This window comes from Microtus pennsylvanicus, chromosome 3 (genome assembly GCF_037038515.1).
Source record: "Microtus pennsylvanicus isolate mMicPen1 chromosome 3, mMicPen1.hap1, whole genome shotgun sequence".
Taxonomy (NCBI): domain Eukaryota; kingdom Metazoa; phylum Chordata; class Mammalia; order Rodentia; family Cricetidae; genus Microtus; species Microtus pennsylvanicus.
The window spans coordinates 13,589,767-13,694,030 of record NC_134581.1 but is presented as its reverse complement, the minus strand read 5'-3'; the positions used below and the strand labels follow the sequence as shown (position 1 = coordinate 13,694,030).

Genomic DNA, 104,264 nt, shown 5'->3' with positions numbered 1-104,264 from the left:
GGCATTTCCCTGATCGCTAAGGAAGTTGAGCATGACCTTAAGTGTCTTTTGGCCATTTGAACTACTTCTGTTGAGAATTCTCTGTTCAGCTCAGTGCCCCATTTTATAATTGGGTTGATTAGCATTTTACAGTCTAGTTTCTTGAGTTCTTTATATATTTTGGAGATCAGACCTTTGTCAGTTGCGGGGTTGGTGAAGATCTTCTCCCAGTCAGTGGGTTGCCTTTTTGTCTTAGTGACAGTGTCCTTTGCTTTACAGAAGCTTCTCAGTCTCAGGAGGTCCCATTTATTCAATGAGGCCCTTAATGTCTGTGCTGCTGGGGTTATACGTAGGAAGTGGTCTCCTGTGCCCACGTATTGTAGAGTACTTCCCACTTTCTCTTCTATTCTAGTTTGGATTTAAAACTGTTTGGAATAGTACTTAATATTCTGTCTGAAAGGGACATCTTCATTATGCATAGTTTGTGGCTAAAACCTTGTTCTAGTGTTTTCCTAGCAAGCATGACACCTGGGATTTGGTCCCTAGCATATCTCTCTCTCTCTCTCTCTCTCTCTCTCTCTCTCTCTCTCTCTCTGTCACACACACACACACACACTGCACACAGGATGAGGAGGATTGGGAGTGTAGTTCAGTGGTACTTTACTTGCCTAGCATTCACGAAACTCTTCCAACTCCGACACCACCAAAAGGAAAAAGAACAGCTAATATTGTAGCTAGGGTGGCAGGAGAGGCCTGTGATCCCAGCACTTGGGTGGTGGTGACAGGAAGAGCAGGAGTTCAGTGTCACTCTCCGTTACACGTCTAGTTCAAAGTCAGTCTGGACTATAAGAAACCTATCTCAAAAAAAAAAAAAACAACAAACAAACAAAAAAACCCTAAAAGCCACTTGAGCCTTGAGTAGGAAATCAAAATAATAATTCAGGCTCTGCCTGTCAGTCTCTTTCCTCTTCAGTGGGCATCCTGAGATGAGCTTGGTCTGAGCATACTTCTTACAGTTCCCAAGAAGTCTAAGTTCTCTCAACCCATCCTTCTAGCTGGGCAACCAGAAGAGGATCAGGTGTAGTTAGTGGCCTATGAGAGGGAGAGGCAGAACTGGGCCCCTGTGCCCAGGAGTGTCTGACCTTAGACTTTTCCAGTCAAGTACACACATGGTAGGTGTTGCGGCTTCTCTGTCTTGCCTCCTCCCTTTGTCAGTGTATGTGACTACAGACACACACAGGTGAAGGCGCCCAGGTTACCCTGGACAGGAACAGGGATCACAGCAGCAGGCCTGAGCAGGGAAGAGGAAACATTACTCCTGAGTCAAGTCCTCAGGGTCTGGAGCTTGTCTCCTTGGTGATGGCACCAAGGGAAAGAGCTCACTGCCTCACTCAGGACAAACACAGGCCTCTGGGAGCTTCCCAGCTGACCAGTGTACCTTTGGGCTGAGAAATGCAGCCTCTGCTGAGTGACCTGTTTGGAACTTCCACACAGTTTTTCTTCCTGACTTGTGGGCCAAGGCTTTGACCCTGAACATGGTATGACAGCAATCCTTTTTCTGATACCCTTGAATGCCCAAGATGATAGAGACCTACAGTGGAATTACGTGGAAGCCCTATCAAGGGAATCAGTGAGAAAATATTCCAGTCCGCACTTCAGAGGTCTTCAGGCCCTCAGATTATTATGAGGCAGGTATGAGCTGGGACAGAGGACATGGTTAAGTGAGTAAGAGTGCTTGCTCTGCAGGCATGACGACCCAAGTCTGAATCCCCTTTATATGCATAAGAAACATGGCTGCATAATCTCTGCACTAGGGTGGTCACCCAACACACTCTCAACAGTGGCCTTCTTGTTGACGAGAGACAATCCTTACTTGGGATAAAGGATTAGGTAGAGAGGTAGGAAAGGAGTAAGTGGGTGGGTAAGTAAGTAGCCTCCCACTCAATTCCAGTTCAACTGTGGACTCCACAGGGAATGACCTTTTGTTTTTCCAAGCCTTAGTCAGGTTCCATTTGAGTCAGAACTCTGGCCTGGATATGTAGAAAAAAAATGCCATTTGGGAAAAAAGGTAACACCCAGTTCTATCTTAGAACACATCTAATTGCTTTTGTGTTGTATCAGTCAATCTATATTCGTTTGTATATTAGTCAATATATTACTTCAAAGTCTTTATATTGGTTGTGGATATGGTTCAGCGGCAGGGGCCGCTTGCTTAGTGTTCTGTTTCATTCTGTTGCTGTGATAAAACACCTGGACCAAAAGCAGCTTAGGGGAGGAAATGGCTTACACTTCTGGGACACAGTCCATCACTTCAGGAAATCAGAGCAGAAATTATGCTAGTTTTCTTATGCAGCCCTGGACCAGCTACTTAGGTATGTGCTGCCCAAAGTGGGCTAGGCCATCCTCCACTAATAACTACCCACACAAATGCCCACAGACCAATCTGATCTAAACAATTCCTTGGCTGAGACTTTCCTCTCAGGTGACTCTAGGCTAAGTCAAGTTGACAAAGCTAACTAGGACACCTAACATATGCAAACCACTGGGTTAAATTTTCAGCACCAGAAGGGGGAAAATTTACTAATAGTTTTGAAGAATGTGCTCAGGATCATCCGGTATTCCCCTGTTCCAAAGATGTTTCCCATCCCTTTACCAAATCCTAGGACATACCTGTGGGGAATGACCACGCTTGGGCTTTCTTCCTTTTTTTTTTTTTTTTTAATCAATCACTAAAGTTGACTTTAAGGGCTACTAGTAGCCACGCTGAAGTGTGACGGAATGGATGTGGTCTGGGTCCATGGGAGATACTACTAGGAGGAGCAATTCTCAAGGTTTTTATGGTATTCAGCACTCTAGGAGTGGGAATAGGTTTCATGTTGGTGATTTTGGACATTTTTTCCTTTAAATACATTGGAGGGCTTTCTGTACAAAAACATGGGCTGGTAGGGCATGGTGACTCACACCTTTAGTCCTAGCACTCAGGAAGCAGAAGCAGCTGTATCTCTGAGTTTAAGGCCTGCCTGCTACACAGTGAGACCATATCTTAAAAAAAGGGGGGGAGCCGGGCGATGGTGGTGCACGCTTTTAATCCCAGCACTCGGGAGGCAGAGGCAGGCGGATCTCTGTGAGTTTGAGACCAGCCTGGTCTACAGAGCTAGTTCCAGGATAGGCTCCAAAGCCACAGAGAAACCCTGTCTCAAAAAATCCAAAAAAAAGCCGGGCGGTGGTGGCGCACGCCTTTAATCCCAGCACTCGGGAGGCAGAGGCAGGCGGATCTCTGTGAGTTCGAGACCAGCCTGGTCTACAAGAGCTAGTTCCAGGACAGGCTCCAAAACCACTGAGAAACCCTGTCTCGAAAAACCAAAAAAAAAAAAAAAAAAAAAAAAAAAAATCCAAAAAAAAAGGGGGAGGGAGGGGAGCGGTATCCAATAACCTAAAAAGTGTTCACTGCTTTGGTCAGGAAGCTGATCATAGTAAATACAGAGAAGGAGGTAGGAGGATAGGGAACTAGGGCAAGTCTGGCTGAAAAGAAAAAAAGGATATCCAAATCATGTTTTATATTGTGAGCCAGAGTCTCCCATAGCACAGGCTGGCCCCAATCTCACTGTGTAGCTGAGGATGACCTTGATGCCCCTGATCCCTGCCAGGATGTGTTCCAAGGATGCCTGTCTTTGCCTTGAATCTAGCCTGCATGCGGAGGGACATATCTGCAGTCCTATCTTGGAGGCGGAGGCCAACTTGGGATAGGCACAGCAAAGCAGACTCCAGAGGTTCCTGAATACTCTCAAAAATACTGCCTGACTGAAAATTCTGAATCAAAGAGTTATGGGCCTTATGATTTCCACTGACCCCATGGTTTAACATGCTTACTCCAGTAGGTTATGACCAGACTGTTATCATCACCTGGCAAGTACTGTTCTGTCCCCTGCTAAAAAACTGCTTTTTTTAAAAAAAATTATTTTATGTGCATTGGTGTTTTGTCTACACATCGGTGTGAAGGTGTCAGATCCTGTAGAACTGGAGTTACTGACAGTCATGAGCTGCTACGTTGGTGCTAGGAATTGAACCCGGTTCCCCTGGAAGAAGAGCAGTGCTCTTAATCACTGAGCCATCTCTCCAGCTCCATTTACTTTGTTTTTAAGGAAATGGGAAACCTGCACACGCTACCTTAGGTTCCTCTCAGCTTGTTGTTCCCACCTAAAATAGCTCTATTCTAGTGCCAAGTGGCTGCCAGTGGCTTATGGAGTATTTAAGGCAAAGTGCTCCAAACCTATTCAAAATCTAAGAGTTGGGCATGGTGACCCACCAAAAGGCTGATGCAGGAGGACTTCAAGTTCAAGGCAAACCTGGACTACAAATTGAAACTATCTTAAAAAAAAAAGCCTTAAATATACCCTATTGTGTAGTAAGAGGCATTGTACAAACATTTTCACCAATATTATCTGTGTGGTAGATACACTTCTATTTTATAGGCAAGGCAGTAGAAGCCCGAGAAACAGTCATGTCCAGTATCATATGGCTAGAAACTGCCTGGTATACATAGTGCCAGATAGAACTTATCCATTGGACTATAATAACTTAAAATGTGTTGACATCTGTTAAGATTAGGGTTTTATGTACTGGGAATGTTTCTCAATTGATGGAGTGCTTGTCCAGTATTTCAGAAGCCGGGAGTTCAATTCCCAGCACCAGATAAACTGATGCATACCTGTAACCTCAGCACTGAGGGGTGGATGCAGGAGGAAGAGAAGTTCAAGTCATCAGCGGCTACATACAGAGATCAAGGCCAGCTGGGACACACAAAACCCTGCCCCAAATAAACAGACAGAAAAGTGAAGAAAAAGAGGAAGTTCAGGGTTTCACAAGTACCTCTATCCTCAGATCAGTGAGAATCTGTTCACATTTTAAACTTTCATCTTCAGCAGGCTGTGGTGACAGGCACCTGTAACTCCAGCATCAGGGAGGCTGGGGTAGGAGGATTTTGAGTTTATGGTCAGCATAAGGTACATATCAAATTCTACAGCCACAGATGAAAACTCATGTACAAAAGAATGGCTGTGGGAGACTGACACCTAAGAGTTTTGTGCACCTTGAATCTGGCTAAAGTTACCAGGAAAAAAAATAAAGCCCGATTAACCTCTATATAAAATGATAAAGAGAGAATAGATACTGCTTACCTACATACAAGTAAAAAAAAATTCAGGAGATGGCTTAGCCCAATAAAAATAATGGCTGCCTGGCCTTATGATGGAAGTTACATCTCTGGGACCCACATATTGGGAGGAGAGAATGGACTCGCTAATGTCTAATGTTCTCTAGTCCCCACACGTGTGTCCTCAATACACACCATACAGATAAACACCATTTTAAAAATACACTTTAAAAGCGAGGGCGGGGCGATGGGGCACACGGCTTTAATCCTAGCACTTGGGGGGCAGAGGCAGGCGGGTCTCTGAGTTCAAGGCCAGCCTGGTCTGCACAGTGAGTTCCAGAATAGCTAGAGATACACAGAGAAACCCTATCTCGAACCAAAAAACTTGTTAAAACCCAGAATGCCAGCACTCAAGAGGGTGTACGTTCAAGTGTTAAAGGAAAGTCTACAGATGATCCTGTCTAAACATCAACAACACGACAAAGTTAGCTAGTGAAGGACTTCTGTTAAATCACATTTCAATTTATTGGTAAATCCAATTAAAAATTAGTGGTTATTCTTCCCCCCAAAACTCCACAAAGATTTGAACTCTCTACTGTCACTTTCATGATACGCAACTACTATACATTCGGCATCGTGTAAGTTTACCTAACAGTTTCTCGCGCAGTCCAACTTCTCCTTCCAGAAACTTCACGTTATCTAACCTTTTTTTTTTCTTTTGCAAGAGAGCAATTAATAACCTTTTCCCCACTCATTGCCTCCGAGGCCTAAGCAACAAACATTGCCTTTCAGCCTTTTGGGGTGAGGGCAGAATACCGGGTGGGGGGGGTTGTAGGAGGAAGGCAGGAGGTGGTGGGGCCACGGGGGTGGGGGCGGCGGGAGGCTGAAGGAGGGGGGCGTGTCCGAGTAGCCCGGCCCGAGAAGCATCCCCAGCTTAGCTGGCTTTCCGTTCGCGTGGAGAGCGGGATGAAGAGGCTGGAGAGAAGAAATAAAGGGGCGAGAGCGGCCGCTGCGCTACCTCACGGCCTGGAGGCCGGGCTCTCCGAGGGCTCCCGGGCTTCGGGCGGCGGGTGGTGGCGGGCTTCGAGGGAAGAAGGCCGGTGTCCTGAGGGGCTCGGGCTATCGCCCGGGGAGGGGTAGCGGTGGCGCCCCCCTAGCTCCGGGACCCGCCTACAACACGCAGCCCTGGGACTTATTGTTCCGGGAAGCCGCAGGCGAGGCCCGGCCCGGCCCTCGGGGTGCACCCGCCCCTGCCAGGGTCGGCGGGCTGGGGCAGGCGCGCCGACTGGCGGCCGGTGGGCTGCCTGTGCGTGTCTCTTTAAGGGGCTGGGCCTGCAAGGCTGCAGGGCGGGCGGGGTGCGCGTTGCTCCGGGAGTGTGTGAGGGAGAGAGCGACGGGCGGTTGCCGGAGGGAGGGAGGGAGTGAGCGGGCGAGCCAGCCAGCCAGCGACGCGGGCCGCCCCTGCCGCCGCCGCGATCGGACCAGCGGCCTCCTCCCCTCCGGTCCCCTCCCCCGCATCGGCCTGCCGCGGGGAGGGGGCTAGCGTCGCCGCCTCCAGCTGCTCCTCATGAAGCAGCTGCCGTCGCAGCCGCCACCGAAGATGGGGGATTTCTACGATCCCGAGCACCCGACCCCTGAGTAAGTCTCAGGTCCGCGGCCTCCCGCTGCCGTCGGTCGCCTCAGCCGAGGGCGGCGCGTCCTGACCGGTGGCGGCGCGCGGAATAACGGGCCCTTGGGCGGCTTCGCGCGGTCGCGGTGGGGAACAGGCCCGGCGCGGCCACCTCAGGCCGCCTCGCTTGGCCTCGGCCGGCCGGGCGGTTAGACCTGGCGCGGATACCGCTGCTCGCGTCGCAGCGGCAGTTGGGGCGGCCCGGTGGGGGAGGGGCGGCCACGGCCTCCACTGGCGTTGCCGCGTCCTCAGTCGGCCGGCCCAGAGCTCGGCGCTCCCCGCAGCTCCTTCAGGACGCTCGGCGGCGGTCCAGGCTTCGGTCGCAGACCACGGTGCATAGTCCGAGGCGCGGCTGAGGCCAAAGTCGGCTATAGGACGCCGGCGAGTCTAGGCCGAGAATCCCCGGGCTCGGGTGGAAGCTCGACCCGTCGCCCTGCCTACCGGTGACGGCAACTCGGACCGGAAGGGCCTAGCGCGCGTCTCTCTGCAGTGATCCGCGGAGGGGCCCCGCGTTGCAGTCTTCGTTTTGATTCCTCCCCCCGCTCCTCCCTTGGGCACCCGACCCAGGCCCAATAGTGCTGTGAGCTTTACATTCTGTACCTTTGGCACTTGGGTTTTGTAATGGTGGCGAGGTTTGTCTGGTCCCGTTGTGGAGGTGACACCAGTTTTGTTTTTTGTTTTTACCTGAAAGTGAAAACCCGACGAGCGTTTCTTTTCTCGATTATGAGGCTTGAACGCTTTGGCATACTATTTCTTAGGTAACAGAATCTTACCTACAAGGGTGACTTTTTGCTCCGTGTGAAGATTTTAAGAGACCTCAAAATCTTTGCATAGTCTCTAAAGAAAATAGTGAAACATAGTTTTGTCCAAAGTATAGTTTCTTTTCAGTCTGGGACATTTTTATATTTCTGTTGGGCAGTATCTGATAGCACAGCAAGCTTAGCAGTCAGGTTTGGAGGCGCCACTACCACCTGAGTTAGGACTGTAGGCAGCCTTGGCTGCTTACTGAAGATGGCCTCAAAACACAACAAAAGTAAACAGAAAGCTTCCACTTCAGAGTCTGGAGTCAGTTCCTTCCTAAATTTCTACAGGATCATTTTGTTTTTTTAGCTAAGTGTTCTCACCCAGTTGCTCAGGCTGGCCTTGAACCTGGGACCCTCCCTCTTCAGCTTCCTTACCGCTGGGATTACAATATGGGTGCGGGCCACAAACCGACTTGAAAAACCATTGTTTAACTCATTTTGCTCATATTGATACACTTCAGAGCACACAAAATTCGCTCCAAAGTTAACGTTTGTGGGGAGATCTAGTGAAGCTGTTAAACTTTCATAACTAAAGTATGACACTTTACACAGTCTTTGGAACCTTTGCCAAATTTTTAACCTTGGTTCAGGACTGTCTGAATCTTCCAAGATAGTTCTTTGATATTGTAACATAAAAGTTATTTTGTTGGAGTGTTGGTTATATCCACACAAAAAGCAAAATCTTTTATGTTGCCTTAAGAAAAGTACAAAATTTTATTGGGACAATTTTAAAGGTCCTGTTTTCACCTAAGAAGAGCCTGAGTAGTTTCATTTCGCCTTCTTTTAAGCTTGCAGAGACCCTAAAGCTGTTCTCTGGCATTTTAGTTTGTTCTGTGCTTTGCAGAAGGCTTAATAACATAGGTCACCTCTATGCACAGTCTTTTATGTGGTCTTAATAAAACAAAATCCATCTTTCCCTTGCAATAGTAAACCAGCATGGCTTTATCCTTCCCTGGGTTCTTGACTTTGGATTGACATTTTAATTGGAATGTTTGGATTTACTGTATAATTAGTTCAGTAGCAAAGTTCTGTTATAGGTTTTTGGTTTGAGAGGTGAAAAACCTCAGGAGGAATTTGTGTCATTCAGTAAATGTTGATTGCTTTCCTTGTACAAAGTAACATGCTAGCCCAGGAAAGGCCAAGAGCCTTTCAGTGACTTGTTCCAGGTTGCATGGTGAAGACATCATCCTTGCTGATAGGATTATATCCTTTTTTTTTTTATTGGAGCAAAACATTTTCCATAATATGTGGAAAAATGGAGTCAGGAAAACTTAACTACAGTGAGAAATCGTGTTTATTGTTTTTCTGTCTCGGAAATTTTATTGCTTTTCTAACATTACTGCTTCAGAGTTCTTAATATGAAGAGTAAGTTCTAATACATGTCTTTTTTTTCCCTGTTTATTTACCTGTATAGGTTATAAAATGTTTCTTAGTACTGGACTGATGTTGGCAGGCATCTTGAACAATATCCCCTCTTTTACATATGAAGAAAATGAGGCCTGGTCAAGAAATGAGAAGTAAAGTGATAGCAGACCACGTGAGGAAGTAGTGTTTAAAACTGGGAAGCACAATGCAAGGTTAAAGAACCATATTTCTGAGTCAGACAAACCTGCACTTGAACACTAATCTTGAACAAATGACTTACCTTTAAATTTGGGTTTTCCCATTTTGGAGATGGTTATCCTAATAGTAGCAACTTCTAGGGCTTTGGAGAAGATTACATGAGATGAGTGAACAGCTCTTGGCACAGAGTGTGGTGTGTTCAAGTACTTTTAGCCAGGTTTTGTGTCTAGGTACTTTTAGCCAGGGTTAATACGGAAAATTGAGAGGTATGATTTAAGATAAAAGATGAAGTTGGCTGTAGTTGAGGGGAAGCTTGGTTGTGAAGGGGCAAGTCATTCATTCCCTTTCAGCCTTGGGATGGTTTGAAATGGTTCTCTGAAGAAGTAAGTGTCAGTTGGAATGTAAATTTGCTTTGATTAGACTTTGAGTTGGCCCTGATGATCTGTATTTGTCTTCCGCGCCTTCTTAGTCAGGTGCAGTGAGTAGGCCTTGGCTTTTCCTACCGTGTAAATGACATTGTGTTCAGGTGAAATGGCTATAATCATTTGATTAACTACATTGGATGTCCATGATAGTGTAGGGTAGATTCCAACAGAGTCCTCAGGAACTTGTCGTAAGGAGGAGACAAACAAATGATAAAAGTGGCATTTAACTTTTTTTTTTTGTAAACACAAGCCTGTCTTTACTAAAAGTTGGCACTGTAGGAACAAGAAAAATTTATTCTTGTGAAGTTTACATTCCAATGAGGTCAATAAACAATAAATTATGAGGAATGACCAAAGGTAAAATGCCTTGGAAATCCTATAGGATGTGGGAAATTTCTTATTGTTGAAGGAGTAACAATCTAAAGTGGGGTAACTAGTAAGCATCCTTGAGAGTAATAATTAGGCCGAGATATAAAATACGTGTGTGGCCGGGCGGTGGTGGCATGCACCTTTAATGCCAGCATTTGGGGAGGCAGAGGCAGGTAGATATCTGTGAGTTCAAGGCCACCTCTGGCCTACAAAGCCTATTCCAGGACAGAAATTCTGTCTCAGAAAAAAAAACAAAGAAAGTGTGTCCAGTGGGAGGGGCAGGAGTTGGGGTGGTTGGGCAGTAACCATTATAATTCAAGTAGGGGGAATAACTTGTTAAGGCAGTAGTATAAACTCTTCTCAGTAATGAGAAGGAAAGTGATAGTAAACAGGTTCACAATATCATGAGTGCAGATTCCACGAAGCTCTGTAAAGCCATTCTACAGATTTGGCTGGGGTTTTTGTGTGATTTTGTTTTTTGAGAGTAACCCAGGCTACTTTGAATTCTTGAGCTCAAATAATCTTCCTGCCTCAGCTTCCTGAGTATCTGGCACTGCATGTGCACCCCACTGAGTTTTAATCAGAGGAATGATATGATTTGCTTTCAGCTTCAGAAGGCTCATTTGTAGCATTGCAGAGGAACAGAGTGGAAGCCTGAAGACTTGTAAAGAAGCTAGTAATCCAGAAGAAAGTTGCTGGTGGCTTATACCAAGGTAGTATCTGAACTAGATGGGGTGCTCAATGTTTGTGGAGGAGTAAATAGGATTTGTTGACACATGACATGTTAGAGAAGTTAATGGTGATTCTAAGACTTTTGGTCTGTCAGAATTTGCCCTCAACTGAGTTAGGGATGATGTAGAAAGAGCAAATTGGGATTAGTAGGGTTTTTTTTTTTCCCCACAGTAAATTGGAGATGCTTGTTAAGATGTTTAGGTTGGATTGTTACATAAGTCTGGTGTTGTAGGGGAGGGGAGGGGAGGTCTAAACTGGAGATAAATTTGTAAATTTGTAGTCTATTTTTTTTTTTTTTCGAGACAGGGTTTCTCTGCTGCTTTGGAGCCTGTCTTGGAACTAGCTCTGTAGACCAGGCTGGTCTCGAATTCACAGAGATCCGCCTGCCTTGTCTCCCGAGTGCTGGGATTAAAGGTGTGCGCCACCATCGCCCGGCTGTAGTAATCTATTTAGGCAGTGTACAAAGCCACCAGACTGGGTGAGATTACAAGACATCCACTGTTCTACTGTAGTAAAAATAAAGACCGAAAATTCATCTTGGTTTATAGTTTAGATAAATCTTAGTGTTGTAGTCAAGGCTAATGTGGACTCCATGGCTCTTGTGCCTCTGCTTTCTCAGTGTTGAGAATATAGGTGTGACACCATGAGGCAAGAAATTCTCCTTTGAAAGCTCCACTGTGAAGATTTAGTGTGTGAGCCTTTTTGGTTGTTTGCTGTTAAGACACGATCTCACTGGTACCTCCTGGTGACCTTCAGCTCCTGCCTTGGCCTTCTAAGAGCCAAAATTACATATGTGTAAACTCCATAGGCCTGATGGTACAGACTAATAATCCTTCTAGTCTAGTGATTGGTAGTCTGAGGCAGGAGGATCAAATATTCAAAGCATGGTTGGGTTACTGAGTTAATTCAAGGCCAGCCTTAGACCCAGTCTTAAAGAAACTCTATCTGGTGATAGAGTTCAGTGGTTGAACACTGGCATGGCGTGCACGAGGCTCTAGATTCAAGCCCCTGTATGTATGTGTGTGTGTGGGGGGGGGAGTGTACGCCACTGTGTCCTGCATTTTTTTTTTTTTTTGAGACTGAGTCTCGCTCATTATGTAGCGCTGGCTGTCCTGAAACTTACTGTTTAGACCAGGCTGAGTTAAAACTCACAGAGATCTGCCTGCTTCTGGTCCCCTAAAGGTCACCATACCTGGTAGTTGATTATCATTGTTTTTGTTGTTAAGACAGGGTTTCCCTGTGTAGCACTGGCTGTCTTTGGAAACTCACACTGTAGACCATGTTAGGTCCCTATAAGATTATCAGTGCCCAAACCAGCTGGAAGTAGCCTGGAATATTACACCCACATTCCCCCAAATGAACTATGGATATTTTCCTTTTTTTTTTTAAAAAAGAGGGGGAAGTGGTGTGGGAGAATTGTCTGTATTCTGTCAATCATGTTTTAAATAAACGCTGATTGGACAGACAGGAAGTATAAGCGGGAAAACCAGACAGGAAGTAGAAATGATGCAATGAGAACAGGAGAATTCTGGGAAGGAGGAAGTTGATTCCTCCCAGTCCTGTGCAGACCGCCAAGGAAGCAGGATGTGACCTGCCAGCTGAAAAAGTTACAGAGCCTTATGGCTAAAATAGATCAGAATAATGGGATGAGCAACCACCATCGGGCCTACAAATGAGGCATTTTAGAAAACAAGGTCTGGTAGTCTTTTGTTTCATTTTGGTCAAGCCTAGGGGCTGCTTAGTGGCTTTCCAGCTGAGTAAGTAAATTGGTTATTTAAATTGAGTTCTAAAGTTGGTGTGAGTCTCTAAAGCTGCCTTTTATTTTAGAGTGCTTTTTCTGTCAAATGCTAACATCTTGCTAGTGAAAATAGCTTGGGATGGTGTGGGTGTTGATAAGAATATAATCGTGCAAACAGGCCCTATAAAAGGGCTGCTTACTGGGAGCACTGCTGTGGGCTTGCAAGAATCTGGAGCAAGTGGTGGTTTCTGACTAATAGCTCTTGCTACTGCCCACTTCCTTGCCAAGTATAGTTAGACCTTCTCTTTAGGAAGGGTTGTTTTTTTTTTTAATTTTTTAAAAAATTTATTTATTATGTATACAATGTTCTGTCTGCATGTATGCCTGCCCGCCAAAAGAGGGCACCAGATCTCATTACAGATGGTTGTGAGCCACCATGTGGTTGCTGGGAACTGAACTCAGGACCTCTGGAAGAGCAGTCAGTGCTCTTAACCTCTGAGCCATCTCTCCAACCCCTAGGAAGGGTTTTTGTATGTGTGTGAGTACCTATATACCTGTGGAGGTTAGGGGCAACTTTTGGTAGTCATTCCCTTCTGTCTACTGTGTGAATCCCAGGGATTGAAATCAGATAGTCAGACTTGGTGGCATGTGCATTTGCCTGCTATGCTAGCTCACTGTTGTCAGTTTTGCTGTCCTGGTTTTTTGAGATAGGGTAGACTTCCTCTGTAGACCAGGCTGGCCTCAAACACAGATGTGCCTGCCTCTGCCTCCCACCATGCCTGGCTAGCCTTGATTTTCTGTTTCTCTTTTTCTTTTTGTCTGGTTAAAAATATAACTGCCAATAATTTATCTATTCCCAGGGCAACTGCATTCTAAAACATAAACTACATATTTTATAATTCTGCTTCTGTGCTGAAAGTATAGTCGGGTTAGCCAAAGAGGTGAATTTTATTAACATACAATAAAGTACCTAATTATAAATTGGTAAAACTGTAGGGCTGGAGAGATGGCTCAGCAGTTGAGACACTGACTGCTTTTCCAGAGGACCAGGGTTCAATTCCAGTTCCCACATGAAGCTCATAACTGTGACTCCAGTTCCAGGGGATCTGACACCCTGGATATATATACATGACACTCTGGTTACACAGACATATATGAGGCAAAACACCAATGCACATAAAATAAAGCTGGGTATGGTGGTGCACACCTTTAATCCTGGTATTCCATAGGCGGAGGCAGGCAGATCTCAGAGTTCAAGGCCAGTCTGGTCTACAGAATGAGTTTCCAGACAGCCAGGGACAGGAACTCTGGCTTGGAAGAAAGAGAGAGAGAAAGAGAGAGAGAGAAGAAAGAAATTGGTAAAAATGTATTTCAAAGGTTCCGTTAAAGTATAGGTATACTCTATGGTAACTTTACCAGGCCCATTAAAAACCAAACTTCTATTATGCGATAACATAGGAATCCAGTTGTACAATTATCAGCAATATTGCCTATTATACATATAATTTGTATTGCACATTAACAATGCTTTGTGTAAGAAATACTGTTATTAGTTGATATGAACACATTAAAATAGTGTTGACTGAATAGAAAAGATTTTCCTTCATAACAACATTGGTCAGATACTTTTTTTTTTTTTTTTGAGACAGGGTTTTTCTAGCTTTGGAGCCTGTCCTGGAACTAGACCAGGTTGCCCTATCTCTGCCTCCTGAGTGCTGGGATTAAAGGCGTGCGCCACCATTGCCCTGGCGAGTATTTTTTTCTTTATTATTAAAGAAGATAATGGTGTGGTACTAGACAACAAGAAATGAGGAGCAGGGATTAAAATATGATAGCATATATTTCAGCTGGGCATATGCTTACTGGAAATATTTTTGTTAGCTGCATGTTTTTCTGACATGCATTCACCACTTAAGCATTTTTGTTTTCACTGTTCTGCTGCCCTGTATACGTGTTTAAAAGACACACACACATATATTTATATAACATATGGTTTATAAGTTTTTCTTTTTTTAAAAAAGATTTATTATGTATACAGTGTTCTGTCTGTCTGTATGCTTGCTGGCCAGAAGAGGGCACCAGACCTCATTACAGATGGCTGTGAGCCACCATGTGGTTGCTGGGAATTGAACTCAGGACCTCTGAGAGCAGTCAGTGCTCTTAACTTCTGAGCCATCTCTCCAGCCCAAGTTTTTTCTTTTTAAAATTTTATTTTATTATTAAGAACCAAGCTTGGGGCCTCATATCCATGTTCTTTATCTGTTAGCACTCTATCTGAGCTACAGCCCCAGTTCTTAGTTTTTGGTTTTTGAAGACAGGGTTTCTCTGTGTGGCCCTAACCATTCTGGAATTCATTCTGTAGACCCGGCTGGCCTCCAACTCAGAGATTCTGCCTGCCTCTGCTTCCCAGGTGCTGAGAGTAAAGGCATGTGTACCACCACTACCTGGCCATCCCCAGTTTCTTTTTTTTTTCTTCTTCACTATTTTACACACACACACACACACACACAGAAACGTGCACGCGCGCACACACACACATCTTGACCACACAGTTTCCCCTCTCCTCTCTTCCCAGTCTCTCTTCCCCTTATTCCCTCCCTCAGTCACTCCTCTTTCTCTTCAGAAAAAGTCAGGCTTCCATGGATATCAACCGAACGTGGCATATCAAGTTGCAATAGTTGTGTTAAGGCTGGACAAGGCTACCCAGTATGAGGGAACACATCCCCAGTTCTTAACATCTTGATTTTGAGAAGATTTTGATGGTTACTAATACTAGAGCCTTGCTAGCTTAGCATCATCTGTCTATTGCAGTTTTGCTGTAGACCTAAATTAGGATATTGTACAGTGAAGTACCAGAAAATTCAAGGACCATGATGAATGTTTTATATATAATATAAGCTGAATACTTCTTTTTTTCACTGTCATGGATCAATAACTTAAACACAACAAATTTGAATTCCTAGAAAAAATTATAAACTAGATATTGAGGGTTGGAAGGTTGACTCAGAGGGTAAGTACACAGGATCTGCACTTCAGTTTCACTTGGCCACTCACAACCATCTGTAATTCTAGTTACAGAGGATCCAGCACTGTCTCATGGCCTCCAATGGCACCAGGCACTCGTATGATGCACATACACACAGACAAGCAAAGCATCCATACCCATACAAATTTTAAAATGTAGACATTGAGAATAATTTGAGCCACTGAACAGTTATGTTTTGATTGTAGTGGTGGTTACACATAACTACATGGGATGAAATTGCATTGAACTGTGTTTATACACAAATGAATTTGAGTTCACTGTTTAAAAAAATAGTGACAAGCCTGGCGGTGGTGGCGCACGCCTTTAATCCCAGCACTCGGGAGGCAGAGGCAGGCGGATCTCTGTGAGTTCGAGACCAGCCTGGTCTACAAGAGCTAGTTCCAGGACAGACTCCAAAACCACAGAGAAACCCTGTCTCGAAAAAACCACAAAAAAAAAATAGTGACAAAATATAATCTACTGAGCAGTAATATATGGTCCTAGTCAGGTTTAGTTGTTAACTTGAGACAGCCTATAGAATCGTAGTGGGTAAAGCATTGATCTAGGAGTTGTCTTCACAGATCATATTGACCTGTATCATATTTATTAACAAATGTATGAGTGCTTGTCTACTGTGAACGGCACCAGTTTTTAGGCAGGTGGTCCTGGGCTCTTTATAAGAAAGCTAAGCTTGAGCTTGCAAGCAAAACAGCAATGTTCTTCTGTGGTTTCTACTTGACTTCCTGCCCTGACTTCCCAGGATGGTAGACTGTAACCTGGAAATGTTAATTGAATAAACTCTTACCCTAAGTTGCTTTTGGTCAGTGTTTCATTATTAGAGCAACAAAAATGAAACTAGAAATTGAACTGATAACAGCTCCAATTTCATATTGTACTTAAGCTCTATGGCTACTGTTGAGGAGAGTTGGGTAGAGTACAAGAATACTATTTTTTGTAACTTTGACTCTGATTATTTCCTAATAAAGATCTTTAAAGAATGCAGACCTGATCATTGGTTAAGGTCACATTTTTGTAAAAGTTTCTAAACTTTCAAGTCTCAGTTTCCCTATGTGATAAGAAGCAGTGAATGGGTGCTGAAAAGGGGATGGAGGAAAGGCAGTGATTCAGCCAGACAGTGGTGGTGCAGGGCTTTAAGCCTGGCCCTCAGCAGGCAGAACTCTCAGTGAGTTCAAGGTCAGCCTGGTCTACAAAGCGAGTTCCAGGATAGCCTGGACCCCAGGACCTGTATTGAAAAACAAACAAAAGCATAAGCAGCAGCTGCAGTGAGTGAACAGGCACTGGTTTGAAACCCAGTAAAATATGTTGCTCTTCTCTTTGCTACTACTCATACCTATACCGTTCTTCTTTGGTCTCTCATCTGTTATGTATATAAGGATATGCAAATTTATAGTTTTTTTTTTCTGGGAAGATGTAATTTTATTTGTATGTTTGTATAGTTTTCCCCCCCTGGGGTATATGTGTTGGTTTTTTTTTTCCTATTTTACTTTATGGGTGTTTTGCCTGCCTGCCTGTATGCTTATGCATCACAGTTATGCAGTGCACTTGGAAGTCAGAAGAGAATGTCAGCTACCCTGTGAGAGATGAGTTAGAGACAGTTGTGAGAGGCCTTGTGGGTGCTGAGAATTGTATCAAAGTCCCCTGCAAGAGCAGCCAGTGCTCTTAGTTCTTTTCTCCAGCCCCAATGTATGTGTTTTAAAATGATAAACAATGAAGTGTTCTAACTTTTGTTTTCTTGAGGCAGGGTGTAGACAGAATTTTCTGTTCCGCCCATTCCTGCCGCCATTCAGTCCCAAATAAACCCACAGAGGCTTACATTAATTTTAAACTATTTGGCCTATTGCTCACGCTTATTACTAACTAGCTCTTATGATTTAAATTCACCCATAATTCTTAGGTTTAGCCTTGCGGCTTGGTACCTTTTCTCAGAAAGGCATTCTCATTTTGCTTCCTACATCTGGTTGGTGACCTCTGCTTTTCTTCTGTAGCACAGATTGGCCTTGAACTCACTATGCAATTGAATATGACTTAGAATTTCTGTTTCTCTTGGCTCTACTGCTCAAGTGCTAGGATTACAGCCATGTACTACCTCACCTAGTTTATTCAGTCTTGGCTATTAAACCCGGTGTTGCATGCATGTTAGACAAGAGCCTGCTTTCTGCCCATCACCCTGTTTGAGTCTGTATCATATATACCATCCAGGCTAGTTTTGAACTTGCTAAGTAATCAAGAATGGCCTTGAACTTGTGATCCTTCTGCTTCTGCCTCCCAAGTTTTAGATAGAATTAAAAGGTGTAAACAACCTTGCCTCTGTAGTGTCTTTGAGATAAGAGCCTTGTTAATGTTTAGTCCTACTAAAGCCTTCTAAGTGACTGGGACTATGGCCTCATGCCACAAGGCCAAATTTTATTTTGAAATTTGACTCTGTCTCTATCTCTTTGTAGCTCTTCTTTGTTAAGAATAATTTCACAATTTTTTAAATTATTACTATATGTATGAACAAGTGGAGGGGTTGTTATGTGATGTGAATGTGGCTTGTACTTGCCATGACCTGTATATTGTCAGATGACACCTATGTGGGTCTGTTCTTTCTTCCCTGTGGGTTCCCAGCTCTTAAAGCTCTCCCCTAATGCTTTTCAGTGATACTCTAATTTATACATGTTTTTTTGCTACCAACTGTATTTAGGATTAAGGAACAAAGTGAAATACATAATGGCTTGTATAGTATGGTTACAATACCTAGAAATACCATTGTTTAAATGAAAGCCACACAGACACTCAAATGTGTTAGAAGGCTTTGTAGACCAAGATGATAATAGATTGGATTAGAGATCTTTCCTTTTGCTTGTTTGTAATTTCATCTTTTTCTCTATTAATATTATTGTTTGTTTATTTTTATGGATTTTCGAGACAGTGTTTGTGTTGCCTGGCTGTCTAGGAATGCACTCTGTAGATCAGACTGGCCTTAATAAACTCGAAAATCCACCTGCCTCTGCCTCCCAAGTGTTGGGATTTAAAGGTGTGTGGCACCACTGCCCGGCTTAGTGGTTTTATTTTTTTTGTTTTTGCATGAGTACTGAGGAAGGAACCCAGGGCTTTGTTTATGTTAGGCAGTCACTTTAATTGTGTGATTGTGTGTGTGTGTGTGTGTGTGTGAGAGAGAGAGAGAGAGAGAGAGAGAGAGAGAGAGAGAGAGAGAGAGAGAGAGAGAGAGAGTGAGAGTTGAATTCTTTTGAACTGGAGTTACAGATGGTTATTAGGTGTTGTAGCGTGATTGCTAGGAGCTGAAGGCCCTTTGCTGTTAACCACAGAACCATCTTCCAAGCCCATCTCAGTTTTTTTGACACGTGGTCTGGTTAGCCTGAAGGTTGTCATATAGACCAAGCTGGTCTGGAATTTGCACAGATAAGTTTGCTTGGATGAAAAGGCTTGAGGCATTCACAGTTGGCTTTTTCTTTTAACTTTTTCTTTCTTAGATGTATGTATTAATTTTATGTGTGTGTGCTTACATTCACTTACCACTTACATTCTTGGTGCTCATGGAGGACTGAAGAGGGTGTTGAATCCCCTGGATTTGGAGCACAGATGGCTGTGGGTGCTGAGAGCTGAACCCAGGTCCTTAAAAGAGCAGCAATTGTTCTCAACTGCTGAGGCGTCTCTTCAGCACTAGATTTGATTTTTGTTGATTTTATTTGTTTTTGTGGGACAGTTTTTCTGTGTTGCCCTGGCTGTCCTGTGATTCTTTATCAGAAACATGCCCACTGTTCCTTATTCCATCTAATTGTGTCCTTTTTCTATCTTATGCCTTATACTTGAGGTAACAGTGAATGGATTTTAGTTTACTTGTAGGAGCTGTTCTGTTTTAATCTTTACCTTTTGCCTGGGATCACTCCAAAAGTACATTCTCTAAGAACTAACTCACATTTTAGGATTATTTGCATTCCTGTTTTATTAAACTGAGTTTAATAAAAACAAAGTTGTCCACTTTGCGGCTACATTGTATGTACTTAGTCCTTATATTTACTCCTTTATGTAGGAATTGCTTTTGTAGCATCTATATTTTGCTACTTATTAGAAAAGGTAATCTCTTCTAGGTTAGGTACTGCCTTACTTACTTTTGTGCTCTGAAACTTAGCATAGTGGCTTGCACTAGCTTCAGGAAATAGTTGTTACAGAGTTGTCACTAGGACAAAGAAAGGATAGATTATATTAAGTATCTGTTTTAATGAAAAGTTTCATTTTGTTTAAGTATTTATGACCCTTTTTATTCTTTTGCATGTTTTCTTGGCTGAATGGGAATAGAGAAGAAGAAAATGAGGTAAGTATAATTGAACTAGTCATTCAAGAAATGGTTTTTAAGTACATTTTAGAATCTAGATAAAAGCTGAAAATATTTAAAGGTAACTGTTCCTTTGATTGTGAAATGAAATTAATAGTTTTGCTTAATAGTTAAAATAACTCATTCTAATGAGGGATATTGTATATAACAAGAAAATAATTTTAAACTTAAAAGATTCAAGAAATTTAGAAAGGTGGCTGGGCGGTGGTGGCACACGCCTTTAATCCCAGCACTTGGGAGGCAGAGGCGGGCGGATCTCTGTGAGTTTGAGGCTAGCCTGGTCTACAAGAGCTCATTCCAAGACAGGCTCCAAAGCTAAAGAGAAACCCTGTCTCAAAACAAAACAAAAAAAACCAAGAAATTTAGAAAGGTGATAGAAACTAGCAGTTCTACAAACAGAATTCTGGGATCAAAGGTGTGTGCCACTGCACCTAGCTGTAGAACTGATTTTCAATCATACTATATTCAGGAGGAAAATTACTCTCTTAAATGGCAATAATAAATTAAAGAACATTTATTAGAAAAATGTTATACATGGCGAATTTTTAATTGGGACTTGACTTGCTCTCCTGATATTAGTCTTTTTTTTTTTTTTTTTTTTTGGTTTTTCGAGACAGGGTTTCTCTGTAGTTTTGGAGCCTGTCCTGGAACTAGCTCTTGTAGACCAGGCTGGTCTCGAACTCACAGAGATCCGCCTGCCTCTGCCTCCCGAGTGCTGGGATTAAAGGCGTGCGCCACCACTGCCCAGCTCTGATATTAATCTTTAATGTAGGCTTGAGGCCACGGTGTGGTGGTGCCTACCCTTCAGTGCTGAAGAGCAGAAGCAGACTTACCTCTGTGTTCCTGGCAAGACCTGCCTCATATGTTTATATATGCTTGAGTTTGTGCCTGTAGACTTTTCTGTTACTTTTCAAAAACCTAGATTATGCCTTTAACTTATGACTCCCACCGTTTCCTTTGGTGATTTGTCAGATACTTTGTCAGATAATGGTGAAGACTTCTTAGCTGTATCTTGTTTACATAGTAATATTGGAGAATAAATTAACATTACCAAATTTGTATGTAGCCCAGGCAGAGATAGTGGTAGTGTGCTAAGGCAGAGTAATTTCTTGTATAGTAGAAGGCCTTTTTTTGGCTACTTTATCATTAAAATGGATGCTGTAAGAGGGAAGGTCATTAAAATGGTGCTTGTTGATCCCTGCCCTCCTTTTTTGTTTTTCGAGACAGGGTTTCTCTGATGCTTTTTGGAGCCTTTCCTAGAACTAGCTCTTGTAGACCAGGCTGGCCTCGAACTCACAGAGATCCACCTGCCTCTGCCTCCCAATTGCTGGGATTAAAGGCATGCGCCACCAACGCCTGGCTGATCCCTGCCTTAAAAACAAAAATTAAAAATACCCCAAGCAATTTTTTTCTTCATTTTAGAGCTATTGATTTAATATTCTCTAGTGTATGACTCATATATATATATATTTTTACCATCCCCTACTGATTTTATGTGATGCTAGGAGGTCTTTGGCTTATTTGATCTTTGATGTTTTTTAGATAAGTAAAACACAAGAACAAACTGTTTGTATACTAAGGTATATAAATGTATATAAATCTCATCTACATATCTGGTTAAGACTTTTTTTTTTTTGAAAATGCTGCTTGAGCTGGGTTGTGGTGGTGCACACCTTTAATCCCAGCACTCGGGAGGCAGAGGCAGGTGATCTCTGTGAGTTTGAGGTCAGCCTGGTCTACAAGAGCTAGTTCCAGGACAGGCTCCAAAACTACAGAGAAACCGTACTGAAAAACAAAAAGAAAAAGAAAATGCTGCTTGAGCTGAGCATGGTAGTGCATTGTTGTAACCCAGCACTGGGGAGGTGTAAGCATGAGGTGGAAGTATGTGCTCAAAGCAAGCCTGGGCTGCATAGTGAGATTCTGCCTCAAAAACAAAATTCAAGGGGCTGGTGAGATGGCTCAGTGGTTAAGAGCACTGACTGCTCCTCCAGAGGACCTGGGTTCAATTCCCAGCATTCACATGGCAGCTCGCAGCTGTCTGTAGCTCCAGTTCAAGAGAATCTGACATCGTTATACCAATGTGCATGAAATAAAGTTGTAAAAAAAAAAACCAATAAAATTAAAAAAACGCCATTAACACAAAAACTAAAAACAAAAACCAACACACAAAACAAAAAAAGAAAAAGTTAGGTATCTAGAAAATACTGCCAATGTGGATAATGTAGGATTAAATGGAAAAAAATACAGGCAATTGTTTAAGCTGGGGATGCATACTTAGTAATTTGTTAGTCTTTATACTTTTGATTATGCCTAAAACGTTTCATAATGAAAAGCTAAATTCATAAATGAAAAGCTACATTTGTAGCACAGTGAAAATCATACTACTGTTAATGATTTTTAAGTTTTCTCTGACATTTTAAATTTTGATATTGACAATTGTGAATGATATTCACAATTTGAAAGAAAGCATTTATTACCATTAATTGCTTTGTTCTTTTATAGGCAAAGATTGAAAATGTGCAGAAAACAGGTTTCATCAAAGGACCAATGTTCAAAGGTGTTGCTTCTAGTCGATTTTTGCCCAAAGGCACGAAGACAAAAGTTAATTTGGAGGAACAGGGACGACAGAAGGTGTCATTCAGCTTCAGTCTTACAAAGAAAACTTTACAGAACAGGTTTCTCACTGCACTTAGCAATGAAAAGCAAAGTGATTCTCCAAACTCCCCAGCTACAACTCTTCAAGTAGACTCAAACCCTAAAGTTAAAATGGACACAGGAGATACTTTTCCTACTACAGAAGAATCTTCCCCACCAAAGTCAAGAGTGGAATTGGGTAGAATTCATTTTAAGAAACATCTGCTTCATGTGACATCCAGGCCACAGCTGGCTACAGCCACAGCGGTAGCATCTCCCCCTCCCCCTACAATACAGTTACCAGCAGTCATAGCAGAATCAACTGTAGATTCACCATCTTCATCTCCACCTCCACCTCCTCCACCTCCCCAAGCCACATCACCGTCACCACCAGCACCAATATCAGAGCCAGTGGCCTTGCCACACCCCCCAGTAACAGTACTAATGACTGCACCAATGGATAGAGTTCAGAAAGAACCACCAGTTAAAATTGTACCAGAATCTTTAGAGGTGGATATGAAACAGGATATTGTATCTAACAGTTTGCAAGAACACACAATTCAGACTTTGAAAGAACAAGCAGATAATCCCCTACAAAGAGAAGATTCCCATATTGGGAAGGAAGAAGAAGTTTCAGATGGTTCTAAGATAAGCCTCAGTTCTAAAAAAGGGAGTTCTAAGAAGAAATCTTCACAATTTGAAAGCACATTTCTTGGTTCAGAATCTGATGAAGATTCTGTACGGACTTCCTCCAGTCAAAGATCACATGATTTAAAATCTTCCACAAGCATTGAGAAGGAAAGAGATTTTAAAAAGAGCTCAGCACCTTCAAAAAGTGAGGATTTGGGGAAGTCATCGAGATCTAAAACAGAGAGAGATGATAAATACTTTAGCTACTCAAAACTTGAAAGAGATACTCGGTATGTATCTTCCCGATGTAGGTCTGAAAGAGACCGAAGGCGGAGCCGATCTCGTTCTAGATCTGACAGAGTCTCTAGAACTAGTTTGTCTTATTCTCGGTCAGAGCGATCTCATTATTATGATTCTGATCGACGCTACCATAGGAGTTCACCTTACCGTGAAAGGACACGCTATTCTCGGCCCTATACAGATAACAGGGCACGGGAGAGCTCAGACTCTGAAGATGAGTATAAGAAGTCATATCCAAGGCGCACTTCATCCCATTCCTACAGAGACCTAAGGACATCATCATCTTACTCTAAATTTGATCGGGACTGTAAAACTGAGACCTCCTACTTAGAGATAGAGAGAAGAGGAAAGTATTCTTCAAAACTAGAAAGAGAATCCAAGCGGACTTCAGAGCATGAATCCATAAAAAGATGTTGTTCTTCCCCAACTGAACTGGGATTCCGACGGGGGTCCTCCTATTCTAAGCATGATAACAGTGCTTCCCGTTACAAATCTGCCCTTTCAAAACCCGTATCCAAGTCTGATAAATTTAAAAATTCTTTCTGTTGTGCAGAATTAAATGAGGAAAGCAAACAATCTCATTCTTTTAGTTTGCAGACTCCTTGTTCAAAAGGTAGTGAATTAAGAACAATTAATAAAATTTCTGAAAGAGAAAAGACTGGGTCTCCATCTCCATCAAATCAATTAAATGATTCACCTACTTTTAAAAAGCTAGATGAATCTCCTATTCTTAAGACTGAATTTATAGGCCACGATAGCCTTGACAATATTAAAGAATTAGAGTCATTATCAAAAGTGAAAAATGATCAGTTAAGAAGTTTCTGTTCTATTGAATTAAATATAAATGGATCTCCAGAGACAGAATCTGATATGGCAACATTTTGTGCCTCTAAAACAGATGCTATTTCAATGACTTCTGATGATAGTGTGACTGGATCAGAGGTATCCCCTTTGATCAAGGCTTGCATGCTTTCATCAAATGGATTTCAGAACATCGATAGATGTAAAGAAAAAGACTCAGATGATAGCTGTAGGCAGCATAGTAAGTCTAAAAGTCCTTTTAGGGAAACAGAACCTTCGTTGTCACCACACCATGATAAACTCATGTCTTTGCCAGGTAAGACTGTAGAATATTCCAAAACATCAATTAAAGAATCAATTGATAAGAGACGTTCTTGTTACAAAACCAAAGATTCAGATAGATGCTGTTCTCCAGTTGAGAACTCTGAAGCTGAAAATATTGAACCTTCAGTTATGAAGATTTCTTCAAATAGCTTTATGAATGTGCATTTGGAATCAAAAACAGTTATATGTGATAATAGAGAACCGACAGATCAGCACTCAAAATTTGCATGTGATGAATATAAGCCGAGCATCGGTAGCACTAGTTCAGCCTCACCTAACCATTTTGATGATTTGTATGAGTCTATAGGGAGTTCAGGTATTGTGTCATCTTTTCAGAGCCTTCCGCCAGGAATAAAATGTGACGAGAATACATCTTCAGTTCTAGATGCCATGCAGAGTAAAAAAAGCACAGAGTTTTTAAAGTATGTAGGGAAAGAAACAGAAGTGGGTAGTGCCCTTCCTGATTCAGGAAAGGGATTTGCTTCTTGGGAAAACAGGCACAATAATGTATTATCTGGGCAGTCTTTGCAAGAGGCTCAAGAAGAAGAGAATTCCATATCGCATGATAGAAGAGAAAGAGCAGAAATCTTAGATGAGGAAGAAGGAAGAGGACATACACATACTTCTGATGACTCAGAAGTTGTATTTTCTTATGGTTTGAACTTAACCATGGAAGACAGTGATGGTATAACTTACACCTTAAAATGTGACAGTAGTGGTAATGCTCCTGAAATTATATCGACTATCCATGAAGATTATTCTGGATCTTCTGGAAGTTCAAGTGATGAAAGTGATTCAGAAGGTACAGAGTCTGATGATAGCAGTATCCCAAGAAACCGTCTCCAGTCTGTTGTGGTTGTGCCAAAGAATTCTACTTTGCCCATGGAAGAGACAAGTCCCTGTTCTTCTCGGAGCAGTCATAGCTACCGACATTATTCTGACCACTGGGAAGATGAAAGATTAGAGTCAAGGAGACATTCATATGAGGATAAGTTTGAGAGTATGGCAAGTAAAGGCTGTCCTCAGACTGAAAAATTCTTCCCTCATAAAGGAACAGAGAGGAATTTAGAAACTTCTTATTCACAGTTCAGCAGAAAAGTAGATAATCACCTACCTGAAATTGCTCATTCTCAAAGTGACGGGGTTGATAGTACAAGTCATACAGACTTGAAATCTGATCCTCTAGGTCACCTAAATTCAGAGGACACAGTAAGAGCCAAAACATCTAGGTCACAAGAGCTACCACTTTATTCTGATGATTTTGAAGATATCCCAAATAAGTCTCGGCAACAGATAATTTTCTCTAATAGGCCTGATAGTAGTAGACTAGGAAAAACAGAGATGAACTTTTCTTCCTCTTGTGACATTTCCCGTATGGATGGCTTGCACTCATCAGAAGAGCTCAGAAACGTAGGGTGGGACTTCTCCCAACAAGAAAGGCCCACTAGCACATACCAGCAACCTGACAGCAGCTATGGAGCCTGTGGTACACACAAGTATCAACAAAATGCTGAACATTTTGGTGGGACCCATAATTACTGGCAAGGCAATGGTTATTGGGATCCAAGATCAGCAGGCAGACCTCCAGGAACCGGGGTTGCTTATGATCGAATTCAAGGGCAGGTACCGGATTCTTTAACAGATGATCGGGAAGAAGAGGAGAATTGGGATCAGCGAAGTGGATCACATTTTTCAGGCCAGTCCAATAAATTTTTCTTCCATCAAAAGGACAAGGGATCAGTGCAAGCACCTGAAATAAGCAGCAATTCAACTAAGGATTCTTTAGTTACAAATGAAAGGAAAGATTTTTCAAAAAACTTTGAGAAAAATGACATAAAAGAAAGAGGACCCCCTAAAAAACGAAGGCAAGAATTGGAGAGTGATTCTGAAAGTGATAGTGAGCTGCAGGCTAGAAAGAAAGTTAGAGTGGAGAGTGAGCCAGGAGAGACCTCAGCACCGCTCCACTCGGGACTGATGGGGCCTTCCTGTGCGATGGATGACTTCAGGGACCCACAGCGGTGGAAAGAATTTGCCAAGCTGGGAAAGATGCCCTGTTACTTTGATCTTATTGAAGAAAACGTTTATTTAACTGAAAGGTGAGCCTAACTAATGCTTTTGTTGATACGTTTGTGCTGCTTTTGTGTAAAGAAAAAATAAACTTTTAAGCAGTTTAGACTGAAATAAGAGTTTGGTAAAACGTAGAGTAACAGAATCTATAACATGTCCTTTTCTCTTTATAGTTACTAATAGAGTCCTTTCATTTTTTTTTTTCTATAAGAAAAGTAGTGTCTGGTTTTTTCTAATCTGAGCTACCTGAGGTAGCACCTGGGAATCAAACTGCTTCCTGATGCTCTGGAAGCATAACAAGCACTTGAAATTGCTGAGCCATCTCTCTCTCCACCCCTTGACTGTTTTTAGTGTATACTTTCTGCTGAGCCTTTTCCTTTTGTGTAGCGTTCCCTCCTGGTTCAGTTTACTTGTCATCCCTTTAAGCACTTTGAACATTCTGTTAAATTTTTTTTTTTTTACTGTGTACATAAGGTTAAGAAGACTATTTATTTATTCATTCATTTATTTAATTTTTATTGTGACAAAGTCTCATTTACCTCAGGCTGGCCTTGAACTCCTGGTTTTTCTGCTTCCACTTCCCAAGAGGTTGGACTACAAGTCCTTGTCACCACTATCAGTTTTGTCATGGGTTTTTATGGACTTAATAGAACTTGGTTAGCCTAATTCTTCTACCAGAATGCTTTTTTGAGAAACATTTGCTTCTGAAATCTTTATTTGATTATTCTTTTAGATTTTTGCATTTATTTATTTATTTTTGGTTTTTCGAGACAGGGTTTCTCTGGTTTTTTTTGGAGCCTATCCTGGAACTAGCTCTTGTAGAACAGGCTGGTCTCGAACTCACAGAGATCCGCCTGCCTCTGCCTCCCGAGTGCTGGGATTAAAGGCGTGCGCCACCACCGCCCGGCTTTTGCATTTATTTTTGAGATTATGTCTCATTATATTATCTGGACTGACCCAGATCTCTTTTGATCTTTCTATCCTCCTGCCTTTGCCTCTTCTTGAGCTAGTACTACACTTTTTAAACAGATGTATACAAGTTTGATGTATACCACTAAGGAGTCTCATAAAAGATTTGATTCAGTTATATACACACTCTTTCTCTTGTGAAACAGCAGGCTGGCTTAGAGTTTGCTAAGTAACCAAGGCTGGTATAAAACTGGTATTTTTGCCTCAGCCTCCCTAGTGCTGGGATTATAGGCATGTGCCACTGTACCTGGATCTGGTTGAACTAAAGCTCTTGATTAAATTTTTTTTTTTTCAAGACAGGATTTCTTTGTGCAACAGTCCTGGCTGTCCTGGAACTTGCTTTGTAGACGAGGCTCGCCAGAAACTCAGAAATGCACCTGTTCTGCCTCCTAAGTGCTGGGATTAAAAGTGTGTGCCACAATTGCCTGACTTTTTTGAGACAGAATTTTATACCTACAAAAAAACCCGTAGATTTACTTTTGTTTTATGTGTATAAATGCACTTCTCCTGTGTGTCTGGTGCTTCTCGAGGCCATAAAAGGGCACTGGAACTGGAGTTATGGACAGCTGTAAGCCACCACGTTGGTGCTTTGAGTCAGATTTAGAGTCCTCTTCCTCTGCAAAAGAACAAGTGCTTCTTACTATTGAGCCATCCCTCTAGCCTCATACAAACTTTGATTTTATTTATACTTCATGTATATGAGCATTCTGCATGTATACCTGCATACCTGAAGAGTGCATCAGATCCTATTTTAAATAGTTGTGAGCCTCCATGTGGGTGCTGGGAATTGAAGTCAGGACCTCTGGAAGAGCAGCCAGTGCTCTCAACCACTGAACCATTTCTCAAGCCTTTCATACAAACTTTTATTTAGCAGTTGGTATTATTTCCCTGAGCCTGTAGAACCCAAGACTTCTTGCCTTCGATTCTTTTTTATTTATTTTTTTTTTTGGTTTTTCGAGACAGGGTTTCTCTGTGGCTTTGGAGCCTGTCCTGGATCTAGCTCTTGTAGACCATTGCCTTCGATTCTTAAGAGTGCTGTGATAAAGGCTGGCCAGCCAGCCACCTCATTATTGGAAACTTACAAACCTTTCTGTTTTCTCCTAAACTTGGTGTGATTTGATCTCAACTAGAAAGTAAGGGTTGAATTTCAAGATGAGAAGACTTAAACTCATTTCTTCCCCTCATTGCCACATACTCCTTTCTCTCCTTCCCTCCTTCCTGTGGTACTGAGAAATTGAGCCTAGGGCCTATTTGTATGCTATTAGCAAGTGCTTTTCTGAGCTAGCTATATTCCCCAGACTTTGTTTCCAGAATTCTCTATCCCCTGGGCTCCATACAGGATCTTAAATTGTTCTGGCTGGACTTGGCACTCATGGTTTAGCCACGCCTTGAATTTTGTGTCTTTCCCTCAGGCTCCTGAACAGCTTGGATTATTTATACCACCACATCTACCACCACATCTGGCTTTTATTTAGCAAATGTTGACAACTAGATCATTTTCATCATCTCATTCTCTTTTCTCCTTCTCCTCTTTTTTTAGGGGGGAGGGGTTGTGGGATGGGGTGAGGTTGTGGGGGGGCCTTCCTTTTGATTGGTAGACTTACAGAAGTAAATAAGAAACTGAGGTTCAGTACTTATTTGGTTGAATATATTATCTTCAAGAGACTTACGTCACGAAATCTCATGAAATTCTACCCAATAGAAAGAAGAATAAATCCCATCGGGATATTAAGCGGATGCAGTGTGAGTGCGCACCTCTCTCCAAAGATGAGAGAGCTCAAGGAGAAGTAGCCTGTGGAGAAGACTGCCTTAATCGTCTCCTCATGATTGAGTGGTAAGTACAATACTCTACTTTGTTCTTACTTTCCTAGTATGTGTCTCTAAATAAGAAATAATTAATGAAGGGTATAATTTTAACCTTTTCCCTATATGTAAATGAGTATTTATAAGCAATAAAATCTTCAGAATTTAGTAGAAAACAGATACTAAGACAAATTCTTCTGTATTGCTCATTAGATTATAGCATCTGGCACATAAGTTCTATATGAAACAGTTCTATTTCTAATACTAACATTCTATTGCTGCTTTTTCCCCTCCCTTCCTTACCTTCATTTCTTTTTGACTTTTGAAATAATATCTATTATGTAGCTTTAGCTGCCTTGGAACTCCCTGTATAGACCAAGCTGACCTCAAACACACAGAGGTCCACCTGCCTCTGCCTCTGGGGCGCTGGGGTTAAGGTTTGTATGCCACCATGACAGCCTCTACTACTACATTTACTTAAGTCCTCCTTTTACTTTTGTAATACTTATGCCCTGTGGAATAAATTGTGGTAATTTTAAACTTTGAGTATAAAATAAAACACTAAAATTTGAAAATGCAAAAGGTGAAGTACCTTTTCCCAAACCTCTGTCCCATTGTATTCTCAGAAATATTAATGTGTATAATACAGACATAAGTATTATATATATATACAATATATACATAGTATTTTTATATAGTATAATATTTTATATAGTACAGTATTTTATACATAGTGTAATATATGTATATTATATATTGAAGTAAAAAATACTATGTATACTTTATATAATCAGACCTAATCAGAATTTTGTACACACACAAACCTACCTAATTTGTGTTTTTTTTCCCTTCAAGACAGGTTTTCTCTATATAGCTCTAGCTGTTCTGGAGCTCTCTCTGTAGACCAGGCTGGCCTCAAACATAGAGATTTGCCTGCCTCTGCCTCCTGAGTGTTGAGATTAAAGTCATGCGTCACTACTCCCCAGCCAAACCCACCGTGTTTTCTGTTCTTTGTTGACCATAGTAACCTTCTGCTAGTACATACTTGATTAGTATAGTTTATAAAATGTTAAATATCTCTGCACTTAAAATGGCGCCCCCCCCTTTTTTTATTCTGTTTTTTAACACGCTATATAGACTCGCCAGGCCTAGAACTCATGAGATTTACCTACTTCTCTGCCTCCCATTGATAGGATTGATGTTGTGTACCACCATGCCTGTCTAAAAATGTTTGATAAATTGGTTTCTTTATTTTATTTTTGTTTTTTTTTTTGATCTAGAGTTTCTCTTTTTAGTCCTTTCTGTCCTGGAACTCGCTCTGTAGCCTCAAACTCACAGAGATCTGTCTGCCTCTGCCTCCTGAGTGTTGGGATTAAAGGCGTGCACCACTACTGCCACTTGCTAGTTTTATTTTTTATTTTTTGGTTTTTTCGAGACAGAGTTTCTCTGTGGTTTTGGAGCCTGTCCTGGAACTAGCTCTTGTAGACCAGGCTGGTCTCGAACTCACAGAGATCCGCCTGCCTCTGCCTCCCGAGTGCTGGGATTAAAGGCATGCGCCACCACCACTCGGCATTTTATTTATTTATTTATTTATTTTGGTTGATAGTTTTAAAACTAATCTGATTGATGAAAACATTTTTTTCTTATTTTATTTTTTATGTGTATGGATGTTTTTGTTTGTATTTATATCTGCATACTAAGTGCATGCCTGGTACATGTGGAAGCCAAAAGAAGACGCCCTGGAACTGGAGTTAAAGATGGTTGTTAGTTGCCATGTGTGTGCTGAAGTGTGAATTCAGATTTTCTGGAAGAAGAGCTAGTCAATCTCTCCAGCCTGACTATTTTAACGTGGAAAAATTACTAGTTTAGGCGGTGCATACTTTTTATCCCAGCACTTAGAGGAAGAGCAGGCAAATCTGTAAGAGTTTCAGGCCAGTCTTATAAGTGTAAGTAGGCACTTTATTTTAAATTTCTTTTTTGATGATATAGGTATTATCTTTTACCCATTTCTCATTTCAGTTCCTCTCGATGTCCAAATGGAGATTATTGTTCGAATAGACGGTTTCAGAGAAAGCAGCATGCAGATGTGGAAGTTATACTTACAGAAAAGAAAGGCTGGGGCTTACGAGCTGCCAAGGATCTTCCTTCGTAAGTTTGGTTTCAATCAGCTTTCACTTCATTTTGTGTTATTGAATTTGGTTAGGCATTTTGTAGGAAAAAGGTTTATTTCAGTGGAGTTTAGTAATGGTTATTATGTAGAATGACTTTGTTAGAATGACTTCTAGAAAATAAATAAAAAGTCTCATTTTGACCAGATGGTGGTGGCACACGGCTTTGATCCTAGTTCTAGGGAGGCAGAGGCAGGTGGATCTCTGAGTTTGACACCAGTCTGGTCTACAGAACGAGTTCCAAGCCGGGCGGTGGTGGCGCACGCCTTTAATCCCAGCACTCGGGAGGCAGAGGCAGGCGGATCTCTGTGAGTTCGAGACCAGCCTGGTCTACTGAGCTAGTTCCAGGACAGGCTCCAAAGCCACAGAGAAACCCTGTCTCGAAAAACCAAAAAAAAAAAAAAAAACGAGTTCCAGGCCAATCGGAGCTACACAGAGAGAACATGTCTCCAAAAACAAAACAAAACAAAAAAAGGGCAGGTAATCATTCTGGTGGGGTTTGAATCCTAGGCTGGATGGAACTCTGACTTTGGGCAGATGATCTGATTTCTTTAAACTCTGTATTATATGTCATATGACCCACGTCACATAGCATCTGTGATCAGGTTTAGTGAGGAGAATTTGCTTTTTCATAAGTGAGGGTCCTATGTAAAGTATTTCTTAGCAGTTAACCATCATTCACAGGACAACCTATGTAGATCTTCAAATTTTGTCATTATTATATATTACAAAGGATACAGTTCTTTCATTAGAAAGAAACATCTTAGGCTTGATTATTTTTACTTTATATGTATATATGTTTTGCTTCAATGTATGTCTGTCTACCACTTATACCTAGTGCCAGAAGAAGTCAGAAAAGTGTATTGGATCCCATGGAATTAGAATTACATATGGTTGTGAGCTGCCATTTTGGTTGCTGGAATGTTGGTCCTCTGGAAGAGTAGCCAGTGTTCTTGATTGCTGAACTCTGTCTCTAGCTCCTCAAATATTGATTATAAAATAATAATTTAACTTTTTAGGTTTAGCCATGAGTAATTAGATTGTTATTACTGAGATCTAAACATGTTTGCCATGGCTGTTCCAAAAATATATTTATTTACTGTATTTTCTGTGCCTAATTGAGTTTTGTTGTTTATTGAGACAGGGTCTCATTCTGTAGACCAGACTGGCCTTGAACTCACAGGGATCTTCCTGTGTTCATATCCCAGTTGCTGGGATTAAATATGCGTGCCACCTCGCCGAACTGAGTCTTACTTTTTATGCAATTGTTGCTTTTCCTCTCTTTTATTTAGTACTTATGGTTTTTTCATCCAGGATCTCATACTGTAGTCCAGGTTGTCCTACAACATGAGAAAGATATCCTGTCTCAGTCTCTTAAAGGTTGAGATTAGGTGCTATCCTATGCCCTCTCATTTATTTCACTTGTTTAATTTTTTTTTTCTTCTGAGGCAGGGTTTCTCTATGTAACAGTCCTGGCTGCCCTGGAACTCACTCTGTAGACCAAACTGGCCTTGAACTCACAAGGATTATCCTGCCTCTGCTTCCCAAGTGCTGGAATTAAAGGCATGTGCCACCACTGCCCGATTTTAATATTTTTTAAGAAAGAACTCTTATCAGTTGGCAGGGTAGCTTTAGTAAACACACTGATTATAGCAATATTTGATAAACAAAACCAAATGGTTCACTTTTTGTTTTTATTTGTGTCTGTATGTGGAGGTCAGAGGACAAGAAACTTGTGGGGGAACAAGTTTTTTTCTTCTGTTATGTGTGCTTCAGGTATTGAACTCAGGAGGTCATACTGACATAAGTATCTTTACCTCCTGAGACATCTCATTGCCCTGTTTATATTCTTAAAATTGTTTCATTAGAGCATATTTTATTTGACAGCTTACAACCATCTGTAACTCTGGCTTTAGGGGATTTGATTCCCTTTTCTAACCTTAGTGAGCACCAGGCATGCACATGGCACAAAGAACTGCATGCAAAAGACTAATCGCATAAAATAAATGAATATATATGAAAGATGTCAGGTCTGTAGTTGAGTCATAAGAGAATTAATTATTCTTTCATTACTTGGTCCAGGGTTTGTAGTTTGCCATTTTTGAGCTCACCAGTGTCTTTTATTTTATTTTATTTTGGTTTTCCAAGATAGGGTTTCTCTGCTGCTTTGTAGCCTGTCCTGGAACTAGCTCTAGTAAACCAGGCTGGCCTTGAACTCACAGAGATTCACCTGCATCTGCCTCCCAAGTTCTGGGATTAAAGGCATAAGCCACCACTACCTGGCTTTTTAGTGTCTTCTTAAATATCCCTTAGGTGTTAGATGTCCGTAGTAGTATTCATTTATTTAAACCTTTGCTGTATTTATTACAGGCCCTGAACAAGTTCACTTCTGTAAGAATAAAGTTTGTCTTTCATTCTTACAGAGTATAGTTTTCTCAACCTTTATTCTAAACATTTCCTAAATGGCCTGCCGTATGCTGTATGTCTGAAAAGCATGCAGACATATTACAATGTTATGATTTCCAGTTGGCTGTAGAGTATACATTATATAAGTTGCTATTATTTCACAAGACCTCATTGGAGGTTACTTGTGACACTTCATTATCCTTGTTCATAGCAGACTTAAGCAACTTGCCATTTGGTCTTTAGGCCAAATTCAGGTCTGAAGGCATGGATGTTGCTTTATATGGATAGTTTCTTCCTCTCCCCTTACTTTCCTTCACTGCCTTTTATTGTTTTCTGGTGTAAAAGAAACAGTTATCTTGGGTTATTCTTGGGAATGTCTCTTTGCATAAATAAAGCTCCTCTATTGCAATTTTGTACAGCTGTATTATGCAAGTTCCTGATATGTATTCTGGGCAGTGAGACCAGCCAAGAAGCCAGAGACAGATTTGATTATCATTAAAAGAACTATGAAAGTAAGGGCAGCGGAGAAGGACTGCTGCCGTGTTGAATTTTTCCTGACAGTTGTCAACATGCATAGTTTCTTCAGTGCTCTTTCCTATCTTGTACAGTTTAAAAGTTTCTTAGACTCCGTGGTATTTTAAAGAAAAGAGGTATTTTAGCAAAGCAGTAGATGATGTATACTACTCAAGGGACTGAAGCAGGGGATCTCAGGTTCAAGGCCAGCCACTGTAATGAGTATATGATAAATATTTTTGAAATATTTCTTAGTTTTGTTTCATCTTGTAAATTTTCAGTATAGTTCCTAGGCTGGAAGTGTTATTCTTCTTGTTTTGAAGGAACACCTTCGTCTTGGAATACTGTGGAGAGGTACTTGACCATAAAGAGTTTAAGGCGCGGGTGAAAGAATATGCACGGAACAAAAACATCCACTATTATTTCATGGCTCTGAAAAATGATGAGGTGAGCAGTGTTTATTTTGAAACACATGGAAACTGTTGCATTGGTAATGGGGTGTGTTGTATACTGATTGATCATTAAAGTAACAAAAATTGGGGCTAGAAGAAATGAAAAAATTAAGTAGTCAGTTATAGTGACCAGGGCCTATAATTTCAGCACTGGGGAGAAGATCAGGAGTTCAAGACTATCTAGATAGGGAATTTGAGGCCAGCTGGTACTACGTAATACTCTTGTCTCAAAACAAAACAGAAAGGATCAGAAAAATACATAGTTTGTATTTGTTTATGAAACGATGGGAGAGGGTGGTGTTTATATGTAAATACAAGCATACATGCTTCATATGACAACTTTTAAAACATTCCCTAGAATGTTTTTATGTGTGTTATATTTTAATGCTGAGAAATTTAGAAATGTCCGTCATTATATTTAAAAGTAATATTCATGAGCATGTTACTTGCTGATACAAATAACAACTCTATAAAAATAGTTTCTCACAAAACTTTTTGTGTGAAATGACATGTTAAAGAAGTGTTTTGCATTTTTGTAAATCTCTTCAGTTTGTGGCTTAGATCCTTATATCTGCCTTTATAGTCGAGGTAGAAATGCTAAGTCTAGGGACCTATCACTCTGGATATGACCTGTCAGATTTGAACACATACTCAGGTTATAGAGGTATTGAACTGTGTCACAGCACTTGTTTCAGAAGTAATTATTTCACATATGAGATTGAAATGCATGCAGTAAATGTAAGAAATAGCTAGAAGTAGGTAAGAGAGATGACATTTTCTGTTATGTTTTGAGACTGTCTCACTCGTAGCTTCGGCTTACCTAGAACTCAGCAGGCTAGTTTGGATTTTCAGTGATCCTCCTGCCCCACCTCCCAAGTGCTGGGATTAAAGAACTTGGCAAATAAAACAGGATGACCTTGAACTTCTGATCCTCCTGCCTCCGCCTCAATTTTTAGGATTACAGGTGTGTGCTACTATGCCTGGTTTTATGAAGTATTAAGGGTTGAGCCCAGGATTTCTACATTCTAGGCAAACAACTGCCCCATGAGATAATTTTGCCTTTCTGTATTCAGAAATCTTCCAAAAGGGCAGTTAACTATTACTTTGTTACAGAAACTTCTCTAAAATAGGGCAAGAGGCAAAGGGATGTGTGGTTTATACCTTAAAATTGCCTTAATGGTTGCTTGCCTTTTCAAAATGCATGGATATTTTAAGATCTTATTTTAAAACTCTTTAAAAAATTACCTTCTTTACCCCAGATAATAGATGCCACTCAAAAGGGGAATTGCTCTCGTTTCATGAATCATAGCTGTGAGCCAAACTGTGAAACGCAAAAAGTAAGTTGATACAAATTTATTTAAATTTTGAAATATTTATTCAAGATTAATGTTTTCAGAAGTACTCTTAATTTCTTTTTGTTTTACTTTATTTTTATTTTAGAATTAATTTAGATTTATAAAAACACAAAAATATAGCATTGCAAAAATAGTAGTGTTTGCCCATATACAGTACTCACTTGCCTTCTCCAAGTGTTTTTTTAGTGTAGTGTGTAATAACTGTAATTCAGTGATAATGTCCAAGGGAATTCTGATTAATCAAAAGACTTTACTATAATTTTATTTACTTTTTAAAGTAATATTTATGTTGTCTGGTGTGTGTGCACATATGTATGCTCTCGTATGTGTGTGTGTGTGTGTGTGTGCACGCATATGCATGTAGAGGTTGGAGGAAATCTTGCAGGAGTTGAATATTTTACCATGTGTTTACACGGGATTAAATTCAGTTGATTGCTTGCTAGCAAATGCTTTTTGCTGATGAGTCATCTTTCCAGCCTTTTAATATTTTTTTAAATATTTATTTATTATGTATACAGTATTCTGTCTGTTTGTATGCCTGCTGACCAGACCTCATTACAGATGGTTGTGAGCCACCATGTGGTTGCTGGGAATTGAACTCAGGACCTTTGGAAGAACAGGCAGTGCTCTTAACTACTGAGCCATCTCTCTAGCCCGCCTTTTAATATTTTTTTGCAACTATACTTTTTCTAGTCTGAAGTCCAGCCCAGAAAATAGTATGTTTTATTGTTTCCTTACCTATAATTAATTTAGATTCTATTTCAAAAATACCATAATTCAAACTTAATTTTCACCAAGTCCAATGACTATTGTCATATTCAGACTCTTTTTTTTGTAGTTTTTCTTTTATTTAAAAATTTGTTATATCTGTAGGTGCTTTGCTTGTGTATCTGTCTGTACACTAGGTGTGTGCACAGTGCCTACAGAGTACAGAAGAGGGTGTTAGATTTACCTGGGTGCTTCACAATATACATGATAACTCCAGCTCCAGGTGATCTAATGATGCCTTTGTCTGACCTCTGTCGGCATACTTGCTAGCAAAACACCCATACACAGAATAAAATTAATTCTTTTAAAAAATTAAAATAAAAATAAATTCCAAGTTAAATAAGCTATGGGGACAAGGAGGAAGATGAATTCAATGAAGAAAAGTGCTTGTACAAATCTGATGACCTACCTAAGTTTGGATATCTGGACTCCATAATTTAAAAAGTCAGATGTGGCAGTTGGCATCTAAATCTAGCACTCCTATAGCAGGGTGGGAAGTGCAGACAAGGGAATGACTTGGAAACTTGTGGATTAGCTAGTCTGTGGCTAAGTGGCAGAAACAAGAGAGACCCTGCTTCAAAAGAAAGTGCAAGGTGGGTTGGACTCAGCAGTTAAGAGTACTTTCTATTCTTTACAAGACCAGGGTTTGATACTAGGAATTGAACTCAGTTTATAATACTTAGTGACACCAAGAATCCCCTAATTTTTTTTTTAAAGATTAAATGAGCTCTCATATATATAAATGTATGTAAGTTTAAAAAGCAGCATTTTTTTCTTGTTTTTTTTTTGCTGTGCTAGAGAGTAAATGCTGGGCCTTGTATTTGCTAATCAAGTGCTTTCCATTTGGCTACATTCTCCAGTCAGTAGCAGTTCATCTTATTGTATTCAGCCAAGATTTATAGATACTGAATCTTACAGTCTATTAAATGAGAATGATAGTTGGTTAGTGTATTTAAGGAAAAATCAACCTATTTGCTTTGAGAAAACACTTATTATGTAAAGATCTATATGCATAATTTACCCAGGTGATGGCCTTTGTACATATCATGCACGAACATTAATCAGTTACTAATATCTGTTCTTTTCAAAACATTCCAGTGGACTGTGAATGGACAACTGAGGGTTGGATTTTTTACCACCAAGCTAGTTCCTTCGGGTTCAGAGTTAACATTTGACTATCAGTTCCAAAGATATGGGTAAGTAATGGTTTTATTCTATTTTGTTACTTTTAATATGGAAAATGGATTTTCAGTTAAAGAGATATCAATTCTCATCTATGGTATGTCATCATTTTGCTTTTCCTATTGTGATCTTTCTGGCCATTAATGAATTTACAGTATAGAAACTATGTAATGTTCCTCTGAGCTCAATATAATAAAACTTTACTATAGGGTCGAGGATGTAGTTCAGTCGGTGGAGTGCTTTCCTAGCATCCATAAAGCCCTGGTTCAAATATAGTTCCCAGCACTGTATAAAAAATACAGTGTGGTAGTGCATGCCTCATGTAGGACAGTGGTTCTCAACCTTCCTAAGACTGCAGTCCAATATAGTTGCTCATAATGTGGTGACTCCCAACCATAAAGTTATTTTTGTTGCTACTTCAAAACTGCAGTTTTGCTACTGTTGTGAGTCGTAATGTAAATATGTGTTTTTCAGTGGTCTTAGGTGACACCCCTTGGAAAGGATTGATTCACCTCCAAAGGGGTTATGGCTCACAGGTTGAGAGCTGCTGATGTTGGAGGTGGAGGTAGTAGGATCAGAACTTCAAGGTTACTTGTGTCTGTGTATCAAGTTGAGGATAGCCCATGCGACCCTTTCTTAAAAAAATAAAAAAAGACTCGAAACTCATTCATTATAGAAATGCCAACTCTGAACATACGTGTGTGAAGAGTATAATGTCCTTATTTATCTATCTTTTATCAACTCTTGGCTAATTTTATTTTACCTATACCAGATTGTGTACTTTTTTTTTTTTTTTTTTGGTTTTTCGAGACAGGGTTTCTCTGGCTTTGGAGCTTTTCCTGGAACTAGCTCTGTAGACCAAGCTGGTCTCGAACTCACAGAGATCCGCCTGCCTCTGCCTCCCGAGTGCTGGGATTAAAGGCGTGCGCCACCATCGCCCGGCTGTGTACCTTTTTAAAAAAATATCTATCTATCTGTCTGTCTGTCTGTCTATCTATCTATCTATCTATCTATCTATCTATCTATCTATCTATCTATCTATCTATATCTATTATGTATACAATATTCTGTCTGTGTGTATGGCTGCAGGCCAGAAGAGGGCACCAGACCCCATTACAGATGGTTGTGAGCCACCATGTGGTTGCTGGGAATTGAACTCAGGACCTTTGGAAGAGCAGGCAATGCTCTTAACCTCTGAGCCATCTCTCCAGCCCCCCAGATTAATACTTTTGGAAGTTGGAGAGATGGCTAAGAGAGGTTAAGATTGCTGGCTGTTTTTCCAGAGAACTTGAGTGCAAGTCCTAGCACTGCCAATTATTGGCAGCTCATAACTTTCTGTAACTCAATTTGGGTCCAAGGAATTCAACACTCTCATACAGGCAAAACATGAATGCAAATAAAATAAAAATTAATAACTTTTTGAAGTTTGGGTTTGGTGGTGTACTCTGGTTCCAGCAGTTGGGAGGTCAAGGCAGGTGGACTCTGAGCACAAGGCTAGCCTGGGTCTGCATACTGCATAGGAAATTCCAAGCCAGCCAGGGCTCTATAGTGTAACTGTTATTTTAGCAAGGCAAAGTGGTACATGCTTGTCTTCCCCACACTCAAAAGGCAAAAGGATCAAAGATAAATAAAACCAATAAAGTTCAGGGGTGGGAATGTCAAGTAAACTATAAAACTAAACAGTGTCCTCCTCCCCAGATTATATCTTTGTAAACTTGCCACTTTTGATGCTTATGTTAAAAGTTACACAGACTCTGCTTCCTGGATATTTTAATCCCTTCAGGACAAGGTGCAATTTTCTTACTTTGTCCAGTGTTTCTTACCATTGGATTCTTTTCTTAGTACTAACATTGTTTCAGATATTCCTTTACGTATTTCATATTTCAGAGTTTAGTCATCTTTGAGATTCTTTCAGTTTTGAGACTGATTCTCTCCTTACAAACCAGCACAAATGCCAAGGAGTATTCTGTTCTGACTACTTGCTTTTCTTGTCATGTATTCAGGAGATAAGTTACAGATCGGATTCTAAGTGGATTCCTACAGTTTTTCTGTGCTTAGATTATCCTTTTCTCAGGGCAAAGAAACTGGACATGTCACTTTGTTTATAAAGTGATTTTTTCCCCCTCTGATTGATACTCTCTGTCTCTACACACACACACACACACACACACACACACACACACACACACACACACACACAGACACACGCACGCATGCACACACGCACGCGCATGCTAAGTCTATCCATGTACTTTTAAAGTATTCATTTATTTTTCTTCTGGTAACTTTGGGCACAAATTGCAAAGGTAGTTTCTATCCAGGCCCATAGACTTAAATCATTATTCTTTTCTACCTTTTTCCTTGTCTCCATGGTTTCATTTAATTAATTATTACTATATTTGGTATTGCAAGAGGCCATTGAATATGATACATTTTTAAATCAAATGTTTCCTTTTGAGTGGCTTGATGATGCTGTATTTTATGTTTTTTTAATAATAAATGGATCTTTTTGGTGTACCAAATAAACATACATAAATGATAATTGTCTAAGCTGTGTAAGGAATTTTATTCTATCTAGCACAAACATGTAAATAGTCTCTTATTTTCATGCATCAATAAGTAGTGTTATAAATTGAGAAGTCATTAAGTAATTGACTTGTTTTATCAAATAAGTGATAAAAGATTAGGGAAATAATGTAACCAGTACAGATGGTGCAGGCCTGTAATCCCAATACATGGGACGCTGAGGCAGAGGAGCTGTAGTCAAAGCTAGGCTGGGTAATTTGGAGAAACTGTCTGAGAAATAGAAAGTAGAAAAGGGACTGGAAATAAAGCTTACTAGTAGGACTCTTGTCCAATTTGTGGAATCCATGGATTGAATCTCTAGTCTGTCTGTCTGTCTCTCTCTCTCTCTCTTTCTCTCTCTTTCTCTCTCTTTCTCTCTCTCTCTCTCTCTCACACACACGCACACAGATATATATATGAGAGAGAGAAATTGAGAGAAGGGGTGGTTGTGAAAAAGGAATTAATATCTTTTACAAGGAATTTTTAGACATTTCTAGAAGTAGGTTTGTAAAGAGTCTTTTAATGAATACTTTGATATCCTGTAGAGTGGTATGATTCTTAATGTGCTCTCACTTTTACATGCTTTTCTTTCCTTAATAACAGCAAAGAAGCTCAGAAATGTTTCTGTGGATCAGCTAACTGCCGGGGTTACCTGGGAGGAGAAAACAGAGTCAGCATCAGAGCAGCAGGAGGGAAGATGAAAAAGGAGCGCTCTCGAAAGAAGGATTCAGTAAGTGTGCCGTCTGTTTTTCAGAATTTAGGATAAAAGTTTTAAGGAAATAGCCTGTTTAATGTAAAGGATAATCTGGCTTTTGATGAAATATTATTGGAAAAGAGTTGTAGCTGACTGTTTTTATTTCATTTTAATGGAGATTATAATAAAATACTGGAAACTTCTAAAGTATGCCGAAAATTCCTTGGCTCATACTTTTTCTAAGCTTGTCTTCGTTCAGGGTTGTGTGTGTGCACACACACATTCTACAAGTATGAAGGTTAAAGGACAGTTTGCAGGAGTCTGTTCTCTATTTACAAGTTGGTCTCAGGAATCAAACTAAGGTCTTGGAAGCAAGCACCTTTACCTTCTGAGCCATCTAACTTGCCCCATATGTTTTTCATTGAATAAACATACCAGTTTAACTATGTTGTACACATTTGGAGCATTTGTTTTTTTTTTAATTAATTAATATTTATTTATTATATATTCAGTGTTCTTCCTGCGTCTATGCCTGCAGGCCAGAAAAGGGCATCAGATCTCATTACAGATGGTTGTGAGCCACAGTGTGGTTGCTGGGAATTGAACTCAGAATCTCTGGAAGAGCATCTAGTACTCTTCACTACCAAGCCATCTCCCCAGCCCTGGTTGTTTGTTTTTGCCATCATGAATGTGACTGTATTGAGCACTGTAGGCATTTCCTGGTGCTCATGTGCAGAAGGTTTTCTGTGTTTTATTCTTAGTGGAATTGCTGGGCAAAGGAAATACAACTGTTTTGTGGTTTTTTTTGTTTTTTGTTTTTTTGTTTTTTTTTTTGGATTTTCGAGACAGGGTTTCTCCGTAGCTTTTGGTTCCTGTCCTGGAACTAACTCTTGTAGACCAGGCTGGCCTCGAACTCACAGAGATCCGCCTGCCTTTGCTTCCCGAGTGCTGGGATTAAAGGCGTGTGCCACCACCGCCCGGCTTCTCTTTTGTGTTTTTAGCAGTGCTTTGGGTTCTTTTTTTTTTTTAAATATTTATTTATTATGTATGCAGTATTCTTTTTTAAAAAATATTTATTTATTTATTATGTATACAATGTTCTGTCTGCAGGCCAGAAGAGGGCACCAGACCTCATTACAGATGGTTGTGAGCCACCATGTGGTTGCTGGGAAATGAACTCAGGACCTTTGGAAGAGCAGGCAATGCTCTTAACCACTGAGCCATCTCTCCAGCCCCAATGTATGCAGTATTCTGTGTGTATGCCTGCAGGCCAGAAGAGGGCACCAGACCCCATTACAGATGGTTGTGAGCCACCATGTGGTTGCTGGAAATTAACTCAGGACCTTTGGAAGAGGAAGCAATACTCTTAACCTCTGAGCCATCTCTCCAGCCCCCTGGGTTCTTTATTTTATATTTTTGTTAGCATTTTGCTTTGTTTTTGTTTTTGGAGACAGGGTTTCTCTGTTTATCCCTGGCTGTCCTGGAACTCACTCTGCAGACCAGGCTTGCCTCAAACTCAGAGATCCACATGTCTATGCTCCTGATTACTACAATTAAAGACGTGGGCCATCATACCCGGCTAGGCCAGCTTTTTAAAGAACATTAGTTTTATGTGTATGAGTGTTTTACCTGCTTGTGTGTCTGTGTACCACATGAGTCTGGTGCCTATGGGGCCAGAAGAGAGCATCAGACCCCCTGAAATTAGCATTACATACTGTTGTGAATCACCACGTAGGTCCTCTGGAAGAGCACCTAGGGTTTTTAACTTCTGAGCCATCTCTCCAGCTCTACACGGCAGTCTTTAAATTTTACATTATCTTAAATTGCAGATTAACGTGTGAAAGTATATATTTGAATGACATAATCTATTTTCCTGCTTCACTTATCCTTTCCCATCCAGTTTCTCCTTTTCTTTTCTTGTTTTTGTTGTATTTGGTGTGTGTGGGGGGGGGGGGCAGGGGCTGTGCCTCGCGAAGTCTGATGACAGTTGCAGGCATTCATTTTCTTTTTCTACCCTGTGGGATAGAATTTAGTTTGTTAGACATGAAGCAAGTGTCTTTGTCTTTACACACTGAGGCATGTCACTGATCTGGCACTTATTCTATCGCCTCGTTAGGCCTCAAAACTTGAAAATCTCCTGCTTCAATTTCCTGAGATCTTGGGTTATAGGCCTGATTCACCCTGTCCAGTAATGCAGAGTGCTGGGGAACTAAACCCGGAGCCTTGAACCATATCCCCAAGCCTGAAATAATTTCTTATTCACATAGTTGAATGAAGGAAATGCTTTTCAGATTGATTTTTATCAATTTATATTTCTTTGTTTATTTAATCTCCACCACTTCTAGCTAATTTGTTTTTCAACAGTAATTTTATATCATCAGATATTGTGTTTATACCTGCTTTTCTTCCTCCCTCCCTTCCTCCCTCCCTCCCTCCCTCCTTCCCTTCCCCCCTCCTTACTTGCCTAGCGTGGGCTTGAGGAGTTCATAATCGTCTACCTCAACTTCCATTGCTAATAATACAGGAATGGTGTTGTGTGTGTGTGTGTTCCCTGTATCCCCCCCACCCTCAACTAGTCTACTAGCATGGTTCTTTCCTTGTGATCTTACTTTTCATTTTCTAAATTGCTTGTGAAACTGAGCATTTTTTCCCCATTGTTTGAATAAATGACTGGTTTGTACTTGTTTTATAACTAGATATTTTCTTTGCTGTGGTAGGTGGATGGAGAGCTAGAAGCGCTGATGGAAAATGGTGAGGGCCTCTCTGATAAAAACCAGGTTCTCAGTTTATCCCGGCTCATGGTTAGAATTGAAACTCTGGAACAGAAACTTACTTGTCTCAAGCTCATTCAGGTAAGCACTTTAATACTAATTTATTTCTATTTCTGAATTTGGGGTGGGACACTTAAACTACATTCTGGCTGTTAGAGAAAAGTTTATCTTGTTTTAAACGGACATGCAAGTTATTTAGGATTTTGAAAGCTTATACCCTTGAAAATGGCTAGCCAGTTGCATATTATTAACAGCAGAGTTGATTTGCTTTTCCCTTCAGTTAAAAGCACATGCTGGGATTGCTTTTATTGTAATAATTCATGGTACTTGTTATAGCTTTCTCCTTTCCTACCAGTAACTAATGTATCAAAACTATTTTACTATAGGATCTCAAAAGAAATCAAAGAAAGATTTTTAGCAGTCATCTCATGTATTCCAGTTTACTAAGTATGACATAAGAAACAGATAATAAAAAAATTATCTAAAAAAAATCTAGGGGCATTTATGTATTTACTTACTTCCTTATTTATTTTTTGAGTTGTTACTTTTCCTTTTTTTTTGTATGTGTGTGGGTGCATACCTGTGGAGATTAGTGGAAGATCCAGTTCTCTCCTTTGACCACGTGAGACTTGGGGATTGAGTTTGGGTCATTAGGCTTACAGGCAAGCACCTGTAACTGCTTGAATCATCTTGACAGGACCAGGACTGAATTTTATTGCAAACGATATGATAATAGAGTAATTATTTTCCACTTTAAGTCCAAGTGTACTATCAGAATGTGTGTACGTGTATTTTTTTCCAAGACAGGGTTTCTCTGTGTATTGCTGGCTATCCTGGAACTTCCCCTATAGACCAGTTTGGCCTCAAAATCAGAGATACACCTGCCTCTGCCACCCAAGAGCTGGGACTAAAGGTGTGAACCACCATCAGAGATACTGTTTTCAGTTGTGTAGTTTTGTTCCTTTAATTAAATTTATAAGAGACTTAAAAGTAAAAGAGAAGAGGTTCTCGTTGGAAAGAAGTAAAACAGTGAGATGGGGAGGGAGGCAGTAGCAGATAATTAGGAATGAGCTTGACAAAAATACAGTAAAGGACAAAATTTTTAGATAATAAATTTTTATTGTATTTGTTAGATGTATTAATTGTAGTTAATAAAAATGGAGTTTCTAGGATGTATGTATGTTTGTGTGCACTGATTGAAGCAAACTCTTAATTCTCACCATGGCCTCTTGTAACGTTTGACTGTCATTGCCTCCCTGACACTTTACATCATGCTCTTTTCCTCCCGTGACAGAACACACACTCTCAGTCCTGTCTCAAGTCGTTTCTGGAGCGTCATGGGTTGTCTTTGCTGTGGATCTGGATGGCAGAGCTTGGTGATGGCCGGGAAAGTAACCAGAAACTTCAGGAAGAGGTCAGTTCACATAGGCCCACATTTCTTAGAACCGCTTCCTTTGATTGCTTTGTTGGAGGGGCTGTGACATGGGTGATTATTAATTTAATACTATGAGATTAATACCAAATAATAAAAATATTTATTACACCTATATCATTTCTGTAGCTATAAATTTACATATATTTTGCTTTGGTAGTAAGTTGGCTTTTGATTTTTCTTATAGTATCTTTTTGTTTTTTGGTTGAGACAGGCTATTTCTGTATTGCCTTGGCTATCCCTGAACTCACTAGATCAGACTGGCTTCGAACTCACAGAGGTTCATCTGCCTCTGCCACCCAAGTGCTGGGATTAAAGGCACGGGCCGCCACCACCTGACTCCCTGTAGCATCTTCAAGTCAGCTTTATGTACTGGGAACTTTAAGTGAAATATAACATGATAGTAATTCAGTTTATTGCTAAGACAGTTACTTTTAAATTATGGGAACACACAGAAAATTTGAATTTTGGAGTTCTTAAAAATTGACAAGAATTAGAATATTCTGAAAATCAAAGATGTCTATTCAAAGGTCTAAGTAAGATTAATTGGTAGCATTATTAGTGGATTTGCAGTGTTTACTATAAAATTTAGTTTACCATAAAATTAGTATTTTTCTGACCTTTGACAGGTAGGTTTTTTTAATTTATTTATTTTAATGTACATGAGTGCTCTATTTGCATGTACAACTTTGAGAAGAGGGTATCAGATTCCACTGTAGATAATAGCAAAGAGGCCGCTAGTTAGTTCCTGGCCACTTAGCCCCGAAATAATCACACAGAAGCTGTATTAAGTCACTCCTTGGCCCATTAGCTCTAGCTTCTTATTGGCTAACTCTTACATATTAATTTTACCCATTTCTATTAATCTGTGTATCGCCATGTGGCTGTGGCTTACTGCATAAAGTTTCATCTTGTCTGTCTTTGGCAGAGCTTCATGGTTTCTCCCTTACTCCACCTCCTTTCTCCCAGCATTCAGTTTAGTTTTTCCTGCCTAGCTCTGATCTGCTATAGGTCCAAAGCAGTCCTTTATTAGCTAATGGTATTCACAGCATACAGAGGGGAATCCTACATCATGTAGATGGTTGTGAGCCATCATGTGGTTGCTGGGAATTGAACTGAGGACTTCTGGAAGAGCAAGCAACCAGTGCTCTAAACTGCTGAGCCATCTCTCCAGCTCCTGATAGGTAGCTTTTTAAAAAAATCATAGTTTGTATTATAACCCCAAAGTCAGTTATGCAATAAAAACACTTTTCAATTAATTAATTAATTGTTTTTAGTCAAGGTTTTTCTATGAATCTCTGGCTGTGCTAGAACTCGCTCTGTAGGCAGACCAGGCTGGCCTCAAACTCACAGAGAGATCCACCTGCTTCTGTCTCCCCAAGTCCTGGGATTAAAGTAAGGTGTGCACCAACACCTGGCTATATTTTATAGAAAAGGAGACTGGAAATGAGGCCTAGTACTTTTTTTTTTAAGCTGCATAGTTTTGGGAATTCTTTCCTTGTAGAGAGTATTTATCAGTCACACATAGTGGTTGAGTGGTCATGTCATTACTCTATACTTTTTTATTGTAGATCAGACTAAATTAAAGTTTTTTGTTAAAAGGAAATAATGTTATAACCTTCAACTGCATCTATATTTGTGAAGACATAGGTCTTAATTTAGTAAGACAGTACCCAAAATGCAGTATTTCTTCTATGAATTCTTACCTGTTTAAAAGGTTAGCTGTAAAGCTGGGCGGTGGTGGCGTACAACTTTAATACCAGCACTCGGGAGGCAGAGGCAGGTGAATCTCTGTGAGTTCGAGGCCAGACTGGTCTACAAGAGCTAGTTCCAGGACAGGCTCCAGAACTACAAAGAAACCTTTTCTCGGAAAATGAAAAAAAGAGCTGTACAAATAATAAGATTAATTTTTTATTATGTTTAATCAGATTATAAAGACATTGGAGCATTTACCTATTGCTACTAAAAATATGTTGGAAGAAAGCAAAGTACTTCCCATTATTCAACGCTGGTCTCAGACCAAGACTGCTGTCCCTCAGTTAAGTGAAGGCGATGGATATTCCAGTGAGAATACATCACGTGCTCACACACCGCTTAATACACCTGATCCTTCCATCAAGCTGAGCACAGAAGTGGATACAGAGACTCCCAAGAAACTCATGTTTCGCAGGCTTAAAATTATAAGTGAAAATAGCATGGACAGTGCGATCTCAGATGTAACCAGTGAGCTGGAATGCAAGGATGGCAAAGAGGACCTTGATCAATTAGAAACTGTCACTGTAGAAGACGACGACGACTTGCAGTCACAACAGCTACTAGCACAACAGCTGTGTGAGTCCAAAGTTGAGAGTGAAACTAGCACCGAAGGGAATAAATTACCCGCATCTGAACCAGAGGCTGACGTCGATGCAGAGCTCAAAGAAAGCAGTGGCACAAAACTAGAAGAAACTATTGCTGAGGAAACACAATCCCAAGATGAAGAGGAGGGTGTGTCTGATGTTGAAAGTGAGAGGAGCCAAGAACCACCTGATAAAACAGTGGATATAAGTGATTTGGCCACCAAGCTGCTAGACAGCTGGAAAGACCTAAAGGTAAGAAAATATTTTTTTTCTTTTCTTTTTTTCTTTTTCTTTTTTGTTAATGTAACTGATTACTCAGAATGAGACTGCTGCAAACCTGAATAAAACTGACAGCATCTCTAGCCATGAGTATTTCTGAAAAGTGGACTGTAATCTCTTAGGTAATTAGATTTAATGATAAATGCCTCTAGTGTTCTGAAGCCATACCAGTCAGACTATTATCCAGATTGTTGCCCTTTTTCTCTCACTGGGAAAAATACATATTGGTGATTTTATTAATTTAAGGGCTCTTCTTGTAAAAGTAAACAAAGCAAAATCTTTTTAGTGTTAAACTTAATTTGTATGCAATGACAGCAGATGTTTAAATTAATTGGAAATCAGCTGAATGGGTTAAGAGAAAATTAACCATGAAATTCTTTGGAAACCCCTGCTAATTTAGGAACTTTTTGTTATGATTATGAAATTTTATTCTAGAAAAAACAACATAACACTAGTTCATTTCCCTTTGTTTTTTAAATAGGCCTATACTTAAGTTTTTTTTTTTTTTTTTAAATAAACAAAACATGTTGTCTGGAGGGGAAGCCAAGCTTGGTGCACTCCTTTAATCCCAGCACTTGGGGAGGCAGAGGCCAGAGGATCTCTGAGTTTAAGGCCAGCCTGGTATACATCCAGAGACCAATAAATATCTCAGTTTATCTCAATATATAGCCAAGTGGTGGTACATGCCTTTGGAGGCAGAGGAAGGTAGATGTGTGTGTGTGTGTGTGTATTTGTATTTGTATGTATACTTATTCTTGATAAGGAATGCAATAAGATGTGTAGAATTTGCCTTTCAGAAAACCCAGTCTGGATCTTGAATAAGTGTGGATGTATAAAAATTTGAACTAATGGTTCTCTTCAGTTTAAGTGTTCTGGGTCTGGAATCCAGGTTCTAAAGACCCTATGGGAACAAGTTATTTCCTATCTTTTGTTTTCTGTTCATCCTTTCTTCTCTCAGAATTGAAACAATCAGATAAATAGCAATCCAGTTTTGTTTTGTTTGGTTTTGTTTTTGTAGCAAGGTGAAACCACAAAGCTTATCACATTAGATCATGTGATTTGACCCTGTAGAACTTAGACAGAACCCAGTGGGTAATTGGTTGGGTGAGGTGCTTTCTGCTTACCCTGTTGAGATATTTGCATATATCAGTCTGTGTTTTTACTTATGTAAGTTACTCTTAGATCACTTAAAATTTAGCATAAATTCGGCTTTATTGAATGCGAAACCTGAATTTTTTAAATAAATATAAAAGGATTTGGGTGGTAGTGGTGCACGCCTTTAATCCCAGCACTCGGGAGGCAGAGGCAGGCGGATCTCTGTGAGCTAAGGCTAGCCTGGTCTACAGGAGCTAGTTCCAGGACAGGCTTAAAAGCTACAGCAAAACCCTGTCTCGAAAAACAAAGCAAAACAACAATAATAAAAATAGATGAGTAAATATAAAAGGAGTGTTGATAGTAAGTCTGTTTGTAATGCCATGTATCAGATATAAGGAATTAGAATTGCAGTTAGATGAGAGATAATAGGATGGTCACTTGTTGGACCTTTATTTAGTTAAAGCCTGCTTTGTGACAGCACAAGGGTCCTAAAAGAAGTTTCTCGGATGTTTGGAGGTGACAACAGAGTCTGCATGATGGATATAATTTAGTAATGAAGGTAGAGGTAGAAGCAGGTACACAAAAGAACATGGGAAAATCATATAAAGCTATAGTTTCATAAGAGAGAATGCTAATGTAGAGCCGTTGGTTTGCCAAGAAATCTCATATTGTTATAATCTCATATTTGTTTTAAAATCTGTAAGATGGGACTAGAGAGATAGCTCAATGGTTAAGAGCACTGACTGCTCTTCCAGAGGACCAGGGTTCAATCCCCAGTGCCCACATGGTGGCTCACAACTGTCTATAACTCTTGTTGCAGCTCCAATTTCACACAGGCAAAACAGAAGTGCACATAAAATAAAAATAAATAAAATTTTTAAAAATCTATAAAATGTAAGGCTTTTGATATCTGTGTATTAGTTTGTATCTGTGATTGTAAATGTGTGTGTTTAGATAGAACTGGAATAATTAACTTTACTCTCTGAACACCCATTGTTCAGCCCTAACTCGATGACCAGAGTTATTTTACAATAATGTGTAGATTAATGATCTTCTTGACTTTAGGTTTACATTTTTATTTATATTTAAAATACATTCTTAACCGGTGGTGGTGGTGTACACCTTTAATCCCAGCGCTTGGGAGGCAGAAACAGGTGGATCTCTGTGAGTTCGAGGCCAGCCTGGTCTACAGAGCAAGTTCCAGGACAGGCTCCAAAAGCTACAGAGGAACCCTGTCATGAAAAACAAACAAACAAACAAAAACACAAATAAACAAATTCTTAAATTTCATACTTTGTGGGGTTTTTTTTGTTGTTTTTTTGTGGTTTTTCGAGACAGGGTTTCTCTGGTTTTTTTTGGAGCCTGTCCTGGAACTAGCTCTTGTAGACCAGGCTGGTCTCGAACTCACAGAGATCCGCCTGCCTCTGCCTCCCGAGTGCTGGGATTAAAGGCGTGCGCCACCACCGCCCGGCCTCATACTTTGTTTTTATCAGAGTTCTTAACATCAAAGAAGTAATTAAATAGAAATCTCTTTTTTTAAAAACTTGTTTGGGCATCTTTACTTACTGTGAACTGTGATGTTTTGTTACATATTGATGTTGGGGTTGTTAATTTTTCTTTTAGTTAGCTTTTACCATGAGTCTGGTTTCTAAATTCTGATTACTATTGTCTTTAACTTTTAGCATTTGGTTAGCAGTCTGAAGTCAAGAATTGATAAATTGTACATGTTTTAGAGAAACATACTGGTTTAATGTGGTTATTGTATACTATACTATCCCGGCATTAAAAGAGTTAACTACTTCTGTCTTACTTCACCTATGTGTTCAAGTAAACCTTAGCTGAAGCAAAAATGTCTTATTCTTTCAACCTTACTAAGACCTGTGGCCAAATACTGTGTTAGTTACTGATATTTAGTTCATACTAAAAAGCATTGATTGTGGATCTTTTGGCCATTCTAACTCTTCCTGATCTTTTGGGGCTACTATAACATTACTGGACATGTATTCTACTTGTCATTTCTGCATTGGATGGAGTAAAGAACTGAACAAGATTACTTCATACTCTTTAATCTTGGTTTTGCTGTGAAGACAGACTATAGGGATCATCCAAAAGAAAAAGAAAAGAAAGAAAAAAAAGTCAGAGGGTGGGAGGGAAGGGAGTGAAGCTTCATGAATTACTCTTTGTCCTCCCAGATCTGATGATGATCCCCCTTGTAACTTGAACCATTTCCATCTAGCTTCTCAGGGCAGCAAGGAGCTTGTTAACATCACCAGCTGACCATGTGTCTCCTTTTCTCAACTCCATTTTCAACTTCGTGCTGAAGAAAAACGTGAACCTAGCGTGCATTCTGTGAAGAAGCAGGAAGATGGTTGGGAAGTTGGATGATGCATGAAAAATATAATAGGTGAAAAGAGGACAGAGGTGGTTAACTCACTGGCGCCGGCATTATTTTGGTGCGACCATTGCCAACAATTGTTGTCGTTCCGGGAAAATCCGTACTTCTGGCGAGAAAGGATTAAGTGAGCTGCTTTTTCTATACCTTATATACACAGGATCACTCTCTAGGCTTGCAAGATATTGACTATACACGTTTCTCATAAAGTAGCCTCACATAACCTAGTACATTGCACTTATAAACATGTTCATCTTCACATGCAGATTTACTAGGCTGCATTTTTAGCAGGGCCATGTACATCTCTTTCTGTGTGAAAGAGGAATTGCTATGCATCATATGTTTTGCTGAAAATGTAGCCTAGATTTCACAAAGTGACTGCAGTTGATAACTTGACTGGGAAAATCTTCCTTCTGTTGGATCATATGAAAAGGAGGTAAGGTTCTCATGAATTTGGCAGCTTGGACTACTGTTAACGTCAAGAGATTATAATAATTAGTAATTTAAGGCTTTCTTTACACTTAGATATAGGATGTATCTTTCATCTTCTGGTCACCTTGAGTAGTTCTGTTTCTACCTGGATTAGATAATTTGGGGAAAGAAGCTTCTTAGAAGTAATAAGTTAATACTTACTAATGTCTACTCTTAATTCATCTTTTTGTAGATACTCCCTTTACCTTATAAATACGCAATTTTAGCCAGGGGTGGTGGTACAGCTCTTTAATTCCAGCCCTCAGAAGGCAGAAGCAGGATAGAGTCTGTGAGTTCAAGGCCAGCCCAGTCTACACAGTTAGCTCTGACACAGCCAGGGCTACAGAGAAACCCTGTCTTAAAAAAACAAAAGCAAGCTAACCAAAAAAGACTCAACACTGTTTGGTCAGAAAGCTCAACATTAAACTTTGTATAGGAAGTTGAGCTGTCTACCTAAACTGAATGATTTTGAGTTAGTGAGATTTCACTCCACCATTAGTATTGTCTGTAAAAAGAGGTTTGTACATTTGGAACTGAAATTGTATGTCCTGAGCTTCTGTGATAAATTTGATAAGTCTAGAGTAAAAGGATAAAGGAGGATATGAGCCTGTATAGGGAGGGTACCGCCAGGGAATGCTGTTTTAGATAGTGCTGCCAAGTGTCTTGTTTGTTTATGCATTTGATTTTGGTGATTTTTTTTTTTTTTTAAGGCAGGGTCTTTCTGTAGTTTTGGAGCCTGTCTGGAACTCTCTCTGTAGATCAGCAGGCTGGTCTCAAAGTCACAGAAATCTTTCTTGCCTCCTGAGTTTTGGTATTAAAGGCATGTGCCACCGCTGCCCTGCCCTTGTTTTGTTTTGTTTTGAGAGACAGGGTCCAACTATAATAATCCAGATGCTAGGATTAAAGGTGTGTGTAATAGACATTTGCCACCACTCTCAGCAGAGAGCCCCTTCCCTCACACACACCTCCCCCCCATACATTTTTTTTTAAGGTAGGGTCTCATTATATAGTTCTTGCTGGCCTAGAACTCATTATCCACTGCTTCTGCTAAAGGCATATACCATCATCCCTGACTGAGGTCACTTTTTATTTTGTAGTCCACTTTACTGAAACTACTTTTATCTGAATAGTAGTAGTTCAGCTTGTTCGGTGGTAGCCTGTGATCCTCCAGAGACTGAGGGAAAAGGATCATGAGTTGGAAGCCAGCCTGGCTACCTAGTAAAATGTAGTCTCAAGAGACAAAAATATTAATTAGAGATTTGGGGCACTACCTGTTTTATTTTTAAGTGTGGCTGTGCTCCTTACTTGTTTGTTTATATATTGATTGTGGCTGCTGTAGTTGTAAACTTTGGTAATTGCCACGGAGATGGGATAGATTATAAAGATTATAGTATTTGTCCTGTCCTTTACAGAAAAACATTTACCAATACCTATTCCAATGATAAAAAACAGAATTTGACTGCTTTAAACAAAGTCACTTTTACTTTACACATTTGGATGACCTTTAAAATCTGTTTTCTCAAAGACAGTTGTCATGTTTCTATTGCTGTGAAGTTAGTTTTTGTTGTTACATCTTGACTTTGTTTAGGAAAAGATAGTTTGAGTGTAAGACTGTATGAGCAACAGGAGAGTAAAAGACATTATAGAAAGAATATCCTAGTGAGAAAAAAACCTCTAAGGAATGTTGTTGCTCCTTGTACCATGATTGAACCAGTCAGTGACTTGAGACTTTTCTAGTGTAGGTTAAGCCATATAAGTTTTCAGTTTTAAATAAAATTTTAGTCTTAGAAACATCCAAGAACATTCTGTATGCATTCTGCATGAAAATCATATTCTAGTGATAAGTACATAGAAAATTGGCTAAACATTTTCCTAGGCCCTTTATTCAGATTTTGCAATGTTACTATTTTGTCAGTTTTTCACTATAATTTTCTCTAAGTTTTATTTAAGTTTTTGTGTTTCTGAGTGGGGGTAGGGGAAAGTGCACACCTTAATCTCAGCACTTGAGTGGCAAAGGCAGAGGCGGATGGATCTCTGTGAGTTCAAGGCCATCCTGGTCTACAGAGCGAATTCCAGGAGAGCTAGGGGTACATAGAGAAACCCTGTTTCAACAACAACAACAAGATAAATGTTCCTAGCAGGAATATTATCATGTCATTCTTTTAATACTCATTGGTTCTATTACTGACATTGTCAGCTTCAATCACATCTCTAAGGGGTCTGCTGGACTTCTCCAAAGTTACTATATACCAGTGGATGGTCACCTATGCCTGTAATCCCATCACCAGGAGGGATAAGACACCCTCAAGTAAAGCCTTACACTAGGATAAAGGGTCCTGAGTTCCAGGCCAGCCTGGGCCACATAGTTAATTCCAGGCCTTTGTGACTACATATTGAGATACTGTCTCTCCGTCACTTAGATGAAAATAAGACAAAACAAAAACAAAAAACACTGCACACGAAGAGCTTTGGAAATAGGTATTTTTCATTGAATATGTCCATTGAATTCAGCATTAAGTTATTTGCTTGAGTCACTGATGATTGCTTAACAGTATTTTTAGACACATGGATGCTTGTTCTATTTGGTGGATTCTGCATTAATTTCAACATTTGATGCTCAAACTGCCTCATATTTGACTGGCGAAAACTACTTCTGTATCATTTTGATGTGTTTTTCTGTTTTAAAATTTCCGACATAGCATGCTGTTCTAGGTTCAGTTTATATTTGCCTTTCCTAGCTCCTTAGTTAGCCATTTTTTCAAGTACTTATTTGTTCTGGTGGGAAATTTTATATGTGTAGATTTTTTTTTTTTTTTGGTTTTTTGAGACAGGGTTTCTCTGTGGTTTTGGAGCCTGTCCTGGAACTAGCTCTTGTAGACCAGGCTGGTCTCGAACTCACAGAGATCTGCCTGCCTCTGCCTCCCAAGTGCTGGGATTAAAGTGTGTAGTTTTTTTGATTAAAAAAAATTATTTGCCACCAAGCCTGAGGACCTGCCTGAGTTGATATTTGGAACCCACATGATCGAAGAAGAAAACCAACTCCCAAACATTGTCCTCTGTACTGCATATGTGTGTTATGGTTTGCGCACCCATACACACATATATACGTTCACACAAATAAGTAGATTTCTTTCATTCTACAGGTTAAATAGATCATTTGTATCTGATCTAGCATTATTAATGCAGGACCCCCCCCCCCCCGTCTTGTCTTGCTTTTACTCTTAAAACATACTATTGTTGCTCTCATTCTTTGCTTTCAACATATCCTTCATTATCTTTTAGAATTGTAGATGAGATTCAGAGGACTCTGTAGTACCATTACATAACCCCCTTAACAGGAGTGCTAATTTATATAAAGAACAAATCCTAGGGCTGGAGAGATGGCTCAGTGGTTAAGAGCACTGGCTGCTCTTTCAAAGGTCCTCAGTTCAACTCCAGGTAACCACATGGTGGCTCACAACCATCTGGAATGAGATCTGGTGCCCTTTTTAGCTTTTTGAGACAGGGTTTCTCTGTAGCTTTGGAGACTGACTGTCCTGGAACTCACTCTGTCACCCAGGCTGGCCTCAAACTCACAGAGATCTGCCTGCCTCTGCCTCCTGAGTGTTGGGATTAAAGGTGTGTGCCACCATCGCTCAGCACAATAAAAAATAAATCTTGAAAAGAACCAAGCTTATAGAACTGTTATGCCTGTCTAATCTTGCCCAACAATTTTTCTTGCCCATGAGCACTGTGATCTGTTCATATATTCACTTTTCCATATCTTCAGACATACTGTTCACTTAGTTTAGAGTATGTAGGCTTGTAGACCAGGCTGGCCTTTGAACTCACAGTGACTGGCCTCTGCCTCCAAAGTGTTGGGATTAAAGCCATGTGCCACCACTGCCTGGCCATTTATAATGTACTTAACAGATTATAAAAATTACTTGCAAAATAATTACTTGAGTAGATATTAATTTCTTCTTTTTAAACATGCATTTTCAAAGTTGTGAGCCATTTAATGTTGTTTTTTTTTTTAATTTTTTTATTTTTGAAGTGGGCTCTTGCAATGTTGCTTACCTGGAACTTGCTTTGTATGCCAGCCTGATGTCTCTGTCTCCTGGTGCTGGGATCATAGTTTCTTAATGCTTAAATTAAGAGTTTATATTTCTTACATTATCTTTGTAGTACTGGATGGAGTAAGTTCCCTCTTAATTGTAGTCCCCTAACAGCTGATGTTGTACTCAACATCAAAGATAGTCTTCTGGAAATACACCTTTCTTCATGTCGGTGTTCTTTACTTTTTTTTTTTTTTTTTAACGATTCCACATTTACACTGTTGGTTACATTTTTCTTAATGTCTCTTGTGTGCACAGCATAGTCTGACCTCCACCTATGTCTGCCATTTGCTCTCAGATCATTCTAGTCATGGTCCACTTCTATCCTTGTAGTGTCTCTCTTTTTTAAAAAACGTTTGCTTTTCTTCTAGATTTCTAAGTTTCTTCCTTTCCCATAGGAATTGTTTCTTGTTTTCCAAGACAGTATTTTTTCTGCCCTTTGTATATATTCTCATCACATCCTTTCTATATAACAGATGACATTTCACAGTAGTATTTGGAGCAAAGGCAGTAATAGCTTTTGTCTTGGCCCCTATAATCTCCCTCTCCAGTATTCTACTTAGTCTCTGTGAAGAACCTGATACATATTAGTTTGGCACTTTGTAAATACTTGAGTGAAAAAGTGAAGTCCATATTTCTTTAGTCTCTAGTGTAAGTTTTGTGTTTGATAGGTAATTGTGAAATATTTACCCGGATATCATGTGATCTTTTCAGCCTGTGAAGTATGTAGTGGTGTTTTTATCCGCTGCAAAACAAAACCAAAAAGGACCATGAAGTTATGATTTAGTTTTTGTTTGAGGGAGCTGACTCAGATCTTCTGATTTAAACCTTATATTCATCTGGTCTTTATTCTGCCCCAAATAATACTGATTTCTTTGTTTTTGCCAAACAGCCCATGGAATTGTGTAATTGTTGGTAAATATGTGCCACACATGTTTTTCAATCTGCATCTGGTTTAGAGACTGAGTGAGGTTCTTTCTGCAGTTGTCACAACCATTACCTCAGTGTTTGCTCAAGTCTCTGCTCATCCTTAATGTTGTAGTGTTTTTCAGCCTGTGATCTGTAATTGAACATTGAAGGACATTTATAATTTTTATTAAAAGGGCTTGTAGCTAGAGCAGCTTCTCTAATAAGTAGGTTTATAGATGTCAGATGGGAAAGAAATGGACTGTGGTCCCTTAAAAGGTGTTTTGGGGTGACTGGGTGTTAAAGGGATCCACTCTTAATTTTAGCCAGGGTCCCGGAGAGGCACTATCTGGAAGATAATGGGCTAGGAGACAAGAAGGAGGCTAAGCTGGGGTTCCTGTCAAAGCCTCCGTTTATTGGGGATGGGCACAGGGGTCTGGGCTCTTGCCGCGTGGTTTACGTTGGTCACATGGTCCTCATTGGTCACATAGCCAGGAGGTTACCCTCGGTCACGTCACTGTAGGCCAGGAAGTCACGAGTTGACACACCTAGCTCCCTAGATAGTTTGGAATGTGGGGTGGGTTCCGCTAACAGATAGCTCTCATTAACAGCCAATTTGGGTGTGGGGTAGGCTCTGTCAATAGAACGATTCCTAACGCAATTAGGGATGTGGGGTTCTCTGCAGACTCCCCAGGGTGATGGTTCCTGCAATGATTTTAGGAGGAAATTGGCTCCTGACACTGTAATTAAACATTGAAGGACATTTATAATTTTTATTATAAGGGCTTGTAGCTAGAGCAGCTTCTCTAATAAGTACTTCTATAGATGTCAGATGGGAAAGAAATGGACTGTGGTCCCTTAAAAGGTGTTTTGGGGTGACTGGGTGTCAAAGGGATCCACTCTTAATTTTAGCAGGACTGTGGTGAGTTTTTGTTTGGTTTAGTTTGGTTTGAGAAACAGTTTCTCTCTGTAGCTCTGATTGTCCTGGAATTCACTCTATAGACCAGGCTGACCTCAAACTGGCAGAGATCCTCCTGCCTCTGCCTCCCAGGTTCTGTGATTAAAGGCGTGTGCCACCACCATCCGGGTACTGGTGGTGAGTTTTCTGTTTAAAACAGTATAGCAGATATGATTACATTTGAAAAGTGTGAGGAAAAGCTTAAGTCTGGGTTTATTTTGGCCAGAATAACAATTCTAAAATTAGAGAAATATTTAATCATGACTTTGATTACTCATTAATGATTGCTATCTACTTGACTATGCTTTTTGTTTTCTTTCCTGCACTAGTATTTGGTACTGTACTTTGAATCTTTGAACTCTGTTAGCTGTTAACTTTCAATACTTCATGATTTAGCCTAAGACCAGCAGATATTTATGGAGAATAAGTGAGCATTGCTATGGAGATTCTTTGAATTGTTGCCAAGATGGGTAGAACCTGAGAAGGAGTGGAAGAAAAACAAGCTGCAATCAATGCACAGTGAAGTAAGGGCTCTGCAAACAGCAGCATTTTAGCAGTTGCCTCTTGAGTGGGTCTTCACCAGGAGCATGCTCAGTGTGCAGGGCCAGTCCTTTGCTACTATGGCTAGAGCTGCTTTTGAGATGTGTAATCATCTCTGTTTAGAGAGACCATTCTTGAATGCAGTACAAAGTGCATATAATGAAATGTTTCTTTCCTACTCTCTCTTGTGATTCTCTATTTTTTTAAGGTTTATTTATTTATTATGTTTACAGTGTTCTGCCTGACCGTTTTGCCTACATGCCAGAGGAAGGCGACAGATCTCATTATAGATGGTTATGAACTGCCATGTGGTTGCTGGGAATTAAACTCAGGACCTCTAGAAAGAGCAGTCAGTGCTCTTAACCTCTGAGCCATCTTTCCAGCCCTGGCTCCTGTGGTTCTCAAGGTCAATCAACAGACTGTGTGTGTGTGTGTGTGTGTGTGTGTGTGTGTGTGTGTGTGTGTGTGTGTGTGTGTGCGCGCGCGCGCGCGAACACTCAGCCTTCAAGAAAGAAGTCATGCATATACATGGCCAGCATTTGTTTGTTTGTTTGTTTGTTTAGTCAGGGTTTCAATGTGTATCTCAGCTAGGCCTGGAACTTGCTATGTTTGTTGACCAGGCTGGTTTGGAACTTAGATCTGCCTGTCCCTGCCTCCTAAGTTCTGGCATTAAAGATGTCTAGCACCATACCCAGCCTGCTTTTTACTTTTTTGTTTAATAAACATGGATGTTATTTCATGACAGTTTATAAAGAATATTTTTTATAGAAGTAATGGTATCTTTTTAAATACACCATAACTTCAGTCCGCTATTATATCCATGTATGTTGATTTCTTTCTTTGCCTCAACAATGGGTAATTCTTACTTAAACATAGTTGAGCCATTGTGTGCATTATTTGTTACGTTGATAGGCATCCATATTGCTTGACCTAGTACTACTGGTTTAACTTTGAACAAGTAAATGTATGTGTGTACACATCTGTATTACCACATTCTGGCCAGTGCAGATATTGTCAGCTGTTTTAGTGACACAGGTGGTACTTGGTGAAAACTGAGACTGGGCCTTATTTATTTTTCACTTCTTGGATGATCAGCTATCTGAACTTAGACATAAAAATGGCTGTTCAGAGGCTTCTAAAAGAAGAAACAGGTGAGGCTGGGAGAGTAGCTCAGTGGTAGAGCTCATGTACAGCCTCGGGTTTCAGCCTAGCAGCAAAGTAAATAAGTGACAAAAATGGGCAGCACATTGTGCTGCTCCCTCTTCTTTCTCCTTATGTTCCTGTCTAGACATGCATGTCATCTTCAAATTCTTCTGTCAAATGATAGGAGTCAGTTTCTCCTTCCACCATGTGGGTATCAGAGATCAAATTCAGGTCGTCCTACTTAGCAAGTGCCCCCGAAGTCCTCTTTGTAGTTTTTTTAATCAGCTCTTTCTGACAGGCAGTTTTTCAGACTTGCTAAGGCTTAGTTTTTTTATTACTTGTTTGGTTCTTTTGACATTTGTAATAAGTATATCATGTTTCTTTAGTCCTCTAAAACATATTGTCACTATTTCTAAAAGTATTTTTTTCTTTCTTAGGATTCTGTTTTTTCTTGAAGTTGATACTTTAATTTCTATGTCTTTGTTTTTAATATTTTGTATCTCTTTATCCTCTCCTCTTTTTGTCTGGTGTTCAGCCATGGTAGTGGGACTGTTCAGTCTTTCCCTGCTTTTCTTAGAATTGCTGTTCTCTTTAGGAAAGTGCTTAGGAAAAAGGGATTTGGTGGTCAATAAGGAGAAATAATCTAGCTTTTCAAAATACACCTGCTGGCTGGGGAGACGGCTGCACAGGCATGAGGACTTCAGCTTATCACTCCTGTAAAATAACTGGGACATGGTGGAATTTTCTTGTAATGTCAGCGTATGTATGTGGAGAAAGACTGGCTGTGTGCTTGGAATTGGGGCTCTGTGCATGGCTCAGAGGCACAATTGGCTCCGTCATGCTGGACTGTGCAGAGCAGGCAGGAACTACCGTATTTACCATAATAACAGCACAGCTTAAGTTTTAGACTGGGCAGGCAAACAAGTGTTGCCGTTTTACCCCTACTAATGGCGGAACTTAAGTTTTTAAGAAGCGCTTTTTTAAAAATCTCTGACTATACGTATTCTGTCTCTTTAAAAACTTTACCCTTTTTTTAATACTCTTTTTTTTTTTGTCTCCCAAGCCTACTTACATTTATCCAACACTGTGACCCATTTTAGAGGTCTTTTATATCCTATTGTGAACCTGTAATTTTTTACTGTCCAGGAGCACTTCTTAAATGGTGTTTCTTAAAAACTTAAGTTGTGCCATTAGAAGGGGTAATACGGTAATACCTGTTTGCCTGCCCAGTCCAAAACTTAAGCTGCGCTATTATTATGGCTTAATACGGTAGTTCTTGCCTGTGCTCTGCACAGTCCAGCATGGTGGAGCCGATTGCACCTCTGAGCCAAGCACATAGCCAGTATGATCTATACACACATGCACATGTGCACACCGTACATTAACATAAAATATCCTCTTACAAAACAGATACCATACATTATTTTGTTCTGATAAATGTTTTGGCTTAGGAATAGTCAGTATTAAATATTTTTTCATTTCCAGAAAAATTTCATTTATGGTTGAACCCAGGGCTTTGTACATGGTAGACAACCTCTGAACTGTATCCATATTCCAAAATGTTTTAGAAATTGTAATTCTACTTTTATATTATATTCCTAGCAGCTCATTTGTGACTTTTGTTGTGGGGAAGGGTGGTACCGAGAGTCTGATTTGGGGACATTATGCCACTGAGTTTATATCCCCAACTCGTTTTGTTGGTTTTAGATTGAGATAGGGTTTGTTTCACTCGTTGCCCAGGCTTCCTTTAACTCACTCTGTAGTCTAGTCTAGGCAGGTCTTGAATTTTCAGTCCTCTTGCCTCACCCTTCCAAATAGCGGGGATGTTTTACTAAAGTACTATATTGTTTTATAAGAAGCAATCCAAGTACTTTTTGAAACTACTAGGGGAAAAAAAAGTAGGTCCTGCTATCTAGTAATTGTAGGTAACTTGTTCAATTGGTTAGGAATGAGAAAATGGCCTGTTGTGAACGCATGCCTTCAATCCTAGGGAGGCAGATCTGTGAGATCAAAGCCAGCCTGATCTACGTAGTGTGTTCAGGATAGTCAGAACTACATAGAGAAACCCTGGCTCAGCAAAACAAAAAAACCAAATTAAAAAAAAAAAAAGAGGAGATGAAGTAATCAGCAACAGAGCGTTTGTCTTTCATCTTAGTTTTCTTTCAAATAACTTGTTCTCCTGTGTATGCTTTTTTGGTGGCAATTTCTTACGTTACCCGAACTTACTTTGTTTTTTGTTTTCATTTGTTTGGTGTTTTGTTTTGTTTCAAGACAGAGTTTCTCTGTGTAGCCCTGGCTGTCATGGAACTTGCTCTGTAGACAGACGAGCCTCAAATTCAGAGATCTGCTTGCCTCTGCCTCCTGAGTGCTGGAATTAAAGGTGTGTGATACCACCACCCCCCTGGCGTTTTGGTTTTGGTTTTTGTTTTAGTATAATTTTTAAAATGCTTTTTAGTATTTTGTCTGCATGTATGTATACCTGTGAGGATGTCAGAAGCCCTGGAAGTGGAGTCACAGATGTGAACTGCTGTGTGGGTGCTGGGAACTGAACCTGGATCCTCTAGAAAGTAATGTTTCACAATGTTGAATTTCCAGTTGTTGAGTTTATATACATGTCTGTAAGTCAAAGCTTATGTTTCATCCTCTTAAATTAAATTTTATTTTTTAAAATTTATTTTTATTTTATTGTTTTGCCTGTATGTATGTTATAAGGGTGTTGGATCCTGAAGTTAAAGACAGTTGTGAGCTGTCATGTGGGACCTGGGAATTGAACCCAGATTTTCTGGAATGGCAGTCAGTGCTTGTAACTGCTCAACCATCTCTCCAGCCCCAAAGATTAAATAATTTTTAATTAATATGGTGTAGTGCATATGGTTGAAAATTAATGTCTGTGACACAGTATTTCAGTCTCAGCCTCTCATCTGTATGGAGGCCTTTTAGCATTGTCTTCTGGAAGGTACAATTGTAAAACCTTACAAATCTAAGAAATGCCTTTAGTTTATTCCCTTTTGTTTGGTAGATGTATAGTTAACATATAAAATTAAATTTTACTTTAGAAAGTAGATACTGGACCTGGCAATGTGTTTAGTGGTAGAGCACGCATCTGACATGATCAAGGACCTGATTTCAGTGTCCACCCTACCACCCCGACCTATAAGAAGAAATAATTGTGTGTTTGTTTTGTTTGGAGACAGTTTCTTATGTATCTCTCTGACTGGTCTCATACACACTGTTTGGCAGAGAGGATGTGAACTCATGATCATTTTCCCTCCATCTCCTGAATGCTGGGATTACAGGAATGCACCACCATACTTGGCTGTGTAGAGCCTAAGTTTTGTTCATACTAGGCCAGCATTCTGCCAACTGAGCTGCACCCCTGCCTATCCAGTGCAATTTCTATTCTTGTAGTTTCTCTGAATCCTATCAACATGAGATAAGACTGACTGTCTTCTAGCCCATAGCTTTTTTCTTATATATTTTTTCTAATTATTGAAAACGTATTATTAATATGTGTTTGTGTGTGTAATGTACTTGTGAGTTCAGGTACCCATGGAGGCAGAGCTGCAGTTATGTGTAATTCTGAGCCATTTATAATGTGGGTGCTGTTGAACTTGGGTCATCTTCAAGAATAGTACATGCTTTTAACTGCTGAGCCCTATTTTCAGCACCTTTGTATCCTTTCTTCCACAGAATTATCTTTTCTTCCTTTGACCTGTTGGATTCCCTCCCCTTTTTTTAAGATGCAGAACTTCTGAAATTTATTTTTTAATTTTTGTTTTTCAGCCTCTTGTTAAAACAAGCCTCTGCATTAGAAAAGAATGGGGGTTTTGTGGAGGCAGGTCCTCTGGTGAAGTACTCACCTTGAAAGTGTGAGGATCAAAGTCTGACTCTTTGTTCTATCACATTTTTAAATAATACAGAGTTTATTTACTTTTATTCTAAATCCTTTTGTGTATATAGATTTATTATACCCAAATACAGATACATTTTAACAAAAACTAGAAATGTCTTGGCACTTATACACATACCTCACTTCAGTAACCGACTGAGATAGTTCTTGTTTTGAGTTGAAGATAAAACATTCAGGTAGACATCTCTAAATTTGCCTTCTGGGTTTTCAGAAATATTGTAGTGTAATAAAGATTGAATCAATTTAAGCTTTGATTCCAGGCAAAATCTGAGTTAGTTTTTTTGGAAATTTAGAAAAATTTGGAAATTTTTCTACTTAAATAAAAAGTTTTTTATGGTTTGAATCAAACAGAATGAAAATGATAGGTAAACTTTTTGTCAGAACATAATTCCAACACTCTGGAAGTAGTGGCAGAAGAATGAGGAGCTCAAAGTCATCCTCAAATATACTGAGTTTGAGATTAGCTTGTACTATGGGACATACTGTCTTCAAAAGACAAAAAGGTTTGTGTTTTGTACAAAATCTAGGCTTGGATGATTACAAACTAGTATTATTACTTAATCTTTATTCTCTTTTACATATAATGTACATATAGTAATAACCTCTTTTTTAGCAGTGTTAAAAATAATATATGAGAATCAAGTTTCAGCCATTCTTCTGGGTGTTGTTTTTTCTTAAACAGTCTCAGGTAGCCCAGGTTTGCCGGGAACATGCTATGTCGCTAACGTTACCTTGAACTTTTTTAAACATCCTGCCCCAGCCTCCCAAGTCCTGTTGCTACAAGTGTGCTAATTCACCAATTCCTAGAATTTCTGCTGTGCTGTGAATTCCTTTGTGGCAGGCAGTGTATATCTTAAGTATTACAAAATAAGAGCATTGGTATATGCTTTTAGGCTGTAGTTGATACTTTTGTTTTCTACATTAGCAAACTAGATTTCTACAGGTAACTCTCTTCAGTTGGTCACCACCCTGCTATTTGAGATAGTTTATGTAATATTGTGTGGCTGATTTTTATAAATGAGTAAAATTTCGCTTGTTAATCTACTTAACAATTGAGCGTGAACTATCTACTGGCCACTGTCTGATGCTAGAAATATAGCAAAGAAAAGACGTTCTTGGCTCATAACAGTTATAGCTTGAGTGTATATGTGTGTTAGTTGGGAGTACTACCTAAGTGCTAAAGAAATGAAAAAAAATGATATCTAAATATTGGATGGAGTGAAGAAGTAAGATTATTTTAGGCTTCTCTGAGATGAAGGGTTGAATGCAGAGCCACAGAGCTGTCTTATGTGCTGGTCTCCTGATGAGAATGAAGAAAGTGAAGTGAGTGTTTTTTGTTTGTTTTCAAGACAGGGTTTCTCTGTAGCTTTGGAACCTGTCATGGAACTAGCTTTATAGACCAGGCTGGCCTCAAACTCACTGAGATCCACCTGCCTCTGCTTCCCTTAGTGCTGGGATTAAAGGGGTGCACCTCTACCACCTGGCAAATGAAGTGATTTTAATATTTTCTTCAATGGATTCACTGACCTATGACTGACATCTTACCTGGTGGACTTCCTATTAGTTAGACTGATACATTAATACTCTTCATTTACCACATAAAATGATCCAAAGAAATTTTGCAGTTGTCTTCACAAGGCAGTTTCCTGCTTATTTTTCAAAATATAATGGGACTTTGGTACCATCCATTTTCAGTTTTAGGAGTTCAGTTTCCTAATGCATAAATTGAGGAAGGAGTGGATAATCCATTTCCTTGTAGTTTTGACTTCATAAAGTGGAAGGTGAAGTTATTCAACTCACAATCTTGGGTAGACATTAATAACTCGTTCTGTTTACTTTTAGGTGGTACTGCTCATCTTTACTACAGTTAAATTATCAACAGTCAGTGCGAGTAATTTATTTTGTGAATGTAAGAAATCTGTTTTAAACAACAAACATGTAGTTTGGAGAGGTGGCCCAGCAGATAAGAGCATGTATAACCCTTGCTCTTCTTGGGATTCTGAGTTCAATTCCTAGCACACGTACCAGCTGGCTCACAACCACCTGTAACTTAGGCTCCAGGAAAATCCAGTACCTCTGGCCTCTGGGGACCTGTGTTCATGTACATATGCCATTTACACACACATGTAAACAGAGATTGCTCTTTTGTTTTCCAGCCACCCAGATGTGAATAGTTACATAGAAACTATATTAATTACAGCACTGTTTGGCCCATGGTTCAAGCATATTTTTAGCTAGTCCTTACGTCTTAAATTAATCCATTTCTTTTAATTTGTGCATCACCACAAGGCTGTGGCTTGCCTGTCAGGTTCCAGCATCTGTCTCCTTTGGTATCTGCCTGAACCTACCTTGTTTCCTCCTCTTATCTCTCCTTGGATTTCCTGCCTTGCTATATTCTTCCCTGCCATAGGCCAGGCAGTTTCTTTGTTCACCAATAGTAATAAAAACATATTAACAGCCTACATAGGGGAATTCCTCACATCACACATACACATAACTTTAAAATAATAATAATAGAAAAACAACAGAATCATGTGTGTGTAACACTGCATGTGGGAAAGACATTTTTTCCTCACTGTCCCCTTCTACTATGTTAGTCCCAGAAGACACCCTTGTTCTACTCTCTTGCTGGCCTCAGAATATATTTCCAAGTTAGCAGTTTATATAAACTTTTGAAGGTGTTTAATGGCACATTAACTACCATCACAGAGTCTGCACCTTTTTAAGTCTATAAGGGTTTTTTTGTTTGTTTGGTTTTTTTTTTTTTTGGTGGTTTTCATAAACACTTATAATGTCAGGATCCTGTGGAAAGAATATCCTGTGTTATCTGTAAGTGGACCTTTGATATATCTATTCAAAGTTTTCTTTATGAATGAACATGTCAAATTTTTAGTGCCTAGATTTACATAGTATTTTCAAATAGTTGTTCAGATTAATTTGCAGTACAGATGGTTGCTGTTAAGTAGCAACTTTACTTTTCCCCAAGTTTGGTTACTTGGTGGAATGGAGAAACCAGAGCTGAGAGTGTTAGCTTGTCCCCTCCTGCCTTTGTCCCTGATACAGTACCCACAGCTAGAAACTGACAGCTAGGTGATTGTAGACATTCCCGAGAAGAGAAGGGAGTAGCTGATTGAAATATATCCTCTCAGCAGGCAAAAGCTGCTCAAAAAGAGAGAGAGAGCCCCCATGCTCTTGTTGGACTAGAAGTCCAAACATCAGGGAAGAGTTGCTCCAGACACCATTCATATAACCACAAATTGATGCAAAAGCAAGAGGATTTTTATTCTGTCATGACAGGGTCCTTCAGGTTCAGGATATGAAGGGCAATGATAGCTGTTACAGTCCATCTTTTAAAGCGAAAAGTCAAAGACACAAGTGGGGGGAACCTGTAGGTTGTTTTCCAACTTATTGGATTGGCTTATTCAAAGGGTTACTAGCAATGATTGGTCTATTCCAGGGCAGGAGAATAGTTCCTAGTCAGGTGATAAGGGAGAGCATCTCTGTGGTCTTCCTGACCTTTGGTTCAGTGACTAAATCAATACATCAGGAACTGAGTCAACATCTGTGGGTTGTATTTGCCTCAATTCCCAAAATGGAGTTATGTTTGAAGATTATTCACAAGGACACAGGGGGATGAGCAGTCCAGCATGTGGTTATTTACAAGGACACAGGAGGATAAGCAGTCCAGTATGGGGGGGGGGCACCACTGTACCTTTTCCAAGATAGAGTGAGTGTAAGGTTTTAGAAAAATGTCTTAGGGTTGAGGGGGGCTTACAAATGCATTTAGAGTCTTTCACTCTGAGCCAAGGGCAGAAAGATAGTTCGTTCCCAGAGGCTTTGTTGCTAGGAGCCCTCAGAACTTTTAAGAAAAGCCAGTAAGTACTGCAGTGGTCCTCAGCTTTCACTGTGCATTACTTTATATCAGGAGCTTTTTACAAAGAAGGATTTTTGAAACCCGCAACTCAAGATTCAGTTTGCCTTGGGTGTTACTAATATAAAAGACTTTCTGAAATTATTGTGCATCTGTAGTAAAGAACCACAGTTTGGTGGCACATGCCTTTAATCCCAGCACTTAAGAGGCAAAGACGGGCAGATCTCTGTGAGTTCGAGGCCAACCTGGTCTACAAGAGCTAGTTCCAGGACAGGCTCCAAAGCTACGGAGAAACTCTGTCTTGAAAAACTAAATAAATAAAAATGAAGAACCACAGTTCTAATAAAAGTCCTGAACATGAGAAGGAGGATTCTAGGGGTAAGGAGAATGGAGGAATCTACATTTGTGCCTTAATCTCAGGGCCTCACTATATGGCTCTGACTGTCCTGGAACTCTGTCTGTAGACCAAGAACTCATGGAAATCCACCTACCTCTGCTCCCTGAGTGTTGGGATTAAAGCCTCATGACTCCCTGCTTGAATAATTCATCTTCGCCCTTCTTCAGTTGTGTAACATGGACTGTTTCTCATTTTCCTCGAATATTACTAGATCTAACTATAATGTGAAATGAGTTTAGTTTTCTTGGAGTACATTCTCAAAATTGGGTTACACAGATGGTAACTAGACAACATGGGTGTGAGTAATATTACACAACTGTTACGGGAGAGTATTGTTATGTGCCATTGAGAATGTGTAGACTTGTCATTGATTGGCTTACTTCACTCAGCCGGGTAAGAACTTGTGCCCATGCACTACCAGTGTGGAACTGTCAGACCAGAAAGCATATTCTTCAAATTACATAGCAAGTATATGTATTTTGAGGCATAAAAACATAGTTAACATTATCTTGATCAGTTTTGGTATAATACTAGATGCCATTTTGGGAGTTATTGATGAACTAATCATAGTGTGCATCTTTCTCTTCCCTCTCTCTGCCTGCCTGCCTGCCTGCCTCCCTCCCTCCCGCCCTCCTTAGCAGTCCTATGAAAGTAGATAATTTGACTATTAGTGGGGTTTTTGCATCCATAGAAAAATACACTGAATTGCCCAGTGTGTCCCAAGACCTTATTTTTTTTTCTCTAGCATGGCAAAGCATGTGACGGTAGTGGAGCTAAAGCATAGTTCAAAAAGTGGAATGCTTGCCTGGGGTGTGTGAGAGAGACCGTGGTTTTCATTCCTATGCTGACCAGTAAGGATTGTCTTTATACGTGTAATTTTCAAAGTATTTTTATATAACTGAGTTACTGCTCTTAGAGAGAATTTTTGGTGAGACATTAGAATTGTCCTTATTAATATACTCAGTAAAGAAATTATAGATGACTTCTATTGCATTTTTTTGCAGGAATATATGTGTGTGTCTGTGAATTAGAATTCTCAGGAAGTGTGTTCTTGTCAGAAATAGTCATTTATTCTGCTGTGTTGTGAGATAATGCAACCTTGGGAAATGTAAAATATATACCTATGTATACAAATTCTTTTGCTCAATTTCATACGGCTAGGTCTTATTTAAAATCAAATGCATTAAATTTTAGAGAATAATTAAATACCGACCAATCTGTTTTCCTTGTAGTATTTTCCCTACTTCCCCCATACCTTGATGTTATCATGAAATCTGTCAATTTCAAAGCATCCATTTCTTTATTTCACACTGTTAACTCATCTTCTCCCACCCCCCCACAGGAGGTATATCGAATTCCAAAGAAAAGTCAAACTGAAAAGGAGAGCACGGGTAGGTTGAAGAATATTTGTGTAGATCGATTTATAAGAATTCTGTAGTTAATTGAGGAGCCGTTGGGGATCTGCAAAGGGTGATCTTGAACTTTTTTAGGACCAATCTTTTATATAGTAAATTCAGTCTTTCTCTTGTATGTGAAATCTTGCTTAGCCTCAGACTTAGAATAAGGAAGTAGGAATTTGGTTTTGATTCATCGGTGTCAAGTAACTAAAAATTAGAACCTTTAAATTCAGAGTCAGGACTAAATAAGGGGAAGAGTTCATACATTTGCTATTGGATAGAAGTTTTATTATATATATGATGTGTTACTTTCCAACTAAAATAAACTTTACAAATAATAACTTATCCCCCTAGGAACTGAACGAGGAAGGGATGCTACTGTCTTCAGAGATCAAACCATTCCAAAGACTCCTAACAGGTCGAGAGAGAGAGACCCAGACAAGCCAGCTCAGAATAAAGAGAAAAGGAAACGAAGGGGCTCTCTCTCACCACCGTCTTCTGCCTATGAACGGGGAACAAAAAGGCCAGATGATAGGTAAGTGTGAGTTTTTCTTATTTTGGCAATTTGAAAGTTTCCAAGTCAGGTACAAAGAAAGAGATGAAAATGGAGTAGTAGACTGGTGAGATAGTAGGTAAAGGAGCCTGCTGCCTGAGATTTGATCTTCAGTTTGATCCCTGGGACCCATATGGTGAAGAGGAAGCTGTCTCTGACTCTTTAACATCCATCCACATTTGTGCTGTGGTGCACATAAAGACATCACTTGCATACTAAATAGACTGGAATAGACTTTTCCTTCTCCCTCCCTCCCTCCCTCCCTCCCTCCCTCCCTCCCTCCCTCCCTCCCTCCCTCCCTCCCTCCGTAGCAGAACTTGTTGGGAAAAGAAGGGTTTCAGAGTTCAGAAGGAGGAGGATGGAAATGGGAGGGTGTACAACTAAAATTCATTATATATGTGTATGAAACTTTCAAAGAGTTTTTTTAATAAATAAATAAATAAATGGGGCCGCAGAGATAGCTCAGTGAGTAAAATTACTCAGTTTTAGCAACCTAAGTCCCTCAAGTTGTTCTCTGACTTTCAAAATTGTATTATGGTGTGTCCACTCACACACACATAAAATAAATATTTGGAAGAAAGGTTTATTTAACAACAGCAAAAATAAGTATTTGAATTAAGACTGGGCACAGTAGCATATAGTTGTAATTCCAGCATTAGTGTAGCAGAGGTAGTAGGATTGTTGAAAATCCAGAGCCAGCCTAGTCTACACGACAAGTTCCAGGCTAGCCAGAGTTAGATTGTGAGACCCTATCTCAAAAGGTCTGAAGATAGATTTGTTTTTTCATAGTAATAGATGTGAAGATTAATAGTGTTTTGCAATTTGTATTTAACCTCATATATTTGTATTTTATTTGTTTATTCATCTCTTTTAGAAAGGATTTCACTTTGTTGCTGTAGTTGGCCTAACTTACAGCTAGCTAGTATTCCTCCTTCCTTAGCCTCCTGTGGGCTGAGATGACCAGAGTCAGCTGCTACTACTGGCTTTTTGTATAGGTGTTGAGGATAAAGCTCAGATCCTCCTGCTGGACAGCAGACACTTTTCTGACTTATTCTTGGGACTTTAGGAGCACTGGTTTTAAAATCTCTATATGTGTGCTTACAGAATCAGCCTCAACTCTGAAGAATAGGAAGCTGGTGTAACTAGTCTAAGAGTAGAGGTGGAATTATTCACATGTTGGATTTCCCAGATTTCTGTTCTGGCTACCAGGTTCTTTTTGTTTGTTTTATTGTTCTCTGGATTGAACACAAGGCCTCGTACCTTGTAGACACTTTGCCCATGAACTATATTCCCCAGCCCAGTATATTTTAAAGATTAATTTTTTTAAAAATACATATGTGTGTGCACACATGCAGGAACATGAGTACCTTTGTATGCCAGAAATGGAGTAGTTATAAGCAGTTGTGAGCTACCTGACAGGGGTGTTGAGAACTGAACTCTGGTCCTCTGCAAGAGCAGTATGGGCTCTTAACCGCCGAGCCTTCTTCCTAGCTCCCCCCCTCACTTTTTTTTTTTTCATTTGTGCAGTGGTGGCATTGAATTCAATCAAACAATTCTCATTAACTAATTTTGAGTATGACTTTTAGCCAGTGCCAAATTAAATTAGACTTGATGTAGTTAGTGGTTACTTCATAATTTGAGAAGAATTATCAATGTGTGGCTTACTGTTTTATAAGTATTTTGGTTATATCCATGATTTGGTAATCTTTTGTGGTATTGTTTTCTTTATAGATATGATACGCCAACTTCTAAAAAGAAAGTACGAATTAAAGACCGAAATAAACTTTCTACAGAGGAGCGCAGGAAGTTGTTTGAGCAAGAGGTAGCACAGAGGGAGGCTCAGAAGCAACAACAACAGCTGCAGAACTTGGGGATGACATCACCACTACCTTTTGACTCTCTGGGCTATAATGCCTCTCATCACCCCTTTGCCGGCTATCCACCAGGTTATCCCATGCAAGCTTATGTGGATCCCAGCAACCCTAATGCTGGAAAGGTGCTTCTGCCCACACCCAGCATGGACCCTGTGTGCTCTCCTGCCCCTTATGATCATGCTCAGCCCTTGGTAGGACATCCCACAGAATCCCTTGCTGCCCCTCCATCAGTGTCAGTGGTGCCACATGTGGCAGCCTCTGTGGAAGTTTCCAGTTCACAATATGTAGCTCAGAATGAAAGTGTGGTACACCAAGACTCCAATGTTCCTGTAATGCCAGTACAAGCTCCAGGCCCCGTTCAAGGACAGAATTATAATGTCTGGGATTCAAACCAACAGTCTGTCAGTGTACAGCAGCAGTACTCTCCTGCACAGTCTCAAGCAACCATATATTATCAAGGACAGACATGTTCAACAGTCTATGGTGTGACATCTCCATATTCACAGACAACTCCACCAATTGTGCAGGTAACTAATTGGAAACTCTGTTCATATTTTAAATCTTGTTAATGCCATGCTAATTGAATCTGGTGGAAGAGAAAGCCTGCTGTTGATGACCTGATTTCACTTGAGATGCTAGTTAATCTGATAAAAAGGAAAAAGTGATGTCATTGATTATCTTGTTTGTTTTCTGGTGCTAACGATAAAACCTGGGACCTTATGCATGAGCTCATCAAGCATTCTCCCATTGAATTATACCCCTAGACCTTGGATCTATTGCATTGATATTGATTATCTACTATGTAAAATGAAATGGGGGGCGGGGAGACTAATACTTTTTTAATTAAGACAGGGTTGATAGATAAAGCTTTGATAAATCTTTTTTTTTTAAAGATTTATTTATTTAATGTACGCTGGTGTTTTGCCTGTATATACTCTGTGTGAGGGTTTCGGATCCCCTAGAACTAGAATTATAGACAGCTGTGAGCTACCATGTGGGTACTGGGAATTGAACCCAGGTTCTCTGGAAGAACAGCCAATGCTTTTAAACCACTGAGCCATCTCTCCAGCCCCTTGATAAATAAATCTTGCCTGAAGACCAGAGGCAAAGCTAAAGCCATTAGAGGTCAGGCAGTGGTGACACACACCTTTAATCCCAGGATTTGGGAGACAGAGTCAGATGGATCTCTGTGAGTTCAAGGTTACTCTGGGCTACACAAGATCAATGCAGAAACAAATTCAGGTGATGGTGGCTTGCACCTTTAGTCCTAGTAGTAGGGAGTCATATGCCGTTAACCCCAGCACTAGAGGTTAAAATGGGAGGAAAGAGAAGCTTAGTCTTTTTAATCTACTATTGCCCAGCCTTGGTAAGACTTCTGTAGTGATTTGGCTGCTCTGTTTTTCTGGTTGAACCCCAATTTCAGTGTCTGGGTTTTTATTATTCGTGCTACACAGAGCCTCTTCATGTAGCCCAGCCTGTCCTGGAACTCAGTAGACCAGAATGGTTTTGAATTCACAGAGATCTGCCTGCCCCTGCCTCCCAAGTGCTGGGATTAAAGGTGTGCACCACCACTGCCCCAGTGAAGACTACTTTCTTAAGACTAGTATGTCACAGTTTGCATGTGTAAGGAATTTAGAAGCAACTCAGTTTGAGTGGTCTGGATCAGATTCCATGAAATTAGAGACAAGCTATTTTCAAGGTCTGTAGTCATCTGAAGGCTAGATTAGGAATGGAGGATTCACTTGACAGCCATTCACAACCAAGGCTTCCCAGTAGAATTACCCACAGTTCCTATCACTTTATTTTATCTGTTCATCACAAAGGGAAGAGTGTGTGTGTGCCAGGAGGTGGGAATCACTGGAGAGTCATCATCATGTAGGTTTGACCACTGTAGTCTGTAATGAGAATAACTTGTGTTGACATAATTGTAGTTTTCAATGCTAATCACTGAATCTAGCTCCTCGCACAATTCAACTATATATGCTTTGAGTTTCTCTAAGAATGTTCATCAGGGAATCCATAAAAATACTCTTATTTCTGGGCTGAGGGAATGAATAGCTTAGTGGTACAGTGTTTGCCTAACACACATATAACTCTGGTTTTGACACCTTATTCTGTAGAAAAATAAAAAGTTCTATCCCAGTCTGGTTGCTGAAGTGTTTAAAAGTCTAAGCTACAGCAATGGAAGATTCAAGACTCCTCAGGGCAGGAGAGATGGCTCAACTATTAAGATTGTTGTTCTTCTAAAGGACTAGAGTTTAGTTCATAACGCCTACGTCAGGCAGCTTACAACTTCCTGTAACTCCAGCTCCACCTTCTGGACTTCAAGGGCACCCACACACATGCAGTCACATATAAATAAATAATAAATATTTAAAATACTCTCAATAAAATCTGGGCACAGTGGCTCATGCTTGCATTGTAATATTAGCAATAGAAGGATGAGGCAGAAGACTTTCATGTTTAAAACTAGCTACCTAGACTTTGTCTTAAGCAACCCTGTAAGATTCCATAGTATAAATCTAATTGGCTTTATGGTATTTTTTTTCAGACTTACCTTTTTTCATTATATATACCAATCCAAGTTCCCACTCCCTTCTCTCCTCCCATTCCCTCCACATATCTCCCACCCCACCCCCAGCCACTCCTCAGAGAGGGTAAGGTACATTGCTTTGGGGAGGGTCCAGGGCCCTCCCTACTGTATCTAGGCTGAGCAAGGTATCCATCCAAAGAGAATAGGTTCCCAAAAAGCCAATACAAGTGATAGGTATAAATCCTGGTGCTTTTCCTTCCTACCCCCTATCCTTCAGTGAGCAAAATTTCTTTGGGGTTTAATTATTAGTTTTAGGACTTGGAGCTGGGCAGTGGAAGCACACATCTTTAATCCCAGCACTTGAGAGGTGAAGACAAGTAGTTTTCTGTGAGTTCGAGGCCAGCCTGGTCTACAATGCAAGTTCCAGGACAGCCAGAGTTGTTAATCAGAGAAACCCTATCTCAGAGGAGGGGAAAAAAAAGATAATTGTGACATCTATCCCTGTATGAAATAAGATGACAGACTCTGAAGATTTCTTAGTCTGAGTAATGTAGAAATCCTCTAACATGGTCTAATAGATTAATATCGTCTCGCATATTCTAAATGGATTACTTTAGTAGTTCTGAGAAAGAAAATAATGAAAGTTCAAGGCAAAAGTAAGTTAATTGCAAGATTGTTAAGTAATCTAGCCAAGAGAATAGAATTTTTATGATATCCATGTGAAAGAATATATAAAGACAAAGTTAACAGAATTTGCTAATAGATTGGGAAGAAAAGCCAGAATTTTTTTTTAAACAATTCTCGGCAGTATCTGATGTTAAGCTTTCTGGGTTACAAAATTCTATTTAGTCATTAGCTGCCTCTAGCCACTCCAAAACCTTAAATTGAAGTCAGGATTGCAAGTATATAGGAAGGTTCCGGTACCTCTACTTTTAAACATTGATAATCGTTTGCTGCCAGTAATTTCTGTTCTTATTGACTTCTGATTATTATCTGGCTGTGTATTAATTAAAAAAATTTTTAATAGTGCATTTCCTGTTTTACTCTGATTTGGGATCTGAACCCAGCCTGACTTCATAACCCCCTTGTGACATCAGAAAATATATTCTGATAAAGGGAAGTCTCATTGAAGATTCAGTCTCCTTTACTAACCTGTGATTGTAATCATCAGAGCTTATGTCCGATGCCATGTTCTGTTCAAGGAAGATTTGGATTCACATTTACAAAGAGGCAGAGAATAATAGTACGTATGGGAAAAATGACCTCGGACCATTGCCATTGAAAAACTGAGTGTCTTCTCAAGGAGAAAATGTCTACTAGAAACACTTTTACTTTGTTAGACTATCTTAAGTTTTCTTATTTGGTCCTAAGTAGAAGATTTAAGCTATAAATTTGGATAGTTAAGGCAACTTTGATAACTTTGAAACTAAGTACCTAAGAATTCTGATGGATATTAGCCATTTTGGTGTTGATCTTTTTTAAAAGTTTATTATATTTTGTGTATAAGCATATGTGATATGGTAGTCTCATTTTAAGGAAAATATTTCTAGACCAGAGAGATAACTCAGTGGGTAAAGTTCTTGATTCACAAGCATGATGGCGTGAGTTTGACTCTTAGTAGCCTTGTAAAGACAGAAGCTAAGACTAACTTCATGTTGTCCTCTGGCTTCTACATGTATACCATGGGATGCACACTAATATGGACTAATATTTTAAATAGAAAGTTTTAAAGGCCAGCCTGGTTTAACAGGTGAAGACCTCTTGCTACCAGGTTTGACAACCTGAACTCCATCTTTGGAACCTAGCTGGCAAAGATGAAAGAGCCAACTTTTTCATACTGTTTGGGGTTTTTACTGTTATCATTTAGACTTCTTTTATTTTGGAATTGTATTGATGCTTTTGTTCATACTTGATAGTATCTCAGTCCCGGGCTCAAAACTGTCCTTGAGTGAAGTATCTAGATCTAGTCAGCTCCTAATGTTTCTAAAGCAATTAGACACATTGTTTTAGTAAAATTTTCTACCGTTGAGGAGTAATATGAATAGATTTACATCTTAGACATAATCCTTATTTCTTAGAAGACTCGGATGGGAGCAGCTACCTGCACCTGATCATTTAAGGTTGAGAGGTGGAGGGCTTTCATTCTGGATTATTTCTCTGCTTATTAAAATTTTAGATTCATTATATCCTTCTATCTTCACTGTAAACAAAAAGAAGTTGGGTCGGGGGAGTACTTCCCAAAAAGAGCAGAATGGAGAGGTGTGTCTGTCTGTCTGTCTGTCTGTCTGTCTGTCTGTCTGTAAATCCCTGGGGCAGCAGTCATCGTTCCAGTTCTCTGAAAGTTAAATAGTTAGACAGTATCTGTGAATAAAAGAGGAAAAACACTTGTGTGCTTGTTTACTTCTGTGCTAAATACATTGGTGTGAGGTTGAAGTAAATGAATTATTCGGTGATGCACTTCTTCAATCCCAGAACTTGGGAGGCATTTTGCAGGAGGAATCTCTAAATTCAGAACCAGTCAGAGCTACGTAGTAAGACTCTGTCTCAAGCAACCAAACGAAACCCTTCCGTGTTTGAAACAAAATTGTTGTACATCTTTGAAGCCAAACATACATATAAAAAGTATCTTTTTAAAAGTGTGTGTGTACTGCATCATACTGGAAGTCAATTACTAACTCACATAGTACGATGCAGAGAAATATAAATTTTGACTTTGTTCGTTTTGTCTTTTAGAGTTATGCCCAGCCAAGTCTTCAGTATATCCAGGGACAACAGATTTTCACAGCTCACCCACAAGGAGTGGTGGTGCAGCCAGCTGCCTCCGTGACTACGATAGTTGCACCAGGGCAGCCTCAGTCCTTACAGCCAGTAAGAAATGTTTTACTTGTTAACCCTCTCATTGGGTGTATATCTTGTCTTTTCATTTTATTTTTTTAGTATTCATTATAATACCAGTTTTTATGTCGATACAATGAAGTCATACATTCTGTGAAATTACAGTCACATGTATTAGCTAGGATCCTTTGTGTTACTTCCCTTGAATGATCTTATATTTTTATATAGTATAAACTTTTGAAGTAATAATTTTCTAGACACAAGGCACGGAATGATGATATATAAACCTGTAATTCCAATACTCTGGAGATAGGAGAATCATGAGTTCAAGACTGGCCTTGGCTACACAGTGAATTGAAGGGCAGACAGGGTGGTGTCACAGTCAAGACCTTGTCTTGAAAGAACTAATTTTGGGGTCAATGAGATAACTAAACTAGTAACTTTTTTTTTTAAATTTATTTATTAAGTATACAGTATTTTCAGTACTCTGCCTGCAGGCATGCCTGCAGGCCAGAAGAGGGCACCAGACCTCATTACAGATGGTTGTGAGCCACCATGTGGTTGCTGGGAATTGAAGTCGGGACCTTTGTAAGAGCAGGCAGTGCTCTTAACCGCCGAGCCATCTCTCCAGCCCAATTAGTAACGTTTTTGTTGTGCAAGCCTGTAGCACTTTTGTAAAGGTGCATGGAGAGCACTGATGCACAAAGTGGTTTGCTCTCGTACCCCATCACGTGGTAGCATGCATGTTCCTGTACTGACACACAACACATCACAGTAATAACGACATCTTCAATTTTTTTCTGGAATACCCATTAGTATTTGCGGAGTACTAGAAGATAAGATATAATGAACAAGACTAGGGATGTAAAGTATGTAGTACACTTCTCTTGGCATGTTGTATATGTATAATATTGAGTGATGTTTGTAGTATCCTGAAATATAGATAGAAGGATATGGTAAAATCTTGATGAAGTACTATTATTAGTTTTCAATAAAATGGGATTGCAATTGGACTTGGAAAAACTAAGTAGAAGTACTATGATCATATTGTATTAGAACACTTGACAGTTTCAGAGAGAGTCTTGTTGCAATCTGGCAGTTGATGGTGGCTTTAAAGAGATGGGGAAAGTAGTTGAGATAGAATTAAAATACTTTATGTGAAACAACTTGAAAGTAAACTGAATGAGCCTATAGGGAGTATTTGAAGGTTTGCTATAAGTTGGCTCTGCTAGGCATTATGAGTATGATGACTAAGATTCTTTTCCTGTTGAAAACTGACATGCTAAATAAGAGAGGTGATGATCAATTTGTCTAAGTCACTGTTCTGTTGCTGTGGAAAGACACCATAACCAAGGCAAGGCAACTCTTATAAAAGAAAGCATTTAATTAGGGGTTTGCTTACACTTCCTCCAACAAGGACACACCTCCTAATCCTTTCAAACCATACTGCTCTGTGGTGACTAAGCATTCAAATATATGAGCCTGTGGGGGCCACTCTTATTCAAACCAACACATTCCACTCCTGGCCCCCATAGGCTGTAGCCATATCATAAAAAAGCATATCAAAAGCAGGCCGCATACTTTCAACATACAGTGGCACAGGATAGACATTACAATTCCAAAAGGGAGGAAAGGGAGCATGGTGAGGAAATACTGGACCAAAACAACACTGAAAACCAGCCAGGCAAAATCCAAATTCTGCATTTCCATGTCTGATGTCAAGATACTTTTAAGATGTCCAACTCCTTTCAGCTCTGTTGACTGCAACACACTTCTATGTGTGCTGGTTCCACACTTGGTCTCCAGCTTTCCTCAGCAGGTATCCCACCACTCTGACATTTCCATCTTTTGGTCACCAACACAGCCCAGGCTTCACCTTCACACCTTTGTGCAATAGCCTTTGTAGGCCTTTATACAAGGTCACCTTTGACACACATCTAGCTTCAGTGGCTTTTTTTTTTTTTAAAGCCTTGACTTTAAAGCCGAACCTGCCAAGTTCTACTGCTTATAGGGCTAAACCTTGGTCCCCTTATTCAATTACACTCTATCAGCTTTCTGTTGATAGTTTTCTTCCCTGCTTAACAAGGTAGAAGTTTAGTTGGGTGGGCTCTTACCCTGGAGCCACCACTTCATTTACTCCATTTAAAGCATAAGGCTTTACTTTTATTATCTCCTTGTGCACTGGACTTAGCTCCATGACACTCTCTGTTTCTCCTTTTCTTCTTAAAAGAAAACTGTGCATTTTATATTTCTTTGTCCAGCTTACTGCTTGTATTCTAGATCTGCATGTGAGTGATTATTAATAACCACACAACATGATCAGATCTTGAAATCTCTGTAAAGGCCATTAATCCAGACCTCATCAATTTAGCCTCAGGCAGATTTTTAGGACAAGAGTAGAAAGCAGTCACATTCTTTGCCGAAAATAATCACAAGAATTGTGTCTGGACCACTTACTAATATCTTTCCTCTCTGAAACCTCTTGAACTGGGCAGCCATAATCTTCACTGCTCTTACCACTGAGAGCAATACTATGCTCCTGCTAGTATGATCCATCAAGCACCGCTTAAAGCATTCAACTACTTTCCTAATCCAAAATCCACATTACAAGAGCAAGCAGCATGGTTAGGCCTGTCACAGCAATACCCCACTCCTGGTACCTACTTATGTCTTAGACACTGTTATATTGCTATGAAGAGACACCAGAATCAAGGTGGCTCTTATAAAAGAAAACATTTAATTGGGGGCTTATAGTTTCAGAGGTTTAGTCCATTATTGTCATGTCAAGGAACATTGTGACATGCTTCATGCTGAAACAGTAACTGAGAGCTGCATCCTGATCCATAGTCTGAGAGGGGTTTGGCATGGGCTTTTAAAACCTCAAAGCCCACCCTCCAGTAACCTACTTCTTCCAAGAAGGCCACACTTTCTAATCCTTTCAAACAGTGCCATACCTAAGCACTCAAATATATGTGCTTGTGGGAACCATTCTTATTCAGACCACCATACTTTAAATCATATTCAAAGTAGTCAAAGTGTAGTGTCATTAAAAAAGACTAATAAGCCAGGCGGTGGTGGCGCACGCCTTTAATCCCAGCAGAGGCAGGCGGATCTCTGTGAGTTCGAGGCCAGCCTGGTCTACAAGAGCTAGTTCCAGGACAGGAACCAAAAGCTACAGAGAAACCCTGTCTCGAAAATCAAAAAAAAAAAAAAAAAAAAAAAAAAGACTAATAAGATTGATGAGGTTGCTTATAACTTTAATCTAGCACTTGGGAGACTGAGACAGAAAAGTTGACATGAGTTTTATACCAGTCTGGTGTGTTAGTGAGTTCTAAGTCAGTCCTTGTTTCAAAAAGAAAAGAAAAAAAACAAGACATTTAAGGATTTGACTTGAAGAAAAACAGAACTGTTTCTAGATATAAGAATGATAATAGAAGAAGAGAATAGTCACTAATAATTTGGAGTAGGTCCCATCCCCCCCCCACCCACCCCACCTCGGTGTTCTGAGACAGGGTTTCTCTGTGTATCCCTGGCTATCCTAGAACTCACTTTGTAGACCATACTGTCTTGGAACTCAGAGATCCACCTGCCTCTGGGGTGCTTGGGGCTAGTGGTATACACTACCACACACCCAACTATTTTTATTTTAGTGTATGGGTATTTTGCTTATATATATGATGTGTATGTCAGGTTAAAAGAAGGCATCAGATACCCAGGAAGTGGAAAGTTGTAGGCTGCCAGTGGAAACTGGGCATCACACCTAGCTTTTCTGCAAGAAAAATCCACTGCAAGAAAAACCCAGAGTCATCTTGTTAACCCCAGTATCCTGGAGTTTTATATGCCATCATCATTGACTTTTGTTGTTGTTGCTCGCTGGTTTGTTTGTTTGTTTGTATTAACGCTGGTAAATATTGCTCTAGATGATAAGCTGTTAAGTATTTTTAAAGTGTGATACTTTAAATTTGGTTTTAATAGTTCCCTACGGGTTTTCATATGTATTGTCTTATTAGCTATTTCCCATAATAAACCTTTTATTTATCCTTTTTAAGGGAAACTAAATGTATACTTTTTGGTTTTTTGAGACAGGGTTTCTCTGTGGCTTTGGAGCCTGTCCTGGAACTAGCTCTGTAGACCAGGCTGGTCTCGAACTCAAAGAGATCCGCCTGCCTCTGCCTCCCGAGTGCTGGGATTAAAGGCGTGCGCCATCATCGCCCGGCAATGTATACTTTTTGTATTTATATAAGCGGGCATTTTGCCCAATTGTGGCATATTGAAAGAAATATCACTGATTAAAAATTTATGTGGGTGTTGTGTGTGTGTATATATATACATATATAAATATATACACACATATGTACTTATATATGTATTTATTATCAGTTTTGTTTTGTTTTTAGCCTGAAATGGTGGTAACAAATAATTTACTGGATCTGCCACCTCCTTCTCCTCCAAAACCAAAAACCATTGTTTTACCTCCCAACTGGAAGACAGCCCGAGATCCTGAAGGGAAGATCTATTACTACCATGTAATTACAAGGTAAGAGGATTCACTAGGCATCCCAGATCTCGTTTTACTTGGTCAGTTATGCTGCAGTTGGAATTTGATAGTTATTGGATTTCTACTGACTTAAAGGACTGTTGAATTTTTAGAATCTTATCTGGGCAGGGCAATAGGGGATGTGTGCCAGGTCTCCTGTGTTTGAGGGGTGGATGCATTCAAGGTCAGTCTAAATTGTTTTGGGAATCATCCACCTGTATTTTGTTTGTTTTATATTGCTTCTAAGACATCTTTTGTCACTGGCACTTGGGGCTTGGTGATTAGGCTAAGGCTAGATGTCCATCAAGCTCCAGAGAGCCCACCAGTCTTTTTTTTCCCTTCAGTATAAGCATGCCACCATGTCCAGGTTTTTTTTTTTTTCTTTTTTAAGTTTTTCGAGACAGGGTTTCTCTGTAGCTTTTTTTCCATGAGCCTGCCCTGGAACTAGCTCTTGTAGACCAGGCTGGCTTCAAACTCACAGAAATCCACCTGCCTCTGCCTCCCGAGTACTTGGATTATAGGCATGCGCCACCACCGCTCGGCCATGTCCAGCTTTTTATATGGATTTTTGGGACTGAACTCAATTGAGCTATCTTGCTGTGTATGCTCTTGTCCCCTTTTGACACAGGAATTCATGTAGCCTAGGCTGGCCTTGAATGTCTCTGTCTCTCAAGTGCTGTGATTGGAAGTGTGTGCTGCAATGCCTGCTTTATAATCGCATCTGAAAATGTATGATAGATTTTATTTGCCCTTTTAAAATATGCTTTGGTATATCTACCCCATTGCATTTATAGTGTGTGTGCTTGTGTAAATATGCATGCATGCAGATTTCAGAGGACAACGTGAGGGAGTTACTTTTCTTCTACAGTATGTGTCCCAGGATCTCTAATCCATTAGATTAGGCTTGGTTGCAGGTGCCTTTTAATCCCTAAGCCATTTCATCAGCCCCTTTGGTGTGTGGTATATGTTTGTTTTCTAAGACAGGTTTTACTTGTAACCCTGGCTGGCCTGAAGTTCACTATATAGACCAGGGGTGGCCTTGAATTTACAGAGATCTCTGCCTGTCTCTCCTGACATCAAAGGCATGTGCCACCACACCCAGTCTGCCATTTGGTGTGCTTTTAATTTACAGAATTCTAGAGAAAACTTAAGATAGAATATTTTGTTTGGTTGGTTGGTTTTTCGTTTTTCAAAGATATGGTCCTATGAATGCAAGGCTGATCTGGAACTCAGGATGACTGCCTCTACCTTCCAAATGCTAGAATTGCAGGCATGCGCCACCAAGCCCTGTTGAGGTTATGGAGGTTAAATACAGAATTTTGTGCATGCCAGGCAAACACTCAACCAGCTGACCTATATCATGAGCCCTCATTTTGTTTTCTTTCTGTTTTATGAGACAGGGTCTGGCCTTGATCTCTCAACATTCTTCTGGCTCAGCTTGCAGAGTGCTAAGATTTTAAGTGAGTCTACATCGAGCTCAGGAAAGTTTTTTAAAAAGGTAGTGACAGGCCTGGTGAGATGCCTCAGTTGGGTGAAAATGTTTGCCACCAAGCCTTGATGACCTGAGTTCAGTCCTTAGGACCTTTGCCTGGAAGGACAGAGAGACCTGACTTTTAAAAGTTGTCCCTGACCTTCACACATACCATGTCACCCATGTACTTAAGAAACAAATAGTTTTAGTTTTTAAAGTTAGAGACTTAATCTAACTGTAGATGTCAGTAATCTCAAGCAAACCTTTTCTGTAAAAGATTGAATAGTAATACTTCAAGCTTTGCAAATTAGGCAATCATCTTCATAATTGTTCAGTTTTGTTGGTATGCTCAATTATAGGTAATTTGTAAATGGATAATTATTTTTATCTATGTTCTAGTTAGTCTTTTTTTTTTTGTGGTAGTACTGTTTGTTTTATTTGTTTGTTTTTGTGGTTTTTGGTTTTTCAAGACTGGGTTTCTCTTGAGTAGCCTTGACTGTCCTGGAACTCACTCAGTAGACCAGACTGACCCAGGCTGGCCTGGGACTCACAGAGATCCACCTGCTCTGCCTCTTGAGTGCTGGGATTAAAGGCATGTGCCACTGCCCAGCTTGTTTTGTCTTTTTGAGACAGGGTTTCTCTTTGTAGCTTCTGAGTGCTGGGATTACAGGCATGCATCACCACAGCCTGGCCTTTTTTAGTATTTTAAATTACATGTAGGTGTATGTGCCTGCGTGCAGGTATGTATGTACATGTGAATCAAGGTGCCTGTAGAGGCATCATATCCCCAAAACCTATACTTAATGGACCTGATATGCATATTGGAAACCAAACTCAGGTCCTATGGAAGAATAGCAAGTGCTCTTTACCCCTGAGCACACATGAAGGACTGAGAGAAAGACAGAATTTGTGACTATAAAAAATGTAAACTTCTTCGTAAGATGTTGTAAACCAAATTATTTATAGTATCCATGAAGATAGGTTAACAGTATGAACATAAAATGAGGAGATACTCTAAATGAGCAACTTGTAAAAAATTGAAATGGCCAATCTTAAAGAGATGTTCTATTTCAATACTAAAGAGAGTAGAAATATGGATAAGTTATAGGCCAGCGTGGTCTACAGAGCAAGTTCCAGGACAGCCAAGGCTACATGAGAAATCCTGTCTCGAAAAATTTAAAACACACACACACACACACACACACACACACACACACACACAGTCTTTATTATTATTGTACACACCTGTGATTTAGATATGTATATGTGCTTCAGCTCAGAAGAACTTGAGTTGAAGGCCAGCCTGAGTACATAGTGAGATTCTGTCTACTCAAAAATGAAAACAAGCAAAAACTTTATAAAAATGAGAACTCCTTATATTACTAACTGAGTGCATATAGTGATTTTTTTTCAAATGAGGGTCTGCAAACTTACCCATCACTTTGTTTTTTTCTACACCAATATAAGCTTTTTTTTTTCTCTCGCTTCTCTTCTCCTCTTTCCCTATCTTTCTCCTTTCTCTTTTATTGAAAAAAGATCAGTCTCACTATTAGCCTGTGCTGTCCCTAGATCAGTATAGTAGGAGACCAGAAAAACGAGCACAGTGGCTCTATTGACCTCCCAGAAAGATGTTGGCTCTATTATAGCTTTTTGTTTATTATTTGGTTTATTTATTTTGTGCCTGTAATTGTGGGGGGCCAGGGTGGGCAGTGGCAGAGAGATAACACAAACGTACTTTTTAAAATATTTTTCTTTAGAGATCAGAAGAAAAATTTTGGAAGTTTATTCTTGCCATCCACTTTTTTTTTTTAATGTATGTGTGTATTATGCTTGCATGAATGTCTGTGAACCACTTGTGTTCCTGGTGCCCACAGGCATTAGAGCCCCTGGATAGAAGTGGGGTTATGGATTAATTGTGATCTGCCACATAGGTGCTGGGAATAGATTCTGAGTCACCTGTGAGAGTAACTAGTACCCTTAAGCACTGAGCCATCTATCCCCCACTTCCCCACACACACCCACGTGCATATTTGTGTGTGTGTGTGTGTGTGTGTGCGTAAGAGAGAGAGAGAGAGAGAGAGAGAGAGAGAGAGAGAGAGAGAGAGAGAGAGAGAGAGAATTGTTTAATTTTATGTTTTACAGCTGCACTGTGCATACCAGGCCAGGCTAACTTACTAGCTTCCATATGATCTTCCCATCTCTACCTCCCTTCTTGCCATATTGTTGAGATTACAGGGTCACACCTGATTCTTTTAGGTGCATTCCAAGGACCAAATTCAGGCCATTAGGCTTGTTTGGCAAGTGATTTTACCCACCAAGCCATTCCCACGACTCCAGCTTTAACCTTTCAAATAACTGCCTTCCTAGATTACTCTGTGATAACTGACTCTAGACTCTTTTTTAATTTTTTCTTCAAGACAGGTTTTTTGTTGTTGTTGTTTTGTTTTGTTTTTGTTTTTTAGGTTTTTTTTTTTTCTGTAGCTTTGGAGCCTGTCCTAAAATTCACTCTGTAGATCAGGCTGACCTCAAACTCAAGAGATCCACCTGTGCCACCACACTCAGCCTTGGGTAACACTTGACTATGAATATCCTTACTTCGGAGTTTGCCCTACAAATCTAGCAAAAAAATAAATAAATAAAACCAAACCAAGTGTGGTGGGATGTAGCATGAATTATAAAAACACAGTGACAGATACAGGGGTTAAAGCTGAAGATCAGAAAAGCAGAGCAGTAAGCCACCAGAGAGACCTTTTACTTCTACCAATGCTCAGGACTGAAAGGGCTATCTGCAGATTTCTAGACTGCCCTGTGTCTCCACCAAACCTCAGAATCCACACTTGAGTTCCTGTCTCTTCCCCTTTATATTTCTCTCTTTGCCCAATCATATTGCTTTTGTCTTCACCTCCCTAGTGCTGGGATTAAAGAGCACTAACACCTGGCTCTGTTTCTGGATCGATCTTGTGTGTATAAAATGATAAAGCCAGCTGGGAGGCCAGGGAAATGGCTCAGCAGTTAAGAATACTTTTCTTCTAGAGTACTAGAGTTCAATTCCCAGCACTCACATCAGGTTATAACCACCTGTAGCTTTCAGCTCCATAGGATTCAACTTCTTCTGGCCTCTGTGGGCACCCACACTACTATGCACATACCCATACCCACATCCAGACACAGATACAGACACTCATTCACAAATACACACGCATACACACCCACACAATTAAAATAATTCTTCTAAATCTAGTTGATTGTGGTGGTATGTTCCTGTGATTCTAGCATTCAGAAAGGAGGGAGAGGCAGAAAAATCAAAGGTTTAAGGTTTAACTAAATCTTTAGTTCCATCCTGTGTTATATATTTGCCTGTTTATTTTTAAAACAACCATAACCATTCAATGAGTTAACATGGCTGAGCCCTTTTTATTACCAGTTGAGGGTATTTTTAGAAAAATTACAATTTTAGAAGTTTTTTTCTAGACTTTCAGTCGTTAAAGTGCAAAACTACAAACATGGTCAAGGATTGTAGAGATGTGGTTTCTTTTGCTCCAAACATATAGTAGCTATAGTAGTCACTGATCTGTTTGTCTGCTCCATATTTTTTAAACTCAGGATCTACCTAGTACACTGAGCCAATTGAGAAGCAAACAAGATATTTCGTTTTCTTGATGTTGTCAGTACCTAGCCAGCATTATTACATCTTTGCCTTCAAAAGTGTGATGGCATTAATGTTAGGAATATATCTCCAGGCTAGAGTCATTGCCGATAAGCTATCAGGAGTATGTCTTAGTCTCACAGTTCTGGCTTATCATCTATCCTGTTGCATATTATAGTTTTAAACTCTGCAAAGATTGTCTGTTTTACCCATGACAGCTTTGCTGTTGTTAACTTCTTTTAGGCAGACTCAGTGGGATCCTCCCACTTGGGAAAGCCCAGGAGATGATGCAAGCCTTGAGCATGAAGCTGAGATGGACCTGGGAACCCCAACATATGATGAAAACCCCATGAAGGTGAGTGTAGCTTTTATGTGTATCCTGGTCATATGAGCATCTGTGTCCTTTCATTTCAGTAAGGTCATTAGCTATATAGCTTTCAGAATTTTTTCTCTTTCTTTGGAAAATATGTGGGAGTTCTTCTGTCAAAGGAAGAGATTAAAATCAAAGAGAAAAACTGTTTTTAGAGATTTAAGGTCTCAGATGTGTATTAGCTACTTATTCGTATAAGAAATACGTTTAGAAGGTTTTTAAATATATCAATAGACAATTATAAACATGTTTTGTAGCACTAATAATAGTAACAGAAAACTAAAGGATAAAACTAGAGGCCCCGTGATAAGTATATTCCATACTCCTTTATAACCTTTTTTAGCATATTAACTCTTCTTCTTGATACTAAGCTGTATAGATTGTTTCTTTTTACTTGTACTTTATTTTTGAACCATGGACTGTCTAGCCCAAGCTATCATCCAACTAGTGATCTTGCCATTACATTCTGCTTTGTTTGGACTCTTTAAATTGAATACAGTAAATTGAATGGACATTGCAGTTTAGCATCCTCTTACTTTGAGATTGGTTAGCTCTGGAATGAATTTAAACTGGTTACATTAAAACTCACCAAAGGGGTCGTGGAGGTGGTGTAGTAAATAAAGTACTTGTTGCACAAGCCTGATGTCCGAGTTCAGATCCTTCAGTATTCCAAAGTACGATGGGCAACAGAAACAGGAGAATTGCCTCCAACTTTCTGGGCCAGCTAGGTTAGAGTACATAACATACTGGCAAGAAATAATGAGACCGTGCCCCAATAAAACAAATAGCCTCAAAAAAGGAAACCACAAAACTATGACATTCGTGGTATGCCCATATTGACACACACGTCCTACACACAGGTGATAATGAAACTCACCCGAGGAGCTGGGTCATCATACTTGTTATTACTAGATAGAAGGGCCACAGATTTAGACAGCAAATCCTGTCAAAGGGAAAGCCAAAAAATAAATAAATAAATAATAATAATAATAAGCCAACAACAGCCAGTGAGGTGCTCAGTGGGCTAAGGAGCTTACCGCCAAGGCAGATGATGTATCTGGTGCCTGGGACCCATGCTGGAAGGGGAGAATCAACTCTCAAAAAGTTGTCCTTTGTCTTCAATGTGCGTGCTGAGGCGTGTATGCCCCCCCCCCCAAAAAAAAGCAACAAAAGAGACACCCTCATGTGATTCTCAGAGTATAAGACTTCCTTTCTTGTTTGTGAAACCATGGGCAGAAAACAATTACTATGGAAATGCTAGAAAAAAGAATAATATTTTACTCTTCATCTTTCCTCTGAGAAAACAATCACTGAGATTAGAGGTGGTAGAAATATAGAACACATACTTGCTACGCAATTATCCTTATTTATTAATAAGATTAAATTATCTGCAAGGATGAGTTGTCTTACATCAGAAGTCATTCTGGGTATTTTAAACCTGAGCATTTTATAGATTTTTTTGTTTTGTTGCTGCTTTTAAAGGACATAAGAAGAAGCACTTAAATTATTAAGGATGAGTGAGAGGGGGAAGAAGGAAGAAATAGAAGCTAGAATGAAAGACAAGTGTGAACAAATCCCTACCTTCTTTTACATTTCATTAACTTTTCTAGGAAATGTTTTTATTCCTTAACTATATTTGACAGGCATCTCACATTCTGTGACCTGGTGGGCATGAAACCTCCAGTGATCTCCCACATGCTAGATTTATGGCATACGCTGCTTGACCAGAATGAAGTTACTTCCTAACTAGTTAGGTATTCCCATATGAATCAAAGCTTGTGAAGGCCTCAGTATTTAATACTAGGAAGGGATCCTGAGATCTAAGACTGAGAGATTTATAATACCCATATATCTCACAATGGGCTGTCATCTTAGACTGCACCACATTGCTGTGACTACAGGATCAGCTTTTTTCTGAGTCAGAGAATTTATATTTCACTTGCTTCTGTTCATCATGCTTTTCCATTCGTTTTCTCATATGTTAATGAACACCAAAATATGTCACTGTATTTCACTTTAAAGTCTGTTAATATCAGTATGTAATTAGGGTTAGAATTCAAGTTGGGCCTGCTGGGGGCGGTGGTTACCTCTTTAGCAGTATAGGTATTAGATTTGTTAGTGTAGATTTGTGAGTGTACAATTTTTTGTACCCATAGTCATAATAAAAAGTCTGGTAAAATGTTAAAATTTTTAAACTTTTGTTTAGCCAGATCCTATTTTTAACCACTATTTAGCATTTCTAATTCTTTGACATAGAATTGTATTTCCATCTTCAATTATTTTCTTTCATCCTGAAGAATTTCCTTGAGTATTTCTAGTATTTCAGATCTACTGGCGATGATGTTTGTGAGCTTGTTTTTTCTAGGGAGGAAAAAAAACCTATCATACCCCCTTAAGAAATACTGAGTAATTTTAGTTCTGGTTTGGTACAGCAAAATTGAGCAGAAAGTAGATCAAACAGAGAAGGAAACGAGACTCTGGTGTTCTCATATTCCTCTATCATATATACATTAGCCTCTCCCTAATTGACATCTAGCCCCAGGGAACTATATATTTAGGGCTCTCTGCCTATGTGCGATCAGTGTTTTGTTTCACTTTGGTATTGACTAATGCTTGATTGTCTAATCACACCACTGCTTAGCCAGTTACCTTTGTCTTACCAGGTAAGCTGAAGGACATCTTTCTTGGCTTCTAGGTTTTGTGATTTGGAATAAGGCTACTGAAAACACCTGTGTGTGGGTTTTAGCTTGAATACGGTTTTTAGTTTCTTTGAGTAAATACCAAGGAACATCATTGCCGAATTATATAGTAGGAATATGTGTAACTTTGTAGGAAACTTTGAGACTGTTACTTAAAGGGTATTATCACTGGATAAAGAATTCTGTTCTTTCTATTCGTATGGAAGCTTTACCTGCACCACAAGGCCAAAAAAGATGTCAGATCTCTGGTACTGGAGTCACAGATGGTTTAGAGCCACACAATGGTTGCTGGAAATTAAACCTATGTCTCCTGAAAGAGTGGCCAAGAACAGCCAAAAGTAGCCAGTTGATACTGTTTCTCTCCCTCTCCCTCTCCCTCTCCCTCCCCCTTTCCGTCTCTGTCTCTGTCTGTCTGTCTTTATCAGAGCCTTTCTACATAGCTTTGGTTGTCCTGGCATTTGTTGTATAGACTAGGTTGGCCTCAACTCAAAGAGATCTACCTGCCTCTGCTTCCCAAATGCTGGGATTAAAGGCGTGCGCCACTACTCTTGGCCTACTTTTCAGTTCTTAAAATATTATTCTGTTTTGTTTGTTCAGACAGGGTCTTACTATGTAACCCAAACTGATATTGAATTTGATGTGCCACTACTGCCTTTGTCTCCTGAACTTTGCTAACATTGTGTGTTACCATGCCCAGCTTATAATTGTTCTGATAAGAAAGATGTATTTTTTGTTCTCTTTATATATTATTTCTTTTCTAATTGATTTTCAGCAGTTTTGCTTTTTGTTTGTTCAGGTTTTTTTTCTCTTTTGCTATATACTTCAGCTTTCTTTGTGTTTAACTTTCTTGTAGTTATTCTTCTGAACCTGGATTGATAGTTTTCATCAAAGCTGCAAGTATCTTAACCATTTTTTTTATTATGTATACAATATTCTGTCTGTGTGTATGTCTGCTGGCCAGAAGAGGGCACCAGACCTCATTACAGATGGTTGTGAGCCACCATGTGGTTGCTGGGAATTGAACTCAGGACCTTTGGAAGAGCAGGCAATGCTCTTAACCACTGAGCCATCTCTCCAGCTCCCCATTATTTTTTTCTAATCTATCTTTTGTACCATGGCCTCTTCTTCCTGCCACTCTCAATTGTATACGTGTTGCTGGACTGCTTGATTTCTCACGGGCCACTGAATCTCTTTCTTTTTTTTTTCAGTTCTTTCTCCTTACATTCCAGTTTACATAGTTCCTCTTCTCTTTAAAGATTATTGATGCTGCTATTTATAATCTAAATTCATCCAGTGGTTTTTAAAATTTCAAGTATGCTTCTGTTAAAAAAATTTGCTTTTGTTTTGAGACAGGGTCTCTCTATGGAAATACTACCTTTTTTGTGTGTGTGTGGTTTTTGGTTTTTTTTTTGTTTTGTTTTTGTTTTTTGAGACAGGGTTTCTCTGTGGTTTTGGAGCCTGTCCTGGAACTAGCTCTTGTAGACCAGGCTGGTCTCGAACTCACAGAGATACGCCTGCCTCTGCCTCCCAAGTGCTGGGATTAAAGGCGTGCGCCACCACCGCCCGGCTTTTTTGTGTGTTTTTTAATGTAAAAATCTAGACCAAAGCCTTCTGGGTTGGTTAACTCTTTGGTTTCAACCTCATAGATGAAAATGTAAGTGCTCTTTGATCTATCAGTCAGTCTTTGGATCCCTTTTAAGACTGTGGTCTCTTTGCCCTAGTAAGGCTTGGATAGCTGGAATTACTTAAATTTATCTTCTTAGCATTCTACAGTTGCATTTATCTACTGAACTTACCTATAGGCCGGAGGACTCTTATGAGGAAAGTCTTCATTCCTTGTGTTCCATTTTTATTCTTGGTGTTTTTATTCAGAATGTAAGTCTTTCAGAGCCTTATATTGCACCAGTGTAGTGAGTTTTTGTCAATTCACAAACCTGGTGTGACACAGAGACAGAGAGAGAACTGAAACTGGGTCTTCATGATCTGAAAGTTCAGCTCAGAAAGCTGCTGTGGTAGAACTCTATGCCACGTGCCTTGAAGAGTTCAGTGATCGGCCCTTAAGACCACATCAGTGTTACCACGGGAAAGGTGACTTTACAAGTTCAGCAAAACTGTAAAGGTCAAAATTGCAAACAATCAAAAATATCTGGTATAGTAAGAATTTGGGTGCATACGAGATACTGAGCAAGACAGAAACATGCAAGAGTAAAAAGGGGATGTGGGTTATTGGTAGGGTTACTCACTTAGTAGTACACATCATGCCCTGGCTTCTGTCCTAAGCATGGTTCCAAAAATGCCAAATAAAACAACAACAACAACAAAAACCACACTGGAAAAGTATGTCAGGAATAAAGTGTCTGAGGGCGTCCACTGTGATTAACTAGTAATAGGAACCTGGGAGCTAGAAAATATCATTGATGCAGAGGAATCAGATAATCAAATATGTGTCTCTCAAGTGAGACAGCTTGTTTGATATAGTGACCTAGCAGAGTGCAGTGTTATCATTGCTCTGACAAAGTGAGGAACATTTGAGAATTATTGCTAAGTTCAGCAGACCAGGCTAGATATGGTGGTATACACCTTTAATTCTAGTACTGAGAAGGCAAAGACAGGCTGAGTTCAAGGCCACCCTGGTCTACACATCAAGTTCCAGACCAGCCAAGGCTATGTGGTAAGACCCTGTCTTTAAAAACAACAACAACAACAGCAACAAAACTTGGTGAATCAATCAGATTAGGAAGAAAAAAGTGGCCAATAATCTTAGCTTAGGTGGGAAAGGTCCTTTTATTCAGTTTAAGCATCAGAAATGAAGGAGGAAAAAGCAAGAGGAGATAAATTAATTGTGGAAATTGAGCAGTTTGAGCTGCCTACAGGATTCAGAATAGGGATGGTAGTTCAATTCATATTGAATCATCAATAAATGGGTTCTTGTTGGAAAGCATAAGTATGTGTATATGTGTTTCATGACCCAAACTGGGACTCAAGTTCATCTGGTTTAGTTAGCAGATTGAATAAAGCTTATTGTGTGGCTCTGGTGCTCACATAGAGAATGTATGATACGGCAAACTAGGGGAAGGTGTGTAGTGGGCAGAGAAGTCTTTGAAAAGTGCTGGGTGGTAGAAAAAGCTTTTGATAACTAGACTAAGCATCTATGAGAGCCTTCCTTCTCTGTTTCCCTCCAGTGTTGTTCCCTACTCTTGATCATCTTGTACTCTCTTCCATCATCCATCATGTGGTGAGTGTTAAGTCAAACCTTCCCTTGAGACCCTCAGACCTGAACCGTGGTGACTGCTTGCACAAGTGAGAGAGAGCAGATTATTTGCCTCTGCCTCCTGGATTCACATTCGTCCCAGCGTTCAATAGGTGTCCTTATGTTATAAAACAAGACTTTGCAGGGGGCAAGGTCTGCAGCAAAGAGGTTTTTCAGTTGTTGGTCCTGTTTCATTTTTGTTTTTTAGAGTTGGAAAAATTTACAAAATGGTTTCATAGAGTACCACTTAACAGTAATGAAATAGGAACCCAGAAATCACAATTGAAAGATTGTGAGAAACAAGAAAACTTGTCTCTGCAGAGGAGATGGTTTTAGTTACTCAGTTAATATGGCCAGTTACCAGATGGGGCACAGAAAGAGAGAGACCTAGGCCTACCTTGCACTTGTAGGTGAAATATATGGATACACGCCCATTGGTTCCTAGGAATATCGAACTCTTGTCCCATGGATTTTGTAGATTCTGTTTTCCTTTGAAACACCATTGTTAGAATTTTATTCTTTAGGGACCCATTCCTCCCTTTTCTCCCTCCTCCCATTCCTCTCTTTCCTACCTCCTTCCATTCCCTGCCCTTGATTTTTGTTGTTGTTTGTTATTGTTTTCACAAACGAAGAGGGAACCGCAGCCTTTACCTAGAAGCACCCACTGAAGTGTTATTTTGGTGTTTCTAAGAGTCGTAGCAACTTCAGAACAGTGGTGAGTTTCTGGGTTTTCAGTGACCTTCTTTCTGAACTTCATACTTAATATGCAGCCACATTTGTGGGTTGGAGAACTTTGGTTGATCGAACGTATTTCTGATGGCTCCGCTTCTACTTCTATATTCACGCTGCTCCCAAACATATAGTTCCTCGTTAGGCTATCTTTTACATTTCACATTCTAAAGAGGGAAAAGATAATATCTGAGTAATATTTCATTCTCTCCTTTTCAGAGCCCATCTCTATAACTCAACCCTTCTTTCCCCTTTCAAAGGCACAGGTGTTTTGACCTGATTGTGTCTGTTTGCCTAATAAAGTATGGTGTTTGCTTTTGCTGTAGCGTTTGTTTCTTGGTGAGTACCAGAGCTACACAGTAAGTTTAATGACCATTGGCCAGTAAATGTGGGCGAAATCAAAGCCCGGTAACATGAAGGTGCTGAGACAGAAGCCAGTTCCAAACAAGAATTCTTGAGATGTCAAATGTACTATATAAAGGCTAACAGCTGGATCGTCTTCTAAGAACAATGAGCTCTGGCTTCCTTCCAAGCCCTGTTGCCTGCTCATTTTCTGTGTATTCATCTGACTTGCTTACGTAGGCCCCCACAAAAACTTTCCATTGACACCCAAGTTGAGGAAAAAGGAAACTGATGATTTGCTGAGGACCTGGGAATACTTGGCTTTTGATGTGTGAGTTGCCAGTGGTTTCCTCAGATTTCAATGGGGCTGCTTTCTCTACAGGTACATTCTCTAGCCTACCATGAGTTGAGTGAGGCCCGTTTGGTTCAGTCTGGTGTCGTTTCTGGTATTAACAAATCTTCCATAAGCAACAAGAGCCTATTGGTAGAAATGCTGAAATATCAAGTGGAACTTTTAGGGAGTTGGGGGGAATCCCAAAATTCTTCATTCACTAACAAATACTGCCTTTGGCTCTAATTTTGCTCCAGGGCATTGAGTTTGAGTAAGTGTTACACCTGAATGAGTCCCATGCCATGTAGACACAAAAATTAATTTAATGCTGGGTGGTGGTGGCCCACACCTTTAATCTCAACACTCAAGAGACAGGGGCAGGTGGATCTCTGGGTTCTAGACCAGCCTGGTCTACAGAGCATTCCAGGATGGGCGTGTCTACACAGAGAAACCCCATCTCAACAATTCCTAATAAAAGAATTTTGCTTTTCAAGAATTCTTAGTTTTGTTTTGTGATTTATATGGTGTACAAATCTTCTCAGTCCCAGTTGCTCAGCATCAGGAGCACTCCTTAACTGAGTCCAGTGCTCTGTGCTTTGTTACTGTGTTTTTAAAACTCTCCTACTCTTGCCAAGTCAGGATTAAATTAGAAAGTTATTAAATATGCATTGGATTTCTTTAGCTTTCTTTTGTTTTTTATTTTATGTGTATGGGTGTTATGTATGTCTGTGCTCCACTTGTATGCCTAATGTAATATGCCGGAAGAGAGTCCTGGAACTGAAGTACAGGTGTTTGTGAGCTGGGAGGTTGTGTTGCTGGGAATTAAACTGGGGTCCTTGAAGTGCAGCCTATACTCTGAACTGCTGAGCCATCTCCCCAGCCCCTCTTTTTCTTGTTCTTTCTCTTTTTTTTAGAGTCCTATGTAGACCAGGTCACCTTGAACTTGCTACGTGGCCAAGGATGACCTTGAACTGCTGACCTTCCCTTTGCCTCCCAAGCGATGGGATTACAGGCATGCATTACCTGTTCATACAGGTTTATACAGAGCTTCTTTCATGCTTGGCAAGCACTCTACCAACTGAGCTATAAACCTAAGCCCAGATTTATTTAGCTTTCTAAAAATGGATTCCATTTGGAGCTCTGGTTCTCAGCCTTCCTATGCTATGATCCTTTTAATACAGTTCTTCATGTACCATAATAAGATTGTTTTTATGGCTACTTCATAACTAATTTTGCTACTGTTATGAATCGTAAATATTTGGTTTTTAGTGGTATTAGGTAATCCCTGTGAAAGAGCAGTTTGACCCCCCTCCCCCCAGGTTGACAAACACTTTAAAGGGAAACAGGATCCTCGCAGTGGCATTTTCTGCACTTGTAGTTTTACTCAGTTCTGAGATCTATAAGAGAATTATGGGGGGGGTGTCTTATCTTATGTAAATATAATTTGTTTTGTCTTAAAAGATGTCTCAGCCGGGCAGTGGTGGCGCACGCCTTTAATCCCAGCACTCGGGAGGCAGAGGCAGGCGGATCTCTGTGAGTTCGAGACCAGCCTGGTCTACAGAGCTAGTTCCAGGACAGGCTCCAAAGCCACAGAGAAACCCTGTCTCGAAAAACCAAAAAAAAAAAAAAAAAAAAAAAAGATGTCTCAGCCGGGCGGTGGTGGCACACGCCTTTAATCCTAGCACTCGGGAGGCAGAGGCAGGTGGATCTCTGTGAGTTCGAGCCCAGCCTGGTCTACAAAGCTAGTTCCAGGACAGGCTCCAAAGCCACAGAGAAACCCTGTATCGACAAACAAACAAACAAACAAAAAAAGATGTCTCACTCTGTCCTCCAAGCTGTACTAAAATTTCTGCATAGCCTATGCTGGCCTTAAAGTTGGACCTGTCCTCCTGCCTCAGCTTCTTTGCTATGATATTGTAGCTGTGAGCTACCATGCTCAGATACCCAGATAACTCTGGATCTCTGGCTGTCTGATATCTTACTGTGGGTATACACTCACTGGAGGTGGGAATATAGTCTGTCTCAAAGTGAACTATGCGTGGCACTTTTATAGTCCCAGTGCTCAGGAGCTTGAGGTAGAAGGAATTACAGGTTTTGACCATGTCCAAAAAGCCAAATAAGCCTGGTGGTGGTGGTGCACGCCTTTAATCCCAGTACTAGGGAGGCAGAGGCAGGCAGATCTCTGTGAGTTCAAGGCCAGCCTGGTCTACGAGAGCTAGTTCTGGGACAGGCACCAAAACCACAGAGAAATCTTGTCTCAAAAAGCCAAATAAAAATATTTGAAAATAAAGTTTTGTTCAGGTTCCATTTCACTTTTTTCCCTAAAAACAGAAGGGGGATCTGTCACATCCTCTAGATCCACCTCCACTTCAACAGCTACAGGTAAAAAAAGTAGAGAGATGGTAAATATGGAAAGCTTTTGTTGTTTTGGTTTTCCAAGACAGGGTTTCTCTATGTAGCCCTGGCTGTCCTGGAACTCACACTATAGACCAGGCTGGCCTCAGACTCAGAGATCTTCCTGCTTCGGCTGGGATTGAAGGTGTGTGGCACCACACCCGGCCATGTAATGCCTTTCTAACAAGGCTTGGGATAACCCAAAAGCTACCTTTCTCCGAAGCAAGTAGAGGGACTTGCACAGCTTCTTCAGCACCAGAGTCTTCATACTGTTTGTGAAAATGGAGAAAACAGAACTAGAGCATAGGTAGGGTGTCAGAAATTACATTGCTCTAAGCCCCCTAATGAAAAAACATGGACAGGGCCAGAGAGAAGACTCAGCAGTCAGGAGCACATACCTTTCTTGTGAGGATCCGAGTTTCCAATAGCCCACGGGGTGGCTCACAACTACCTGTAACTGCAGCTCCCGCCTCTAGGCACCCACACTCGTGTACATATCTACATAGAGACACACGTGAATAAACACAATCAAAGATAATAAAACTAGGGGCTAAGAAAAAAAAGGCCAGGTGGTGGTAGTACACTCTTTTTATATTTCACTCAGAAGGCAAATCTCTGTGGGTTCGAGGCCAGCCTCATCTACAGAGTAAGTTCCAAAGGGAGGGGGAGGTGCTAGAGAGGTGGGTGGCTGAATGGTGAGAATACTTGTTGGCTCTTGGCAGAGCACTCACATATAACTCCAGGTATATCTCCAGTTCCAGGAGACACCAGGTACTCATAAACATGTAAATCGATCTTTTTTTAATTAGACCTGTTGCATCAGCTGATATTCCTAAAGCATGAAAATTAGCATTCCAAGTGGAATGATGATAAATATTTTTTCCATGGGAAGGGTTTTATAGCTGTGTGAACATGGCTCGTATGCCAGACTTATGGTTCATCACCTCTTGGTGTTGCCTGGGTAGGGGGAATTTGGTAGCTCTTCCTCTGGCAATGATAGAAAGGTGTATTATCTGGATTTACCATCATCTTGGAAAAAAGATAGTAGTGATTTTAGTATCTACTCAATCTCATGTCCACCAGTGTTATAACTCCTTTGTTTTTTGTTTGGGGCTTGAGACTGGGTCTCGTGTAGCTTAGGCTGGCTGTGTAAGTTTGTTTTTAAAGGTTGACTTTAAACTCCTGACCTTCCTACCTCCACTTTGAAGTACTGGGATGACAGGTGTACTCCATAATTCCCCAGTCTTTACTCTCCTGAACTAGACACACCGGCATTCAAGGAGTTTCTCTAGCATATTGAGACGGTCCTCGTTAGTCTAGGCAACCCCACTTGGGGAGGAAAGGAGCTAAGTATAAAGATCTTCAAAACAGAGCTCTTTTTTTCTTTTTCTTTTCTTTTTTTCGGGGGAGGAGGTTTTTTGTTTGTTGGTTTGGTTTGGTTTTTCTTTTTTTTTTCTCTTTTTTTTTTTTTTTTGTTTTTTCTAGACAGGGTTTCTCTGTGGTTTTGGTGCCTGTCCTGGAACTAGCTCTTGTAGACCAGGCTGGTCTCGAATTCACAGAGATCCGCCTGCCTCTGCCTCCCTAGTACTGGGATTAAAGGCGTGCACCACCACTGCCCGGCTTGGTTTGGTTTTTTTTTTTTTTTGAGACAAGGTTTCTCTAGCTATGGTGCCTGTCCTGGATCTAGCTCTTGTAGACCAGCCTGGCCTCGAACTCACAGAGATCCGCCTGCCTCTGCCTCCTGAGTGCTGGGATTAAAGGCATACGCCACCACCGCCCAGCTCAGAACAGAGCTCTTAACTTAGTTCTGGAATGCTAACATGTCAGAGCCTAGGAAAGGTCAGTTATTTGATTCCAGATACTACACATCCTCCACAGAGGGAGAATGCCTAAAGAACAACTCAAAATGTGCAGCTACATCCAAGATGTAGCTGTGACTTAAGATACAGGCTTGGCATTGGGCTTATAAGGAGACCAGAGTCAGGTGACTGAATTTTAAACTATTAGCCAGGGAGTCTCCAGGCCCCGTCCTTTAGTTAGGTGAGAGTTCTGGAACAGTAGGACATCACCAGACTGGCATCTCATGTTAGCACTATCCTGTTTCTCTTTTCTAGACATCAAAAAAGCCGAAGACAGCAGAAGCAGACACTTCCAGTGAGCTGGCAAAGAAAAGCAAGGAAGTATTCAGAAAAGAGGTAAGGTTTGGAAGATGTGGACAGCGTACTCCTTGGACTTTACTTGAGCCCGTTGTGTCTTGCCTAAGTTTGTATATCTGTCTTGCCTAAAGATGGTTTAGCTTGTATCTTTTGCCCCAAATTGCTGCTTTACCCATCAAGAATCCCATAACTGTCTCTTACTGGAGCGAGAAGAGTCCATCTGCCAACATATTTGCCATTTCACTGTTGGCCTTCTATAGCATCTCAGACAGTGGAAAGCTATCTGTGGTATTAGACTTAACTATAATGTCAGGTGCTTCCTTACTGATGGATGTCCCTTTACAAAACTAGGTAATCACTTTGGTATCTGTTACAGCAGCCCTTGAGATCAGCAAAATTGGTACTATTGTTCTTATAATAAGCTTTAAAGATCAGAGAACCTCTGGATCCTCTGATCAAATTGTAGTTCTCTTTCTTTGCTGTTTCCTGATAGCGGCTTGCTCCATCTTGACAATGTCTCCACCCTGTTTGTCTCCACTGCACGTTTGTTTATTTGTTGGGAGAGGGGTGCCATGACATGTATGGAGGTCAGAAGACAACATTTGGGTCCTGGCAATCAAACTCAGACCCAGCTTAGTGACATGTGCCTTGACCCAGTAAGCCATCTTACCAGCCTAGATTATAAACTCCAGATTCCGTTCATTGAAGGGTTCATAGTGTGTTAAAGTTACAGAACTGTAAAGAATGGCAGCTGTGAGAAGATTGTGTCATGACAGAGGCTAATACTTAGGATATTAAGAAAGGCTCTTGAAGTTAGGGTAGAAACTGGCCAAATGGATCAGAAGGGAAGGTGAAGGTAGCATGAGACTATACAGAAAGAAAGAGTGTCACCTCTTCCAGGAAGTCCTCAGTCTTGAGCACTGGTCATGTGAGGGGTGACAGTATTGTGCCCTTTCATGTAGTGGCTTTGTGTCTGTGGGTTTAGGGAACCGCTGATGCTAAGCTGAGACTAATCAAAGCCTTGACTAAGTGTAGAGTGGGTTGAAAGGGGGAAAATATGGAGGTCAGGCAACCACAGAAAACCCTGTGAGTAAAAGGTTTATCCAGCCCATTGTGACAGCCAAACAAAAAATCTGTGCAGTCAGAATGGTTCCTCGCTGTCCATGTATGGTGTTGGTGTTTCAGCTCAACCAACCCAATCTATGATCCAACCTCATTCCTTGAATGTATTATGGGTCACAGAGTTTGGCGGATGGAGAGGCCTGTTCAGCTTACTTCCTTGAAGTTAGCGCTTTTTCTTCCCTTTCCCCTGTGACCCTATACCGTAAGTCCTGATCTGGGGCCTCTTTGAAGAGCTGTTGGGTAGGATAAGCCTTATAGAAACAGCCCAGAAGACAACATTGGAGATGGTGATTGAAGAGCCCTGCCCTCCTCATCCTTCACCCATGTTTCCATGTGCATTAATGTGTAATACTTAGAGACTTGAAGTAACCTTTACAGGCAACAAGCCTACCTGCAGTCCTGGTGTTGCAAAGCCCTCTGGTAACTCAGGTCTGCTACTTGGCTCCAGGATCCAGACAACCTAGAAACTGAACTAACACTTCATAGAAGTCCACAGTGTTAGACAAGCCCTCTCCAATTGAGCTATAGCCCAGACAGGAGAAGCTCTGTTTATGACAGAGAAACCCTCATGGCTTAATTACCTCTTATAGGTCCCAACACAGTGACCTTGGCAACATTTAAATTTTAGTTGTGTGAAACCAGAAGCTACTTCCAGAACCTTGGTGCTGGTGCCTGCAGCCTCTCTCTCTTTTGGTTTGGTTTGGATTTGGTTTTTTTTTTGTTACAGGGTTTCTCTGTAGCTTTGGAGCCTATCCTGGGACTAGCTCTTGTAGACCAGGCTGGCCTCGAACTGCCTGCCTCTTCTGGGATTAAAGGCATGCACCACCACCGCCCGACAAAGATGGATGGATGGATGGATGGATGGATGGATGGATGGATGGATGGATGGATGGATGCAGTATCCTGCCTGTAGGCCAGGAGAGGGCACCAGATCTTGTTATAGGTGCCATGTGGTTGCTAGGAATTGAACTCAGGACCTCTGGAAGAGCAGTCAGTGCTCTTAAGGGCTGAGCCATCTCTCCAGCTTTTATTTATTTATTTACTTACTTACTTACTTATTTATTTATTTAGTTTTTTGAAACAGAGTTTCTTTGTAGCTTTGTAGCTTATCCTGGAACTAGCTCTTGTAAACTAGGCTGGCCTTGAACTCACAGAGATCCACCTGCCTCTGCCTTCTAAGTGCTGCCACCCGCCCGGCACCTGCAACCTCTCTTAAGTGAGATTTGATTGGTCTGGCTAAGGAGACTTTTTCTCTTAGGACTGGGTCAGGATTACTTTCTTACATCTCACTGACTTCCTAGCATTCTGTTGGCTAGATGAGTTACCTGAGGGAGGAAACGGACACTGGCAGCTGTGCTTTTTGCTGCCTTTTCTAATGATCTCATCAGCACAGGTGAGCAATGTGTCTCCTACTTCTGTCTGTAGATGTCTCAGTTTATTGTCCAGTGCCTGAATCCTTACCGCAAACCCGACTGCAAGGTGGGCAGAATCACCACAACTGAAGATTTCAAACACCTCGCTCGAAAGGTACGGCCTGCTTCTGGTTTGTCTTTTGGTGTTCTTAGCAAGTCATATGTGTTCTAAGATACTCTCCTTCATCAAAAAGGGTGCTTTTATATGCCAGATGCCAAGGCTTGGGGCCCCGGAATATGAGGCAAGGTTCAGAGGTGGGAAAGTAGGCCTGTAAGAGACTTTGAATGCAGGGTTTCCCCCCTCTGTCCCTGTCCCAGCTTGCCCCAGCCACCCTTTGGTTTCATTAGAAGCCTATCCTCCTCCCTGTGAAATCATTTTCCATTCTGATGGTGTCTGTGGTTTCTTCCTGTGCCTTGGACAGCTGACTCACGGAGTCATGAATAAGGAGCTGAAGTACTGTAAGAACCCCGAGGACCTGGAGTGCAATGAGAATGTGAAACACAAAACCAAGGAGTACATAAAGAAGTACATGCAGAAGTTTGGGGCTGTTTACAAACCCAAAGAGGACACTGAATTAGAGTGACGTGCAGGGCCAGAGACGAGTGACTTAGAAGGATGAGTCCTGAGGCTTCTGCCCCACCCACGGCCAGGCCTGCACTACTGGTGTGATGACCCATCATCCTGAGCAGTTCAGACTTTGCAGGTGTCGACTGTAAGCTACAAATGATCCCTCTTGTGAGCTGTTGGGATGTAACAGCTACAGGCCGTTGGAGGCAGTAGCCTAGGGAAGACCTTGGCCACACCCGACCCCATCCTCAAATCTGGGTCTCCCCCTTGGCGGTGCTGTCAGCGCACAGACCCATGCGCACCCTCCCCCAAGACCCTTTACCCTGATGATCTGTATTATATTTTAATGTATATGTGAATATATTGAAAATAATTTGTTTTGTTTTTCATGGTTTTTGTTCAGTTTTTGTTTGCCATTAGCCTCTATGTGCTAGAATCATGAGAAGACTTTGTAAGGACAGTATAAATTTTCCTGCAAGGTTTAATTTGTTATCATGTAAATATTCCAAAGCAGGCTGCCTTGTGGTTTTGGCCAGCCCTGTGCTATGTTGATAAGATTGATTTACTGCTTAAGATCACTTTACTTTATCCAATTTCTACTGAACTTTTTATGTAAAAAATAAAATCAATTAAAGAACTTGCAATGCGTGTTCCCTAAAACTTTGTTTGTGTTGATGTTACTGGACAGAAAAAGGATGTCGCGGCCACTGGTGTGTGGAGTCCAAGATGAATCATTGCTAATGTATTTTATTACAAGTTTTGTGCCTATAGGTCCTACTGTGTGTCGGGCAGACATTTGCATAAGCCTGATAAATTTAGCTTTCAGATCTTGAGGCTGAGCTCAGTTGAGGCAATTTACAGTCATTCCAAAGCAGAGAACGCATGGCCTAAGACCTTATTGCCATTGGGTTTTATTTTGGTTAGTGGGTCAATCAAGAAAAAAGCCAAGTGTCTTTTCATTGGTACCTCCTGGACAGAGAGTGCTACTGGACCTTTTTGCCTTCAGACTTCATTTCTCCCAGCCCACAGTTTGGGAGAAATGTTTGGGTCCTGGCTTCCTACTTTGTTACCTGACACTGTGCCTGGACACTCGAGGGAAGGCAGCAGCGGGCAGCAGTAGAAGGTTCTAGGTGTTGGCATATGATAGTGAGCATGTATTCTAGATGCAGCTCAGCAGTGGTCTGTCCTTGGTGAGTATTCTGGGCAGGGAGGAAGTTCGTATTAGATTGGGGCCTATCTGTGATTCTGTACTCTCTTGGAGGAAGAGGAAAATAAGGCTAGGCTGAGTCCTGCCGGGAATTAATAGAGCATCTCCTGCCTGTGCTAAGCATTTCAGAGATTAGGGACTAGTCATCAAACCCTTATAACTCTTACAGAATGGCACTGTTGATAAGACAGTAAGCATCACGAACTTATTTACAGTCCTGTAATAGAGGACAGACATCCTTACTATGGTCCTACATACTATATAGCAAGTCTTCCCTCACTACCCCTGAGGAATTGACTATGAACACGAGGATACTCAAGGACCATTGGTGCCCATCTCAGGTAACTATGGATTGCTTCCGTACCTAATACAATACCACTACTACACAAAGCTACGTGGTCACCGGTCCATGAGTTTGTAAACCCTGGATATCTAGTCTTTCCCCACAAACTGTAGCATTCATAACTTTAAAGCACATTAGGTGGAGCCTAATTCACTCAACCCTCAACATTTCCTAGCAGATCTGCTTGCTACCATGAAGCGTTGACATATTTCAAGAAAATTGAGACAGCCTTCTATCACAGTAGTGGCTAGCTATAAAGTTTTAGAAATTTGTAAAAAGTTTTTTAACCCCAACAGTCTTCATCTTCCCCTATTTCTCCCCCCATTACTCCCTGGGCTAAAGTGCCAGTCTGTTCACGCTCAGCTCTTGGTGGCCCTGCTAGGTGGAGTGTAATGGTCCCTGAGTCCTAGTCTGAACTTTTCTGGCTTTTCTCTTCATCCTTTGAGATTAG

The 104,264-nt window shown here is 40.3% G+C and overlaps 1 protein-coding gene across 5 annotated transcripts; it reads left to right on the top strand.

Moving 5' to 3' along the window:
• The first annotated feature begins 6,494 nt into the window (after positions 1-6,494).
• Setd2 (SET domain containing 2, histone lysine methyltransferase) lies at positions 6,495-102,923 on the top strand. Of its 5 annotated transcripts, none has more exons than XR_012909947.1 (22): positions 6,497-6,769; positions 10,569-10,673; positions 19,776-19,791; positions 22,315-26,597; positions 29,240-29,371; positions 31,360-31,488; positions 34,751-34,874; positions 36,139-36,216; positions 38,101-38,198; positions 41,353-41,479; positions 44,161-44,295; positions 45,509-45,628; positions 47,575-48,237; positions 69,387-69,435; positions 69,796-69,976; positions 71,726-72,395; positions 77,135-77,269; positions 81,634-81,773; positions 87,134-87,245; positions 93,142-93,194; positions 99,120-99,200; positions 101,709-101,765. XR_012909947.1 is itself a non-coding variant. In XM_075964423.1 (22 exons), the coding sequence occupies exons 1-22, from the start codon at positions 6,699-6,701 to the stop codon at positions 102,277-102,279; spliced, it is 7,713 nt and encodes a 2,570-aa protein (XP_075820538.1). In that variant the 5' UTR covers positions 6,498-6,698; the 3' UTR covers positions 102,280-102,923. The 5 variants fall into 5 exon arrangements, 3 of the variants coding, with proteins under 3 accessions (XP_075820538.1, XP_075820539.1, XP_075820540.1); XM_075964423.1 differs by lacking the exon at positions 93,142-93,194 and adding an exon at positions 102,118-102,923 and having other exon boundaries at positions 6,498-6,769; positions 101,709-101,810; XM_075964424.1 differs by lacking the exons at positions 10,569-10,673; positions 93,142-93,194 and adding an exon at positions 102,118-102,923 and having other exon boundaries at positions 6,498-6,769; positions 101,709-101,810.
• The last annotated feature ends 1,341 nt before the right edge of the window (positions 102,924-104,264 follow it).

Coding starts and splice junctions, on each gene's coding strand:
- Setd2 (XM_075964423.1), top strand. CDS start 6,699: ATGAAGCAGCTGCCGTCGCAGCCGCCACCGAAGATGGGGGATTTCTAC. Junction 26,598..29,239: donor AACGTTTATTTAACTGAAAG/GTGAGCCTAACT, acceptor TCTACCCAATAG/AAAGAAGAATAAATCCCATC. Junction 41,480..44,160: donor GCTCTCGAAAGAAGGATTCA/GTAAGTGTGCCG, acceptor TTGCTGTGGTAG/GTGGATGGAGAGCTAGAAGC.